Here is a 144,179-nt window from a genome sequence, read left to right as displayed (position 1 = left end):
ATCCTAGATTCATATTCTAATCACCATGGCTCTCCAGCTAATTCTTCTTATGCAAACATGTGCAATTTAAAAAAAAATCCCATTAATTCTTCCTATGAAAATATACCCCCTTTTAACACTTTTTCAATACAATACAACAAAAGGATTATTAATAATTCATATATATCATTTCAACAACCTCCTTCTCCGCTGCCCATTTTTAAAGAATAATATAAATAGTATGCTTTCCGTGTGTCTTGAAATTCTTTGATTGGTCTGTTATTCATATAGTTCATTAATTTTGCCATTACTGTGTATTCAATATGCCCACTTTCCCAGTTTTCTCAGCATGGACATCATATATCTAAACAATTCTTCCAATTTTTTCAAATATTTTTGGCAGAATGCCCAATAGCATGTTCTTGATTCCATAGCAAATGTAATTTTTAAATTTTCTTGGATTTTGGCATGGATTTCCTTCTTCTTTTTTTGTCTTTTTGTACGTCCACCACATATGATAAAGGGTGCTGTCCAACTTTCTACATTTACAGCATTTCCCATTATAGTTCTTATCTATCTTGTCGATATCCTTTGGGTAATATACCAGCATTAAAACATTTTATACCAATTTTCTCTTAATGTTTGACTAGCTGGAAAGTTTATATCTTTCATCAATAAGGTTTCCAATTATTGGAGAGATATGTCTTCCTCAAAATTTTGCATCCATCTAACCTTTCCTTTCCTTTTCCTTTTATCCCTTAGAAGCTCCTTGATCAATTGATCTTGAGCAGCATATATCTAGTGTTGGAGGGATATAAGGACTGAAACAAATCTTGCCACTGACAATGTAGCCTTGGGGTCCCTATCGCTTAGTAAAAAAGGCATTATGTCAGTCACAGAGGCATTGGATTTGTATGTTAAAAGGGGGGAAATATAGTGCAATTGAAGTTCCTCGTAAAAGCGGCATTCCAAAAGGGCATGGGCTAATGAGTCAATAGAGCCAGAAGAGCAAGGGCAGATCCTGTCTGAGTATGGTATATTCAGAATTCTGCCCTGCATTACCATAGAAGGGTTAGCATTCAATCTAGCCAAGCAAAAAGCTCTACAGAGACGAGGAGTTGTTAGATAATATGTATAGGCAGGCAGACCACGTGGAGGGGGTATTCCGAAGAATGGGGATGAACAGACGCGACGAGCACGAAAAGTAGTGCTGTTATAATCAAGCTCTTTAATGCGCTTTTTAATTTTGGCAAAAGCTTCAGTTTTCCCAAGATCTGATAACACATCCTGCGAGAAGCCCAACAACGCCAGTTTCTCATCTAAGATTTTTTGCCATGAGGATTTAAAAGGGTCAGGCTTCAGAGAAGCTAGGAACCCCTCAGTGCTAAAGCACAGTTTAAGGTGTAGTTTAAAGGCGGCCAACCACGCCCTAGCTTCAAGTGACATTTGGCCAAACTCGGAACGAAGAGTAACGCCAGCAACACATCGAGGGGCATTTAGGAGTTTTCGTAAGAACTGAAGCAGTGGACGATCTATAGATTCATTGATGACTGTAATCCAGATGGCAACACCAAAGAGGATAATTGGGGTAATTTTCAGGTTAAAAACCTGAATAGCCCCTGGAATATATTTCCCACCTTTGGTGTGAAAAAAATTGACAATAGCACCAACCCCAGGTTTAATTTTGTTGGACACTGCTTTTTGACATCCATCTAACCATACATGTTTTAATTTGTCCTGTTTCTGTGTCAAATTGAAGTAATAGCGTATAAATTCATCCTAATAAATGTTCTTATTGCTGCGTTATCGCCTTTTTGAATTTAGTCAGCTCCCTTATTATGCCACCTGCTGTATGAATGTCCTTTTTAAATCTTGAAACTAGTTGAAAATATAGTAGTCATTTTGGCGGCGGGGGGGGGGGGGTTGCCTTCATCCTTCACCTTTTGCCAAGACTTGATTTCTCCTTGAGAGTTTATCATATGTCCATATGTTATAAAATCATTTTTTTTAAAAAAGGTAAAGGTCCCCTGTGCAAGCACTGGGTCATTCCTGACCCATGGGGTGACGTCACATCCCGACGTTTACTAGGCAGACTATGTTTATGGGGTGTTTGCCAGTACCTTCCCCAGTCATCTCCCCTTTACCCCCAGCAAGCTGGGTACTCATTTTACCGACCTCAGAAGGATGGAAGGCTGAGTCAACCTTGAGCCGGCTACCTGAAACCAACTTTCCATTGGGGTCGAACTCAGGTCGTGGGCATAGCTTGGACTGCAGTACTGCAGCTTACCAGTCTGTGCCACTTTTATTTTATATTCTTATCAAAATATGCTTCCATAGTGGGGATATTGGAGGACTAACTATTCAATTGTGAATAGGGGAAGAGCCACATAGGAGTTGGCATGACCCCTACACCAGCGTAAGTGCCCCTCTGGACCATCCAGAGAGGCATGGACACTGGCACAGGGCAACTTATGCCAGTCCTCAGGAATAGAGCAGTGGCAGGAGCCTCGAGTTCTGGTGTAAGAGGCTGCACCAGCATCCAGGGGTGCATTCCTGGGGTATTTCCTGGGACAGAGCTGCCTTTAGCCAACTTCCTAAACCCTTGTGGCCCAAAAATGCACCATTTTGCAGCCATCAAAATAAGACTGCAAAATCATGGCGCAGCTCCATGGTACTCTTTGGGGAGTTGCACTGTGTTTTTTTCCCAGACCCCCACCCCCCTTAAGAATGGCCTGCCCCTCTTCTTTGGGTAGGTTCCCAAATTCTAAGTAGTCCATCTGTAATTACATTGCTTCTATTTTGCACTGTAGCTTTCACTGTTATTGTGTGTGTGTGTGTGTGTGTGTGTGTGTGTGTGTGTGTCCATAGATAATTATGTAAGCCTTTTTCCAAATCTGCTGTTTCTAATTTTATTATTCTTTGACCTGAATTTTTAATCCAATCCACGATCCAAACCAATTCAGCAGCTTGATAATATCATTTAATATTAGGTACTGCTGGTCCTCCTCTCTTTTTCTCATCTTGTAAAACTTTAAATCTCATTCTTGCTATCTTTTTGCTATTCCATACAAACTAATTTATCTGTTTCTGCCTTCAAAGTTTTTTTCTTGTATATAGATTGGTAACATCTGAAATGGAAAATTTAGTTTAGGCAATACATTCATTTCTACTGTAGAAATTCTTCCTAGCCATGGAATTTTTAGTTTAGACCATCTCAGCAGGTCCTCTTGTACCTTCACCCACATTTTTTGTAGTTATCTTTAAATGGTGTGTCATTTTGCTCAGGCAGGTTTATTCCCAAATATTTAACTGGATTTGACATTACTACACATTCTGTAATCCTTCTGATATCTTCCTCTTTCTGATTCATTAAAAAAATTAATATTATTTTCATTTTTTTCCTATTGATTTTATAACCCAAAAAGGGTCCAATTTTTTCCAACTTGTTCTATTATGTATTGCATCGACAGGTGGGGATTTAAGATTGTCAGCACCATATCATCAGCATAACTTTTCATTTTAAACTCTTCTCCATCTGCTTTTAATCTTTTAATTCTAGGGCCTTGTCTGATCTTTGTAAGTCAGCACTTCTAGCTCAAGAATAAATAAAAGTGACGATAATGGACAGTCTTGACGTGTTTCTTTTTCGATTTGAAATCCATCAGTTAACACTCCCATCATTAAAATCTTTGCATACTCTTGTATAAATACTCTGTACCCAGTTCATAAATCTTGAGCCGCAATGGGCAGCCCAATACTAATGAGGCCGAACAAGCTTAGGAGTTGGTGTGACCCCAGTGCCAGCATTAGTGCCACTTGTGCCAGCTAAACTGGCACTCTGGGGAGCAGCAGGGCAGCCCGAACTGCAGGAGTGGAACAGCCTCACCGGCAGCATTTTCCCCACACAAGGGCTCGCACCGGCATCAAAGGGGGTGTTTCCGAGGGATTTAGTCAGCTCCCAAAGCCCTTTTGGCCTGGGAACTCTCCCTTTGGATGGAGTTCAGTTATTCCTGCAAAAAGGCAGGCATAGCACCGTGAAACTTTATGGAGGAATTTCACAGGGTTTTGTTAAAATGTGTTCATGTTTTTTTTTCTTTATATGAGTTTCTTGAATGCATAATATGTCTGAGTTTTATTTTTTTAGTTGATTAAATATTTTTGTTCACTTGGAAGAAGACTTTAGACCGTTAATATTTATCAATGCAATCTTCCTTTTGTCCATTTGAGCTTAGGACAGTGCAAAATGTGTGCCTGTTCCTTTGCACAAGCACATATTTTGCACTGGATATAACCCAATGAAACAAGTCATCCCATGTGATCTCGCAGTACAGCAGAGCACCAGCTGAAATAACCACCTTGTATGATTCTAACTGTCCTTGAAAAAGATTGCAAGGGGAAACCTAGTACAGTACTGTGTGTGAGGAGAAGAAAGCCTAGAAATTGCTGTGCAATGCAACACAAAAACATGTAGTCAAACAAGGGTTGCCAACCCTCAGGTGGGGCCCTGGAGGTCTCCCAGAATTAGAACTGATCTCCAGACTACAGAGATCAGTTCACCTGGAGAAAATGGCCACTTTGGAGAGTGGACTCGATGGCATTATACCCCACTGAGGTCCTGCCTCTCCCCAAACACTTCCATCCCCAGGAACCACCCTCACAACCTCAAGGTATTTCCTAACCCAGAGCTGGCTAACTTAAGTCAAAGAGAAGGAAAGCTGTCACATACATCTTGCAATGCAGACTCTAGTACGTTGATTCTTCTCTCTTTTGAGAAAAACATGGGGGAAGAATATCACACCAATTGGTCATACAGGCAGTGGTTTTCACGATGCAGTGCCTTATGGATATACAGGGAAAGCAAGGACCAATGGCCAACCGAGTGTATAAACTGGTCCTCAGATTTGCCCAGCAATGCTGATTATAATAGGCTCAGGACAGACAGGGAAGTATTTCTTTGCACTTTGCATAAATGGAATTCACTTCTGCAAGACATGATTACAGCCAATAGATTAAATTAATTTAAAAAGGAATTTGACAGATTCTTGCAGGACTGGTAAATAAATGGGGTTTAGCCATGAACTAAAGGGAACCTTCATAATCGGTAGGGTTGCCAGGTCCCTCTTTGCCACCGGTGGGGTTTTTTTGGGTGGTGCCTGAGGAGGGTGGGGTTTGAGGAGAGGAAGGACTTCAATGCCAAAGAGTCCAATTGCCAAAGTGGCCATTTTCTCCAGGTGAACTGATCTCTATTGGCTGGAGATCAGTTGTAATAGAAGAAGAAGGAGGAGGAGGAGGGGGAGTTTTTTATATGCCGACTTTCTCTATCACTTAAGGGAGAATCAAACCGGCTTACAATCACCTTGCCTTCCCCACCCCACAACAGACACCCTGTGAGGTAGGTGAGGCTGAGAGAGCATGACTTGCCCAAGGTCACCCAGCTGGCTTCGTGTGTAGCAGTGGGGAAACGAATCCAGTTTACCAGATTAGCCTCCGCCACTCATGTGGAGGAGAGGGGAATCAAACCCAGTTCTCCAGATCAGACTCCACCGCTCCAAACCACCGCTCTTAGCCACTTCACCACACTGGTTCTCATTAGCAGGAGATCTCCAGCTAGTACCTAATCAGAGGCAGTATGCTTTTGAATACCAGATTTAGGAGACAAATTACAGGAGAAGCTATTACTTTCTTGCTCTGATTATGAGTTTTCAACAGCATTATGGTTGTCAGGTCCCCCCTGGAAACTGGTGGGGGATGGGAGGGTAGGGTTGCCAGATCCAGGCTGGGAAACGTCTGGAGATTTGGGGGTGGAACTTGGGGAGGACAGGGACCTCAGTGGGGTACAATTCCATAGAGGCCACTCTCCAAAGTATGCATTTTCTCCTGAGGTTGTAATTCAGGGGAATTCCCCCCCCTGCAGACTGGCATCCCTAAGAAGCATCCAGGTAGAAACAGAATGCTTAGGCTAGCAGACCTTTGGTCTGCCCTGTATTGTTTATGGTTAGGGTTGCCAACCTCCAGGTATTGGCTGGCGATCTCCTGCTATTACAACTGATCTCCAGCTGATAGAGATCAGTTCACCTGGAGAAAATGGCCGCATTAGCAATTGGACTCTATGGCATTGAAGACCCTCTCCTCCCCAAACTGCGCCCTCCTCAGGCTCTTCCCAAAAATCCTTTCGCCAGTGGCGAAGAGGGACCTGGCAACCCTATTCATGGTGTCCTTATAAGCAGCGGAATGGGACCCTGGAGGGGCCGGCGGCGTTACCTGCCTCACTCATAAACCAACAAATGTTTTCTTGAAGTAAACTAACCAGCAAGCCTGCTGTCAGTTACCCAGGGAAACATCTCACTTCTCCCGGAGGTATCACTGAAAACACAGTCACCACATGGCCTTCCCTTCCACTGTTTTTGTGCAATTAGCGTTTAAATTATGGGTTTGTGAAGTCTAAAAAACTTCAATGCAAAACATATTCTATTTTATTAAGGGACGCAATTAGGGAGAGGTTGCTGTAAAAATGGAACATAAAATGAGAGCCATTAATTTTCTGCTCCCCTCACCTCAAGTTGATTAGCACAAATTACATTTCATGCTAGTCAGCCGGGGCACTTAACAGGCAATAAAAGGAATCCTGAATTTCAAACGAGACTGGGGTAAAAACACACATATGCGCAAAGCACTCTTTGTAACAGCATACAAGCCATGCGCGTGTTTCAGCAACTCTCACCGGCATGTCAAAGACTCCCACTGGGTGTCTTTCGGTGAAGGCCGCACAATGGGACAGACTTCTGTTTCCTCCCGAACATCAATGCACCTATCACTTAATGTACATCAAGGTAGTATTACCTAATGGGCACAAGTCATGTTTCATTCATTGGCATTTTCTGTGCTTCTGTCAGTCAGGTAAAAAAAAAGGGTGCTCAGTTGAAACAAAAGTTATGAATTAATGGAGGGGATGAGCAAATTTTGGGGAAGCCTTTACTTGAGGTCCATGCCAAAGGCAAATGCCATGCTTCCTATACCCTTCTGTGTAACAAGGGAAACATTTAAAGGGAATCCAAAACCCAAACACTCACTACTGATAGGAAAGCATTGCTGATAATGCATCTTTCAGATGGTCCCAGGTTCTACTCCCAAGCATCATCAGTTTGGGGGGGGGGGGAATCAGGTAGGAGTTGATATGGAAAAGGGTTTCCTGAGACTCTGGACAGCTACTGCAAGTCAGATTAAACAGTACTGACCTTTTCCAATTTCATTTGCTTAATTTACACCCCCCCCTGCCTCCCCAAAGGATACCCAAAGTTGCTTACATTGTCTCCTCTATTTCATTTTATCCTCACAGCAACCTAGTAAGTTAGGCGAAGAGTGTGTGACTGGCCCAAGGTCACCCAGAAAGCTTTCATGGCACAGCAGGGATTCAACCGTGGGCCATCCTGGATCCTAATCCAACTTTCTAGTCACTACATCACACTAGCGTCTAGATCAGGGGTGTCAAACATAAAAGGGCTGGATCCGACCCCTTGAGAGCTCCTATCCATCCCATGAGCCAGCCAAGGCAGCCACCTCCTATCATTCTCAATCTGGGCCGAGCCCGAACAAGTGACATTTATGTCATATCCGGCCCTCGAAACCATTGAGTTTGACACCCCTGTCCTAGATAGTATAAGGCAGTTTCTTGTGTTCACGTGTGTTCATCTGTACTATGACTGCTTGGATTGTAGGGATTATATATCGAGTCTCTATGAGTTTTGACCTCCAATCCACGGTGGTGCCCTCTGTTTCCACACAGCAGAGGATGGCAACTGGGGATCCAGCATAGCCTTCCTTCCTATCCTTAGAAAAAAATATTGTAACATCGGAATGCTTTTCATATTACATGATTTATACAACCCTATATAAAACTATGCTTTTTAAAAAATGTGAAAATGGGTGTGCTAATTTGTGTCAGAAGTATGATGGATCCACCATTGTCCATCAGCTCAAGATTTTGAAAGGCATCCCCAACAGATCTCAATGAACTGGGCAAAACAAAGTAGGTAACTTGTAGGGTTGCCAACCTCCAGGTACTAGCTAGAGATCTCCTGCTATTACAACTAATCTCCAGCCGATAGAGATCAGTTCACCTGGAGAAAATGGCTGCTTTGGAAATTGGACTCTCTGGCATTGTAGTCCGTCCCCTCCCCAAGCCCCGCCCTCCTCAGGCTCCACCCCAAAAACCTCCCACAGGTGGCGAAGAGGGACCTGGCAACCCTAGTAACTTGTAATTACGTCAAAATATATTCTGAGCAAAACTGAGAGGAAATGCTTATGACTTAAAACTAAAGAACCCAGCTGCATTTGAAATGTTCCATCATTTTCAACTGTAAGAATATTGAAGACAGCTATAGAGTATATACAAGCAATAAAATATGATGACTTCTTTGTATCTCATCCAAACCCATCTGCTATCAACAACCATTTAGCCATTGATTTTAGCGTCGGGTTCCAGCATGGCACAACTTTCACATTGTGATCTGAAATGCTACATTGATATTGCCACCAAACTTGACAAGGCCCATTTGCAAATGGGGGCGGGGAGGGGTTGGTACAATTAAAACACTTAAAAGTTAGTACTTTCACTATCGCTAGAAGCCATCCTCTGATCTGTAAGCTACATGCTTTTCAGCGTCTGGTATGTAATAACTGTCTTCCCGTTCTTACATTTTGTTAAGTTAAGCTAGAATTATTGTATGTATATAAATCCTATCTACTTTGTATTTTGCTTTTAGAGATAGATATTCACCTCTCGCTACCTTTCACTTCCCCGATGGACAAAGCCACGGCGAAATGGGTCTTACCAGTCTCCCATCTCGGGATGAAGTAATTTAATTTCCAACTACGGCTCAATTCGATGAACTTTGATCTTTATTACGCTGGCACACTTCGGTGTTTAGCGCTGCAATGAAAATCCAGTCTGGGTTTTCCGCTTGATCTTTGGAGCTCGCCTTCTCTCCGAGTCTTTTGGAGGCGCTTCGCCTTTCGGTGTGATTTGTAACTGTGTTTACATCTACAGATTTCGGGACTTTCTGCATAATTGTTATATGCTTAGATAGGATTGTACTTATATAAATATAAGTTGTGTGCCATCAGTGCTTGCTGTTATTTTTAAACCACCTGGAGGATGGCAACTCTATGAGAGTCCCCTGTCCCCACAGTCAGTGGGCTTTGGTGGGGAGCGGGGCTGTAATATTCTGTTCCATGAAAAGAAGTGCCTGGTGTGGCCTGAAAAGTTAGTCTGAAGCCAACCCAGAGTTTAGATTTTTCTCAGCCCATGTGGAGAATGCAGGAAAGTCCTTACTTGTGTGAATGCTACATAGTGATGGTGGAGAGTAATATTCCATAGCTTCTTAATACATGCATAGTCATTCCTAGTCCTGCCTCTTTTGTTGATTTTGGGGTCATGGCATGCTAAAGGGCATGTGGGAGTTAGACTGGCCATCAGTAGACATGTACCTAGACTCCTTCAATGAACTCTAAATGGAGCTGCCTTTGAAAGAAATTTGGAAACCTAAATGAGTGCAGCAGAATGTGCTGGCAAGATTGCCGGCTAGCACAAATTATAGCGTATTATCTCACCAGAGCTAAAGGATCTATGCTGGACTTCAGTGGAGTATAATGCCATAGAGTTCACCTTCCAAAGTGACCATTTTCTCCAGGTGAACTGATCTCTATCAGCTGGAGATCAGTTGTAATGGCAGGAGACCTCCAGCTAGTACCCAGAGGCTGGCAATCCTAAGAAGAAGGTTCCCTGTTTAATTTGAAAACCTTTCTTTATTTCACAATGAAACATTGCAGAGAGTAACAAACACCCAGCACGTTTGATTTGGACATGGGCTTAGGAAGCTGCATCTTTTATTTGCAAAGAATCAGACCAGCTTAGCTGAGTCAAGAGCCCACTGTGGGCTCCTGCAGGGTTGTGATCACATCATCAAGACCACAATCCTTTCCCCACCCCCGCTAGACTGCAATATCCTCATCGCTCCAGTGTGGTGCGAGTAATAAGTGCTGCGACATCAGCAAGGATAACAGCCGCAAGGAGGGTGTGAGGCTTCTCACTACAATATAATTCCAGGCACCAGGGAAGCTGAAAAATACAGGTTTCCCAGGGTGCTTGTGAAATCAGTATGCCATGCACCAGGGAAGGAGGGAGGGAGGGAGAGACTGACATATTCCTCAGTTCCGTGTTGCTACAGTAGCAGCCTCAGCTAGGTAATGAGCAGAAGGAAGAGAGGGAGGATTTTTATGTAGGGACAGGTGATAGGCTTTTATCTAGGGACAGGTCAGAGAGGATGTGGTCCAGCATGGTGTAGTGGTTAAGAGTGGGGTTTGCAGCAGTGGACTCTGATCTGGAGAACTGGGTTTGATTCCCCACTCCTCCACATGAGCGGCGGAGGTTAATCTAGTGAACTGGGTTAGTTTCCCCACTCCTACACATGAGGCCAGCTGGGTGACCTTGGGCTAGTCACACTCTCTCAGCCCCAATATTAGTGAATGATAGAGTTTCTTTTTGTCCCTACTCCCACTTTGCACAGTGGATGGGGCCTTGAGTTTTTTGCTCCAAAGTCTTTCCCTCAGAGCACAACTGGCGTCGCCTGTCAGTTCTTCTTCTTCCCCTTCTTCCTCTTCTTCTTCCTCCTCTTTTTCCTCCCCTTCTTCCTTTTCTTCTTCTTCCTCTTCCTCCTCCTCCTCCTTTTTCTTTTTTCTTTCATTTAGGAAATCTTTAAAGCTCTCAATAGCCTAGGCCCTGTGTACCTAAAGGAACATCTCCTTCTGGAGCTTTAAAAATGCAAGAACACAAGGTCAAATTCAAGGCCTCGTAAAACAATAGCAGGAGATTGTAAAGGGCATCATAGCCCAAGCCTATAAAAACAAGATTAGAAGGGAAATGCAGCCTTACGAGTGCTCAAAGGCAGATGAGAGAAAACGTATCATTAAGTTAATATGAAGCTATGGATTAAAGGATTTGTTATGAAAAAAACATTCAGTGAGTCAGATATATTGATCAGAGGGGCGTTAAGAGCCACATTTTAAAATACCCAAGTCCTACAAAGCCCTGCAGTTTATGATCTACAAGATTCCATTAGTAAACAATGATTTGTCACAAATGTGTGTGTTTGCAATACGGAACATCTAATCCACCGTCTTCAGAATACTAACTCTGCAGAGGAACATCAAGACTTCAGAAACAAATGACTACAGAGTAAAACAGGAAAGCTTCTGAATATTAATACTTCAGTGAGATTGTGGCCGAGGCAACCAAGAAATGTATGAAAACAAAGTCCTAGTGAGTTCCGATCAAAAAAAGGAGCGCCCCAAGACATACACAACACTCAGCATGAAGAGAGTTCACAAGAAATTGAGACTGTTCAGGGCCCCTTGTGCGTGTTTGTGGAAAGTGTCGTCAAGTTGTAGCGGACTTATGGTGACCCCATAGGGTTTTCAAGGCAAGAGATGTTCAGAGGTGGTGAACTGGGTTAGTTTCCCCACTCTTCCACATGAAGCCAGCTAGGTGACCTTGGGCTAGTCACAGTTCTCTCTGAAATCTCCCAGCCCCACCTACCTCACAAGGTGTCTGTTGTGGGGAGAGGAAGGGAAGGCGATTGTAAGGCAGTTTGATTCTTCCTTAAGTAGTAGAGAAAGTTGGCATATAAAAATCAATTCTTCTTCTTCTTCGTAGGAGGCCTCTGCCAGTATGGGTTCCTTATAATTAGGGTTGCCAGCCTCCAAGTGGTGGCTGGAGATCTCCTGCTATTACAACTGATCTCCAGGCATCAGAGATCAGTTCTTCTGGAAAAAATGGCCGCTTTGGCAACTGGACTCTATTATATTGAAGTTCCTCCCCTCTCCAATCCCCACCCTCCTCAGGCTCCACCCACAAAATACCCAGGTATTTCCCAACCTGGAGCTGGCAACCCTACTTATAACCCCAATGAGTACGTGACTGCCATTAGCAAGACACAGACTCTAAAAGGATACAGATACAAATAAAGGGGTTTATTGGAAGGCATTGTTGTATAATACATTTCAAAAGCAATCTGCATGGCAAATGGTAACAGGAATAGATATAGAAACACCAGGAAGATGTATATAAGATGGGACACAAATTGGGAGTGCATAAGTAAATAAAGATATCAATCTACAGTACAGTTTTCACAGCCCTTTGTAGAGGACACACTAAGAATTGGCAATGAACCAGAACCCGCTATGCATTGCAAATACAACAAAACGTGAGAGCAAGCTTAATGCACGTTAGACATTTCAAACATTCAAATACAAATTGCCTCCCTCCCACCCTTTTCGTTGCAGCTCAGTTCCCTCAAAAGCAAGTTAATATTGTTCCATAGCTACTTATAGGGTTGCCAACCTCCAGGTGATTGCTGGAGATCTCCCACTAGGCGACAGAGATCAGTTCACCTGGAGAAAATGGCAACTCTAGAAGGTGAACGCTATGGCATTAGACCTCACTGAGGTCCCTCCCATCCTTAAACCCCGTACTCCTCAGCCTCCACTCCCAAAATCTCCAGGTATTTCTCAACCTGCAGCTGGAAACCCTAGCTAGCTATCCAAGAATCCAGGAAGATTGAACAGACAGGAGGCTCACAGGCTTATAAGCTTCTCAACCCTCAGACTCCTGAGCACCAGAGAAGGGGAGGGCAAGGCAGGGGGTAGACCTCTGGAGAAGGGTTGCCAGGTCCCTCCTTGCAGCCATAGGGAGGTTTAGGGAGGCAGGGTTGGGGCAGAGATCAGTGTCGTCTGCATGGTGACGTCACTCCAGTTTGTCAGGGCGGCCCCAACTGGATGTGCCTTATTTTCCCCTCTCCGGCTACCCTCCCTGCTCCTCCCAGAGCCTCGCCACTAATCAGCTGTTTTTCAAAATCAGCTGTTTGGCACTAGGCAGGAGGACGGGGCGCTGCTTGCAGCCTGTTTTACCTTCATTGCTTTGCTCATTCTGGTGGTCGCCTAGGGCTGCTTTTCTTCTCTGGGACCTTAATAGGACTTATGACATCATCCCTCCGGATGGCTTATGATGTCATCCCTTCCCCCACCTGCTTCTGCCTGCCAATACCTGAGCATTGGCGGGCAACCAGAACAATAGACAGTAGATTGCCCACCACAAGTGGGCAATTGGGAACCCTACTCTGGAGGCCTCAAGACACTCTCCAGACTCAGGCTGCCCTCCTGCCAAGAGTTTTCTGTATCTCCCTTGGTCGCAGTGGTACCAAGTGGTACTCCACTCCTCACAGGCAGGGACAGAAGCATGGACTTTAAGTTTTCCTCATTTATTGATTACTGTGGCTCCTAGGGAATGGAAACACCCCATATCTATAACATCGTTCAGTATCCCAAAATGATAGACCAGTTGGAGCTCTTGCTGTCAGTCATGAGATTTTTCTTCTGTTTCTTAGAGTTGCAGGATTGCACTCGTGTACTGGGGACTTTTCGCTCTTTCAGTAACTGAAAATGCTTTCTAGGAACTTTAAATAAGGATTCTCAGTCAGGGGTCAAAGAAGGGTAGTTCTGTATAGCATGGCTGTGCATGCAAGCAGTTTTTAGGTCCACCTTATGTATGGGACTCAGTTCTATACAATCTGGTTGCCTGTACCTTTCCTTTTAGGTGACAGGGTCAATCTCTCTAGGAATCTGGGACTCTCCCCATGTGATGGGGTGGATGTATATACCAAGGAAGAGATTTAATAGTGAACTGTTCCAGTTCTTCCCCAAACTCTTCTGTTAATTACAATGGAAAGAGGGGGAAAGGTGGAATGTTACGGCTTTATGCTAGTTTCCCAGGAAGGAGATTGACCTATACTGCTTGTACCCCACTGGAGGTTCAACATGAAACTTATATAGTGGTACAGTCTTTTTTAGTTCACAAACACCCCGTCTTTCTCCCCAATGTCAATCAGCTGCACCTCTCCACCCTGAACTCTAGGTTTTAGAAATTGTCTGTTCCAGCAGATCTCTGTGCTGCCGGGTTGTTTGTCACATGTCAGGTGGATCAACTTGCTTGTGCAAAGTCACATGGATACTATGCATAGGCATCCCTTTTTGCTCTGCTGCACCAACTAGGGTGCAGAAGGAAGGGCCAGGCCAAGATGCTATAGAGTCCAATTATCAAAGTGGCCCTTTTCTCCAGAGGGAACTGATCTCTGTTGCCTAGAGATGTTTTAATAGTGGGAGGTCTCCAGCCACCACCTGGTGGAAACCCTACATGCAGTTCTTGATAGATTTGGCATTAACATGTTGGCTTGAACTCTTCCCACTCTAGGGAGTTGTCATCTGGACTTCTGAGCCAACCATATCAATTGTGTATTCCACAAAGAAGATCCACATAAGTGTGTTTGTGTGCGCGCGCATGGGTGGGTGTGCACAGCTGTGCGCGTCCAGAGACTCAGCTGCTTGCCGACACCTATGGCTCTGTTCAAGCCACTGTCACTCAGATGTAGGGTTGCTAGCTCCGTGTTGGGAAATTGCCAGGTACCTCTTTGCCATCGGCAGGAGATTTTTGGGGTGGAGCCTGAGGAAGGTGGTGTTTGGGGAGGGGAGGGACTCTGTGGCAATGAAGTCCCTCCCCTCCCCAAACCCCGCCCTCCTCAGGCTCCACCCCAAAAACCTCCTGCCGGTGGCAAAGAGGTACCTGGCAACCCTACTGAGACATATTTCAAACCCAATCAGTGATATGGAACTTCCAGGAAAATATGAATTGGAAAATAGAAATAAACAATTTAAATAACGTTAGCAAAATGTAAATAGTGTCAGGAAATGGAAGCAAATACACCATGTGCAAGTTATGGGGTTACGTCATGCTTCATATCCAACCATTTATCCCATTTAACAAGATTGGTTTGCTGCACAAAACAACTATAGATAAGCAGACTATATTTATATGTGTGGGTGTAGGGGGGGGGCAATTTTCCACTGAAAAATATAGCATCGGAAACATTTCCATGGAAGTTTCCGCAGATAATTTTCTATCTCGCATCTCTGAACCAAATAAATTCCTATTATGTGGCTTCCAAAGAGCCCCATTTTATTTCCCTCCACAAATGTATACCCTTAGTGTTCCAAGCGTGAGTTTCTCTAGTGTACGCAAGGGGGAATGAGGTACAGAAAGATTACCGTATTTTTCGCTCCATAAGACACACTTTTTTCCTCCTCAGAAGTGAGGGGAAATGTCTGTGCGTCTTATGGAGTGAATGTGTGTGTGTTACCGTAATTGGAGCTGAATCGCCGAGAGGAAAGTGCTGGGGTTCCTGTGTCTGTCCGGCAGAGCGCTGCTTCCCCTTGCTGCAGAGAGGAGGCTGCTGACGTTCCCTTTCATAAGGTTGCCTCCCCTCCAAACCCCGCCCCCGAGCCCATAAGGGTCGGGCCCTTTCGCCTGCTTCCGTGTTGGGCGGTGGTCTCTGGATGCGCTGCTGGCCCCACCCTCCCCCTGGCCGCGCCCGGCCGACGCTCAGCTGGCCGGCGGGGTGCCGCACCTTGCCCACTCCTGCGCCTGCTCACTGCCTCCGATGCGGCTCCCGGTTCCCGCCCGGTGGACGACCTGAGGGTCTCTGCCTGTTTCCTCTCCTGGCTGGTGTCCTGTGGAGGAGAGAGAGGGAGCGGGTAAGCCTGCGTCCTGCCACCCTGGCCTCCCCCAGGCCCCGGCGTCAGCCTTCCCCCATCTTCCCTCACTTCCCCGTTTGTGCCGGGTGAGACTGGGCGGCCCTCCGCAGAGGGGAGAGAGACATCCGCGCTACGTCCCGCGATCCCTGCTGGAGGGTCCATCGCGGGACACAGAATATATTTTTTTCTTGTTTTTCTTGTTTTCCTCCTCTAAAAACTAGGTGCGTCTTATCGTCAGGTGTGTCTTATGGAGCGAAAAATACGGTAAATCATTTGCAAAAATCATTTTTAGAAAACCACATAATTTTTTAATAGTGAAAAGGTGCTGCAAACTTTGACCTTGTGATGAAAACAGCTTTGTTTCTTCTAGAAAACCTATGTGGGGGGTCTAGAAGCTGGGTACCCGAGGTTGGGTAAAAGGAATATATATATATATATATATATATATATATATATATATATATATATATATATATATATATATATATATATATATATATATATATATAGGGCCTTCATCAGGCCTGCACACGTTAGCCTGCACACATTTACATAGATAAATAAATACATACATACATACATATACAAACAATTCAAACCCAACCAGGCATGTGTATAGGTTGTAAAATCTATTACCAATTACTCAAACATCTGGTCAGATTGGTTCTAGTTGTGATACTGGTTAGTATATGTCTCTCATATACTATGTATACTATGTGTGCAGGTATCAACCTAGTAGATCAGTGCTATTTTAATGTTTTTTAAATATTTTTAACCTTTACATAGCGCTTCCAATAAATTATATTTACAGTATATATATATATATATATATATATATATATATATATATATATATATATATATATATATATATATATATATATATATATATATATATATATATATTCCTTTTACCCAACAGGTTGGGTCTTATTCCCCTCTTTTTTCTTCCACGGGGTGGGGGTGGGGGTCTAGTAAAACACATATATGAGGGGGAAATCCCAAAAAGTATTTAAGTTGCAAGTAACCTAAAATTCAAAGTCTAGCATAATACTGTAGCTCCCTCTTTTGGATTGTACATATCTTGATTTTAGCAGTCCTACTAAAAATGTGACATACTCTTAGCATCACAAAGTGAGCTTCTGTTTGTTTAAAGTAGTAAACAGAGTGAATAAAACATGTGTTTCTGTAATGGTTTCTTGTAAAGTATAATCATTCTGTACACAGAGAATCTGTATTTTGTATAAAAATAGACATTACTTTGCCACTTAGTGCAGTGACAACATTTTCACAGCCGTCCCTGTCTTGTAGCCTGAGTACATGTCGCTACAAGAGCACACGGGAGTTACAGGGAGGAGAGAAACAAGAGACACAGAGCAGTGGACAGTGGCTTCTCCTCAAACAGATCAGCACTTGTTTTAAAACACGACCAAACAAAACCATATATTTATTTGATTGACTGATTGATTTTTAGACCACCCTTTCCAGGCCAAGCCAGGCTCAGAGCGGCTCACAACCTATAAAACAATGTAAAACTGGTACACAGTTACATAAAATACAACAATAAAAACTAGGTGCCCTATCTGTCACAGCAACAATACAACTATAGTAATAACAACATAGCAAAACAAGCAGTAATAACAATTTTTAGTATTTGTGGGAAATAGTAGAGGCGGAGAAGGTGTAAGCTCTAGTCCTGTGGCCCCATTAAACAGACTTCAGCAGACAACCAATCCACGAAAGCAGTTTTATTGGGTAGAATCGACAGGTTTCAGAAGCCATATTCAAAAGGACACTAGTAAGGGTCAAAGGCAAGGTACACAGGATATATGGAAAAGCAAAAGGAGATAACTGGTTACACAGGCAACCCTCCCTCCAGGAGGCAGGAAGGAGTACTTGGCGATTCCCACAGTATGGGAATCTATGAAGACTAAATACGGGGCATAGACTGGCCTTGGACAGAATAGCACAACAGCACCTGGAAGCAGCCCAAGCGCACTACCGCATACCATCCTCATGGCCTGCTCCTGACATTCTGCCCCCCTAAAGACCCCCCTTCACCCTCCCACCGTGGGTTTGTGAGGGTAGGCGGCATGGAATTCTTGTACTAAGCGGGGGGCGGAGACATCACAGGCGCACACCCATTCATCCTGGGCAGGACTAAAATGTTTCCAGTGGACCAGGTACTGAAGTGAACCGTAGCAAATGCGAGAATCCAGTATTTCAGCTACTTCAAAATGCTCCTCCCCCCCCCCCACCATTTCAGGCACTTCGGGTTGTGGCTCAGGATGCCATTTTTGGGAAGGAACATACGGTTTTAAAAGACTGACATGGAACACAGGATGAATTATTCGTAGAGACTTGGGCAAGGAGAGTTCCACAGCCACTGGATTAATAATCCAGGAAATGGGGAACGGACCCACATACTTGGCACTGAGTTTATCGCACGGGCGGGTGGATCATAGCTTCTTGGTGGACAGTTAGACAAGGTCCCCCACTTTGCATTCCTTACCGGGGGAACGATGTTTGTCAGCCTGAGCCTTGTAACGCCGTTTGGCTTGCTCCAGATTTTTAACCAGCCATGGCCAGGTTGTTTGAATTGAACGTACCCATCCGGCCACGTCAGCTCCCCCCTTCTCCTCAGAAACATCAACATGACCAGCGGGGCCAAACTCTTTACCATGGACAACCTGGAAAGGGCTGAATCCTGTGAACTGGTGAACCGCATTATTATAAGCATATTCAGCAAAAGGCAACAGGTCTACCCAATCATCTTGATGGTAATTAACGTAACAGCGTAAATAGCATTCCAACACCGCATTCACCCATTCGGTTTAACCATCCGTTTGGGGATGGAAGGCACTAGACAGTCCTTGTTCTACTCTGACCAATCTGAGAAAAGCCTTCCACAATTTGGCCACGAAATTTGAACCCCTGTCCGTGACTATTGTGCACGGAAAGGAATGGAGACGAAGACATGTGACACAAAGAGGCGGGCCAATTTCGGGGCGGAAGAGATACCTGCGCAGGGTACAAGATGCACCTGTTTCGAAAACAGATCAGTAATCACCCAAGGAACTGTCTTTCCCCCACTAGGGGGTAGGTCCGTCATGAAGTCAATTGCAATTACTTCCCATGGTTTCGAGGGAGTCTCTTAACGGTTGTAAAAGTCCAGGTGGCTTGCCCTGAGACAGTTTGGCTGCTGAACATGTGGAGCAGCTGCGGATGAAGGAGTCCACATCTGACCGCATGCCCGCCCACCAAAACTGTCTCCGCAGCAAATGCAATGTCTTGAGAAATCAGAAATGTCCGGGGGTCTTGGCGCCATGAACCAAAATCAAAACCTCCCCCCGCAACACTTCCGGAACATACAATTTAGAATCTTTGTACCAAAACTCCCTTGACCGGGGACGGAGTCGACACAGGTGCAGGGAGCGACTGAACGGGGCGCTTGGGTCCCTGCACCTCGGAAACCGTGGCTGTCAGTCACTCAGGGGGAGGAGGAAGCAAGGCGGTGGGGATCGGGTCCAAGAACGGGTTTGCACGGCCAAAGTGGGCAATAGACCTCATTGGGCAGGGGTGAAGAACGACTCTGTGGGCCGATCAACCTTGGTGGGATATTGGGGAAGTCTGGATAAAGCGTCAGCCAGAAGGTTTTGCTTCCCTGGTACATATTTTAGAACGAATCGAAATTGGGCAAAGAAGTCCGCCCAGCGCACGTGCTTCGCGGACACTTGCAAGCCCCCATTAGGGTCTCTAGGTTTTTGTGATCGGACCACACTTCAAAAGGAACCTTGGAACCTTCTAAAAACTGCCTCCACACTGCCAGGGCATGCTTTACCGCGGCGGCTTCCTTTTCCCAAATGGCCCAATTAAGTTCAGCTTGAGTGAACTTTTTAGAAAAATAAGCGCATGTCAGCCCTTGGCCCACAGAACCAGAAATCACCACAAAGTCATATAGAGTCCAAACAGATGGCTTTTACTGGTCAAATAGGCATACAGTGCAAACGAATAAAATGACAGCTATGAGAGGCTCACTAGCTGGGAGATATTATAAGGCAGGAAAGGCGGGAGATTACACGCACAGGCTGAATACAGTTTCCCAGGAGCTGAGTTCCCAGGCCTAGGTATGCGACCTTGGGGGGCAGACAATACAGCGCAGAGACAGAGGCAATAACGAAACCGAGATAGCAGCCTGACATTCTGCTCCCCTCAAGGCCCCCTCCCAGTTCGCAAGGGGGCTGGCCTATCTGGGTAAGCAATGTGAAAGGCGTCGACGAGGTCGGGGGCGGAGACATCCCGTGCGCGTACCCATTCGTCATAGGCAGGGGGGAAATGTTTCCAACGGACCAAATATTGCAGGTTGCCATGGTGAACACGGGAGTCAAGGATCTTGGAGACTTCGAAGTGTTCCTCCCCCCCCACCATGATGGGTTGCGCAGGAGGTGGGTCCGGATGCCACTGTGGAGAAGCAACATGGGGTTTGAGGAGGCTAATGTGGAAAACAGGATGCACACGCCTCAAGGATTTGGGGAGAGCCAGTTCCACCGTGACAGGGTTTATGACCCGGGTGATGGGGAAAGGGCCAATGTATTTAGCACTGAGCTTATGGCACGGTTGGGTGGAACGGAGATTTTTGGTGGAAAGGTAAACCAAAGTACCCACTTGCAGATCACCCCCGGGGGAGCGATGTTTGTCAGCTTGCGCTTTGTATTTACGCTTGGCCCGGTCGAGGTTGCTAACGAGCCAGGGCCAAGTGGTACGGAGGGCGTGTGCCCAGGAGGCAATGTCGGGGTTCCCCTCCCCCTCTATATCGTCTGCAGGAGCGATGGGACTGAAATCTTGTCCATACACAGCAAAAAATGGGCTAAAACCTGTGGATTGATGCATGGCATTATTGTAGGCATATTCTGCTAAAGGTAACAGTTCCACCCAGTTATCCTGGTGGTAGTTAACATAACAGCGTAAATAACATTCAAGTACAGCATTGACACGTTCAGTTTGACCATCAGTTTGAGGATGGTATGCACTAGACAACCCTTGTTCCACTCCCACCAACTTGAGGAAAGCTTTCCAAAACTTAGAAACGAAACCACTTCCGCGGTCACAAATTATCTTACGCGGAAACGAATGTAAACGAAAGATATGCGTCACGAAGAGGCGGGCCAGTTTCTGAGCAGAGGGGATCCCTGCGCATGGAATCAAATGTATTTGCTTAGAAAACAAATCAGTAACAACCCACAACACAGTTTTACCCCCACTGAGAGGGAGATCAGTCATGAAGTCCATAGCAATCACTTCCCAAGGTTTGCTGGGCGTTTCAAGAGGTTGTAGCAGTCCCGGGGGTTTGCCCTGCGATCGTTTCGCAGCGGCACAAACGGGACAGCTGCGGATGAAGGAGTCAATGTCGGAACGCATTCCCCCCCACCAGAACTGTCTGCGCAATAAGTGAAGGGTTTTCAGAAACCCAAAGTGCCCAGCTGTTTTGGCTCCATGGGCTAAATGTAAAACGTCCTTCCGGAGAGCCTTGGGGACATACAATTTCGAGTCCTTGTACCAGGATCCTCCTTGTTCCAAAACACCAGGAGGTAGGGTATGAGCGGAACGTTCTAAAAGGCACTGGTCCCGAAGGACAGTTAAAAAGGACTCGGAGATGGGGATTTTGGAGGGGGCCCCCCCGTCGGCCATGGAGATCTTAGAAACAGTTATGGGGCTAGTGCTTACGTGCGGCGGCGCGCAGACTGCAGGCGGCTGGGCGGTCGGAGGGGTAGGAAGGGCGGGAACTCCGGTTTGTTGCGGTGGCGGCTGGGCAGCCGGTTGGGCTGGCGGAGCTTGTACGTTGGGTAAGGTGTGCTGATGCTGGGATCGAGTTTGCACAGCCAGCATAGGTAGAGCCCCACGTTGCATAGGGGTGAACAGAGAGTTGGTGGGTCTTTCAAGTTTTACCGGATATTGTGGTAAACGGGAGAGGGCATCCGCAAGAACGTTCTGCTTCCCAGGGACGTGCTTCAGGGTGAAACGGAACTGCGCAAAGAACTCCGCCCACCGTTGTTGTTTCGCCGATAGCTTATGGGACCCCGTGAGGGCAGCTAGATTTTTGTGATCGGTCCAAACCTCAAAGGGGACTTTAGACCCTTCCAAGAATTGTCGCCATAGAGTCAGTGCATGATGAACTGCTGAGGCCTCTTTCTCCCAGATGTGCCAGTTTAATTGAGCGTGCGCAAATTTTTTTGAAAAGTAAGCGCAAGGGTGAAGAAGACCATCCGGTCCTTGCTGGAGGAGAGCCCCTCCCATGGCTACATCGGAAGCATCGACTTGCACAATGAACATTTGATTTGGGTCTGGGTGCTGTAGCACCGGCTCCGAAGTGAAGAGGCGTTTGAGGGCCAGAAAGGCGGCTTGGCATTGCTCAGTCCATAGGATTTTCGCGGAGGGCAAGGCAGCCGAGCTTATTTTTCCCTTAGTTTTCAGTAGGTCCGTAATGGGTAGAGCCACCTGGGCGAAGTTAGGGATGAATCCTCGATAGAAGTTTGCAAATCCCAGAAATTGCTGTACTTGCTTCCGGTTGGTGGGGGGAGTCCAATCGAGGACGGCTTGGACTTTGGCGGGGTCCATGCGAAGACCTTGGTGGGAGATGATGTATCCCAAAAACGTGAGTTTGCTTTGGTGAAATTCGCACTTAGCTAGTTTTGCGAAAAGTTGATGGTTACGCAGGCGTTGCAGAACTTCCCTGACCAGAGCCACATGCTCGTCCATAGTTTTCGAATAAATGAGAATGTCATCTAAGTAGACCACCACCCCACGATATAGAAGGTCATGTAGGATTTCATTGATGAGTTGCATGAAGACCCCCGGGGCCCCTTTTAATCCGAACGGCATCACAAGGAATTCATACATTCCGAAACAGCTAGAGAAGGCAGTGAGGTGCTCATCCCCTTCGCGGATACGGACTCGGTAGTAAGCTTCCACCAAGTCTAATTTAGAGAACACACGGCCTTCCTGTAATTGTCCCAAAATATCGGATATTAATGGGATAGGATAGGCGTTGGTCTGGGTAACCGCATTGAGCTTTCTGAAGTCAATGCACAGGCGAAGGTCGCCCTCTTTTTTCCGGACGAAAAACGCGGGGGCCGAGTTTGGGGCATTCGAAGGGCGAATGAACCCTCTGGCGAGGTTTTTGTCCAAAAAGTCCCGGAGGACAGTGCGCTCGGAAGCGCTCATAGGGTAAATCTTACTCTTGGTTAATGTGCAGTCCTTTACCACTTCAATCGCACAGTCTGAGGCCCGGTGGGGGGGTAAGGCATCACATTCCCTAAGGTCGAAGACATCTTCAAAGTCCCGGTATACAGCGGGTAGAGCCGGTGGTGCTGGGGCAGTAGAGGTTAATGCTGGAACGGGCGGATATAGCAGAGCAAAGTTTTGCCGATGCTGGTCGCAGGTGGGACTAGCGAAGGAGATAGTGTTTGATTCCCAATCAATACTGGGACTATGTCCTGTCATAATGTCCTGTCATAATGTCCTGTCATAATGTCAGCCCTTGGCCCACAGAACCAGAAATCACCACAAAGTCATATAGAGTCCAAACAGATGGCTTTTACTGGTCAAATAGGCATACAGTGCAAACGAATAAAATGACAGCTATGAGAGGCTCACTAGCTGGGAGATATTATAAGGCAGGAAAGGCGGGAGATTACACGCACAGGCTGAATACAGTTTCCCAGGAGCTGAGTTCCCAGGCCTAGGTATGCGACCTTGGGGGGCAGACAATACAGCGCAGAGACAGAGGCAATAACGAAACCGAGATAGCAGCCTGACAGCGCACAGAAATACAGCTCATCTCCAGACTACAATCAGTTACCCTGGAGAAAATGGATGCTTTGGACTCTATGGCATTGTACACCATTGAGGTCTGTGTCCTCACCAGGCTCCATCTTCAAATCTCCCAACCTGGATCTGGCAATCTTACCCCCCATCCTCCACTGGGTGGCCAAAGGGGCCCCCAGCAACCCTACCAACAGGGCCCAGACCAAAAGACCGTCAATGTCTCAGCAACAGCAAAACAAATACTGGTATGCTGTTACATCCTAGAGAAATCAAGAGCCCATTGCAAAGTTAATTTTTAGCAAGAAGCAGATGAATTAGCTGAAGTTCCAGTTTCTCCCATATGATTGAGGAAGAGGCCTTGGTGCAATTGCACTTTGCAATTAGAAAAAAATGTGAGAAGGTGTCGAACAATGAATATACTTCCAGATTATGCTACAGTGCCTGAACAGGTATGCTCTCCCCCCAACAGATATGTATATGAACCATGAACTTCCCAGTGAAAGGGAAATTTGGGTATTTGCTTTTTTAACAAGATCGTCTTTCTGGAACCAGCTCCCTGGGGAAGTTCATGTCTTTCAGGATCTTCCAGCATTCAGTAGGGTATGTAAGGCTGCTTTGTTTTCTGTGGCCTTTGCTTAGTGTAATGAATAGGATTGCTAGCTCCAGGCTGGGAAATCCCTGGAGGTTTTGGGGTGGAGCCTGAGGAGGGCAGGATTTAGGGAGGGGAGGGACTTCCATGCCATAGAGTCCAACTGCCAAAGCAGCCATTTTCTCCAGGTGACCTGATCTCTATTGGCTGGAGATTAGTTTTAATAGCAGGAGATCTCCAGCTACTACCTGGAGGTTGGCAACCCTAGCTATGAACTATGGAACAGGTCAGTTTTTTGTGTGGCCTTTGGTTAGTTTTATGAACCAGAGAGGTAGGCAGTTGTTTTAATTCTTTGAGTGATTTGTTGATGTTTTAATTGGTTTTATTGTACTATATTGATCACATTTATTTGTATTTTAACTTGTATCTGTATTTATTGCATTTTTAAATTGCCCCCTTAAACCCCAGTATTGTCGCCTCTTCCTCCCCAGCCCTCTTGTAGTGCAGAGGGAATATGTTTCTCCACTGCCCGGGTGGAAAAGGGTTAACACAGTTTCTTGGGCAGCTCCATAGCTAAGGACTCTTCTGCAAGGGGGAAAGAAGGTTCCTTTTCTAGGCAAAACAAACTCACATCCACCTTGAATAGAGGCTATTCCTGGCTGCAGGAGGGGGCGGATCACCAGTCTTAGATCCTTCTGAGCTAGAGATCTGCCAGGACCCACAAAGGGCCGGACCAAATGATTTCATGGGCCTTAAACGGCCCCCGGGCCTGACGTTCCCCATCCCTGCCCTAGTGTCTGAGGTGGAAATCAAACTCCCTTTTACAGAATATTCAGGTGGCCATGGAAGGAGCAACATATAAAGAGATAATAAATACAGTACCTTTGGCTATTGCCTGGCAAGGAAGCAAGTCCTTCAGAACATTATCTGGAAGGATTTTGATCAGAGGAACAATCCACACAAGGAGATGGCAATTGGTACAGGAACTGACATTTTAGCTGATACGGTTTAGTCTCCTTGGCAGAGAACAAAGGGGCAGATTTTGAATGTAGCCAAAATTACTTCAGTTTGGCTCATAAGAAATGCAACATATTCAGTGGTTTATATTTCATGTAAGGATTGGCGATCTTGTACCCTCATCCTTTAAAACTATGGTTCTCAACTCCTCCTCCATTCCACCACCACCACCACCCAGTTTAAAAAGTAAATAATCTAATATAATGTATTATATTTAGACCAGTGTAAAGTTTTGCTGGAGTATGGGAGCACGACATAAAAATGCTATGTCTGAAATAAATGTTTTCCCCTTTTGTGCTTGCAGCTGGTATCAATTCCCCCCCCCCCCTCAAATCAATGATACCTAGGGTTGCCAGGTCCCTCTTCGCCACCGGCAGGTGGTTTTTGGGGCAGAGCCTGAGGAGGGGAGGGTTTGAGGAGGGGAGGGACTTCAATGCCATAGAGTCCAATTGCCAAAGCAGCCATTTTCTCCAGGGGAACTGATCTCTATCAGCTGGAGATCAGTTGTAATAGCAGGAGATCTCCAGCTAGTACCTGGAGATTAGCAACCCTAATGATACCAGCTGCAAGACCAAAAACAGGAAACATTTCTTTCAGGCACATCATGTTAATAGTGTTGTTCCCATACCCCATATCCCAGCCAAACTTTGCACTGCTACACTGGAGCAGATCAAACCTACTTTCTCCCCGCTACAAAATATATTTTCTCTGTATTACAAGATAGGCACTGTGGTTGATACACGGTTTTAACAATTAACAGAAGTTAGAATCATAGTAATCTTACAGATGCAAAGGTGCTCTATGAAGTACAATTTTTTCTGGTGAAGATAGGAACATTGTTTTGAGGCAGACACAATACTCAAATTTTAATTTTAATCAGAGGAAATGTATTGGCAATTTAATGCGCTAATTATTATTCTTCACCTTCAGGTCTATAAGGTTACAATGAGGCTAGAACAAATTATTATGACTTCTGTCATATGGACCTTGAAGAGGTTACTGTTTCGTTCCACTGTATGATTGTGTGGGCGTGGGCCTTATTGTTAACTCAATCTGATGATAGCAGAAGTATACTGAGCTGAGTTTGTACATGGGATCTGGTCATATTATCCTGTATATTTCATTATACATGTTCACTATTCACTGTTGATGTTACTCTCTTGGTCAATTTACACTTGGTTTTGGTACGTAATTCTTTATATCTCTTCACCTGGAATTTATTTAATCCAGATTTTTTTTTAATAATTCCTGCCTTTAGGATATTCTGGATGCCCCTGGCTTTGCCCTAGTCTTTTGGTACCCTACCCCCAGGCAGCATGACCTAAACAGAATTAAAAATCCATCGTTTGATGTCTCTGTTCTTAATAAGTTGTTGCCGATGCCTTACCTCCTCAATGTAAGCAATTCAAAATGTAGGAGAGCTTTCACCTTAATGTGACACAATACTCTCCCTTCAGCTGTGATTGGAGACAAATATAAAAAGATCCCTTTTCAGGAATGTACATGCGTCTGCCAGGATGGTAGTGTAGAGACAACAGAACATGTGGTATTTGCAGGATTTAGAATCACATTTGGCAAGAATTGATACTACCCATTTTGGCTGGCCTTCCAACTAGACAAAAATCTATCCAAATAATGAAAAGACTTTCAGATAGGAATAATGAGATAACTTATAAAGTCACCAAATATGCAAGGTTTTGTATTAAGCATAGATGTACTTGGTGTAATTCTGATAAGGGAAGTGAAATATATCACTGAATGGGTAATAATAAGAAAAATATTAATTTTATTGTAAACATTTTTTTCTAATTAGTGTTTTATGGAAAGATATATTGCTATATTTCATTGTTTTAATCAATGTTAATCCTTTTGTATATCTGCTTTGCTGGTCAATGACCGTAATAAATTGAATTGATTGACTATGGTTAGCGGATACCAATCTTGCATCCACAAAAGGGGATACATCCATCCATAGGAAGATATTAAGGAGTAGAAAGGTTCATACAGGAGAAGATGCTTCTGGCGGGTACTCGGGCACAAGACAGTTTTAAGGGTTTGAAGGTGAAAGCCAGCACCTTGTGGGGGGGGGGGGACTAATGCCTGGAAGACACAATAGCAATCACTGGAGCTGTTCTAACAAAGGTGTGATGTGCTCCCATCTGCTCGCTCTCATTAAAAGATGAACAGCAACATTTTGAATTTATTGAAATTTCCAGGTAATCAGGGAGCACATTGCAACAGCATTAATCTGGAAGTCATTACGGTATGAATCACAGACTCTATAACTCATCAGTAGGCACAGATGACGTAGCAGCTGATCCAAAATACCCCAAAGCCCCTATTGCTTTCTGTGGTTGTCAGGAACCAATTGTGTCCAAGAGAGGCTCCAACCTACAAAACTTGTCCTTCAGGGAAAATGTAATCCTGTTCCAAACAGGAGTCTCCCCAACCAGTCCAATGATCCCCCATCTCCACCTCTGTCTTTTGGGCGGTAAACTACGATTTGGATGGATCATATGAGTTCACTTAGATGCAGGGCAGGATTAAGACCCTAAGCACTGAAAAGATTCTGGTGCCCCCCATAGGTAATTCAAAATAAAAACTGTGTGTGTGTGTGCGCGCGTGTGTGCGTGCGTGCGTATGTAAAGGGCTGTCAAGTCGCAGCCAACTTATGGCAACCCAGTAGGGTTTTCAAGGCAAGTAACATTCAGAGGTGGTTTGCCTGTCTCTGCATATCAACCCTGCTGTTTCTTGGTGGTCTCCCATCCAAGTACTAACCAGGGCTGACCCTGCTTAGCTTCTGAGATCTGACGGAATACAGGGCCGCCTAGGTCAGGGCAAAAAATAAACCAAAAACAAACAAACAATACTACCATGACACGATTGGTTGCCCAGTTTTGCACCCAGGTCTGTAATCACAGAAAAATTGACAGGGCCTTTTTCCCTGAAGAGTGGCAGAGATTTTAGTTCCTGAAATGACTGAATCTCTAATATTTGCCCAGGAGAATGTCAAAGTGTTAAATTGCTGACAGACGTGTAGTTTTAGCTGGTATCTATTAGGACTATCCTGTGTTTATCAAAATCATTTGTATGTAAATTTTATTATTTCTGTAATTTATGTTTCCTTTATACACCTACTGGTGTATAAAAGAACGCAATACTAAACCATAAAAAAATTAATTTCAAAAGTACCTTAAACTTACATTTTTGCTGAAATTTAAATAGCTTCTTTCTAGATTTTTTTATATACCAAATTCTTTCAAACTTTGTGTGTGTGTGTGTGTGTGTGTCTGCTTTGCTGGTGCACTAAGTCTTCCTATCGGGGCATACAGTGCTGCTCAGATGGAGCTCTGAGAGTTCTGTTTTAAGTGTCTGGGGGGCCTTTGGTATCTTCCTCTCCTCTCGTTTAATTTCCTCTGTCTTCATCCAATTATATTTCGGCTTCATTACATTTCAGGGGCTCAGGTAGATGTAGGGTTGCCCACTCTGTGTTTGGAAATACCTGGAGATTTGAGGGCGGAGCCTGGGGAAATGGACTTTAGGGAGGGGAGGGTACAGACCATACAGTAAGGTATAATGCCGTACAATCCACCTCCCAAAGCAGCCATTTGCTCTAGGAGAAGTGGAATAAATATTTGAAATAAACAAATAACAAATAAATAAGCTACCTATGCAGTCTGGAGATCAATGGGAATTCCAGGAGATTGCCCTGCCCCCACCTGGAAGTTGGCAACCCTAGGTAGATGGTTGTTGTTTTGTTTTCAATATAAATAAGATCAGCCTGCTATTCTTCAAGGATTTCTAGGGTTGCCAGCTCTGGGCTGAGAAATACCTGGAGATTTTTGGGGCAGAGCCTGAGGAGGGAGGGGTTTGGAGAGGGGAGGGACTTCAGTGCCATAGAGTCCAATTGCCAAGGTGACCATTTTCTCCAGGTGAACTGATCTCTATCAGCTGGAAATATTGAGTACCTGGAGGTTGGCAACCCTATCTATTTCTCATGCAGGATTCTTGAACCCCCAAACAATTCTTCCCCCCAACTTTATGAAGAAATTTGTTGTTGGCTGTCTGTGGACTGATTCAGCTGGGAAAGCCAGCATTTTAGCATACATAAAGAATAGAGGAATAAAGAAATGTAGCATTGCCACCACTAGGCCTGATAAATTACATGTCAGTATGTTGCCGGAGGTGACCCTCATCGTTTCATGGCGGGATGCTTACAAGATCAGACAGTTGGGGAGAATAATGCCGCACTGCTCTCCGCGCCTTTCTGTTTAGCATTTGGCAGACAGAAGGTTACAGTGTTTATGAAACACCAAAAAAAATGCCACAAATAATGCTGAGTATCAATATCCAAGTGCAGGGAAACAGCTTATGAACAAGAGGGCTTGTCATGTTGAATAAAACAGCATTTCTGCACAGGAAATAAGTAGTCCAGGGAAAAGAAAGGGATATTCGTGCCTTTTACGAGCAATTTTCTTTTTCACCCCCATTTTAGCTCTGAATAATATTCTCTTAACACAATGAGAATGTTGGCACCATAAATAGTGAGTGATATACAGAGATAAGAAGTTGTCTAATTTTATGAAATGGTACGAGTGAAATGCATTACTGTAGGAGTGGAACTAATGCCAAAACATCAGTGGAGTAAACCCAGAAAGCTTTGCTGTAAGGTACGGCTGTTTGTTTGTTTGTTTGTTTGATTTATTTTACAAGGGCTGTGTTTCTCATTCACACTTCCCTGAATAAAAGAAGGCACTCAGGAAAATAGTCCCTGGTTTTAAGGATAACTCACAGACACTAGGGTTGCCAACTTCCAGATGGTGGCTGGAGATCTCCCAGGATTACAACTGATCTCCAGGTGGGGTATAATGCCATAGAGGTCAAAAGCCAAGGAACCCACAGTGGTCGGTTTAAATTCTTTATAGGCTGAAGAAGCCTCGGGGTGAAACGTAGATTTAAATACCTGGGATACACGTACTGCTTTATTGTTGTAACATCCCTAAACATAAAGCCAGAGGGATATAAATGAGAACACCTCAAAAGGATCAGTGGATACGCTACAACCGAGACCCAAGTTACGCTAATGACGTTTGCCACGCTACGCTCCGAGCGGCAGAAGATGCACTTTTGAAACAGCTCCATTGAAAAGTCACGCCGTTTACCCAGTTCAAGTTACTGTTTTGTGGTTTGGAACGATATTACAACCTGACTGTGGTAGCTTTGTCATAGTTAACAGACCGCTCCACAGGAGCACCATTTCTAATATTGGAAGTCAACGGTTGGACTGTTTTTGTATATATTCTCTTTGACAAGTAGTTGTGTGTGTTCTCATAGACTTATTGTTGTACAGCACTGTGTTTGTTTGTTCTTTGTGTTCACTATTAGTTCATCATAAGTAAATAGTTCTGGCATTGTGGGTTAAGCATTTTGTGAGCCTTGTGCTGTATTTTTTGTATTAAACCACCTGGAGGTTGGCAACCCTACTGACACAGGCTAGAATAAACTCTGTCTAATCCTTGTAAATGTGTCTGCATAATTAATCAAACACATAAGTAGGATGACAGCTATAGTGAAATCTGAATCAACACATTTGCTAACAAAGCCTTACTACTGATCTCAGCTAATCCATAATACATACATTTAAATAATCTATATAGACCCTTTTATATTTTAGGCCTTTCTAAGATCTATGAAGGCAAAAATATGCATTGCAATCATATAAACGTTTACAGGTCTCTTGTAAGTCCTTTTAAAAAAATAACTTCAGTGCCAGCATGGTGTATTGGTTAACAATGGTCGACTCTAATCTGGAGAACAGAGTTTGATTCCCCACTCCTCCACATGAGCAGCGGACTCTAACCTGGTGAACTGGGTTGGTTTCCCCACTCCTCCACCTGAAGCCAGCTGGGCTACCTTGGGCTAGTCATAGTTCTCTCAGAACTCTCTCACCCCCACCTACCTCACAAGGGGGGGAGGCAAGGCAATTATAAGCCACTTTGAGACTCCTTACGATAGAGAAAAGGGGTTATAAAAACCAACTCTTCTTATTATTATTTGCTCAGTTATTTAATGCATTTTTATACTACCAGTCAGGAGAGGAAGAAATGAGTGAAGAAATGCTTAAATATATCCATTCTAAAGAATTTCATCTTTGTGCTATTGGTGGGGGGGAGGTTTTGCTCAAAATAAATTTTGACTTGAGGCCAGAATTTCGGCTGGTTTGCACAATCAGCAGAATCAAGCCATAAAGATCTTCTTGGATTACACCACTCCAGGCTGCAAGCAGTGCAAGTTTGCAAGTTTGAAGGGTCACCATCAGGAAACAAGCAAACAGACAGAAAATTGGCATGACAAGAAGGATAGTTCCGCTCAGGTTCTTCCTTGAGAAACCTTTTGTCCCTTATGGACAGGCAGTTTTTTGGGGGGAGGAAATCAAAGAATCTGTTTCAAACACAGTCCACACCAGGTAACTGCAACATGTTTGTTATGTTAGATAAAGAAAGAACATGGTGAGGTATGCCAGCGTGGTGTAGTGGTTAAGAGTCGTGGCTTGGAATAGTGGACTCTGATCTGGAGAACCAGGTTTGATTCCCCACTCAAAAACGGACAACTCGAATGGGTTTCCACCTTCCGCTACTTGGGCATTGTCTTCAGTTACAACCTATCTTGGTCTGCCCATCTGGACCATGTGAAGAAGACAGCAAGATCCAACACTGTAATGGTAGAGAGGTTTTTTCGAACCAAGGGGGCCAAGCACATCCCGTCTGCCATTGACGTCTTTAACGTGAAGGTGGTTTCCCAGATTCTGTATGGAGCAGACATTTGGATTTCCGGTGTGGATGAGAAGCTAGGCTGCCTTTTGAACAATTTTCTCAGGAGAATTACTCTCCGAGGTGTGTTGCTGGGCCTGCCCTCTGTGTGGAATTGGCCCAACCCTCGCTTGAGGCACGTGCGTGGAGGAGAGCAATTAAGCTTAGGTTTAAGTTGCCGGACGACAATCTCCCGTCCCAGCTGGGGTTTCTCCATCTTACTCTTAGGGACCCGGTCCCCAACCCCTGGCTGAATCTGTTAGCGGAAAAACTAAAAGTACTGGGACTCCCAATCTCTACTCCCTCTGACAACCTGGTTCCATCTCATTTAGCAGCAGTCTCGAAGAGATTGAAGGAGTTAGATTGGGCCAGTACGGTTGGGAGGACCAGATGTACTTGCTCCGCTCTGGTCTTGGGACTCCCCCCACCGGAGAAGCTTCCAGAGTTCCACCCTACGGTTTCAATCTCTTCACATCGTCGGGCTCTCCTTTTAGCTTGTTTAAATGCCTTTCCATCCATGGTCATGTTGGGTAGATATACTGGGATACCTTTTCCGGACCATCTCTGCCCATGTAACACGGGTGAAATTGAAACGTTGGACCATTTGATGCTCCGCTGTCCTCGCTGGTCTCAAGATAGAGATGCTCTTATTGCTCCAATCCTCACCAGCTTGAACCTCCCTCTACATGCCTGGGTGTTGCCTTTTTTGCTTGGCGACTCAACTAATGGTGCAGCCACATCGAATGTTGCCCGCTTTTTGGCCAGAGTGGCTGCTCTTAAGAAGAAAGAACTCTCAACGCCTACCTCTGGCAACTTTTAGTCAGTTCACTCCGCCCCCAGTTTATTTTAGTTAGGAATTTTATTTATTGGGCTGACGCCTAATTTTTAGCATTGTTAACTTAAGATTGTATTGTATTATACTATGTATTATGCTTCCCATCCTCCCTCGTCTTCCCCTCCCTTCCTTTCTTCCTCCCTTGGTCCAAGACTGTGGTCATAGACCTAATAAATTATTATAGATTCCCCGCTCCTCCACATGAGGCTAATCTGGTGAACTAGATTTGTTTCCCAGCTCCTACACACGAAGCCAGCTGGGTGACCTTGGGCACGTTACATCTCTGTTAGAGCTCTCTCAGCCCCACCTACCTCACAGGGTGTCTGTTGTGGAGAGGGGAAAGGAAGGTGATTGTAAGCTGGTTTGAGTTTCCCTTAAGTGGTGGAGAAAGTGGGCATATAAAAAACAACTCTTCTTCTCCTCCTCCTCCTTCTGTGTTGTAAAAGCAAATATTGACTGTTGTAACGAATGCATTCCCTCAAGTTAAGTCTTGGTACCTCTCCTTGTTCAGTATTTCCACTTGAGATTTTGGAGAAGGAAGCGGAAGTGTGTTGGTGAAATTTGGGGCCGTTACTTAGCTGGAAGACAGAGCATTGGATCTTCTCAATCACTTCTGCTAAGTTGTTCCTTTCCTTTCCTTTCCAGAAAAAAATCTTGTTCCGACAGAGGAACCTTTCTCCGTCACAACAAGACTGCTAACTTAGTGGAAGGAATCACTGGATCTAATTCCCCATTAATACAGGAGTAACAGGTAGCTTGCTACAATGTTTTAACAGGTCCCCTCTCTGCGGGTGAAAATGCATGGTCGCTTTAGCCTCCTTTATTCCCTGTTTCAGCCAGGATTCAGCCAGGATCAAACTCACATTCAGTGAAACGCATGCATTCGTTCCTGGCTGAATCCTCGCTGAAACAGGGAATAAAGGAGGTTAAAGCGACCGTGCGTTTTCGCCCCGCTTTTCTTTACAAGAATCTTTCTCCTTTAAAAAACAAACAAAAAAAAAAAAACCACACCAACTTATTATTTCAGGGTAGTTATCCTTCAGTAACCAAGGAGTCAAAATAATTGGGCACCTGGGGTAGAAAACACACATGGCAAAGATTTCCATTTCTCTTCCCTTCCCCATAGCAAGGCAAAATTATGTATCAGATCATGGCTTCTAATGGGACCCCAAATCGGCTACCCAGAGCAGCCTGAAGGTAGCACAGGCCCCGACTGCAAGGTCCAAAATCCTCTTGCTCAGTTGACATTAGCAATTTATAACTCACCTAAATCCAGGGTTTAATGAGCCGGGGCTCACCAGCGAATGAAAGGTTGAACTTAAACCCTCTTTTTTTTATTTTTTAAAAATGTGCACATTAACATTTCTAAGCAACATGTCTGAAATGAATGGAATACATTATTGATAAATACCTAAGGAAGGGCTGGGGGAAGAGGAGACTGGCAGATGGATGGGAGAGAAAAGAAAGCCAGCTAGATACGTTGATGTGTCACTGGGGGGAGGAGGAATGATTCTGGAGAAAAAGGGGGAGGGAATCTTCAGTTATAAAAACTTGTTCCTAACTGAGCTTCATCTAGATTCTGAGGTATTAACATTTCAGAAAAAAGTCACTAGTATAATGCCAGTAATCTATAGGGTTGCCAGGTCCCTCTTTGCCACAGGCGGGAGGTTTTTGGTGTGGAGTCTGAGGAGGGCAGGGTTTGGGGAGGGGAGGGACTTCAATGCCATAGAATCCAATTGCCAAAGCGGCCATTTTCTCCAGGTGAACTGATCTCTATCGGCTGGAGATCAGTTGTAATAGCAGGAGATCTCCGGCTAGTACCTGCAGGTTGGAAACCCTAATAATCTATATGAAATTGAGCGAGGAGAAAGACAAAAGAGTATATTTTTGTTTAGCTCCACATGCAGTGGCTATAGGGTTTCCATTCTTCAGATGCTGCCTGGAGATCTCCTGCTATTATAGCTGATCCACAGATGACAGAGATCAGTTCCCCTGGAGAAAATGGCTTCTTGGGAGGATGGACTCTATGGCATTATATACCAATGAGGTCCCTCCCCAAACTCCTCTTTCCCCAGGCTCTGCCTCCAAAATCTCCAGGTATTTCCCAACCCAGATTGGGCAACCCAGATTGGCTACTACAATTCAATTGCAATCTATCACAGAAGCTTGGTTCCTTCCTTCAGGTTTCCTCACATCTATGTACACACCACCTCTTTTGCATTCATCTGAATGCAGACACTCTTCTCAATTCCAGAAGGAAGGCACAAAGGGGATAGAAGTCACTTTAGCTAAATAAACTGAGATTTGGTAGCGGAAACGAAGAAGAAGAAGAAGAAGAGGAGGAGGAGGAGTTGGTTTTTATATGCTGACTTTCTCTACCCTTTAACAGTATAAGCTATAATAGTATAATGTTGTTAGAAATAGGTGAAGCTTGTATGTCCCTTCTCAGGAAACTTGGACTACAGGGGTTCTCTCCTTCTACCCCTCAACCTCCTTCGCTGAACTCCCAGGCTGAATTCCCCTCTTAGAAACCCCGTTTGAAGTACTGGCCACAAACTCCAGAAACAAGCCCCACAGAGATCCCAGGACACTGCAGGATGAGGGAGAAGAAGAAGAGTTGGTTTTATATACCGACTTTCTTTACCACGTAAGGAAGAACTAAACTGGCTTACCATCACCTTCCCTTCCCCTCCCCACAACAGACACCTTGTGAGGTAGGTGGGGCTGAGAGAGCTCTAAGGTTGCTGTGACTAGCCCAAGGTCACCCAGCTGGCTTCATGTAGAGGAGTGGAGGAGGAGGAGGGAGGAAGGGAAATCATGCTTCTGAGCACAAAGGTTTGAGACAGGACTCAACACTTGAAAAAAAATTCTTAACATTCACGAAAATCTTTTATCTCCTATTCACAGATCGTTTATAAGTGGAATACAGCATTATTTGCACAGGATTCTTCTAGCTGAAGCAAAAGACCCATTGAGCCTGACGGACATTTTGCTGAAGCTGCCAATGATGAGAACTTGCTTCTGCTTGTCATTTCTTATCTGGACTTCTATGCTTCACGAGGTTCACACATCACCATCGCCAAAAAGGACTAACATGTACTTGCAAGCGGGATGGATAATGGGGATGCCTAAGGACCACGGAAGGGCACTGCATCGAACCAAGCGGGGCTGGATGTGGAATCAGTTTTTTTTACTGGAGGAGTACACTGGTCCAGATACTCAATATGTGGGCAAGGTAAGCACTGTGTTCATATGACCGTTCGACAAGATGACAGGATCCTTATATACATATAATAGGTTTTGGTTTCTTGACTGCACTGAAGCCAGGCAGACTGATGGTAGCTTTCCCTTGGGAAGAAATGAGCTATTTATATATCTCACAATTTATGGGCTACTGCTGCTTTGGGAAAACCAATGGTCTTCTGATACCACGCTATACATTTGTTGAGTCATTGTTGAGTCAATGTTATGTACTGATTCATAATTAATAGGGGACTTTTTCCCATAATGGATTGAAAGTGTTACCAGAAAAGCCAAGGAATAACTGGCAGCTATATCAAGGGGATACCTGTGTTATGAATACATGAAGCTGCCTTATACTGAATCAGACCCTTGATCCATCAAAGTCAGTATTGTCTACTCCACCGGCAGCAGCTCTCCAGAGTCTCAGGTAGAGGGTCTTTCACATGCCCTATTTGCCTAGTCCCTTTAACTGGAGATGCCCCGGATTGAACCTGGGACCTTCTGCATGCCAAGCAGATGGTCTATCACTGAGCCACGGCCCCTCCCAATTCTCTCTATTAGCGTTGTTATGGGGAAGGAGATTTCTTTTTCTGAAATTCACATTTTAAGTAATAGCCATTGATTCCTCCTATCTGCTTTTCAAATATGGATCTCTCATTTCTTTTTTATTTATCTTTGAAGAGAAATCAATGGTCCCTTTTGTAACTTCAGCTCTTGCAGTTGGTTTATGTTACACCCCACAGGGTGGTTCTCTAGCTGGAGGGTAGGAAGGTTTTGGAAGACATTGCCTGCTTCTGAACATCTACAGAGTAAAATACTACAGAACAACTCTTCCAGCCCTTCCACTCTTCAAAGTTATATTTTTCCAATATGGAATTGCTTAGAAACTGACTCCAAATTCCTAAAAAAGAGGGGAAGAAATGGCTTGTTTGAATTTAGGGTGAAATTGGGCAAAAAGGAACTAAGAGAATTTCTCTTAACAATGTGTGTGTTAAGTGCTGTCAGGTTGCTTCCGACTCATGGCAACCCTATGAATCAGTGTCTTCCCAAACGTCCTATTGTTAACAGCCTTGCTCAGGTCTTGCAAACTGAGGGCCATGTCTTCCTTTATAGAGTCAATCTATCTCATGTTGGGTCTTCCTCTTTTCCTGCTGCCTTCAACTTTTCCTAGCTAGGGCTGTTGAAAAACATTCGGTAAAGTACGGCTTCGGCAAAATTCAGCCCATTTAAATTCGGGACGTGCCGAAGTCCGAACTCCCCCGCTTCGGATTCGTGAAATTCAGCGCGAGATCCGGAGTTCGGGGGAAAATTCAGCCCCCCTTGGGCCTTCACGGGGCTTCCATGAAGGTGTGTGGGGGGGCTCTTTAAACAGATCTGCGCCTTCCAGCTGGAAGGCCTGTGAAGGTGCACGGGGGGGGGGGGGGCTGAAAAACGGCGGGAACGCCAAACCTGCCGAATTTATTCGGCGATGCCCCGAATTTGCTGAATTCGGGGTGTCGTTCCATCCGAACTGAAAACAGCCGAATCAGGAGAAATTTGGCTGTTTTTCGGTTCAGGACGAACCAAATCGACAGCCCTATTCTGAGCATTATTGTTTTTTCCAGTGTCTCTTGTCTTCTCATAATATGACCAAAGTATGATAGCCTCAGTTTAGTCATTTTAGCTTCAAGGGACACTTCAGGCTTGATTTGATATACAACCCATGTATTTGGTTTTTTGTCAGTACACAGTATCCGTAACAATCTCTTCCAACACCACATTTCAAAGGAATCTACTTTCTTTTTGTCAGCTTTCTTCACTGTCCACACCCATACATGGTAATAGGGAATACTATGGCATGAATTAACTTGAACTTGGTTGCCAGTGACACATCCAAACCACAGCTCTTTACTACTACACCACGCTGGCTCTCAGCACACTTCTCCACCAGCAGCAGCTGGGGATGCAACTCAGAAACAGGGTGATGTCAGTCCAAGTTCACTAGCAGCCTTGAGTTTAAGTAACATTTAATTTGGTCCCCAGTTTCTCACTGCTACTATCTTGGGGAAAATACTAAACAGGAAAGTATGACATCTATTCTGCAGCTGCCAATCTCACACATAAGGGCAAATGGAAAACCGGTAAGAGTAAATCAATACCCATAACTACCTTAGTGGCACAATCTGTCTGCTTCAAATGGTGACATTTTGTGATGACTTGTCTGTCTCAGGAGGACTTTATGTGTAGTCACCTTGAAAGGGGAAAGACACACTCTCAACAAACACCACTGTAACCAGCTCCAAGCTTCCCCCCTTTTCCTTGCATTAACCCAACACTTCTGATCTTGTTCCTCTTAGTTGAATGATTTGTTTATTCAACTCTGTTGCACATGACAACTACTTCACACGCTGAAGGATGTGCAATGTGGCACATATGTATACATATGATAGTTTATCTATATAAACTACACAGTTATTCTATCAAATGTTTCATGGAACTCCCAGAGATCTTGCAACAGGTGAAGCCTGACCTCTTACTGGGTCTTACCAGCATATTTGTTATGGGCAGAGTGTTGACTTAAAAGTAGTGCTAAAATGAGTGTCCAATCCTGATCTCAGTTCTCATTTTTTCATTTTTTCAAAAAAATCTAGACCTAATTTAGAGAGCCAGTGTGGTGTAGTGTTTAAGAGCGGTGGTTTGTAGTGGTGGACTCTGATCTGGAGTACTGGGTTTCATTCCCCACTCCTCCACATGAGTGGCAGAGGCTAATCTGGTGAACTGGATTTGTTTCCTCACTCCTACACACGAAGCCAGCTGGGTGACCTTGGCTAGTCACACTTTCTCAGCCCCACCTACCTCACAGGGTGTCTGTTATAGAGAGGGGAAGGGAAGGTGATTGATTGTCCCATAAGAGGCAGAGAAAGTCGGCATGTAAAAACCAACTCTTCTTCTTCGTCTAATGTGGGTCCATCCCATTCATTTGTTCAGTACAGGGCGGAGTGCATATTCAAAGGGTCAAAAGAACATGCTGCCTGGGGCTGCCCCCATTCCATTCTGTGGAGTGGGAACACCCCCCTCCCCATTCCACAGTCTGGTTCTCAGGGCACATGAACACATGAAGCTGCCTTCTACTGAATCAGACCCTTGGTCCATCAAAGTCAGTATTTTCTACTCAGACCAGCAGCGGCTCTCCAGGGTCTCAGGCAGAGGTCTTTCACATCACCTACTTGCCTAGTCCCTTTAACTGGAGATGCCTGGGATTGAACCTGGGACCTTCTGCATGCCAAGCAGATGCTCTACCACTGAGCCACAGCACTTTCCTTCCAGTACAGGTATGCCTCCTAAATTCTCTTCATCCAGTTTATCTCTGGATTTTGGAAATTTTGAATGCCTAGTCTCACTTCTGAACTGGAACCAACATTTCAAGAAACTTCCATTGTTCTGAAGATTTTTTTTAAAATCCCAGATTTTGTACCAAACACTGTGGTATATGCGGTTTGCCACAGTCTTCAGATCCTTCCATTCATCTGCATCTGTATTACTGATGTAAACATCTGCATTGCATTGATAACATAAATGGCAGGGGAAGGACACAAATAAATGTCAAGAAAAGAAAACTGGCAAATCATGCAGGCATAACATTCATAACTGCAGAAATTCCACAAGCTAAATCAGAATTATGGAGGAGTGAAATGCAGCATGAAAGGAAATGTGGGTACAAGGAAAGAAGTGGATGGGGGGAAAGTGTTCCTCTATAACCAACTCCCCCCCCCCCCCAGCTGTGCAAATAAACAGGAGAAAACTCCCGTTAAAATTGCAGGTCTGTTGCCATGATGTAGCATGTATACATGATACATCATGCAGCGGACCTGCACACTAATGGCAGCAGACCTGCACATTAATGCTTCTTCTCATTCATGATTTCAGAAGAAGAATTGTTTTTTATATGCCAACTTTTTCAACCACTTAAGGAAAAATCAAACCGTCTTACCTTCCCTTCCCCACAACAGACACCCTGTGAGGTAGGTGGGGCTGAGAGTGTGTGACTAGCTCAAGGTCATCCAGCTGGCTTCATGTGTAGGAGTGGGGAAACAAATCCAGTTCACCAGATTAGCCCCTGCTGCTCATGTTGGCTACATCATTTAATGGGAAAAAAAATGCTTCCTGAAGATGTGTGGGCTTTAAAATGTGCCTGTATGTTTGATCTTACCACTTTGAGGTTTAGGCTCCTATTCACACTCAAACAGCAAAGGGGCTACTTTTTTGGAACAAGTGGAAGCACTGACAGATAGTATGGGGGCTGGCATAACAGTGTGGCCCCTCTGCACCTGATCAGTGTCCTCAGCTGGAAAACACCACACAGATCTGCCTCTCCTCACACATAATCCCTGCACTGAACTATGCAAAGCACTGAAATGCCACAAGGAAAGGAAGAATGAACCAGCATCCAGCAGAGGGAGTGAGGGGGGGGGGAGAAATTAGAACCAGGGAAACAAGGACCAGGAACCCACACAAGGGACAATGTGCCAGATGTGGTTCACAGACCTGAAAATCACTGCCCTACTTTTCTTTAGGACATTAAACAGAATTTGTTTGGAGGAGCACCTGAGGGAGAAGGAATTAAAAATGAATCCAGACAATTGATTTTCCTCGTTTATACCCTTACTTTCTTCCCTGTGGGGACTCAACATGGCTTGCAACATTCTCCCCATCTCTGTTTCATCCTCACAACAACCCTGTGAGGTAGGCTAGGCTGAAAGTGTGAGGCTGGCCCAAGGACACCCAGCAAGCTGCCATGGCAGAGGGGGTCTCCCAGATTCTAGTTCAACACTCTAATTACTACACTGTGCTAGCTGCAATTTGCTAATCTCCTGGGATTACAATTGATCTCCAGCCAACAGAGATCAGTTTTCCTGGAGGAAATGGCCACTTGGGAAGGTGGACTCTATGGCATTGTACCCCTTTGAAGTCCCTGGAGACTTTCTGACTCCCTGTTCACATTTTTAATCATGATGTACACCAGCCTTGATAAAGGCATGTGAAATATGGACAGTTTTAAACAGCTGTTGCAGAGTGAGTCAAATTAAGCTGTCTCAGAATCCTTAAGGGTTTCAGATCCTGATTACTATTCCAATGAAAACGGAGTATAGGGACCAACCATTTCAAATATTTTAAAGGACAAAGTGACATTTTTGTTAATGCGGCATTAATCCACATTTGTATTCAGCAACCTCAGCAAGCAATCTTCTTTGACACAGCTTCCAACACGGTTCAGTCTTTAAATCTTTTATCAGTCAAAAGAATCCTCTATCCCATCTTCATCAGCGCATCTTGATTAGTATTGGAGCCGGCCCGCGCAGCTACTAATGATGTTTTTTCTACACAGAAGTAAGCCACAAAAACGACGCCTTGCTGGTATTTGAGTCCTTTGATAGTTTACAAAGGGATGCCGGATATTTTTCGTTGCTGTGGTTTAAAATTAGCATTTGTGATGGATCAACGTGATAAAAGCACCAAAGCAGGAAAAAAATGCCCTTAAAAGCTCCAATTTTTCCCCGGGAAGAAACCTAAGATTGCGGGGCCGAATTAGCAAGTGAAAGAGAAATGAAACGTACATGAATTAATCAAAGGATTTTTTTTATCACATCTTTGGGAAAATTAAGAAGTTGGCACAGCTTAACAGAAGCTGTTCGAGGCAGGCTAAGGGGAGACAATGTTGCCCTTCACACATTCCTCCCAGCCACGTGGGAGCCACTCATCAGCAAACAGCTCCCACACAGCCGAGATAACATTTAAACGATCCAAGCACCCGGACGGGAGCTGCTTACATCAGTCTTCCCAATTAACAAGCAATCATGTATCCCGCAGGCGTGGCACGTAGCGCTCGTTTTTTCACCAAAGTAATATTTCCCTGATAACTGCTGTTATTTCTGCCACACTTCTAAGTAGGGTTGCCAGGTCGCTCTTTGCCACCGGCGGGAGGTTTTTAGGGTGGAGCCTGAGGAGGGTGGGGTTTGGGGAGGGACTTCAATGCCATAGAGTCCAATTGCCCAAGCAGCCATTTTCTCCAGAGGAACTGATCTCTATCGGCTGGAGATCAGTTGTAATACAGGAGATCTCCAGCTAGTACCTGGAGGTTGGCAACCCTACTTCTAAGTGTACAAAGGGCTTTTGTTGTTGTTGTTAACCTCATCTATCCACACAGAACTTTGCAAGGATTTGATCCATCCAAACTAAGTTTGCCAGGCCTCTCACATGAAGCAGCTGCAGGTAGGGATGTCAGCCTCCCGGGGGGACCTGGGGATCCCTGAGAACAGGGGTGTCAAACTCAATTGTTACGAGGGCCAGATATTACATTAATGTCACTTAATTGGGCTGGGCCATGCCTTGCCATTCCCGATTTAGAGTGGGGGGGGGGTGCTGCCTCGGCTGGCTTGCAGGCCAGATAAGAGCCATCAAGGGGCTGGATTCAGCCTGCAGGGTTTGACACAGGGTTGCCAACCTCCAGGTACTTATAAAAAATACTCACAATACTGGTAATAGTAAGCTAAGGAGAAAGAAACTAGCACAACTCAATATGTTAAACAATTCATTAACTACTATAACAGTGAAAAACAACAACAACCACAAGGTGTGCAAATATATACAATTATTTACAATAAGTTATCACAAGCCTAATAGCAAGTCCAAAAGTCTATCAGAGGCAATTTTTCTTCAAATCCAAATGTGGTCGACACTGTCAGAAATTCTTTTTTGAGGTTTGTGGGTTTTTTAAGAATAATGCAGAGCGATCTTTCTCGTTAGCTTTATCTCGGGCTTGAGACACAATTTGGGGTGGATAACCTCGTCTGATCAAAGAAACAGACATATTGTCAGAGGCTCTTACGAATTCATTGGCACAGGTAGCATTCCTTTTAAGCCGAAGAAAGTTACTAAAGGGAAGATTATTTTTTAGATGAATTGGGTGGTTGGAAAGATAGTGCAATCCGGAATCTTTTGACATACTTTTTTAATATGGTTTCACGGCTAATTTCCTATCAGGTCTTACATAGATTTCTAGATCTAAGAATGGTATGCTCATAGAATCACACCTCCCTGTAAATATAAGATGTTCATTAATGGTATTCAACCATATAGAAAATTTATCAAATGTCTCAAATGAACATCTTATTTTTACAGGGAGGTGTGATTCTACGAGCATTCTCACATTCTCACGCAATCCAACAAGCCATTAGGAGACATTGGCATATCCTTCGTGATATTTCAGGTTGTGATCTTCTGCCTGTTTTTGGCATGCGCAGAACACAGTCCTTTCGAGACTACTTAGTGTATTCTGATCTCTCTAAACCCACACAACACACTTCGGCCGTCAGCCATTTTAAGTGTGGGAAGTGTTCTGTCTGCCCGTTAAGCCTCCCCGTGAAGGAATTTCGTTCTGCCACATCTGACTTCAAATTTCAATTAAGACACTTTTCTAATTGCGCCACGAGCCGTGTTATTGACGCGGTCACGTGTAAATGCGCAAAACTTTATATCGGGAGTACAATGCGCCAAGTCAGGCTGCGCATAGGGGAGCACAGATCTAGGCTGCGTGCCCTTAACTTCGAGGCCCCCTTAACAAGCCATTTTGTAGAACAAAAACATACGGAGAATGACACGAGGTTTTTTGTGTTGTGGGTGTATCACGACCATCCACATGATCATAGAAATGTACAGAAAGTGTTACTTCAAAACGAGATGCGCTTCATTCATTTGTTTAACACTCCAGCCCCAATGGGCTTAATAATGACTTCGACATGTCCTGTTTTTTGTAAAATTCCTATAGATTTACTTTTGAGAATTGTTATATGAGTACTGTGCCTTTAAATCCTTAACATTTCAGTCTGCCTGATTGTGTCATGTGACCCTTGCTTTCTATATGTGCTTGATTCTGGGAGTTACAGCTTAACCTTGATGCAGAAGGATTAGCAGCCCTTCTTTTTGGGAGCTATAAAAATTTTAAGTTAAAAATACTAAAAAATTGCAAAAGTTAAAATACTATTGAAGTGATTACTACTTAAAGTTTATTCTAAAAAGATTGTAAACCTCCCTAATTGTATGCTTCTAACACAGAGTGAGGTAAGCTTATATCGTCCAATACTTTCATATAATGGTTTAGCGAATATGTAACTGAGGCTAAAGGATTGTTGTAATTTTTAATAGGCTGATGAAGCTATGCTTTGGTGAAAGCGCTACAAGAATATCCGGAATAGCGTTTCCTCCTTCTTTGGATTGGATTTTGTCCCAACTGATTTCTGACAGTGTCGACCACATTTGGATTTGAAGAAAAATTGCCTCTGATAGACTTTTGGACTTGCTATTAGGCTTGTGATAACTTATTGTAAATAATTGTATATATTTGCATACCTTGTGGTTGTTGTTTTTTTCACTGTTATAGTAGTTAATGAATTGTTTAATATATTGAGTTGTGCTGGTTTCTTTCTCCTTAACCTCCAGGTACTAGCTGGAGGTCTCCTGCTATTACAACTCATGTCCAGGCAACAGAGATCAGTTCACCTGGAGAAAAGGCTGCTTTGACATTGAAGTCCCTCCCCTCCCCAAACCCCGCCCTCCTCAAGCTCCACCCCAAAAACATTGTGCTGGTGGTGAAGAGGGACCTGACAACCCTAGTTTGAGACTCCTGTCTTAGAATAATGCTCATCTGCAGACTACAGAGATCAGGTCCTCTGGACAAAACAGATGCTTTGGAGGATGGACTCTACGGCACTTTACCCCACCCCCCGAGATCCCTGTTCTCCCCCAGCTCCACCCCCAAATCTCCAAGTACCTTATGTCATGTCTGAGTTTTACCCCAAAGTGACATTGGCAACTTTGCTGGTTATTTCTCCTGCAGCTATGGTTGCCAACCTCCAGGTGGTGGAGCACCAACCTCCAGGAGTTCCCTGACATGGAAATCGCAACCCTCCCCCCTCCCCCACTGTTGGCTGGTGGCGAGTGGGGGGGAACCTGGCAATCCTAGCTGCAGGTAGGGCTGCCAGCTTCAGGCTTGGAAATACCTGGAAATTTGGGTTGTAGACTCCAATAAGAAGATCCACCCCTTTCCCTGCAATCCCACATGAGGGACTTCAATGCCATAGTGTCCAATTGCCAAAGCAGCCATTTTGTCCAGGGGAACTGATCTCTATCGTCTGGAGATCAGCTGTAATAGCAGGAGATCTCCAGCCCTATGAAAACCTCATTCCCATGGGTGCCATGTCACTCACACTTCATAAGAGTCACCCCATGAAACGGAAGACAGGCAAGCGTAGGCCCGAAAGTCACTTCTTCCTGAGCATCCCCATTAACTGAAAAGGAGACTGAGGACTAAGGTGGACGCATGAAGCTTTCCGGTCTTTTTATGCGACCTTGAAAGGGAGTTCTCTGACCATTTCAGATTTAATGTTCTGAAAGGAGAGGCAAAGGCCTTTTAGCTTTAAATCAATGTCAAATGATATGATAGAAACAGACAAAGAAGCAGCTGCCCTCCACCTTTGCCCTCACACTCTCAATTTGCTGCCAGAAGCTATAAGTTTACAAGATGGTCCAGCGGTAGCAACACACAGCTTCCAGGTCCGGCTCTGACAGTTTTAAGTGTTCGGAACGGGTCACCTTTAGTGCTTCATCATACTTGACTCAAGCACCCTTGTCCTCCGAGTTGATGAAAACAGTCACAAATTATTTTATATTTGTCCATTTTACTTCTCCAACAAACACGGCTCAAACTACGGGCTTGCAGCAGAGGTACAAGGGGCTACTGATTAATCTACCTGCAAAAAAATAAAATAAAATAAATTGCTCATAATATTATGTACTCAGTCACTGAGGAAACAATGAAAAAAGGGGAACACTAGAAATTCCCACCAGTCTCATTTCAAAGCCTCCTATGTAGACACAGGGTGCCCTGACCTGGATGGCCCAGGCTAGCCTGATCTCATCAGATCTCAGAAGATAAGCAGGGTCAGCCCTGGTTAGTATTTGGATGGGAGACCACCAAGGAAGACCAGGGTCTCTGTGCACAGGAAGGCACTGGCAAACCACCTCTGTTAGTCTCTTGCCATGAAAACCCCAAAAAGGGGTCGCCATAAGTCGGCTGCAACTTGAAGGCACTTTACGCACACACAGAGAGACATAGGAGTATGTCTACACTGGAGGTTTTTTTAAAAAAAAAAACTATTCCTGTTTTTTATTTTAATTTTTAAAATATCAGGTTGAAATGTTTTCCTCCTTCACCCCCCTCTTAACCCTAGGTGTAATTAGGGTTGCCAGGTCCCTCTTTGCCACTAGTGGGAAGTTTCTGGGTTGGAGCCTGAGGAGGGCAGGGTTTGGGGAGGGGCAGGATTTAAATGCCAGAGTGTCCAATGGCCAAAGGAGCCATTTTCTCCAGGGGAACTGATCTCTATCGGCTGGAGATCAGTTGTAATAGTAGATTGCAACCCTAAGTGTAATATACAGGAGATATTAGAAGTGCAGTTTTTTGGGTATACCAGGGGAGGCAATAAAGTACTCACTCTCTGTAAAAGCTATGCTTTAAAATCGCTGAATAAAGTGGTGGTTGTACTCTTACTGAGGCCTTGTGGTGCGCACTCCTTTCTGAGAGATCAGATGCTTAACACCAGGCTCAGAGAAAAAGCAATTGAGGCTCAGAGTGAGGAGTTGAACCCAAGGTAGGGTTGCCAGGTCTTGCCAGCAGGAAAGCTGTGGCAGCTGGTGGAAGGGTTGCGTGTGGGCACAAGGGTTGCCAGGTCCGCCCTCAGCTCCAGCGGGAGGTTTTTGGGGCACTTCCCCACTTCCAAGCCAGGCACTGGATTGGTGGGCAATTGCCTGCCAAACTAAATGACCTGGCAATCCTAGTGGGGACACTGTCCTGGGAGAAAAAGTAAAAAGTAAAATAAGGCCTAAAATAAGGTGTCTGCAAAAATAGTGGCATGGTCCCATGAGTAGGGTTGCCAGGTCCCCCGTCTCCTCCAGCGGGAGGCTTTTGGGGCAGAGCTGAGTAGATTGCGCGCACATGCACAGATGTGCTGGCACGTGCACGCCACTTCCAGTTTACTATCGGAAGTGCCACCTTGCGAGAGGCCTTATACCACTCAAGTGGTAAAGGGCCGCTTGTGATGCGGCACTTCCGGGTGTAAACGCATTGTAAACTGGAAGTGACGTGTAAATACATTGTAAAGCAAAAGTGACGTGCCGCGGCGTGTATGAGTATGTTCATGTTTGCCCGCCGCCCCTCAGCTGGTTGGCGGGCAGAGAGGTGAATTGCCGGGGGTTTGCCCACCACCACTGGGCACCTGGCAACCCTGCCCATGAGACTGCATAGAGCAGTTTCATGGGGTTTGGGGAACATTTCATTTTCGGCTTGTTGCACCAGGCCAGCAAGCTGCTCAGGAGGCAGTGCAGCGGCGCCATCCCCGGCCCTGCCGCAAGTACCTTCCTTAGGACTGTGCTGGAATTGTTGCTTAATGCGCCTGTTCTCCATAAAAAAGAGCACACGCCTTTACTGTGAGGTATTCAACATTCTCAAGGTTTAATTTTTCTTTTAAAAGAGCATTAATGGTTTACTAACAACTGCAACAAAAGCAGAGCATCAGTGAAATAAGGAAATCAACAAGCAAATATGAGCTGCTGCAGCTTCAGAAGCCATGGTATCCTATGTGACACTAATGGGTACCAATACATGGGTCCCTGTTGCATCTGCAGAATGCTGGAACATTTGCCATATAGAAAGGGAGGATTTGTTAGTAGGCTTGCCAACTGCCTGAGTGAGTGGGCAAAAGCCTGCCAATCCACCAGGGCTGCCCGCCACCCTTGGGCGGAAGAGGGCCAACTGCAGCAGGACCCAGTGCGGATGCTCTCCTAATCACCCCCAAAACCCTATGGAAACCATTGAGTTTTGGAGGCAGTTGCTAGAGGATCCACATCACGTTCAGGTAAACCCAGAAGTGACATTGGTCGGCCGCACGCACTAATCACGGCTGCCAGCCATGCCCCCACAAAGCTCCCGTTGGTGGCAAGGAGCAGCCTGGCAACCCTAGATGTTAGTGAGGAGACTAATTTCTTTGATTATAATTTTCTATAAAAAAAAAAAACCCTTCCACTTAAGTAAAGGTAAGATTTTTCTGGCAGTTAGCTGCCCCCATCTGCCGTAGCCCATTTCACTATTTAAATTCATGATACACATTCATCAGTGCACTTTGTGTGGGACTAAGTATAAATAGTTTCTTGCTCTCACCCTCCTTTCCTCCAGCCCCTCATGATTACTCTCAATTACACATGAAGCTGCCTTAAGCTGAGTCAGCCCACTGGTTTAACAAGGTCAGGGCCATCTTGTGTCACAGTTTCACATGCATAGGTGAAAAATATAGCAGCTCTCTGGGGTATCAGGCAGAGGCCTTTGACATTACCTACGACCTGATCCTTTTAAACTGGAGATATGTGTGTGTGGTTAGGGTTGCCAGTTCTGGTTGAGAAATATCTGGAGATTTGGGGGGGGGGGAGTCAGGGAAGGGTGGGGTTTGGGGAGGGGAGGGGAGGGTAGGAAACTCATCAGGCCATAGAGTCCACTCTCCAAAGCAGCCATTGTCTCCAGGGGAATTGATTTTGAAGGTCTGGAGATCAACTGTAATAGCAGGGGATCTCCAGGTGCCACCTGGAGGTTGGCAACCCTAGGCCCAGGCCAATGAGAGCTTTCCTTCAATGCTAAGTACTTCCAGGTCACATGGTGGGATGAAAATGGCCAAGAGGGCATCCCACTTGTTGTTTATAGAGGGCCCAGAAGCACGTTAGGGATGTTGTAACTGATCCTGCTCTGAGTGTTGGCTAGCAGAGGTCACTGGAGATGAGGTGTTGCAACCCCCTCCCTAGGGTTGCCAGGTCCCTCTTCGCCACCGGCGGGAAGTTTTTTGGGGCAGAGCCTGAGGAGGGTTTGGGAAGGGGAAGGACTTCAATGCCATAGAGTCTAATGGCCAAAGCGGCCATTTTCTCCAGGTGAACTGACTCTATCAGCTAGAGATCAGTTGTAGTAGCAGGAGATCTCCAGCTACTACCTGGAGGTTGGCAACCCTACCCCTCCCTTCTTCTCACTGAGACCTCTTGGGCTGTCTAACAGTAAGAGCAGTCATAACAGAGGGGCCAGCAGCAGACCAAGGGCAGGAAGAGCCCCACAGTTATCAAAACCTCTCGTAGAGTAAGAACCAGCACCAGAGTGAGCATGAGAGGTAGGGTTGCCAGCTCTGGGTTGGGAATACCTGGAGATTTTGGGGGTGGAGCCTGAGGAGGGTGGGGTTTAAAGAGGGGCGGGACTTCAATGCCATAGTTTCCAATTGCCCAAGTGGCCATTTTCTCCAGGTGAACTGATCTCTGTCACCTGGAGATCAGTTGTAATAGTAGGAAATCTCCAGCCACCACCAGGAGGTTGGCAACCCTAATGAGAGATACGGTTGCCAGTTCTGCCACCAGCAGGAGGTTTTTGGGACGGAGCCTGAGGAGAGTGGGGTGTGGGAAGGGGAGGGAATTCAATGCCATAGAGTCCAATGGGCAAACCAAGCACTACAATCCCCATATTTAGAAACAAATGGCAGAAGAAAATGAAGAATAGGCATTAGTTATATGACTCAGGGTTTCCTACACCACATACTTGGCATTGCAATGTTTGATTGTGTTGACTGGGGAAGGTTATCAGCTGCATGTTTAATATACATAGATCAATCACTATGCAATTATATTGTAGCTATGAAGATATTCAAAGATGTCATTTCAGTCTTCATATGCCACTACAGACACATTGAAATTCTAAGTGTTCTGGCATTGCTCAATTAATTTTAAAACTCATTCGTATAATTATTTGGTTGGTTTTAGCCAAAGGCTGTCACAAAAACAAACAAAAACATATTTTACATCAAAATCATAACATCTGATCAAGTGCATATAAAAAGTAAAATTTTAATCTCACAGCTCTCACAACTTCCCTTGAAGACTCACTAAAAACAACACCTCTGCAATAGGGTTGCCAACCTCCAGGTACTAGCTAGAGATCTCCTGCTATTACAGCTGATCTCCTGCCGATAGCTATCACTTTGCCTGGAGGAAATGGCCGCTTTGGCAATTGGACTCTACGGCATTGAAGTCCCTCCCCACCCTAAACCCCGCCCTCCTCAGGCTCCACCCCAAAACCTCCCTCTGGTGGCAAAGAGGGACTTGGCGGCCCTACTCTACAAGCAGCTTCAGATATCTGTGTTCCATTTTTATCTGATGACCAGGAACAGAATGAAGTGAGAAATAGAATTAGGACAGTCATGCAGACCCAAGGCTGTGATTAAATACATGCACAAACCATCTATGGAGAAACCCCCAGCAGAGTAAATCATCCTGGAAAACTTGGTTTATAATGGCTATGATTTCTAAAATTTGGCTAACTGGATGTTACATTTATCTTAACATAAGCTTTCTTATGTCAACAGGAAGAGCTCATGAAAAACATTCCCTCGTGTCTTTAGAACATTTGACTGCTTTACATCAAAAAGAGTATGGATACTATTAACTTAAGCTTGAAAGTTTAAAAATGAAAAGATCCAGTGAGTCCCCCTTTCTGTTCTGCTCCTCTCAATGCTTGCTTGAGGAAATTGAGGAAATATCAGCCAAGTCCTCTGCTACCTCTGTATCACCTAGTTTTCTCCATTCATTTTCTCCATTTAATTCCATGATCCCCAGTATAACTTTTTCTGGTGGTCTACAGGGAACCCTTCTTCCTTTTACACCAGCAGAAAAGCAAGATGGATTGAACCTATGGCTTCACTGGAGTTGGTCCAAGAAGGGAATAATCCAGAAATCTTAATATCAGAGCCATTTTGGATTTAACACAATATCCTGAGAACAAGGATTTTTGAACCATGCAATTCTTGAGTCTCGCTTGGTTCACCATTCAAACCTAATAGTAAAAACATTTGCTGAAATAAATTATGTTTGCTACTGTAACACTATTTTTGCCTTCTCCTCTATAATAAATTGCTTACTAGGAGTTTTGTCATACCCCTCACTTTGCGCTCTGCTCCCCAGGGCCGTTCAGCCAGCCAGCAGGGAAACTTACTAGCAGTAAACTTAGGCTGAGGCCTTTGGTGTCCACAACATAGTGATATAATTTCCAGCATCCACTGGAAGTGATGTCATTGTATCACCAATAACTGGAGGAATAGTCTTTGTATTTGGGCAAAACTCTATGGTAAAAACAGTTTCTACCATAGAGTTTTGCCCAAATACCAGAGTGCCCCCAAGGTCGTCAGCAATGTGATGACATCACTCTAGTGCTGCATTGTGGATGCTAAAAGGTTTGGCTTTAGTTTACTGCTGGTAAGTCCCCCCACCTCCACTCTCTGGCAGTTGTCAGGAGGCACCTGGCAACCCCAATCCCACCCCTATCACTGCAGGCTGTGTGGCTCTCCTTTTCCTCTAGTTTATGTGATCATATTGGCCCCACCCCACCCCTTTTCCCTTCATCTCTTCCAGGAGGCATGCTGGAATGACCTGCTGATCAGTCTTCTAGAAATTAATCTTATAGAACATGTACAAGACATTTCTTTTTTTCTTTTTCCAAACACCAAGCTATAGAAAGGAGCATTCAAAGAAAGAGAATGGTGAGTTTTCCTCTTTATAGTTCTGCAAAACTGCAAAATCCCCAGAGGTAACTGATCATAGCTTCTCAACACACTCAGTAAATAGAGAATGTTGATTAGAAATACCAGAAGGTGAATGCCCTCCTCAGTTTAAAGAAATTTTACTCAGAAAGCTGTTGTTCAAAATCATGTGCGCAACAGAACAATGGAGCAAAAATTAGAATTTACCTCCATAGCTACATCCACAATGAAAAAGAAGCATACAGGATGACTGGGTTTTTTTATTGAATAGATCTTTAAGAAGCATGCATTAGTGACCTTGACTGCTCGAGCTAGCACACTAAAATCTCCAGGGAGACCTTTGAAATCACATCAGTATCTTATTTCATTTGGAAACCAAGGGAAATACTACTAATAAAGACTGTCTTACAGTACTTATTTCACAGTGCAATCCTATACAAAGTTGCTCCATTGTATCTCCATTACAATCAGTAGGCATACAGTGGAGTAATTCTGCATGGGATTGCATGGTTTATGGCAGTGGCCAGCAAACTGCGGCTCGTGAGCCGCATGCGGCTCTTTGGCTTTTTGTGTGCGGCTCTACCACTTGGTTCGGAGCCCCTGCTCTCGCACCCGCTCACACCGGCAGCCGGAGAGCGAGAGCGAGAGAGAGCGCCGGAGAAAGAGAGAGAGAGAGAGAGGAGGCAAGTTTCCTGTCCGGAGCCGGCACCGGAGAGAGAGAGAGAGAGCGCGAGCGAGCAGGTGAGCGGGTGTGCTGTCTCCCCTGCCCCCCGTGGAAAATGGCCGGGTCCCCCTGGCCGGGCAAGCGGGGCGGCTTCAAAGTGCTGGTGGCCACCATTGCCGTGGCGCTGGCTTACGCCTACAACGTCGACCTGGAGCAGCCCGTGGTTTGCCAGGGGCCCAACAACTCCTTCTTTGGATATTCCGTGCTGGAGCATTACTATGACAATACTCGGTGGTGAGTGTTGTTGTTGGGGGGGCGTTTGCCTCTTCACCTCTTCGCCGAGGCACTTTTTCGGGGTGGCGGAGCCGCCTCCCGAAAGCGGGCGCCTCTCGGACTCTGCCTTGGGAGGAGCGCTGCAAACGCGTAGGGCTGCTGAGCTTGGAAAGGAGGGGAGACATGATGGAGGTCTATGCAATTATTCATGGGGTGGAGAGAGTGGACAGGGAGAAGCTTCTCTCCCTCTCCCGTAATGCTACAACTCGGGTCGTCTGCTGAAGCTGGAGGGTGGGAGATTCAAAACTGATAAAAGGAAGTATTTCTTCACACAACGCGTGGTTAAATGGTGGGACTCCCTGCCCCAGGAGGTGGTGATGGCTGCCAACTTGGAGGGCTTTAAGAGGGGAGTGGACCTGTTCATGGAGGAGAGGGCTATCCATGGCTACTAATCAAAATGGATACTAGTCATGATGCATGCCTATTCTCTCCAGGGTCAGAGGAGCAGGCCTATTATATCAGGTGCTATGGAACACAGGCAGGACAATGATGCTGCACTGGTCTTGCTGGTGGCCTTCCTGGAGGCACTTGGTTGGCCACTGTGGGAACAGACTGCTGGACCTGAAGAGCCTTAGTCTGATCCAGCAGTCATGTGTTTACCGTGTCTGTGAATCTAGAGAAAAGTTTGCTCACATTAAGTGTTCACATTAAGTGTTTTTCAGTCGTTGTCATGATTTAATTTTATGGATACCTTACTTACAATTTAATTTTTATCAATAAAGAAGATCATTATTAAGTATGATATCAAGTTTTATTCAGTGTACCTATAGTTTAATTAAGACTTAAAACTTTAATTAAAGTTTATTAAGTTAATAAACAGTGTACCTACCTATATAGTTTAAGCTTAAGAAATTTGGCTCTCAAAAGAAATCTCAATCATTGTACTGTTGATATTTGGCTCTGTTGACTAATAAGTTTGCCGACCACTGGTTTATGGGAAGAGCGCAGCCAGCTTTTATCTCAATCTCTGCCGAGTCCCCTCCTCTCTACAGCCTGCATCTCAGGTAAGTTTTGACCATGAAAGCTCCATGATTCTCAGCAGAACCTTTTTTGTGGCCAAAGGGATCCGTGCTCCTTGTTCGCCCATGGAAAAGTTAGTTGGAGCCAACCCAATGAATTTCATGTAAATATCACTATTCGCATTACACCAAGAAGCACAAGTGAGAACAGGGAATATGCAGCAGCAAAGGATGCGCGGTGCAGACTGGAGATGGCTAGGTATGCCAGCTCTGGGTTGGGAAATACCTGAAGATTTTTGGGGCGGAGCTTAAGGAGGGTGAGATTTGGGGAGGGGAGGGACTTCAGTGCCATAGAGTCCAATTGCCAAAATGGACATTTTCTCCCGGTGAACTGATCTCTTTCAGCTGGAGATCAGTTGAAATAGCAGGAGATCTCCAGCTAGTACCTGGAGGTTGGCAACCCTAGAGATTGGTCTGCTCTTAATAGCTTCCCTTGAGTTCTGTGGAAGAAAGCAGCAACCAGGAACTCAGATGAAAGGGACTGAATCATAGAATCATAGAGTTGGAAGGGACCACCAGGGCCATCAAGTCCAACCCCCTGCACAATGCAGGAAATTCACAACTACCTCCCCCCTCCACACCCCTAGTGACCAGAAGATGGCCAAGATGCCCTCCCTCTCCTCATCTGCCTAAGGTCAGAGAATCAGCATTGCTGACAGATGGCCATCTAACCTCTTCTTAAAAACCTCCAGGGAAGGAGAGCTCACCACCTTCCGAGGAAGCCTGTTCCACTGAGGAACCGCTCTAACTGTTAGAAAATTCTTCCTAATGTCTAGACGGAAACTCTCGATTGAATGTCTAGATTGAAACCACAATACTTTCCAAATAATGGTCACTCTGCCAATTATGAAGGCTATTATATAGAAATAATTTTCATTCTGGGTTCATCAAGACATTTACTCTGATCAAATAATGCCGATCCACATGCTAAAGCAAACTTTCCAATACTCACCCAAAATTAGGGTTGCCAACCTCCAGGTACTAGCTAGAGATCTTCTGCTGTTACAACTGATCTCCAGCCGATAGAGATCAGTTCCCCGGGAGAAAATGGCCGCTTTGGCAGTTTGACTCGATGGCATTGAAGTCCCTCCCCTCCCTAAACTCTGCCCTCCTCAGGCTCCACCACAAAAACCTCCTGCCGGTAGCAAAAAGGGACCTGGCAAACCTATCCAAAGTATATGGAACTTGATGCATGCCAATGTAGATGTGGACCCGTCTAGGGCCATGGATGCTGAATGACAGACTTAGAAGCAGTAGTATATATTTATATTGATTTCATATCCAGACATGAAAACAGTATTTGTAAAAATGCAGTCAGATGTAAGCGAATTCTAACACCTTGGTTGTATTGTAATTGCATAAGAATCTTTCTATGTGGGACCATTTTGCCATTTATGAAAATAAAAACTGTCAGTTCAGCAAGTAGCTGTCAACAAAAAAAAAAATCTACCCTGTTTATTGATGAGGTCAGCTGAAGGAAAACCAACAGAATTACCTTAGCTCTATAACTACTTCAATAAAAACAAGGGACACCCGGTGCTTTTTAGCTCTTCCTTGTTTCCATAACAGCACTGAGCTCCGGAGCACCACCACAATTTCACCTCAAGCAAGTTTCCTCGGTTGAAACATCAGAGTTTTTTTGAGGAAAGCCAAGAGTGTTGAAGAGGTTTCTCATGTTTCTTAGGAGGGTTCACCACACACCTAAAAAGGGAGCCTTTTGTCCTATCCTCGCCCTTTTTGTCACAGAGTTATGTCAAAGAAGATGTAACTGGAAATGGAAATTCCTTCTCATTAGGCTCCACAAGTGAAATACAGTTACCCTAGATCGGCCATGAAATAAATGGGGGGGGGGGGACACATTCCTCAGATCTCATTCAAGTTTAATACAGCTCAGCATTTTTATTTTATCCTGAAGTACATATAAAATGAAATAGGTACAGCCATACAATCTGTCTGAAATTCAAACTATTTATTCAGATTTTGGTCACAAATATGAATGATCCTTATTTTTCAATATGGCTGTTTGGTATTAACATTATTTGTATGGAAAATGGCTTCTTGTAATTTATGGATAGTATAATGTACCCCCCAAAACACACACACAAACACTATGGATGTGTGTGTGTGTGTCTGTGTATTATCGCCAAAGTACTAGGAGAGAAGGAAGAACTCCACAGTTGCACCTTACTAAGCCCTAAATTATGAAGCCACTTCCCAACACATTGCTCCCTTGGAGCCAACTAAACACTGGAGGTGGTTAATTTGCAGTCAGTTATGCTTCAGCAGATGCTGACAACTACAGAATTGCAGAGGTATGATTCAGGATCCTCGTTTGCCCTGTCAAATTTAAGTTATTGCTAGATGCCCAACAGAAGAATGCATAGGCTCAAACTTCAGACTCAGCCTGGGAATTCACGGTGCCAGAGAGCCACAGTATCGCAAGGAAGCTTCAGTCGGTTGGAGTAGCACATGCTAGATGGTTTCTGCATTATTTACTCATAGTCCACAAGAAGATTTATAGAAGCAGAAGTTTCTGTATAAAAGTAGATGCCTTCTTTTGTAAAAAAAAAATGCAAAGGAAGAAACTGACATGTCAGTTTGTAGAAAGTTAGATTGGTTCACAGAAAGATTCCCAAAAGTCAAACAAGACCAGTTAGTTAGGATTAATTATATTTTGGAATAAAATGGAGGCGAGGAGAATGATGTAAGCTGCTCTGAGTCCCCACTCGGGTTCAAATGATTTAAATAAATAAACAATTGACTAGCACAGGTTGAATGTTCCATTGACAGAAACTGATAGTTCCCTGGCTTTCTCTTTTGTCAGCAATTCCTTACCACCCAGGAAAAAGCACTGCCAGGAGAACATTGCAAACAAAAAACCATCCAAGTCAGAGAGTTTGTTGTGGAGAAATGGGGAGCTTTGGGATTGGGAGGGGATACAACTGAGTCATATCTTCATGCCTGACCCATGAAAACCATGCCTGACCCATGAAAATGGTTATAAGTTATTTTGTTATTGCTCTAGTACTGCGCTGGAAGCGTGCCTTCTCAGTATTTCAGTCTAGAGGTTCTCAGGAGGTCCTCAGTGGTGGCGGCGTATTACCAGGGTTCTTTCCAGGGAACCCTTGGTCTAAGGGCGTTTCCCAGCAAAGAAAGGCACCATTTCCCCCTTCCTACCATAACAATTCAGGGAATACTATAGAGCATATGCAGACCTCTCTGTTTCAGATTCAGATTCCCTTAAAATGTAGACAGGCAGTCAGCTCTTCCAGTCCTGTGTAGCAATGCCATCAAAGTTTATTGCTCTGTGGCACCAATGCCACAAGCTGGTCACTTGTGTCTTCAAGATTTCAGCATGGTGTAGTGGTTAAGAGTGGTGGTTTGGAGTGGTGGACTCTAATCTGGAGAACCAGGTTTGATTCCCCACTCCTCCACATGAGCAGCAGATGCTAATGTGGTGAACCAGGTTGGTTTCCCCATCTGGATTCACATTCTAGCTGTATCTGAAGAAGTGAGCTGTGGCTCACGAAAGCTCATACCCTACCAGAAAATATTGTCGAAGGCTTTCACTGTCAGAGTTCATTGGTTCTTGTAGGTTATCCGCGCTGTGTGACCATGGTCTTGGTATTTTCTTTCCTGACGTTTCGCCAGCAGCTGTGGCAGGCATCTTCAGAGGAGTAACACTGAAGGACAGTGTTACTCCTCTGAAGATGCCTGCCACAGCTGCTGGCGAAACGTCAGGAAAGAAAATACCAAGACCACGGTCCCACAGCCCGGATAACCTACAAGAACCTACCAGAAAATATTTTTGTTAGTCTTTAAGGTGCTGGGAACCCCAGAAAGCAGCTTTCAAGGCAAGTGAGAAGCAGCAGTGGTTTGCCATTGCCTTCCCTCTGCAGAGTCTTCCTTGGCGGTATCCCATCCAAGTACAGACCCTGCTTAGCTTCCAAGATCTGACAAGATTGCCCCATATTATACCATTCCATATCCAAGGAACTCTTAGGTGTTTAAAATGTTTCCTGATTGGCTCAGATTGCCTATGAAACCAAGACAAAGAACACTGACTCTGCTCTAATGGGTTGAATCCAGGCAACTTTTTCACCCAATCTAATCTGATTCCCCTTTTTACTACTGCCCCTGTCCCACCTAGCTTTTGTCCATGCAGGTCCTGTGACTAAATGCTGCAAGACAATGTGACACTGTCCATTGTGACACTGTCCAATGTGACACTGTCCATTGCAGCAAGTGCATGAAGGCTCCACAGCCTGTTCAGAAGAAATGCTGGACATTGCAAGACAGAAATTGGCTTCTGAATATGTGCGAATTAATATTGTATTACCATTACATCACATTGCTCTTTTTGTTGCTTTTCCACTTTGGGATACAAAATATGAAGTCTTCCTTACATCATTCCTTCCTTACATTATGAGGGAGTTAATTTTTTGATTGGAGGGTGATTTCTTTGAATGCTCCTCCATGCAAAAAACCCCCCAAAAACTAATTAACATACAGTTCTTCCACCTGTATTTTGAATGAGTGCTTCTCACATAAACTAGAGGAATTATGAACACATGAAGCTGCCTTATCAGACCCTTGGTCCATCAAAGTCAGTATTGTCTACTCTGGCCGGCAGTGGCTCTCCAGGGTCTCAGACAGAGGTCTTTCACATCACCTACTTGCCTAGTCCCTTTAACTGGAGATGCCAGGGATTGAACCTGGGACCTTCTGCATGCCAAGCAGATGCTCTCCACTTAGCCATGGCCCCTCCCCCTCTGACAAAGAGAGCTTTGACTCTTGTTGGTCTCTGAGGTGCTACTGGAGTCAATCAATTGATTGATTGATTGATTGAGTCAAATCTATCTGGAATTATCTGCATTGCTAAAGTGAGAACTGGGAGGGAAAAGCTAACATTTGATAGAAAATGAAAGATATCACCATATCAGTATGGTAGATTTTATGACCAATGATTTTTATGACCACCCAAATGGAGGAATAGCAAACATAACTACAGTAACATGTTGATTCAGTGAACACATGTATAAGTATATTGACAACTGAAAACTGCTCCAATTCAGGAATTGATTTTTTTAAAAATTCCTGACTAATCTGGAATTAAGGAGTAGACCTAGGGTTGCCATCCTCCAGGTACTAGCTGGAGATCTCCTGCTATTACAACTCATCTCCAGCCAATAGAGTTCAGTTCAGCTGAAGAAAATGGCTGCTTTGGCCATTGGACTCTATGGTATTGAAGTCCCTCCCTTCCCCAAACCCTGTCCTCCTCAGTCTCAACACAAAAAACCTCCCGCTGGTGGCAAAGAGGGACCTGGCAACCCTAAGCAGACCACATCACAGAATGAAATTCAGAGCAATAAAAGTAATGATCTGGGGGAATCCACGCATCCCTAGCTACTGTCTTTTTCATAAAGATTGGCAAGACCAGCAATAACTGAACTGAGAACATGCTGAACTTATTGCATCCCTAACCTAGTCCCATGTGTTAACTACACAACCATACATTATCATTTCCCTTGGCTACCCCACACTGAAAACAAGTTGATGGACCAGCTATTTTCAGGACAAAAACCAAAACTCTCTGGGTTTGTGGAAGAACGCTGAAAAACTGATGTCACATTTGACACTGTATTCTTCATTTTAAATGCTACTTCCTTATCTTCTGCATCATTGCATCCTTTATCAATTTGTTTAAAGTTACTTTGCATGTGTGACCAAAGTCTCAGATTGGTAATTTTTATTCCAATAGCGAGAAAAAAGATAACCAACAGTGACCCCAATTACAGACAAGATTTGTAAAGACTTACTCGTACTTACTGTGGAAAGATTGGGTTGTTAATAACAATGCATATATTTATCGAGTTCTTTTTTTCCCCTGAAGCTACACACGGACCAAGATAAAGGAGATGGAAATTTAAAATACATATTAACGGGAGATGGAGCTGGCAGTCTATTCGTTATAAATGAAAATACAGGAGATATTCATGCGGCAAAAAAGCTGGACAGAGAAGAAAAGTCCCTGTATGTACTACGTGCCAAGGCTATAGACCGAAAGACTGGAAGACAAGTAGAGCCAGAATCAGAATTTATTATTAAAATCCATGATATCAATGACAATGAACCTAAATTTACCAAGGACATTTACATCGCCAGTGTCCCTGAAAAGTCGAGGGTTGGTAAGTATAATTTATTATTACATAAAATTTAGAAGGGTTGTCATAACCTTCATACCATCTTTTTTTAAAAGCAATTTCTCAACAGAGGTTACTCTCCATATTTAAGTAACAATGAAAGCTTCCATAAATATCAGTTCACCAGCTCCCGTTTTGCGAACAATATCTTTTACTAGCAAATGTGTTTCATAGTCATTTGCCTGTTTCCACCCCATTGGTTTCCATATGGCTTGCACAAAACCAGTTGCAGTCAAACGGAAAGACACCATATACTGTACGGTCTTAACGGTTATTGTCATTCAGCGCCGAAATTCTGAAAACAATGTTTAACAGGCTGATGCTGGAGTACATAATGAAACGGTCAGTGATGGCAATTTGGTTGACATTTCTGTGTCTTTTACATCCATCCAAAGTGTTTTAACTGTAAATGTTGGTTTTCCCCCCTCTAGTGAAAAGGCTTCAAAATGTCCTCATGCCAAAACATTAGACATTTGCTTTATACAACTCTAGATATAGGTAGTGATGTCTCCTTTATCTTGACTGATAAAGATTTACTGGCTACTCCTAGATGTGTCTTGGGCATAGCGCTGAGAGCTGAATTGGGTGAATCATCAGTGGAGGCTAAGGCACGGATAAAAGCATTCCTTTGGAAAGTTAAGATCTTAAAATCTGTGGGGCCTACTTTACTTGGACAGGAAGATGCTCACATTAGCCAATGGTATTATTTACTGGAAAAGAAAATTAAATGTCTGGGAATTACAAATGACATAGTAAAGACTTCAGAGACTGTAGAAATAACTAGGCTAATCAAAATGCGAGTAAAGGATTTGGACTCTAACAGTAGATTTGTTAGGGCTTATAGGGTATGCTCAGCTTCCTTTTTGGGTATTGCCCTTCTGACGCAACTGGTATTTTCTATCGCCTGAAAATACCAAAGCCCAGAAGAGCTTTTACTTTGACAAGAATGAATGCCCTTCCTTTGGCGGTTCTGGAGGGCAGATATAAAAAAGTGCCATAGTCAAACAGAATATGTAGATGCTCACACAACAAAGTTTAAACTATCGAACATATGATAATGGAGTGTCCTATATTTAATGAGCTGAGGGCTAGTTTAATTACTCCTTTATTTGAAAATATGGAAATGTCCGACGAGGCATCTGGCAGTACGAGGGCACAGGTGACATGGCTACTATCAGATACAAATGATTCTGTTACTCTATCTGTGGCAAAATTTATAGGGGCAATACTTAAGTACCAAAAGAATAGAGCTAAGTAAAGCATTCTTTATTCCTTATTATTCAGCATTATTCGGGGGGGGGGAGTATTTTTGGGGGGAGGGTTAGTTCGGCATATTGTTATGCACAGCCCTAGCTTGAATGATACATAGGATTGCCAACTCCAGGTTGGGAAATTCCTGGAGACTTCAGAAGTGACCTCAGTAGGTTATAAGGCCATGGAGTCCAACCTCCAAATCAGTTGTAATTGTAGGAGATCTGCATGTCCCAGCCAAATGATGAATATTTTTATTCATATTTTATATTTTTTAGTGCTCATGTGAAAATACAGTATATTGAATGTTTAAAGCAGCCCTGCATGTCTTGGGAACAATGGCCCTGAAACATAAGAGCCTAGTTGAATGGAATCTAGGGTCCATGTAGTCTGCCATTCAGTTTCCCAACAATGCTAAGATAGATGATTCCAGGAGCAGGATGTTATTAACCAAGTGATTTTGTTTACCTCCATATTATGAAAAGCTTCAACTGCCCATTCCTGACGGAGGTTGGTCTCAGGGCAGCTCACATCAACAATATCATTCATAGTGTTCCATTTAAAATACAATACATCATAAAATCATGATAATTTACAAATTAAAACCTATAATATCTTAGAGCTTTAACAATTAATACCAAAGGGTCCAGATGGCACTCTTCATGTTGGTCATGAGGTAGTCAGGGGAGAAGGTGAGGCAGACCTAGTAAAGATGGAACAGGAGGCCAACTATGGTTGGAACCATCACTGCCCTCATCCATAGGCCGGGAGGGACATCTCCATCTTAAAGCTCTGTGTAACTAGGGTTGCCAACCTCCAGATGGTGGCTGGATAGGGTTTCCAGGTCACTCTTTGCCACCGGCAGGAGGTTTTTGGGGCGGAGCCTGAGGAGGGCAGGGTTTGGGGAGGGGAGGTACTTCAGTGACATTGTGTCCAATTGCCAAAGCAGCCATTTTCTCCAGGTGAACTGATCTCTATCGGCTGGAGATCAGTTGTAATAGCAGGAGATCTCCAGATAGTACCTGGAGGTTGGCAACCCTATGGCTGGAGATCTCCTGGGATTACAACTAATCTCCAGGTGATAGAGATCTGGAGAAAAAGGCGACTTTGGAAAGTGGGCTCTATGGCACTGAAGTCACTCCCCTCCCCAAACCGCACCCACCTCAGGCAACCCTCAAAATCTCCAGGTATTTCCCAACCCAGAGCTGGCAACCCTATGTGGAACTGAATTAAATCCTGCAGGGTGTGGGTCTCATTTGACATTAAGTGTCTATTGAAGGAGCAGGACATATCTTCTCTAGGCCACTGACAACTCTTAAGGCCCACAAGGAGGTAATGAAGGCAACACTCCATCCCAGCTGGTTGCTCACCAGCAGCTGCTATTCAGAGGCATAATGCTACAAAGAACAATGGTTCCAGTTAGTCATTCCTGCTCTCTCTTGGATTACTATTATATCCCTGATTCAAGCTGTCTTTATTATGCATATCATGGTAGACAAATTCAAAAAGGCAGAGAGAACACATGCTTTTACCAAGCCCTGAGCATGTATAGACCCATCAGTTTCAAAGATATTGACTGTTCCCTTGATTTCAGCCAACACGCTTTTCTATGGCATGAGGGAAACGAATTTTATTCTAAGAAAAGATGGCACAGAAGGTACCATCATAGCAAGCCGAACAGAACGGCACCCTAAACTGTGTGAAGGGTAATCCCCATCCTTGCATGTCTCCTTCCCGTCAATTAATGGACTATCATTTGCCTGGCTCTTTTTCATTTTTATTTCCCATCACTGTTAACTTCCAAAAAGGAGAGCTGTCACAGCTGACTAGTTCAAATTGCGGGTGACCTTTAAATCAACAGTAAAAAGTATTTTTATCATGCTTGTACTTGGGGAATTATTTGACAGATCCATTTTCCTTTCCAGTTTTATTAGTGCACTTTCTCCCCTCCCTCAATGACGGCGTTCTAATCTCTGAACAAATATATATATATATATATATATATATATATATATATATATATATATATATATATATATATATATATATATAAATTAAAGAGCTTCAAGTCCTCACCTCAGCACTTTCCGCTCATACCTAATGCTGACACTGCAATGCAGAATGATGGGACATTTTCTGCACAGTTGGCGACGCTGTCCTTCAGATAAGACATTGTCAAGGTCCCTTCCATTCAGGTCTGATGTGGGCATACAGGACAACAAAATTAAAAATCCCAGAGATGTTCTATAAAAAAATGTTTAAAATTGGATGAAATATCACAGACAACGTTCCTTTTCTTAAAGCACACTCTAGTGCTGATTCTTCATGCGCCTCATAAGTACTATACGTTGTAGTTCCCTGATTAATAAATGTTATCTTCAGGGAACACTTCCACATGAACTTTGCTGCAAGGAGCCTCTGTGGGTTTATTAGGATTCTGAGTCATGTTCTGAAGATGCACAGTCAGTCAGTGACCCTGACTGAGAATAGAAACAGCATTGTTTTACTGCTGCACATTACAGGGTAGAAAAGACAGGGCAAATGGCTCGGTGGTAGAGCACCTGCTTTGCATACAGAAGGGCCCAGATTGAATCCCTAGTGTTTCAAGTTAAAAGGAGCAGGTAGTTAGCAGGTAAAAACAAAAACGGACTGTGAAGAGCTCCAAAAGGATCTTTTCAAACTGGCACAGTGGGCATTAAAATGGCAAATGAAATTCAATGTGAAGTGATGCATATTGGGGCAAAAAATCCCAACTGCACATACACACTAATGGGATCTGAGCTGGCAATGGCAGACCAAGAAAGGGATCTTGGGGTGGTAGCGGATAGCTCAATGAAGATTTCAACCCAGTGTGCGGCTGCTGTAAAAAAGGCAAATCCCATGCTGGCCATAATTAGACAAGGAATAGAGAATAAAACTACTGCCATCATTACTGCCCTTGTATAAATCTATGGTGAGACCACACTTGGAATACTGTACAGTTCTGGTTACCACACCTAAAAAGGGATTTTGCAGAGCTTGAGAAGGTATAGAAAAGAGCAACGAAAATGATCAAGGGGCTAGAGCAACTGCCCTATGAAGAGCGGTTAAAGTGCTTAGGGCAGTTTAACTTAGGGAAAAGGCAGTTAAGGGGAGATACGATAAAGGTCTGTAAAATTATGCATGGTATGGAGAAAGTGGACAGGCAGAAGCTTTTCTTCCTCTTTCATAATACCTTAATGTGGGGTCATCTGCTGAAGCTGGAGGGTGACAGATTCAAAACAGATAAAAGGAAGTATTTCTTCACACAACAAATAACAAATAGGAATCCAGTTCAGAGGAAGAGAAAATTAAATTCCTCTTATGGGAGGGAGACTCTCAGTGTTATTTGCAGGTAGCCAAGTATTGCTCTGCAGCAATTAAAATCCTCTCAGAAAAAGGTATTAGTGTTAATAAGGTGAATTTTAATTGATATAACTTTATCTGTATTTTGTACAAAGAGGTAATTTATCATGTAATCGGTTTTATTGATAAGGTTTGTATCTTTTCTGGCTAATACCGTAATAATAAATACCTACCACACAATGCATAGTTAAATTGTGGCGCTCTCTGCCCTAGGATGTGGTGATGGCTGCCAACTGGAAAGCTTTAAGAGGGGAGTAGACATGTTCATGGAGGATAGCACTATCTATGGCTACTAGTCAAAATGGATACTAGTCATGCTGCATGCCTATTCTCTCTAGTGTCAGAAGAGCATGCCTATTATATTAGGTGCTGTGAAACACAGTCAGGATGCTGCTGCAGTCATCTTTTTTGTGGGCTTCCTAGAGGCACCTGGTTGGCCACTGTTTGAACAGACTGCTGAACTTGATGGGCCTTGGTCTGATCCAGCATGGCCTTTCTTATGTCCTTATGTCATATGAAAAATCTCAATCCCCGGAGAGCTTCTGTAGCAGGAAATACTGACTTTGCAAGACCAAAGGCAGCTTCATGTGTGATTGTGGTTTTAGACAAGTTGACTTTCCTTGAAGCTTGTCTGGCATTCCTGATCTCACACATGGAACAGCTTTCAATGAACCTTAGTATTCCTAAGAACACACTGGGAAGTTTCCTGTGTTAGCAAGCTTGTTGCTACAGACTGAGGAAGAAATTTCTTTAGGGTATTATATTATTTATTTTCATATAGGATGTGCCAACATGTAAAGCTTTGATTCTTGCCTTCTAATTTCATTTTTGTAAAATCCTGAATTCTATATGTTTCACATCTGCTGTGATGTCTATATAAATGTCAATGACAATTTGGCTTGTTAATGACAAATGATGTGTGATTTGCCCCTCTGTCTGCTATTGTTCTTATCCAGTTACCTCCGCTATACAAACCTTTAAGTCATCTCAACCGCTAGATCAGTTCCTACTTGAGATAAGTTTTGTCCCTAAGAATCTAAGGATATGACTTTTGGTTCCTTTTGTGGGAGTGAGCACAAGTGCATAGGGTTGCCAGATCCAGGCTGGGAAACTCCTGGAGATTTGGGGATGGAACCTGGGGAAGACAGAGGCCTCAGTGGGTTGCAATGCCATAGAGTCCACCCTCCAAAACATCCATTTTCTCCAGTGGAACTGACCTCTGTAGTCTGGAGAGGACCAGTAATTCCAGGGGATCCCCAGGTTCCACCTGGAGGCTGGCAGTGCCTCATCAGATTGGGAGTGTGTGTGTTAATACATACTACTTTTTATTTTTTCAAATAGCTTCTACCTGATTATTTGTCTGTCTATTCAAAACTGAACCTGTCCTTCCCCTCACCTGGAAATGGTGACTTTTCTCCAGCTCTTAAGCTGAACAATGAGGATTATCTCTTCAGACCCATGAACCTGCACGTGGCCTAAGATGTGTGTGTGGCTCAGTCAGACCAGGCACCGCTGTCTGCTTCACCTAATTCAGGGCTGGGCCGAGTGAGGTGTCACTGTCTCCCTTGCCTTGTGTGGGACTTGGCCGGGCACCACCATCTGCCTCATCTCATGCAGGGCTCAGCCAGGCGCTCAGATGCTCTCAATGGTCAATCTTGGCCCTGCCTTTGAGGTAAGCTATGCTGAAAATGTGTAACTGACCCAAGGTCACCCACAGAGTTTCCAAGGCAGAATGAGGATTGGCTGTCCTAGTCTGAAACTCTTCACCACACTGGCTTTTGTGGCATGGGTGCTGCTGACTATTAGATAGCAGCCAGACCTAAGTGAGTCATGCCAGTCACGTGGTATCAAGTTGCCCCAATGACAATGAGTCCTCCCTCAAAAGCCAAAACAGTCCTGAAAAGAGCCCTGTCCCCTACACCTGCCTTTTATTGACAGTATCCAAACCATCTTTTCTCTTGCTCTTAGCTACAGGCATTCGTTTTATCATTTGGGGATTTTATAACCCCCTATATTTAAGTATCCACAGATTTGGTTGACCTTTTTGACCGCAAGAAACTTGCGGGAACAGCCATCCCATTCCCCCCACCTTTGACTCTTCCCCTCTCCCCCCACTTCTCTCAGTTTCTCTAATTTTCTCACCTCACCCCATCTCTTACTTTTCTGTCTCTCTCTCCCTATGTCTACTGCTACTCTTTCTCTCTTTCTTCCCTCCTCCCCAACACTTTCTGTCCCCCACCCCATCACTCTACCTTTCTCTCTCTTTCTTCCCGCCTCCCACACTCTTTCTGCCTCCCCAGTCTCTTTTTGCTTCCCCATCCCAGCAGTCTCCCTTTCTGCATCATCAGTGGTAGCTTCACCACCTTGGGGGTTCTCTTGGCTTATTTTCTAGCTTGTCTGGCCACTTGCCTGGCTGCTTCACTTACCTCCCCGAGAGTCTCACCACCCCAGCAGCAGCAGTGGTGGCTCACTCAACCCCCCAGCAGCTTTCCTGCCTTGCCCAGAGCAGTGCCTCACCAAGCCCCCCCCCCCCGGCCTCTTTGCCATCTCGGCAGCTCACCTGGCTGCTCACTCGGCCTCTTTGCCATCACAGTGGTTGTAGCCACTTCTCTCCCTCCTGCCCGCCCCCGCAGCTTTGCCACCTCAGCAAAATGGTGGGCAAAGGAGTATAGGAACTGTGCATACATAGACAACACTATTGGCTTGGGGGGAGATTAATCCCCCACTGTATTTTTTTATGTTTTCAGATTTTTCTGCAAACCTGGGGAGTCCCCTAGGTTTGCAGAACTATCTGTTTTCTTTCTGTCTGGCCAAATCTACGGGGGGCAAGGGGGAGAAGCTGCCCTGGGCGGCAGGCAGAGAGGCGGCGGCTCATACAGCAGCCAGGTAGGTAGCTGTAGCCTCTGACCTGGCTGAGTTAGATTCATGCTAGAATCTGCTCAGCTGCTGCTGCACTCCAAGAGAAGCAGGGAGAGAGCAGCCCCCTCGAGGGGGCTGAGCTGAAAAGCAGCCTCGAGGCTTGACTGCCCGGCGCTGGCCTTTTGCCATCCAGAGCTCTGACCTGGCTGAGTTTGACTGGTGCTGGCGTCTCCTCAGCTGCTGCTGGCCTCCAAGGGAAGCAGGGGGAGAGCGCCCCCCTCGAGGCAACAGGATAGGGTGGCATAGCATGTCCGGAGGGCACAGAATGCAGTGCTCGGAGAGCCAAAGCAGCCTGTCCACTTCTTTCGAGGTGCTATGTAATTTCCATGTAATTTCCGTGCATGAGTTCTAGAGTATCCGGTGCCCGGTAGTGGCGGGCAAACCCCCGGCAATTTGCCCCTTTGCCCGCCGACCAGCTGACAGTCGGCGGGCAAACGTGCACACGCGTACGCGCTGCTGCAGGTCATTTCTGGTTTGCAACCGGAAGTCCTGCCTCGCAAGGGGCCTTATGCCACTCAAACTAAGAGTCTAAGTGGCACCTCTTGCGAGGGGGGACTTCCGGTTGTAAACAGGAAGTGACGCTCACGCGCATCGGCACGTCCACGCATTGCCGCGCAATCCCGAGATGTGCCTTAAAAGTCTCCCCCCGGAGGAGAGGTAGGACCTGGCAGCCCTAATGAGCTCCCTGGAAGAAGAGGAGGGGGGAGGGAGTGAAGAAAGCCCATGGAGGGGAGTTGCTGACTTGGTGGGAAAGTGGAATCCACAGAAAGGGCAGGCAATGATGGGGCTATTCTGGCTGCAGCCGTTGGGCAGGAGAGGTAAAGGTCGGAGTTGGGGGTCTGCTTTGGGTTCAAAACTATTCACCATGAAACTCACTGGGTGTTCTTCCAGTCATTCCCTTACTGCCTAACCAACCTTTCAGGGCTGTTGTGAGGATAAAATGGAGGAAAATGTTCTAAGCTGCCCTTGGCTTCTTGTAGGAAGGACTGGATACAAATGAATTAAATAAATGCTAAAAGCCCCAAATTATTCTGAAGAATTAGATGAGCTTCATATGTTACCAGAACCCAGGGAATGCATTTCTTTGTAAGAATTAGCAGGTGCCTTGCATATAATCACACAAATGTCCATTAGTGTTTAACAAGCAGAACAGTTTAGTAACATGAAGTAGCTTTTATAAGGGCTTATCCCAAATATGCAGTTAGCCTCTGGACACAAAATACTCATTTTACAGAATGTGTGCAATTCACCCAGTGCTGAGATATAAATGCACATCCCCAACCCGAGTCCATGAGCAGATAAATATCACAGAAAGATGTACAGAATAATCACTTAGTAAAATGTAAAGGTTAAACACGCAAACCCATGGACGCTTAAATACCACACTAAGATCTAACCAAAACATAGAGCTATACCCTGCTCTGCTCAAAATAAAACTGATCCACAGCTTTAGCGAGACATGCATATTACAATCAATTCCCAAAGAAAATCACACCAAAAAAGTCAATAGAACCACAATTCAAAGCCCATGTTGTTGTTATTTGCACAGCACCATCAATGTATATGATGATGCTGTGAGAAGTCTTGCACAAAAAAAGTGATAAAAGTTTAATTGTAGTGAATTCTCTGCCACGTTTCCATCCTATTGGAATACTGATGGCTTGAGTTTGCAAGAACTCTTGTTTTAGGAGAGCCCACCCTTCACTGGCTTCTCTCCCTTTCAGCATTCTTGTCACGGAATGACTCTCATCATGCCTCTGGGTTCATTAAAGTCTGTCTTCCTAAAATCTAACATACGTGTCTGGCTATGAACTCCCTTGGCCCCCAACAGTAAAAGGGATTCTCAGAGGACATGGACAGTGGCCCAGTCATATGGTGGCCCAGTCGTATGGTGCCGGCCACTGGGCCAAGCCCGCTTACATGGTAAGGAACCCTCAAGGATTATGGGGGCTACTTTACTTTCCTCTGCATTCTCCTCCCCATACTATTTCCTCTTTCCCGCCTCCTGTCAGCCTCCCATATCCTCTCCCCTTTCTCTTCCTCATTCTCTCCTTTTAAGCCATCCACCAACCTGTCTTTTATCTGCCTCTCTTCTTCAGCTATATTAATTATGTATTTACTTCCTTTATACCCCACCTTTCTCCACAGTGGGGATCAAAGCTGCTTGCATCATTCTCCTTGCTTCCTTTCATCCTCACAGTAACCCTGTGGGGTAGGTCAGGAAGAAAGTATGTGACGGGCACAACATCACCTAGTGAGTTTCCATGGCACACTTGTGATTTAAACCTCGGTTGCCCAGACCCTATGCTAAAGGGTTTCTGCTGTCTAATAGTAGCAAGCAGCCAGGCCTATGGGAGTCATGCAGTTGGGCGGCTACTGCCAGGCCTGGCCCTCAAAGGCCAAAACAGCCCTGGAAATGTCCTTGCCCCCGCTCCCTACCTTTAACTGACAAAAACCAAGCCTAGAATGCTGTGGTTGCTTAGCAACTGCCTCTGAGGGCTTCCGTTTTTTAAAGCTACAGGTGTTCCTTTTATCATTTTGTGTTTTTTTTAAAAAAAACCTTCCGCTGGGCTCTCAGGCTCTGCCACAGCTGCTGCTAGGCCCACCACATCTCTCGGGATCCACTGCTGCTACCACCAGGCCTGCTGCAGCTCCCAATGGCCACCACAGAATCACGCACATGCACAGACAACACTTTTTTTTTTAATTTGGGGGGGGGATTTAAACCCCCAATGTATTTTTAAACATTTTAGATTTTTATGCAAACCTGCAGGGTCCCCCTTGTTTGCAGAAAACTCTGTTTAGTACCAGTGTAGCCCTGATCCGCTGATTTAGATATCTGCAGATGGGGGCCAGACATTGCTATTTAACATGATGATGATGATGATGATATATTTGTTGATAAGCTTGTAAAAGAGCAAATATTATAGACTAGCAACTGAACTCCTGTGAACACTTAATTGCTAATAATTTTGCTTGCAACCATCCATTTAAAAAGTGTATGTGCAGCCTTCATACATTTATTTGGAATTATGACATAACAAGGGGGCTTACTTCCACGTAAGTGCGCCCAACACTGAAGCCTTCCTATGGATACATTAAAAAGATATCTTGATACAAATATTTCCACATTCTTTTGCTATTTTGCCACCAGAGATTTTGGTGAAATGAGGAACATATTGCATGCTTCATGTTCAGACAAAATACAGGGTAAATTGAAGCAAAAGCAAGCTTGTGAGACTTCGGAGAACCAAAAAAAAAAAAACCCTGGCTGTTTATATCTCCCATTTTATGTATTCCATTAGCTGACTTTAGTCAGCCTGCACAGAAAAGCATCAGTCACATTACTTAATGCATGTGGAAAATACAGGCGAAACAAAAATGAGACATTTTGAAAGAACGATGGAAAGACAATCTACTTTATGTGGACTTCTTTGACAAGCACAGAGTACTTCCAAAGTAAGCAAAAAGGGCTTTAACATAGAATCAAATTTTAAAATATGCATTGAATATTTACTTTTTCTTAAAGTGCTGAATGTTCCATTTTCTCATGCATTTTAATTACTGTTATATTATTTTGTCTAAAAGCCTCTGTCAGAGGTGTCGAACTCAGCTGTTACAAGGGCCAGATATGACATAAATTTCACTTGGTCGGGCTGGGCCATGCCTCGTCAGTCCACATCGAGAGTGGGGGGTGACTGCCTCAGCTGGCTCACGGGCCGGATAAGACTCTCAAGGGGCTGGATGGGGCCCCGGGCCATATGTTTGACACCCCTGGCCTATGTGCTGTTTAGACTTCCTTGAATAAATGAAATGACATAGAATCAATTAAACAGTTTAGGGCTCAGTTCCAAAACACTAATGCCCATTGAGAATAGCACCTGTACTTCTTCAACACTCTCCCTGTTCTGTTGATTACAACAAACAAGCAAACACATAGCTTTTTCATGTGAAATACAATGTAAGACTCTTTCCACGACCCTCTTCCTCAATTGGGGTTGGAAAGTGTTGTCAAACCACAGATGACTGATGGCAAACCTATAGGGTTTTCAAGGCTTTTCTTATGTTCTTAAGGCAAGAGAAGTTCATAGGTGGTTTTCCATTGCCTGCCTCATTGCAGTAACCATGAACATCTATTTGTGGTCTCCCATTCAAGAACTAACCAGGGCCAACCCTGCTTAGCTTCTGGGATCTGATGACAATGGACTAGCCTGGGCCATCCAGGTCAAGGCCTTCCCTCATTGTGTGTGGCGACCCCAGCAAGGAGCTTTCAAGGCAAGTGAGAAGCAGAGGTGGCTTGCCATTGCCTACCTCTGCAGAGTCATCCTTGGTGGTCTTTCAGACTAGCTTGGTCCTCTTCATAGGGAATCAGGCATAGCTTAGTTGACCACTGTTTTACAAGTGTGCCCCTCAGCCACTGGCTCTAAGTTAACTCCTGGCAAGACTATGTGCCTCTGGTGGGGCTATTGAAAAAAAAATTCGGTAAAGTTTGGCTTCGGCAAAATTCGGCCCTTTTAAATTTGGGACGTGCCGAAGTCCGAACTCCCTCGCTTCGGATCCGCGAAATTCGGCGCAAGATCCGGAGTTGAGGGGGAAATTCGGGGGGCGGGAAGAGCTGCCCGCGCGCCTTCAGGGAAGCCCCGTGAAGGCACGCGGGGGGCTCTTTAAACAGATCTGCGCCTAACAGCTGTTAGGCGCAGATCTGTTCCCCCCCCCGTGTGCCTTCACGGGGCTTCCCTGAAGGCGCGCGGGGCCCCCTTTAAACAGATCTGCGCCTAACAGCTGTTAGGAAAACCCCGTGAAGGTGTGCGGGGGGGGGGGAGCCTGACGGTTATGCTGCTGCGCCGAACCCCGAATTTGCCGAATTTATTTGCTGAACACCCCGAATTCGGCTCCCCCGTTTCCCACCTTTTTTTATAATTCGGTTCATCCCAAACCAGAAACCGCCAAATTGGGGGAAATTCGGCAGTTTTTCGGTTCAGGACGAACCGAATTGACAGCCCTAGCCTCTGGTTACCCAAATGGCTGTTCATTTGGGCCATTTGGGTAACAGTCTCCCTTCCAAGTACCGACCCTGCTTAGCTTCTGAGATCTGATGATATTGGGCTAGCCTGGGCTATCTAGGTCAAGCCCTTCCCCATTAAAGGTAAAGGTCCCCTGCACAAGCAACGGGTCATTCCTGACCCATGGGGTGGCGTCACATCCCGACGTTTCCTAGGAAGACTTTGTTTACGGGGTTGTTTGCCAGTCATTTTCCCTTTACCCCCAGCAAGCTGGGTACTCATTTCACCAACCTCGGAAGGATGGCAGGCTGAGTCAACCTTGAGCCGGCTACCTGAAACCGACTTCCGTCGGGATCAAACTCAGATCATGAGCAGAGCTTGGACTGCAGTTCTGCAGCTTACCACTCTGCACCATGGGGCCATTACACATTGCTAAACCATCTCATTCAACTATTAAGTGAGATCCAGCACAAAATGTCCACTTGCACTAGAGTGGAAATGCAGCAAGAAAATGACTACAACAGCAGCTTGCTCTCAGTCAGACTTATTGTAGCCTGAATTGCATTCCTCATGTGCAAGGTTGTGCACAACCAGTTTCTGGGCCAAACAATATACAGGGAGGGAAGTGCTTGGCGGTGCATAAAATCTTGTGCAAGTGGAACTGTGCTAAGTCTGTTGACATTTCCACTTCTGCATTGTGGGATCTAGCCATCATATGATATCTTCATTTACTCTTCAGTAGCCCATCCTAACTCTGAAGCAGGGTGTGATTATACAGCAACCATGGCAGCTTCTTTTGAAGGGAAAAACCCCCACTCTTAAATAGAACATTTCACTTAGCAACGGATGTTATTCTACTCATTGTATTTCTTTTTATTTATACCTTTCTCCTCCGCTCTTCTCCCCTGCAGGGACTCACAGTGGCTTACAAACAAAATACAATTTCTAGAAACAAATTGGGGGGGGGGGGCTACAATACAACTCTGGGCTGTCTCTTGCTAATAGATGCAATCAGAGTATATCAGAAAAAATAAAATGGCCAGCTGTGAGCTAATACTTATCATCCTTCAATTGGTTTCCTGACATCCATCCCTGCCATCCTACATACACCAACCTTGTTCTTTTAAAGTATTTTAACAGAAGCATAATTGCCTGCCGCAGCTTAGTGGATGTCCTCTGCAAACTTCAAATCATGGATTTTTGCCCAAATACCAACTCCTGAAATCCACTGATGTTTTCAAAAGGCACATCTCATTTCTTCAGTGACTATATATTACTCATACCTACCAACAACTTTTGACAGAGAAAAAGAGACCTTTTGTATTAAACGAACAAATAATTTAGTTTAGAACAAGCCAGTGGAGAGGTAACAACAGGTATAATTTTTAAAATGTGCAGTGATAATGATTTGAAAGGGTTCATGAGGTGTTCAGTCTAAATCAGTGGTTCCCAAAGTGGGCAGTACCACCTCCTGGGGGGCGGTGGGATTGCCTGGGGGGCATTAAGAGGCAAAGGGCAGCAGGGGGGCTAGAGGTGGGCCCCTTCAACTGTGTTGTTCACTAATTTACAATAGATCAAGCTATGGCACCAGGCTGGCAAATTTGTTGGAAACTATCAGAATCCCCCCTACCCCCCCACCCCCTGAATTTGAAGAGCTGAAACCACTGGATCAAGTTCATCAGTTTTGTTGAATAAATTTCAACTAAAAAGTTTTAATTTGATTTTGAATAGCTGTGCAATTAATTGTTACTGTTTTGAAATTTTGTTATCATCTTCTTTAGTGAGTCATGCAAACCCCTATTTTGAATAATGTTTTTTATAGGGTAGGGTAGTGGTCGCTGGGTTTGAGTTTGTGGAACCAAGGGTGGGGTGGCCTGAAAAGTTTGGGAACCACTGAGTCATTTAGAGTCATTTAGACTCTAAACGAACCTTTCCTTTCTATGACTGACCTCGGAGGGAGAAAATTTCTAGCAGTATGTTGCAGAAGCCCTAATTGGCTAGCCGCTATGTTGTCACAGCCCTGACCTGGATGGCCCAGGCTAGCCTGATCTCATCAGATCTCAGAAGCTAAGCAGGGTCAGGCCTGGTTAGTATTTGGATGGGAGACCACCAAGGAAGACCAGGATTTGTATGCAGAGGAAGGCACTGGCAAACCACCTCTGTTAGTCTCTTGCCATGAAAACCCCAAAAGGGGTCGCCATAAGTCGGCTGCGACTTGACGGCACTTTAAACACACACACATGTTGTCACAAATCCTTAACCCCCCCAACAGTTCTCTTTCTGCGATATTTCAGTCATCATCGCCCAGTTGATGGAAAGGAGTTTTTGCCTACTAACTTCAAAACAGCAACCAACCAACACCCCACCCCAATTTTTGGCAATATTTTATTATGTATTTACCAGTTTATGAAAAAGGTGTCCAGACCTTGCCAAATGCAGTGATGATATTGTGTGTTAATACTGGTAAGCGTCCTACACGCAAATTCAGTGCATACCAGAATGTGGAATGAAATATTTTTTAAAAAACTGTACTGTTCAAGAGATTGGATTATTGGATGTGGATATAGTGAGAGCTGTGTTAAATCCAAGGCCAGCCATGAAATCATTTAGTTGAACTGTAGCAGATGTTATGTTGTTCCTTGAGTTTACCTTTGGGCCCAGCAACAAAATGGCTGCTACAAAATGGCTGACAAAGGAGGCAGAGCCAGCCACAAAATGATTGCCACTGCTTAACTTTAGTAACACAGTGTAGATCCTTGAACAGTTGCTGCCAGAGCAACATTTTAAAAACTCTGCATAGCCAATCAAATCTCCAATAGTCAATCAGAAGCCTTGCTGGGCAAAGGCCCTACCTGGCCCCGCCTACATCCTAAAAACACTTGATGGGAGCCAGAAAAAGTGTTGGCGGGTGCCATGGCACCCACGGACACCACGTTGGGGACTCCTGCTCTAAATTGGTGTATTAATTCCATAGCTACACCTAAATGATGATAGGACACATCCCCCCAATTCAGATTAACTGCCACACCACATAAATAACCAGTAGGGTTCCCAACTGCCCGCTTATGGTGGGCAATCTACTGCCCATTGCTCCTGTTGCCTGCTCACTCTCGGCTGTGGGTGGGTGGAAGCAGGCGGGGGAAGGGAGGGGGAGCCATCGGCCTGACGTCACAAGCCCAACTGGGGTGTGAGAAAAAAAGCAGCCCCAGAGGACCACCCAAATGAGGGAAGCAAGGAAGGTAAAACAGGCTGGCAAGTGGTGCCCCGTCCTCCTGCCTTGCACCAAAGAGCTGATTGGGAAAAACAACTGATCAACGGCAATGCTCTGGGAGGCACGGGGAGGGGTAGCTGGAGGGAGGGGTAGCTGGAGAGGAGGATTGTTTCCTTTGTTCAGGTGGTCATCTGGGGCTCCTTTTTTTCTCGCACCCCAGTTGGAGCCTCCCTGCCAAACTAGAGGTGACGTCATCACATAGATGACAGTGATCTTTGCCCCTAACCCTTTCTCCCTAAACCTCCCGCTGGTTGCAAGGAGGGACCTGGCAACCCTAATAACCAGGGTAGCTGTAACCACTGTGCTGAAAAATCATATTTTCAAACTTAACTGTAGCAAGGGAAAAATATATAAATTCTCAACATCTACAATAAGGATAAGCCTAAAATTTGCTTTGCTTCAGACTCTGTATTTCTCTTTGAACCTATACTTCTTTGTTTTGCTTTCTATGAACCAAAGGCCATAAAATATCTAAATAAGACAGCAAGCAGATGTTTCCATGACTTGCATGTTAAATTAATGGGGGGGGGGAATCCCCATTTAGGAATAGTATCTTAATTTACTGCCTTCAGGAACATTTGCAACAGTCACAGTATTGCTTTATCAACCGACATGCAGGAGTCCCCCTGGTTGACTAAACACACCACTGAATCAAATGCATTCCACAGCAAGGGCATCCCAGAGTAATAATAGCAGTGTTTCTACCCACATCACCATGTCACATCCAATTTAAGAAATTAGTTTCTGGTAAGGGAGTAGACAAAGCACTAGAAGACTGCAAATATTATTTGTATTGTGCTGCCTGCTTTGCCAATACGGAACGGGAAACAACCATGATTGGTTCTTCATGGGCCAAACTGGCAAAGGTCAGAGGGGACTCGGAGGCAAAATTACTTCCTCCGAACCAAACAAAAGGTTAGCAAGAGTGAACAAGAAGGAAGATGGAGCTTGAATAACTCACAGACAGGCGTTTTCTCCTTGGGGTGCAGCTTAGGTACAGCTTAGGTTCCCCCATCTCAGACTGGATATCAAAAAGCTGGAAAAGGCAAACAGACCAAAAAAAAAACCACGCCAATTTAAATATTGAAAAGGGTAGAGCACTTTTTCCCCTGAGCATAAAGGCTAAAGCATTTGGAGCCTTCTCAGGGGGAGCGGGGGGTGACTAGAAGGGGCACCATGGAAGTTAATAATGTGATGAATTATGGAAGAAAGGGGTTTGGGGGTCTCTTTCTCATATTACTCTGGAAAGCCAGCATGTTGCAGTGGTTCAGAGCCACAGAACTCATCTGGAGAGCAGGGTTCAATTCCCTACTCCTCCACATGAAGCCTACTGGGCGACCTTGGGTCAATTACAGTTCTCTCAGGACTACCTCAACCTACATGGAGGCAGGCAGAGCCATAACTAGGGGGGAGAAGGGGGCAGCCACCACCCCTGTGGCATGCAAAGGGGTTGGCAGAACTGCTTCTCCTACAGGAGCCTTTGTGCCGGGTAGGAGAGGCAGTTTTGCTACCTTCTCTGCATGCCAGAGTTTTGCTACCTTCTCTACCCCCCCCCCGCCCCGGCTACTGCCCTGGTCGCAGGCAATGGCAAACCACTTCCGAACATCTCTTGCTTTAAAACCCTACAAGGTCACCATAAGTCAGCTGTGACTTGATGACACACATGCACACACATTACTCTGGTAGGATTGCCAGCTCTTGTCTGAGAACTACCTGGAGATTTCGGCGGAGCCTGAGGAGAACAGAGTTTGGGGAGGGGAGGGACTTCAATGCCATACAGTCCAATTGCCAAAGAGGCCATTTTCTCCAGGTGAACTGATCTCTATCAGCTGGAGATCAGTTGTAATAGCAGGAGAGCTCCAGCTATTACCTGGAAGTTGGCAACCCTATACTCTGGAGATGTAGTGTCAGGGTCAAATGTATTAGGGAAACATCTGAGAAACCCACTTCAATGAGAACTTAAGCCCTGGAGACTTCTGCTTGTTCTCCTTTTGATGTCATTGCCTGCACTCTTTGAGGAAGCCATGACAGGAGTGAGGAAAAGCAGTCGCTGACTATGGCTTCTCCCTCTGGATTGCAGCATCAACTGGACCAAGATGAAACATTAACAGACAGTGGCAACAGAAGGAAGGATCAGGCCCACTGAAGGATTCCTGGCCAACAAAGCCAGGGGGAGACAGTGCTGATACCCTGCAGAAGACGCCACTGCTCTGCACTCTTAGAGCTAAGGCACAAACCAATATGACACTGGGGGGTCCATGAACTGAGCTCCCAGAATTGTGTCTTCTCTATAATTTAAGTGCAGCATGAACACATGAAGCTGCCTTATACTGAATCAGACTCTTGGTCCATCAAAGTCAGTATTGTCTACTCAAAGCAGCAGCTCTCCAGGGTCTCAAGTAGAGGTGTTTCACATCACCTACTTGTCTAGTCCCTTTAACTGGAGATGCCAGGGATTGAGCCTGGATCTTCTGCAGGCCAAGCAGCTGCTCTAACACTGGGCGGGGGGGATTAAGCAGACACACCCAGTGCATTTTCCCCAAATCTGAAACAGCCTCAGGGAATTGCTATTTCCTATGTTTGGATACACATTAGGGTTGCCTTCCTGGTGCTGGTGCTGGAGATCTCGGATTTCAACTGATCTCCAGGTGACAGAGAAAAAATGGAGAAAATTGCTGCTGTGAAAGGTGGACTCTATATGCCACTGAAGCCCCTGCCCTCCCCAAACCCTGCCATCTTCAGGCTCCACCCCCACAATCTCCAAGTATGTCCCAACTGGGAGCTGGCAACCTTAATATACATAGATAGGGTTGCGAACCTCCAGGTACTACCTGGAGATCTCCTGATATTGCAACTGACCTTCAGCCAATAGAGATCAGTTCACCTGGAGAAAATGGCCACTTTGGCAATTGGGCTCTATGGCGTTGAAGTCCTTCCCCTCCCCAAATCCCGCCCTCCTCCAAAAACCTCCTGCCGGTGGCGAAGAGGGACCTGGCAACCCTATACATAATAGATTTTACCTCAATCAGTAGCTGTGTGTTTCCCCACTGGGACAGTTAGGGGAAGGGAGGAAGGCTTATATCCCCCATCTCCTGATACCACAGTCCTAATCTGAACTGGCCCCCAATAGGTTGTCAACTCCAGTTTGGGAAATTCCAGGAGATTCAGGGGTAAACCCTGGGGGGGGGAGCCTTGGCTGGGCATAATGCCATGGAGTCCACCCTCCAACTGATGCCTGTAGTCTGGAGATCAGTTGTAATTCCAGGAGATCCCCAGGCCCCATCTGGAGGTTGGCAACCCGAAGCCCTACATACGTGATTTTCAGAGAAAAAGAAACTTGGAGCTCAGAGAATGGGTGCTTCCAGAGTTTGAGCTCTTCATTAACGAGAGCTTAGATGCCATAATGGAGTGAAGCCACAACTAGAATTAATTTTCATTTTTATCAAGCCTCCTTCTGCTGGGTCAATGACCAGCCTCAATCCAACCAGTCCTATATGTAAAGCCCTCCAAAATATATGGAGAGCAGCAACAGCACACAAAATTATCCTGAGAACAAGCACGTTCCATATTTTTTACAAAAAAATCAGGAAAAGCTGGCTAAAATATTGCTTTTTATCATGCAACCCAAACAGTTGTTTCTATGCAGTTATATCTGTTCATTGGGGGGAGGTTAAAGCGATAGTAGCCGCCTTTCCCTTTAGTTTGTGCACCAAGGGAAGAGTTTGTAAGCTGCTGACTGGTATTTGCTGCCTCATTAGGCAACCTCCATTGCTTATTTACTGGCGGTTGGGATCTCTCTAAGGGTGTGCATCCTTAAGACAGCCAAATGCTTACCTGGGAGATACTGAGATACTGTATTGAAAAACCTTCCCTGGCAGAGAGTGTGGAAAACAATTACATGTTAGAGAGCGTGTGTGGTTTGGTCTGCTTCTTTGTGGCTTAACCTGTTGCATGCCAAATACCCTTTGTTGCTAGAAAACGTACCTCATGACTAATGACTATTCTTACAGTCCAGAACGATAACCACCTTCTACCTGTGTTTCCTATCAGCAGCCCAACCATATAGTTACCTGCAGCGTGTTACAAAAGGAGAAGCTGATTGCAGACTTGTAAATAGCCACTTGTCTGTAGAAAATAACCAAGAAGTCATACAAAAGTTGGGTCTTTCAGTTCTGTTTTCTTTTAGGCCCCAAGGGATAAGATATAGGTATGTGTAAACTAGTAATTTTTGGCTGTGGTGTGTCTAATATAGCAACTTGATAGCCCGGCTGCATAGAATTGGTTCCTTGTGTGCTATTTAATTTTCAATTGTCTTATCTTTGAGTCTCCTTCCATGTTTCAGCGTGGTGTAGTGGTTAAGAGCGGTGGTTTGGAGAGGTGGACTCTGATCTGGTGAACTGGATTTGTTTCCCCGCTCCTACACATGAAGCCAGCTGGGTGACCTTGGGCTAGTCACACTCTCTCCACCTCACCTACCTCACAGGGTGTCTGTTGTGAGGAGGAACAGGAAGGTGATTGTAAGCTGGTTTGATTCTTCCTGAAGTGGTAGAGAAAGTCGGCATATAAAAAACAACTCTTCTTCTTCTTCTTCTTCAAGGCATAGTGGAGATTTGAACTTGGGTCTCCCCAGGCTTCATCCAGTGCTTCAGCCACTACACAATACTGCTTCTCTCAATAGCTTTTGCTGGGGAGGGTGGGATATAAGAGTGAAATAAATAAAAATAAATAAATAAAATAGTTTAGGATCAACAACGGAGATTGGCCACCAAAAGTGTTGCAGCTGAACGGGAGTTTGAACCTATGGCGCTGCCTTTTACAGAATCAGACCATTCACATATTGTCTACTGAGACCGGCAGCAGTTCTCTAGTGTCTGAGGTAGAGATCTTTCCCATCAGTTGCCTCATGATCCTTTTGACTAGAGAAGCCATGGATTGAACCGAGGACCTTCTGCATGCTAAGCAGATGCTGCCTACCAACTGAGCCACCACCTCTCACCAAGCTTCATCTGACATCCTGATTGCTACACTACGCTTTTAGATTGTAGCAATGAAGTGCCAGGTCTGCTGTTGCAGTTGGATGTGAGCAGAAGTTGTTTTGTTGTGTGCCAGTTAACTCCAGTGCATTTGTCTTTCAGATTATTATTGTAGTGACGCGTGCAGCGCCTTAATATATGTGCATGAATGAACAAGCCAGCCAGTAAATATTTATGTACCAGGGCAACTTGCCTCTAAGATTTCGTCTCATTTCATATTCTGGATTTCTTGTCAATGTTGCTGTCTTGCTCCGATTCAGGCACTTCTGTCATCCAAGTGACAGCTACCGACGCTGACGATTCTAACTACGGCAACAGTGCCAAAGTCGTTTATAGTATCCTCCAAGGCCAGCCGTACTTTTCAGTGGATCCAGACACAGGTCAGAATGTCTGTCGACTTTGCTTTCTTCTAATTATGTTGGCTTTGCTTTCTTCTAATTATGTTCAGGGATTGAAGCCATTTTAATTTCACCTTTCTTCAAATATTTACACCCTGCCTTTCACCCCCTAAAAAAGAGGTTTTCATTAACCTATCCAAATAACTGCTTATCCTTATTTATTCAGTTGGCACACTCATGGCTAGCACCAATGTTTTGTGGGCAGAGCTCTCCTGAATTGCCTCTCTTAACCTGGAAGGGGCAGAGGGAGTAAACCTAGAAGGAATGCAGGGATTTTTGACCTTCTTGGGTGTGCCATGCAACTGAAGAATGCCAGTTTGGGAGGGAAGGGATGGGATTAGCTAGTTGGTGATTCTATCAAATGCTGAACTGTGCACATGGGTTTACAGTCACACTGTAGTGTTTATTCATGCACAGATGACCATGTTTTAAAAGGACAAAGTTGTAGAGCCATTATTCTATGCATTATGTGGAAAGTTGTAAGCAAGGTGGAATTTATCCCCAAAGATAAACATCAATTGAATTCTGGGGTTGCCTCCTGTACCAGGTTATTTTCTCTTCACAGTAAGAAAACTGTTAAGTGGCTGTTGTTTGGGGGATTGTTCACTGATCGGCAAGTGACAATATCCTACAAGGACAAAGTTACACAGCGATTTTTATGCCCCTCAAAATTGTGACTGTGGTGCATCCCCCCCAATCATTTCCAAATGTTAAAGCTACTTCCTGAGTAGACATCCTCTCTGAGAACAGCCATACAGAAAACCTACATAAACTAGAGATGAGCAGCTGGTTCAAAGACCCAGTCATTTGTCATCTTTTGAGTATCATCTACATGAGCGCGACAAATGCCAAGCTGCAGCTGGTGGGTAGATTATGTTGCGTTGGTTCTGTGATATGCTGGTATGACTAATCCAAAATGAGAAGGCAAAAAATAATAATTCTTAGCCAACAGAATAAAAATTATTAAATGGTCTTCAACACTGTGGAATTTGAAAAGCACAAACCCTCTCTCTTGCCTTGTGGTTTCTGAACTGCATGATTCTAAATATAGCAGCATGATAAAAATAAATTAAATTGGTAATGAGTAGAAGGGGTTTGAGCTAAACTGAAAGGCACAGATCAGTAAGGGAAGCTGCTGGCTTCTTCCTGAGCAACCTAAGCTCCCCAATCAAATCCATCCTCATGAATGGGCCAGGAAGAGCCATCAGATTAGATCCAGCCAGCTTCTTCACTCCATCTCACCTTATTCCCCTCTGTACTATAGCCCCTGTCCTACATGGCTTTTATCCATGGAAGTCCCATGATCCCCGGTGTAGCTTCTTTTTTTGCTGGTCTCCTCCCTTTCTCACCAGCAGAAGACGTGGTTGGATTCAACTCATCAAGAACAAGCAGCATTCTCTCTAGGCGGATCTATGTGCGCAGCTAAAAGAAACCCAAGTCCTTTGACCGATGCCATTTAAATTGACACATGCAGAGGGGGAGCAGAAATTAACATGTTGGCCCCATCCCCACCACTACACAGTTGCCAGTTTCAAAGCATGGAGTCTATGCCTTTAGGAATTGTAGGCACACCCTCCGAATAGTCAGGAACTTTAGAAAAGCAGCATTCCCAGTCATAGGGATGGAACCAATATGTGTATATTTTTGGAGTGCATAGATTCTTGAACACATGAACCCATGAAGCTGCCTTATACTGAGTCAGACCCTTGGTCCATCAAAATCAGTATTGCCTACTCAGACTGGCAGCGGCTCTCCAGGTAGAGGTCTTTCACATCACCAACTTGCCTAGTCCCTTTAACTGGAGATCCTGGAGATTGAACCTGGGGCCTTCTGCATGCCAAGCAGATGCTCTACCACTGAGCCACAGCCTCTCCCTAAGAGCCAGCAATTAAGGGTTGCCAACTCCAGGTTAGAAAATTCCTGCAGGTTTGGGGGTAGAGCTTGTTGGAAGTAAAGGACTTTGTGCTGTCTCTTTACCTCAGACTGCAGAGGGGGACTATAGAGAGTCAGAGAGATAGATGGGTCGGGACCCTGAATGTCTTTCGTTTCTACTTCTTTGCTGCTGTCCCTTTGAGAGCAGACTAGATTAAAGATGTTCCGTGTGTAACTGTCTTAGCAGCACACACTAACCAGATATACTTTTCTTTATGATATGCTTGGAGCACTCTGCTGACCTAATATTCCAAAAGAGGATGGGGAGAGCAGGGTTTGGCGAGGGGTGGGATTTCAGTGGGGTATGATGCCATAGAGTTCACCCTCCAAAGCAACCATTTAATGCAGTAGAACTGATCTCTGTTGTTTGGAGATCAGTTGTAATCCTGGGAGAATTTAGGGTTTTCAGGTCCCTCTTTGCCACTGGCAGGAGGTTTTTGGGGTAGAGCCTGAGGAGGGTGGGGTTTGTGGAGGGGAGGGACTTCAATGTCCAGTTGCCAAAGCAGCCATTTTCTCCAGGTGAACTGATCTCTATCGACTGGAGATGAGTTGTAATAACAGGAGACCTCCAGCTAGTACCTGGAAGTTTGCAACCCTAGGAGAACTCCAGACCCCACTTGCAGGCTGTAGGGTTGCTAAACCCCTTTGGTCACCAGTGGGTGGGGGCACTTCAACCCTACATCCATAGGGTTGCACATAGGAGGTAGGGTTTGTGCACTCATGCCCTCTCCATGTGTTGATTTCCATGCACATAAAGTCATGTGTACATGGCTACTGCACACTCCTCAATAAACTGTATCACTTTAGATTGTAGGCTGCCCCCTGGCAACCAGCAGAAGCTTTGCAAGGTTGGGGCTGGGGGTGGCAGTCTGCGTGCCTGGCACAATGAGGTCACTTTTGGGTTTACTCAGAAGTGCCAGAATTGCACCGGGATGCTCTCCTCAAAGAAATTATCGTTCTGATAAGAGTTTTTTGGGGAGAGTGCTAGAGCATCCCTGGTGTGATGCTGATGCTTCTGGGTAAATCTGGAAGTGACGTCATCATACCAAGTACACAGATCCATCCCCCCTTCAGCTGGCCTGCTTCTGCTTGTCAACCAGCTGAGGGTCGGCGGGCAGTCCAGTCAATTGCCCGCCAATACTGGGACAATGGGAACCTTAGTTGGGGATACTGATTTTAAATACTCCCCTGTGTAAAAAAGCCCCCCACCCCGCCCCACAAACCCCAAAATTCCATACATACAGTAAGCGACCAGAAAAAAGGGTTTAGTGTAGCCTTTTATATGGGAGTATTTTTTTTAAAAGCCATATTATATCTATTCTCTGAAGTAGTACAGTGCATCTTGCCGGCTCTGAACTTTACCACCTCATTCCACCCCAGATCCAGCCCCTATTTTGCTTCTGGAGATGGTTGTAAACACCCTTTGATCCTCGCTTTTCAAAAGCTAGTATCAAAAGTTTTTCAAAAGCTTTCACTGCAACAGTTGCAACCATGTTTGATGTCTGTTCCCCCCACAGAAGGATAATTACATTGATTTAGTGCTAGCCTAAAAACATTGAGTAATAGAAGCTTCCTAATTCTATCTTTCCATGTTCCGACATTTAAGTGGCCACAGACTGAAAGCTTCATTTCAATACATACACGTTCAATTTGATTCATTTGCCGTGGACTAACCAGTAAAATATATCCACCATAATTCTCTCTTTCATTCTACCCCACCCTCCCTGTCTTGTCTCTTATGTGTTTCTGAGACTTTTTTCCTTCTTTTTTATAAGGCATCATCAAAACTGCTTTACCGGATATGAGCAGAGAAAACCGAGAACAATACCAAGTGGTCATCCAAGCCAAGGACATGGGAGGCCAGATGGGTGGATTATCAGGAACCACCACGGTGAACATCACGCTGACCGATGTCAATGACAATCCACCCCGATTCCTACAGAGTACGGAGAATTTAATACTTTGGTTGTATTAAAAAACAGCTTCTTTAAACTCAGTACTTCCCCATTTGCCAACTGGGCTATGAATACAGATGCGCTTTAGGTTTGTTTATCTTGAAGCTATTTAAGGTTGCAAAGCGGTCTATGCATTCCACCTCTGCCAGCCCAGACAATACTTGCTGTAGATTTGCAGTGTAACATAATGTTGTGTCTACCAGCCTTGGAGAATATGCAGTCAAGTTGTAACTTTAGGGGCATGTTTGACTGCTTGGAACATGCAAAGCCAAATAACCACCAGATACATGTAATGGATTGACAGGAGCTTGATATGTTTCCTCCCACAGCAAATTTGTGGGTTTCCTGGCAGATGGCAAAACAAGGAAGTTTATTCAGCCCTTGACAGATCATCATATATGGCTGTTGGACCATCATTCTGTCCTGGGTTGTAAACTGTGTAAATTTGCTCTAAAGCCTAATCCACAGATCAGCTATCACAACTAGCCTAATCTACCTCAAGAAAATATCAAGCATACCAAACAGGGTTGCCAGCTCGAGGGTGGGAAACCTGGATGTTTTGGGGGTGGAGCCTAAGGAGGGCAGGATTTGGGGAAGGGAAGGATCTCAACAGGCTGTAATGCCATAGAGCCCACCAAAGCAGCCATTTTATCCAAGGGAACTGATCTTAGTCATCTGGAAATCAATGATAATAGTGGGAGATCGCCAAACATACTCACTAGATGAACATAGTGTGTTTGTCTACATGAACACAAGAATGTTGCAATCCATTCATTCTGTTCACCATGAACACATGAAGCTGCCTTATGCTGAATCAGACCTTATGGTCCATCAAAGTCAGTATTGTCTACTCAGTATTGTCTACTCAGACCGGCAGTGGCTCTCCAGGGTCTCAGGAAGAGGTCTTTCCCATCATCTACTTGCCTAGTCCCTTTAACTGGAGATGTTGGGGATTGATCCTGAGACCTTCTGCATGCCAAGCAGATGCTCTACAAACTGAGCCACAGCACCATGCGACTCTGACCTGAGTAGCTTAGGTAACTTAGATTTATTTCACTGCTTCTGAGTTTGTGTAATTTATTATTGCTATATGTAGGTGGTATCTGTCGATCTCTAGACTCATTATTAAGAGTGAGGCCAGTTAAAGTGTTCTTGATTTTGTTATCAGTGTGGCAAGGCTGTTTTTGTTAGAAGAGTGTTGAAAGCCAAGCCATTTATTTTTAGTGATGTGGTGGGGGACATAATTGATAATTCCCTTGTTGGTGTACATGCACGAACTGCTCTGGATCTGGACAATTCAGCAGCCATGGACATTCAAGTCAGATGGCCACCCAACCAGTAAGTGTAAAAGCCCCCCCCCCATTTTTTTATTTTATTTCAACAATTGGCAATGTAGTCAATGGTTGCCTTTCCGTGATTGTTGCAGGTACTGCAATTTCCAGTAGGACATGTTCGAGCTGTTTGCACATCACCTGAACAGTCCACCAAACATTCCGTTCCCAAAAGCTTGAGAAGGTGCAGAAAAGAGCAACCAAAATGATCAGAGGACTAAAGCAACTGCCCTATGAGGAGCGGTTAAAACTCTTAGGGCTGTTTAACTTAGGAAAAAGGCAGTTAAGGGGAGACATGATAGAGGTCTATAAAATTATGCATGGTACGGAGAGAGGGGACAGGAAGAAGCTTTTCTCCCTCTCTCATAATATTGGAATGCGAGGTCATCTACTGAAGCTAGAGGGTGAGAGATTCAAACCTGATAAAAGGAAGTATTTCTTCACACAACACATAGTTAAATTGTGGAACTCCCTGTCCCAGGATGTGGTGATGGCTGCCAATTTGGAAGGCTTTAAGAGAGGAGTGGACATGTTCATGGAGAAGAGGGGTATTCAAGGCTACTAGTAAAAATGGCTACTGGTCATGATGTATACCTATTCTCTACAGGATCAGAGGAGCATGCCTACTATATTAGGTGCTGTGGAACACATGCAGGATAATGCTGTTGCAGTCATCTTGTTTGTGGGCTTCCTGGTTGGCCACTGTGTGAGCAGACTGCTGGACTTGATGGGCCTAGGTCTGAGCCAGCATGGCTTATCTTATGTTTTTAAGATCAGAACACACAATCACGACCCAAGCCAAACTGCCAGCGTTCGAGCATGTCTAGTCCTGCTTTGAGAGTTGTGGTGTATTAAAAGAACTACTCAAAGTAAAATTAGGTTGTTAGCTTCTAAAGTTCCACAAGACTTTGCCTGGGTTCTTACACTACAGCAGCAAAGGAGCTAATCACATATAAACACATCTTATGGCAAAGGAGCCAATCACATATGAACGTATCTTATGAATAGCTTAGTATTACCCACTGTGGATTGACAGTCACTTTCTCAGCCCTGCTCACTGGATTCCAAGGACTGAACCTTGCGTCTCCTATATGCAAAATGCATGCTTTTACCACTGAGCTATGGTATTCTTCTCCTCATACCATGACAGCATCTTTCTTCCTGTATCAATGGCTAATGTGAGAATTCCAAGGATCAAAGAGCAGGATCACATGCTGGTGCTCATCCCCAATCCAGCATTGGCCCAGTTTCCCATTCTAATGTGGGAAGGAGCTTGCCCTACAGTCTGTGGTTTATCTCGCCTAGTGTTATGAGGAGAGGTATCACTGCTGCAGTAAAGTAAGTACCAAGGTGTTATTTTTGCTGATATGCCAAATGGGTAATGACCCCTTTGAAATCCATCAATCCAAATTTGTTCTCGCTAATAAAAATTAGCTCTCACCAATTAATCCACCACTAATTGCAGCCCTAATGATTTACACACCTGGGCATACCTTAAAGATGCCGTGACATCTGAAACCAACACTCGGCAGACTATTTCTCTCCCACTTTGAATCCTCCTTGATCACTGACCCTCAGCGGTTTTCTAGGCTGCCTGTCTCAATTTGGATTTTAAACTGTTCTGAGAGAACCTCATCTTATTCCAGTTTAATGAGAGACACTATTTCCATTCATGGTTACATTTCTTCAGGATGGGTAAGCCAGCTGAACTTCCTCCCAATCTATAGCTGGGGAAGACCGAAGTGTTAATTGAAAGGTTTCCAATTTCAAGTTGACTAACTGAGGTAGAGGAGCCCCGTGGCGCAGAGTGTTAAGCTGCAGTACTGCAGTCAAAAGCTCTGCTCACGACCTGAGTTCGATCCCGAGGGAAGTCGGTTTCAGGTAGCCGGCTCAAGGTGGACTCACCCTTCCATCCTTCCGAGGTCGGTGAAATGAGTACCCAGCTTGCTGGGAGTAAAGGGAAGATGACTGGGGAAGCCACTGGCAAACCACCCCGCAAACAAAGTCTGCCTTGGAAACGTCGGGATGTGACGTCATCCCATGGGTCAGGAATGACCCGGTGCTTGCACAGGGGACCTTTACCTTTAACTGAGGTAGGGCTAACCTGATCTCGTGAGATCTCAGAAGCTAAGCAGGGTCAGCCCCGGTTAGTATTTGGATGGGAGACCACCAAGGAATACCAGGGCTGCTGTGCAGAGGAAGGCACTGGCAAACCACCTGTTAGTCTCTTGCCATGAAAACCCCCAAAAGGGGACGCCGTAAGTCGGCTGCGATTTGAAGGCACTTTACACACACACACACCTGAGGTAGGAATGCACTAGGGATCAAATGGAGAAAAAAATTAAGCTCCTAGGGTCTTGTGTTGTTCTTCCCCGCAAATTTCGGAAGGGGTATATTTACCTTTCATTGGACCGATGATGGATGATGCAGGTCTTTGGTACTTCAGTGCTTATATATGAGTCCAACATAAGAGAGATGCATTCCACTTCTGCCTCCCACAAATGAACGTTTCACACCTTGTGAAACTCCCTGCCCAAGACATTGTAGAACTCCCTGCCCAAGGATGGCTGCAAACTCGGAAGGCTTTAAGAGGGGAGTGGACATGTTCATGGAGGAAAGGGGTATTCATGGCTACTAGTTAAAATGGCTACTAGTCATGATGCATACCTATTCTCTCCAGGATCAGAGGAGCATGCCTATTATCTTAAGTGCTGTGGAACACAGGCAGGATGGTGCTGCTGCAGTCGTCTTGCTTGTGGCCTTTTTAGAAGCACCTGTTTGGCCACTGTGTGAACAGACTGCTGGACTTGATGGACCTTGGTCTGATCCAGCCTGGCCTTTCTTATGTTCTTATGTTCTTAACTTGTATGTTAAAGATGGGAGTAAGGAGATAAAGAGCCCCATGGCGCAGAGTGGTAAGCTGCAGTACTGCAGTCCCAGTTCTGCTCATGATCTGAGTTTGACCCGACGGAAGTCAGTTTCAGGTAGCCGGCTCAAGGTTGACTCAGCCTTCCATCCTTCTGAGGTCGGTCAAATGAGGACCCAGCTTGCTGGGGGTAAAGGGAAGATGACTGGGGAAGGCACTGGCAAACCACCCCGTAAACAAAGTCTGCCTCGCAAACGTTGGGATGTGACGTCACCCCATGGGTCAGGAATGACCTGGTGCTTGCACAGGGGACCTTTACCTTTTAAGGAGATATAAATAATATTGGGACATATTTTTTACTGGTTATTATATTTATTTTCTCCGTCAAATTTCCCTTCAAGAGCATAAATATTTCCATTCCTGAAAGAAAATGATCAGAATAAGTTTTATATGTGAAAAACAGTAATGAGGCACCAAAAAAAGTGACCCATGGAATCTCTGACAGAGCTTAACCACTAAGCAGACCTTCTTCCTTTCTACTAGAAATATTTTTTCACTCTGAGGGGAACACCAACATGTTCTGTTCTGTTTGGGAACCCATAATTCATTGTGACTGGAGAGGGGTCTTCACACATGGCGCATTTTAGAGCACCAAAAGAAGTACAGGAACAGGAAGTACAGCTGTTCTGAAACAAGCAAAAACAGGATTCTTCTTGTCGTTTCCTAAGATATCTATATATATCTCTATCTATCTATCTATCTATCTATCTATCTATCTATCTATCTATCTATCTATCTATCTATCTATCTATCTATCTATCTATCTATCTCAAGGTGACAATATGCTGTTTCATCTTTGTAGACATCAACCTTCCTTTCCAACTATGATCAGTTATACACAAGTTGTTTCCTCAGCTTGGACGATATTGGGAAGTGGGGTTTTTCCCCGCTTCACCACAGCATTATGGTGCTTTTGTGTGCTTCGCAGGTTTCCCTGCTTTCCTGTGGTGGTTCCCAAACATGCGTTGCGTCAATATTTTGGAAGGGAGAACAGCAAAGCCAGGGTGGCAGCCACGTTGACGGGAAAGCCCAGTTCTTCCCAGACCCACCCGCTTTGATGCCATTTTCCCTGCCCTACCATTTGCCCTTTGGCAGCCATTCCCCATTACCACTGGAGAGTTCCCCCCCCCCCAAAGCAGCAGTAGGCATATTGTTATAACATTATAACAATCTGTCTATCAGGTTCTCTGAAATTCTGGCTTTCATTTGTGTGTGTGTGTTTTTAAAAGAAGTTACTGGCCTCCTTTGTTTTGGATATATGACTTTTCCTTTATATCTCTGAAAATAAACGGGTCAGATACTTTTTAAAAATGAGAGGTGAGAACCTGATAGGTTGTTATCATATATCTAATTCTGAAATGAGCTACGAAGTATATCATCAATAGATCCGCAAAATGAAGACTAAAAACAGATGGGGGATTTCTCTACAAACTGGGGGTGGGGGGATCCAGATTTACAAAGGAATCTTATTTAAAAAGAAAACTGTCAGGGGAATAAAAAAGCCCAAAATATTATCAACAAATCCCTTTATGAAAAGTCACCATTTTGGAGGTTGCTAGGCAGTCACAACAATATTTTTCTCCAGATGAATTAATCTTTATCGGCTGGAGATCAGTTGTAATACAGGAGATCTCCAGCTAGTACCTGGAGGTTGGCAACCCTACAGGGAAGGCAGAAAGGAGGTGAAGGGGATGAGATGCCCCTCGCAGCTCCTTGCGACGCTTGTAGCATTACAGAACTTCAACAATATGTCAATTGCTGACTTTCTTTTCTAATAATTAAAAAAAGGCCTTCTGGTGATTGGTGCAGGGAATGTGCTGGAAAACCTTCCCCTGTGTCATACTGGAAACTTTGGAGCATGTTCCTATTTGCTGTCCATTTTATAAGGAGATTCGTGATAAATTTGTTCTGCCCTGGCTTCATCAGCTTCGAGGCGGCTCGGGTGCACAGTGGCCTAAAAGGCTGCTCACAGACGAAAATCCTATAGTCTCTGTTGACACTGCTAGGTTTTGTGCCACCGCTATTAAAATCCAGCAAAATTTGTTTGGTAACGTTGCTACAAATAAGTTTACGATAGATTAAGAACAGATTTTTCATAGCAAGTGTTTTAAGGATCAATTTGTATAGCATCGTTGTAGGATCACTCTTGTTTTATTGTATTTTTATTTGTTTGGGCTGTTGGAAATCGTTTTTGGTATATGCTTCTCTAATGTTTGGCTGCTAGCCGTATTTTTAATAAATAAAGACTATCTCCATATTTATAGCAGCAACAGGAAAACCATATAAGCTCATTTCTGTGTGGAAATCACCTGTGTTTAGTATGCTAAAAGCAGGTGGTCTATGCACCTTGTACACAGACTTGTCTGGAGGTACAGCGCCACATCTCCCCCTAAAGGGCCCTTTTTTCAAATTCTGTACCTTGGTCCAATATTTGTTTAGAACTGGATCAGTACAAGTTATATCAAATAGCTTATTTTAACTTGTAAAAAAACGCATGCTTTTAAAAAATTCAAGCTGCGTCCTCCCCCCCCCTTTTTTTTTACATTGACATTTTATCAGATTTCTTTTGTGTTGGCATGTATTTGCCAACATTGATTTAAAGCTATTTCAGCTTTGTCTCCTGCCGATTGAAATTCAGGCTCTAATGCCGAGTTGTGATTACACAGTATTTCTTTTGTTTATTGACTGCGTGAGCACAACTTTAATTAGGTTCTTGGTCCAAATGCAAGTAGGGGGGAAAAATGTTTAAAATTCCTTTTCTTTGGTGCTCAGGAAATTCCTTTGCTGCTTCTGATAGGATGCTGTAGCCTGGTTTACATACTGCAGGGAACGTGGTGATAGAATGCTGATTTGGTAAAATGGACTGTGCCACTTCAGAAATTTGGAATACTGTTAGTGCTAAAACTCCCTCCTAATAGAAAGCCAGCAAAGAAAAAGTGCCTTTCTTCCTGATGCCTAGTTTCTATTTGCAAGGTTTTTTGTTTGTTTGTTTTTAAATGAAGGAATATACCAATCTGGAATCCACTGTCTGTCCTCTGAAAGACTGAAGTTCATTCTGTCACCTCTTCATTCCACCATCTCATCCTACAGAACAAACAGCCTTTCTGTTAGGGTTGCCAACTAGGGGTTGCATTCAGCTGAAGCCAAACTGGAATGCTGGACTGCAAGTGGTGCAGAACTGAACGCTGGGCTCCGTGGAGCCCAGCATTCAGCTCTTTGCCGCATATTTTAAGAGTTCGGGTTTACTACACCCGAAAATTTTCAGTTATTTGAAAAAGCTGAATACCTTATATTTGGCTTTTTCAGATGTTTCTGGATTTATTAAACCCGAATTTGAAAAATACTGTAAAAAGGTGCAGAGCCCTATTACCAACCTCCAGGTGCGGGCTGGAGATCTCCCGCTATTACAACTGATCTCTTGGCGACAGAGATCACCTGAAGAAAATGGCTGCTTTGGAAAGTGGACTCCATGGCATTATGTCCCACTGAAGTCCCTCCTCTGCCCAAACCCCACCGTACTCAGGCTCCACCCCCAAAACCTCCAGGTATTTCCGACCGGGCGCTGGAAACCCTATTTTATGTACATGAAAGAGACTGAGATGGTACAACCAAGGGTCAGCATTCTAGTCCCATCTTAGACTGCTCAGGGGATTGTGGGACTAACCCTCCAAAAAAAAAAAAAACCCCTTTAGGTAAGTTGCTTTTATGTGTCTCTTAAAAGTTGTAAAATGTATGTCTTCCTCCTCAAAATCTGGACAGAGGTAGCTTTGGTGTGCTATCTCAAACAGCAAATTCTACAGGGAAGGGGTGACTGCAGAAAAGGACCATTTTCTTCTAACAGGGTTGCCAACCTCCAGGTAGGACCTGGAGATCTCTCGAAATTACAACTGATCTCCAGATTACAGCAATCTGTTCCCTGGAGAAAAAGGCTACTTTGAAGTGTGGACTGTATTGCATTGTGCCACACTGAGGTCCCTTCCCTTCCCAACCCCTTCCCTACCTAGCCTTTGTAAGCAGTCAGACCCTTCCTCTCTCTACGGGGTGCCATGAAGGCATGGGGACCAAAGACTGGAATCATTGCAAGACACTGCTCCCCACAAAATGGATGTCTCACAGAGAGTTTTGGGATCCATCTTGTGAGTTAAGCCTGAGCAGGAAGGAGGTTGGCAGCTGAACTTTCCACCTTGTCCTAGGGTGTGTCTGGCTGGACAATGGGGCTAGCTAATCTCCACTGTGTCACTCTAAGGTGATTGGATCAGTGCTCTGAGCAGACCGTTACCCTATTTGCACCCGTCCCAGCATTCAATCAGTTTTCAAGAGAATAGCCCAGGCATTCTCTTGGGTCCTGATGACTCATCAAGCCTCTCTAATCTTATTGTTGGAACCCCAGAAAAGCAATCAATTCTTTGTCTCTGGCTTTCCTGCCAGTTTACCTCATACCACCCCAGGACCTGTTTGGGGGTATAAATATTGGTCCTTTGGCCACTCATCGTTCGTGTGTGTGTTCTGGATCCGTGCATGCACCTCCACTTGCATGTGGGCTCTTCCTTTTGTTCTTGGTAGTTTTTCTGTTTCGTGCTGGTCATTTTTCTCTTTAGTGCTACTTTCCATGAATGTCCCTTCAAGACTGGTAACTATCACCCATTCCTGAAACCCTGTCCAACTTTGTCACTTTTCTCTTAGGCAGCTCTTGTATGCTTTGTGTGCATATGTTTATCGCTTAAAATATATTTCTTGTTTTACCATTTTCATTATTTAATAAAACCAATTTTTATTGTACAACTGCCTGCTCATTTGAGAGTTTTCACCCAGGATTATCCTGGTATACATAGGTTATCGGTCCCAGTTATCCCTTCTCGCTCGGTCTTTCCAGCTAATTCCCCCAACTACAGTGGAGACTGCCTGCTTAGGGTAACAGCTTCACTCTCAAATCTCCAAGAATTTCCCAACCTGGAGTTGGCAGCCTTATTTTGTAACTATCTTATGGACCTTACCAACATGGCGTATTCAGAGCAGTCTCACTCATTAGGATGGAGCCTAACCTTGTACGGTGTGTTTGTGTGTGTCAACAAGGTACTCATTTTCCTACTATCATATGTAGGAAAAGACCACGGCCAACCTGTACACACCCTCCTATGTATGTTTATTTGGGATATGTCATCCAAAGACTAATTTGTCTGTAGTAAATAGAAAAGCATCCACAGAAGAGATTTGCATTTGCAGATTAACTTGGTCAAGGCAATTGTTTTTCAGGTTTTCTCAACAGGCAAAAAGGCTATTTAAGAATTGGATTGTTATACTCCAGAATCTAATCGGAGCTCACAGATTGAATAGAAGTGTCCCGCTGCTCACATGTAGGGCACCCTCTGGTGTTAAGATGTAACATTCACACACTCAGTGCCAAAAACTGCCTTATCTGTGCTCTCCGGGCAGAGATGGGATGCCTCGTGGAGAAAATCTGCAGATTTGACTGAAGTACTTTTAACTTCCTTTTAAAATTCCCACAGAAGTTTTGCCCAAACAGAGCTGTCCAAAGTGACCTCAGATATTGCTTGAGGCAAAATTCCATGGCTATTCCACCTTTCCGATCCATCCAGTTTTCAAAGTGACATAAGCTAAAGTTGATTTAAAAAAAAAAAAAAAATCGAACTTTCAAGCTAGATAGTTAAGGCATAAATCACTGCAGGATTGCTGTATTGTTTATCTGAAGTGCTACAAAGCTGATAAGAAATGCAGTTCTAAGAGATGTTTGAAGTATCTTTTTTAAAAAAATCTTTGTCAAAAATCTCCTACCTCTGTATTCAAGTGTATTGGTGACTATGGGTGTTTTTCTTTAAGTGACTGAGATCCCAAGGCAATTGGGAAAACACTCTGTTGGGCTTTTTCTCCCCTATGACTTCTTATTATTTATAGAGATTAAGCACCTGCATACAAATAGGTGCACATGCAAATGCACCCACCCACACACATACCCACAATTCTTGTGTTTTGTTTGTTTCCCAGGCTCATATCAGCTCAGCTCTCTGGAGTCTGCACCTCTTGGGACTTTGCTCGGCAGAATTAAAGCCAATGACCCTGATGTGGGCAAAAACGCTGAGACCGAGTACAGCATTGCTGCTGGAGATGGATCAGACATGTTTGATATCATCACTGACACGGTTACACAGGAAGGGATTATAACTGTCAAAAAGGTTTATTTCTCCTCTTTCTCTTTTTTATTGAACTTAGCACTCCAGGTCTTAGGTTTCTTTCTGAGGTAGGAGAGAAGAGAACATTTCTTGAGGGGTCAGTTGCAGAGAAATGGACACATTAGGCCTGTTCTTCTCTGTCTTCTTCAGGTAACTGTTAAACTTCAAACCATGAGGGGTTTGGGGAGGGGAAGCTTGTTTTCAGCATGTCAGTACACCTAAGGGGGTATTCTCGATGGCTCTGGCCTGTCAGATCTGCTTAAATATTTCTGCATGATAGCTTCTGAAAGATGATTACAAAAACCCTGTTGAGAGAGTGGCCCATCAGCTGAGATCTGTGCAGTTTGGTTTGTAAAGAAGTATTCTATGTTGTCCTAAAGGTTGGAATTTGAGGGACTCTAGCCTCTAATAATCCGTTTATGTGGACAACCCTTGAATTACTCATGAGGCGGTCCTTCTAAATAAGACTCTGACAAGAGCTGTGGCAAACCCCTAAGGACAGATAATTTTAGTCATATTTCGCATTGGACACAAGTGCCATTTTAGTGAGCTACATACAGGTCCATGACGGGAGAGCTGGCGGATGGTGCCAACGTCCAGGAATGACCACCAGAACCACTAGAGCTTATAGAAATGCCGTTGTTTATTTACAGTGCTAAATACACACTCTCTCCACCATAACTCCCAACACAGACTCATGGAGTCTAACACTTATATACATAATGCCACCACCAGGCATCAATTAGTAGTACACGCTGAGTCACCATCCAGGTGCAGCACAATAGCTTAGCCTCTGGCCTCAACTGGATCTGGCCAGTATAATCAGGCCTCCTAGGGGCTTTTCAGGCCATTACATCAGACCATGATCCATTCCATCTAACTCTGCCTGTCACAGCTAATATGACAGCCTTGCATATTCCAACAGTCCATTACAGACATAAACACAAAAAACCATGGTTTAATTAAACTTCTTATGGCCAGTATGATTGAACGCAGGTCCCACAATCCACTAATGATGCAATCCTAGGGAGAGTTACACCTTTCTAAACCTTTTGGCTTCAAGTGTTCAACTCTGCTTAGAACTGCGCTATAAATTAAATAGAGCAAAAGGAAATCAATAGTTATGAACTGAGTCTTTTTTCCTAATTGTTAATGAAGCCATTATTTCTTCATTCCAAGAGCCTTTATAAAGCAGCCTGAATAGCCCTAATTAACCTGAGTTCATCAGAGCTAGGAAGCTAAGCAGGGGTGGTCATGGTGAGTACTTGGATGGGAGATTACCCAGAAAGGCCAGGATTGCTCTGTGGATGAAGGCAATGGTAAACCACCTCTGCTCATCTCTTGCCTTGGAAATCCCAAAGTCCTTGAGTAACCACGAATTGGTTGCAACTTGACAGCACACAATCATTATTTTTAAAGTTCATTTATAAATAATCTGACTTTTATTTGAAATCTGAAGTTGACATTTTCAAGTCTTTGTATTTCAAATCATACAAGGTTTTTCTTAAATGAGAATAACTTCTGGCTGACCTGTATTTAGCACTAACTGTTGCAAAAGTAGTCATTTTGAATCGGTGTGCTTCTGAATTGCTCAGATGAACAACAATTCCACCATTGATTTTGGTGGGATGTGGCTTGCACCTAATTGTGCATGCAAACTATAGCAGGTTTCAGCTGAAAGAATGATTAGTATTGATTAATGGACAACAACAGCAGCACTCCCCCCCCCCCATAATAACAAAGCCATATACAATATTAAATGAATAGGGAGTCGGCTTCAGAGTGATTATTATCTCAGAGCTCCTTCTTTCAGCAGTTAAAGCTGTGGTCCTTAGCCCAATTGTTTGGAAGTAAGCCTCATTGATTTCAATGGAACTTCCTAGCACATAAATATATTTTGGAATTTGAGGTATGTGAAGTGTTGGTGTTAGAGTTGCCAGACTTACACTGACAACTTCCAGGAGTTTTTTGGGTGGTGGAACATGGTGATATTGTGGCACACAAGGCCATAATGCCACTTCTAGTTATGTATCAGGAAGTAGGGCTACCAATCTCCAGATAGGGCCTCGAGATCTGGAATTACAACTGACCAGAGTCCAGTTCTCTTTTAGAAAATGGCTCCTTTAAAGGGTGGACTCTAGGGCATTATATCCTGTTGAGGCCCCTCCTTAACTTCTGTTCTCCCCAGATTCCACCCCCAAATTTCCCATCCCCTTCCTGGAAGTGACATTGTAGTATCGCAGAGATGCTGTGACATCACTTCCAGATATGTTAACAGGAAGTGAAGGTGGCATGTGGCAGTGACACTGTTTTTTCTCTCATTTTGCTCCCACTGCTCCACCAAAAGCCGCGGAGAGGGGCGGGGACTGCAGGTACAAAATTCCCTTGACTTGGGATACTCTGGGGATACCCCCATTTTATGCTCACAGAGTCACACAGCAGCAGTTAACAGCCTCTCTAGGAATCTAGAGGATCATTTGGTATGATGTCCAGTTATGCAAATGTTGAATTGAGTAACTCCTAGAGAGAATTCTTGTTCCATTAATGAATTCTTGTTCTTTTTTCTTTAAGGGGGAGTCTTTTTTTTGGGGGGGGGGTGGCGGTGGTAGTGATGGCTGTCTACAGCCCTAGACATACTGGACATGGGGTTGAAACATATTCAAAGATATTGAATTCTCATAAATTCACACTGATGTTTATATCAGAGGCGTGATTGTATTTTTCCAACAGCGAGAGCCTTGAAATGTGTTACACACACAGTCTAACACTTCTTAATGAGAAAAAGGGAAAATGGGAAATATTTTAATTAGCTCCTCAGGCTCTGCCCTCGAAATCTCCCACCGGTTGAGAAGAGGGACCTGGCAACCCGATACACAGGGTGGTAGGTTCAGAAATCTATGACAGACTGGAGGAGCAAAGCAGTGGCAGCCAGGAATGTATGGAAGTTCTCTTGGAGAAAATGGCGGCTTTGGGAGGCTTTAAATGGCTGTAAGGAAGGCTTTAAGAGGGGAGTGGACATGTTCATAGGGCTATTCATGGCTGTTTGTAAAAATGGATTCTAGTCATGATGCATACCTATTCTCTCCAGGATCAGAGGAGCAGGCCTATTATATGAGGTGCTGTGGAACACAGGCAGGATAATGCTGCCACAATCGTCTTGCTAGGGGGCTTCCTAGAGGCACCTGGTTGGCCCCTGTGTGAACAGACTGCTGGCCTTGATGGGCCTTGGTCTGATCCAGCATGGCCTTTCTTATGTTCTTATGGTATGAACCAAGTCAGATTTCACTCTTTGGCAAAGGCTTTTGGGTGGGGGGAGCTTTGCAGAGGAAGCTAAGGAGTGTACTGATGCTTGCAGAATCCCCACTGCATTTAAAGCACAATGGAAAAGCAAATTCCCGATAATTTCCATAAACAGTAATATTTTTTAAACTCAAGTAGCACTTTAATGCAAACAAACGCACTGTGAATAAAAATGCAGAAAATATGAAAGAAAAAAAAAACGTTCTCCCATGAAGTACATACAGAAATAGAAAAATCCTGCACTGACTCTAGCAAACATTAGAATTTCATTGATAGGGTTCCCGGGTTCCCCACTGGCCACTGGCAGGGGAAGGGATATGGGGTTGCCAGATCTGGGTTGAGAAGCTCCTGGTGATTTGGGGGTGGAGCCTGGGGAGGACAATGACCTCAGTGGGGTGCAATGCTATAGATTCCTCCCTGCAAAGCTTCCATTTTCTCCAGGTGAACTGATTTCTGTAGCCTGGAGATGAGCTGTAATTCCAGGGTCTCCCCAGGTCCCACCTGGAGGCTGGCGCTCCTATTGAAAGAAGGGAGTTCTAATGCCAGTGATCAATTACAGAGCACTCCTCTCTGTATTCTTTCACTGTTCATATGCTTGTAGGGTTGCTAACCTCCAGGTACTAGCTGGAGACCTCCTGCTATTACAATGGGTCTCCAGCCGATTGAGATCAGTTCACTTGGAGAAAATGGCTGCTTTGGCAATTGGACTCTATTGCATTAAAGTCCCTCCCCAAACCCTGCCCTCCACAAGCTCCACCCCTAAATTTCCCAACAGTGGCAAAGACAGATCTGACAACCCTATATTCATGGGAGAAACAATCATTAACAATTAGCAAAAAAGATTCAGTCCATAACTACTGATTTCCTAAAATACTGTTGGCCCTATTCCTCTGAGATTGGTTTCATTGTTGTTGTTTTCCTCTCTTTTAATCTGGCCTGCTTTTCTTTCTTCTCCCACATTTGCATGCCAGCAATTAGATTATGAAAAGAAGAATCTCTACACTTTAAAAGTGGAGGCAACTAACACACATCTGGATGCACGTTTTTTCCACCTGGGACCATTTAAGGATTCGGCTTTCGTCAAAGTTTTTGTGGAAGATGTAGATGAACCACCCGTGTTCACCATGCCCTCTAATATAATAGAAGTGGACGAAGATGCCAGGGAAGGCAGTATTATTGGACAAGTGATCGCTCAGGACCCAGACGCAGCAAAGAATGCAATTAAGTAAGTATCCTTCTGTGCAGAGCACACACACACAAATGCATCAGATGTTTACGTACCTTTTACACTCCCGCACATCGCGAAGAAAAGAAGGGTGGAGTTAAAGTTGAATGCTGACTTTAATGTTGAAATCGTAGCATTTGTAAAGGGGAGTGGTAAGACAGATTTGTATTCTTATTGTGATGACTGATATTATTAGCACATTAATGTTTGATAACTGTGATATTCCATACTTTCTTTGATGAGGTCAGAGGGGCTTACATATAATTCCTAAGTTTGGGGTAGGGGGAATTCCAAGGTTTGCTTTGGGATCCCAGAGACCCAGACAAGGTGCTGTGGGGGGAACATTAGCAGCACATCTGACTATGTGGGGTGGCCCAGATTTCTCTGAGCCGCCCTACAGTGGGTTTTTGCAGCCCTGCATCTGGACTATTTATTATACTTACATCCTGCTCTCCCCCTGCATAGCACAGCTCAGGGTGGTTCACAAAAGTATAATATAAGTGGTTTAAAACTATTAAAACTATAAATATACTTAACTACATCAACAACATGATGGTGCTTAATAAAGCAACACAGCAGCCCCCCCCCACACTCCCACCCCGGGTTGTCAGCTCTGGGTTGGGAAATGCCTGAATATTTTGTGGGTGGAGTTTGAGGATGGCAGAGTTTGGGGAGGGAAGGGACTTTATGGCATTGAAGAAAAAGCAGCAGTTGTCTCTGGGGAACTGATTTATATCCGCAGGAGATCAGTTGTAATAGCAGGAGATCTCTAGCCACCACCTGGAGGTTGGCAACCCTAGCTCCCTGAAGAATAAATCTCAAAGTAAAATAAATAATCATACAAACCTGGGGGGGATAACAACTGTCAATGACCCAAACAGTTATCTTGGGGCAGGGGCAACGGGGTGGAGAGACTGGGTGGCGAGCAAAAAGATGACAATAGCGGGGGGGGGGGCACAGTCCAGGTCAGCATAGAATGTTAACCATGTAGGCCATATAAACTGTAGACCTGGCAGAACATCTCCATCTTGCAGGCCTGGTGAAACTAGGCCAGGTCTTTTATGGCCCAGGTGTCAGTCAACAGAGAGTTCCACCAGGCCACAGCCAAAAAGGCCTTTGGACCAGGGAGCACCAGTAAGTCACCCAAAGATGAGCAAAGGGCTCTTTGAGAGAAGGCAGACCCAAAACTACAAAAGTCCCAGACCATTTATAAAGTCCAACCTGCTGTGCATCAACAGTAGAGGATGGCTTGTGACTTCATATTACTCTTTGGTCCACAAACCACTCACTCTGGATTAATCACAATGGGGTTGGATTCAAGAATGCTCATGGAATTTAGCATGAATGGGAAACATCTTCTATGAGAGAAAGACCATGTTTAGATCCAACATGTTAAGCTTCAAAGGAAACATATGGGATATCTCTTCCTATAGGCAATGTTACGAGAATTAGTTATCTCATAGATGTCACCAGCAATTAACTTTTGAGGTCTCCAAACACCCATTTTGGACCACAAGATTCATCACAGCTGAGGAACAGAGATGAAATATACTAATGACATTCGCTCAAATGAGGTCTTCTACTCATGCAGATGTATAAAACAGTTTTAACAGTACCTATCTAACCCATGAATTGACTGGCATCAGTCAAGCAGACATATGTGATCCAATATCCACTGAAGTCAATAGGCCTGGAAGGGGGTAACTCCACTTAGGACCACACAACCAGTTGATTTTGAAAGGCTATGGCAACACACTGTACATGCATGCACATGTGCACATACCGATCAAACAGTTATAGACTGGATAAAATAATTTGAGTGCTAGATTATGACAAACAAACCTATTTCATTGTACTTTCCCCTCTTGTGACTCCCAACAACAGATGTTATATATGGGGGAGACATTATACTGTGCACAAATACAAGAATGTTGTATTTAATTACTGGGGTAGCACTGCATTTTAGTACAGTATGGGGACAGTGGCACAAGAAACAAGGTTAACAAATGATGCCCTGGATGCCATTTAGTTTAGTTATTTACAGCACAATCCTATACAGAGTTATTCCAGTCTAAACTCATTGAAATGAATGGATATAGACTGGAGTAATTCTCCTTAGGACATAGACTGGAGTAACTCTCCTTAGGATTGCACTATTAGTTGCCTAAATGTTAACTCTGCAATAAGTATGGGGTAATGCGCCAGAAGCCCTAATATGCATAGCATAACTTCCAGGGTTATGGTAGCTCACCAGAATCCAGTAACTTCACTTCCAGAAATGAGTTTCTGAATCCTGAAATGAATTCTGAGATTATTGCTGTCAATTCAGCACCTATATGGGAGGCAAAACCCAGCTCTGTTTAACTTTTTCTCCTGCCCAACTTTACTATGGACTTCTTCTTTGCAACCAAAATGATCAGGGGACTAGAGCAACTGCCCTATGAGGAATGGTTAAAATGCTTGGGGCTATTTAGATTGGAAAGGAGGCAGTTAAGGGGAGACATGATAGAGGTCTATAAAATTATGCATGATATGGAGAGAGGGGACAGGGAGAAGCTTTTCTTCTGCTCTCCTAATACTAGAATGAGGGGTCATCTGTTGAAGCTGGAGGGTGAGAGATTCAAAGCAGATAAAAAGGAAGTATTTCTTCACACAACTCCCTGCCCCAGGACATGGTAGTGGCTGCCAACTTGGAAGGCTTTAAGAGGGGAGTGAACATGTTCATGGAGGAGAGGCCTATTCATGGCTATTAGTCAAAATGGATACTAGTCATGATGCATACCTATTCTCTCCAGGATCAGAGGAGCAGGCCTATTATATTAGGTACTTTGGAACACAGGCAGGATAATGCTGCTGCAGTTTTCTTGTTTTTGGGCTTCCTAGAGGCAGCTGCTTGGCCACCATGTGAACAGACTGCTGGACTTGATGGACCTTGGTCTGATCCAGCATGGCCTTTCTTATGTTCTTCTTAACACATCTATAGGACTGCCCTGTGTACAAATTACTTTGCAATTCTTATTTCTTGCCCTCACAGTAAACCTGGAGGCAGGGTCAGTCTTAGCCAATGGGCAACAGGGGCAGAGGCCTGGGCCTAGGGTTGCCAGGTCCCACTTTACCACCGGTGGGAGGTTTTTGGGGCAGACTCTACAGAGGGCAGGGTTTAGGAAGGGGAGGGACTTCAATGTCATAGATTCCAATTGCCACAGTGGCTATTTTCTCCAAGGTAACTGATCTCTATTGGCTAGAGATCAGTTGTAATAGCAGGAGATCTCCAGCTAGTACCTGGAGGTTGGCAAACCTACCTGGGCTCCGTGATTGGTGGGGGGGACTCCCCTCTTCCTCAAAGAAAGGGGGGAAAGAAGAGGAGCATGCTGCTGCCACCACTCATACTTGCCCCTTCTAGGGCTTGAGCACCTGACTTCTGGCAACAGGAGCAACTCCCACACACCTTACTTAGCCCCAGAATGGGGTGGTGGCAGTGATTCTGGAGCCCCATCCTGGACTTTTGCAGAGGCCTCCAGAATTACTAAGACCACCCCTTCCTGGAGGTGGATTAGGTTAAGAGAAAGCAATTGTGTTACTCCATATTCACTCCTGCTACCCAAAATATTTGAATTCTTTCACACATACTTTTAACATTTTCTGTGACAATTGAATGGTAACGCTAACAGAGTTGTCATCAATGCCAATGTAAATCTTCAATGATGACAAAAGGCGTCAACACCACTGTAAAATGTATGCAGGGAGAAAACATCAATAACTTTATAGGAAAAGAAAGGGTCCTTTGTTCCTGACTTGTTTCAAAATGTATTGTTTTGGAAAGTGAGGTTGTCTTAAATGTTCTAACACTGTCAGACAAAATCAACATATTCAACATCCTTTTTCTGCCTGAATATCAACACACAACTATGTCCTTATCAAGAAAGATCATTTATGGTGGTACCTTAAACATTAGACTCATCAAAAGAACAAACAACCCCCGAACATCCACATTTACTAATATCTGAGAATTTTCCAAAAATGGATATGCATTTATTTAAAATATTTATACACCTGCTTTTCTCTTAGACAACTGAGACCCCGATAAATCACATGGTGAAGTAGCTTGAGTGTCAGACTAGGATCTGGTAGACCCAGGTGTGAATCTTCACTCTACCAACAAGTCTTGCCACGTGAGCTGGAGCCAGTCACACTGTCTCAGCTTAGGCTACCTCACAGGGTTGTTGTGAGGATAAACTGTGAAGTAAAGAGGAGGGGAAAACCATGTTGTAAGCTGCTTTGGGTCCCCATTGGGAAGAAAAGTGGGGTATGCATAACTAAATCAATACTATTTTTTTAAAAAAAAGAGATAGCAAAAATATTTTCTCTTTAACAGAAAAAATGGCCAAAGGGTCCAGACAACCTATAAGCCCCTAGCCTAGTGCTTTCCCACCATCAGGGGACCTTGCAAAGGCCCTCTTTGAGCTCAGTTTTTCATCCCTTGCAAAATTTCCATCAAAGAGTCCCTTCCAGGAGACAAGGGCAAGCCACAGAAAGAGGCTTCTAAATTAGGGTTGCCAGGTCCCTCTTCACCACCAGTGGGAGGTTTTGGGGGTAAAGCCTGAAGAGGGTGGGGTTTGGGGAGGGGAGGGACTTCAATGCCCAATTGCCCAAGCAGCCATTTTCTCCAAGTGAACTTATCTCTATTGGCTGAAGATCAGTTGTAATAGCAGGAGATCTCCAGCTAGTACCTGGAGGTTGGCAACCCTATTCTAAATGGGTAACTGCAGAACAGGAGGAGGAACATCTGGAAGAGTTTGCCCCAAAAACCTCCCACTGGTGGTGAAGAGGGACCTGGCAACCCTAAGCCCAGGCCACTGCCCCTGTTGCCCATTGGCTAAGACCAACCCTGCCTCCAGGTTTACTGTGAGGGCAAGAAATAAGAATTGTAAAGTAATTTGTAGAGAGGGGAGTCCTATAGACTTGTTAAGAAGAACATAAGAAAAGCCTTGCTAGATCAGACCAAGGCCTATCAAGTTCAGCAGTCTGTTCACACAGTGGCCAACCAGGTGCCTCTAGGAAGCCCACAAACAAGACGACTGCACCAGCATCCTGCCTTTGTTGCAAAGCACCTAATATAATAGGCATGCACCTCTGATACTGGAGAGAATACATATGCTCCATGACTAGTAGCCATTTTGACTAGTAGCCATGGATAGCCCTATCCCCCATGAACATGTCCACTCCCCTCTTAAAGCCTTCCAAGTTGGCAGCCATTACCCCATCCTGAGAGAGGGAGTTCCACAATTTAACTATGCCATCATTGCACATGTGAAGTTGGGATTCTTTGCTCCAATATGCATCACTTTACACTTGCTCACATTGAATCTCTTTTGCCATTTTAATGGCCACTCCTCTAGTTTGGAGAGATCCTTTTGGAGCTCTTCACAATCAGTTTTTGTTTTAACCACCCTAAATAATTTGGTGTCATCTCCAAACATGGCCACCTCACTGTTCAACCCCAGCTCCACTCAAAGTGTATCTTTTGATAATTCTAATGTTTTATGACATTGCATAACTGTTTTGATTAAATACACATCTCTGTACCCTACTAGCATCCAGAGCCTACAAGAGAATAGCTTGTTTTTCTGATTATATTTCACACACATAATTGCTCATGAATAAACCACAGGAAAAGAACAACGCCCCCCCCCACACACACACACACACACTGAAGAGACAGTTAGAAGAACTGGATTGAAAGGACACCAACAGCCTCCAAAACCCTCCCAGTCCCTTTCACACCTGAAAGGATCATTTGTGAGGAGAAAACTGGACACACACCACAGACTGCGCATTCTCCAAGCTCAAGTCCCCATTCATCAGTAGGGGTTCAAGTCAGAGTCTGGTTCCCTTCGGCCTGTCTCAGTCCTAGCTTAGGGCCTTCACTTGCCCAATTTTCATCCTTGCCTACATTTTGGGGTTTGATGGAGGAGGCAAGGCATCATCCTGACCACCTGTCAGGCATATCAGTGTTGTTCACCCTTTTCACATCCTGCCATCCAGACTCAAGGAATGTTGTCCTTACTGAACCGCAGCCAAGGTTGCAAGGACTGTTATGCCTACCACTCTCTGTATGAAGTCCTGGGAACCTACTTTGTTTTCAATATGTAATCTCTTACCCTTCCTGTGCATTTATATTACCGAGTTTCAGCAAGACAGCCCCATAGCTGTCACCTTTCCCTTCATGCTCTGTAATACCTATTTGACCAGTAAAGACCAGCTTCTTTGGACCTGATTGTCTATGTCGTGGTTTCTGGTTCATTTGGACCAAGGGCTTACACCACCAAGGATTTTTTGGGAAAGTTAGAAGATCCTGTCCTTTTCTCATTGGGACCTCAAGCCTTATCAACAAAAAATCATCACCAAAACATTGCTATTTCTTTTTCCTTTTTTTAAATGATTTTTTTTAAAAGTTTTATTAATAAAAATAGACAGTCAACAGTAAATATATGCATAAATTAAAAACAAATAGTCACATAATCACATAAAGTCACATAAAATACTTTACAACCCTGCATCCGTAGCCCCTTCTCGCTTAACTGAAACTATATCTTATTATAAAATGGAAATTTTCATTCTTTGAATGGTTCCTGTCCATAACAGGTCTACATTATTATTATCATTATTTTTTTGGTAAGTGGATAGCTTCACAAAAATATGCACCTCTTTTATTTTTTTACAACCAATCATGTATCTCAGGGGAGGTTTTTTGGTTCCACTGCCTAGCAAAGACCATTCTAGCTGTCATTAACATATGTAACACTACTATCCGTTGGTCTCTCAGAATTTCAGGAAGATAGTTCAATAATAAGGTTTCTGGCTTAAATTGAATTTGTTTCCTCAACCCAATTGACATAATTTTTACAACCTGTTTCCAAAAAAGTGATGGCCTTATGCAACCCCACCACATATGAAAAAAAATCTGCATTGTTTTTATTACAGAACCAACATCTGCTGGTACCTGTCTTATAGATCTTTGCCATCCTTGAAGGTGGTAGATGCCATCTATAAACCATTTTCATCAAAATTTTCTTTGAATAAGAGGCTAACTTTAAAGTTTGTACCATGATTGAAGATGAATTCCCATTCATCAAAACATGGCTATTTCAATATACCATGTTCCATGTGCTTGGTTGTAACTAGGCTTGCCATTTGCCTAGGGTGTTGTGTTTTTTGTTTCATTTTTGCAACACTAGGACAAGAATAGAATTTTCCTGGGAAAACTGAAATCTTGCTTTCAATGTTGGTTAGGGATACCAGGTCCGTCTTTGCTACCGGCAGGAGGTTTTTGGAGGTGGAACCTGAGGGGGGGCAGGGTTTGGGGAGGAGAGAGACTTCTATGCCATATAGTCCAATTGCCAAAGCGGCCATTTTCTCCAGGCGAACTGATCAGTTGCAATGGCAGGAGATCTCCAGCTAGTACCTGGAGGTTGGGAACCCTAATGTTTGTAGATCCAGAGTAGCCAGATATTCATGACCACCTCCTCCCATTCCTGTTCCAAGTTTTGCTGCACCATTTTTCAGAGAGAATGAGGAATTAATGCTTGAAGGGGTGTTTGGTATACCCACAGTTCTCCTATGTAGGAAAACACACATATCCCGGCCCATCCCATGATTTAGGTAAGCCTTGTCCAACCCATCTTTTCACTGAACACTGCCCACACTTTCTCAAGGCCTTCCCACTGCCACAAGTATTGGGAACTTGCATGAAAACTGGGAACGCTGAGCTTATGAATACATATATGGCGTGATATACTAGCTTCTGTACCTCCTAAATGAAAGTATGAGTGAATAAGTGCAGTGCATAAAGCCTTGCATATTGTATACTGTCACTCTTTCTCAGCCAATGCATCACACATTCCATAAACCATTAGGGTGATCCACTTGCGGGAGATGGAGACATAGTTTATTTATTTAATTTATTTATTTCTCAAATTTCTAGCCCACCCTCCCCGCCCAAGACCAGGATCAGGGCGGGTAACAACAGCAAAACCAACATAATATACATATAGATCTATAAAACACTTAAAATCATAACATTACTGTATCACATTATTCTACAACTGCTAAAACCACAGCGTGCAAAGGGACTATGTTACCCATAGTTCGGCGATAAGAACATTTGCCATTTCTTTTAATCATAGAGGAGGAATGGCAGCAATCTTGTTTGTCTCTTCTTTGTTTCATGGCTCACGCATGACCTCACTTTGTTGATTTTAGGAGGTCTAAGTAGGCACTAAAATGTACCCTCTCACTTGTCCTGAGGGGACCTGGTTGTGATAGACAGGTTAGTTTCCACCTCTACCTAAGAGCAACCAAGGAGAGCTGGAGGAATGTTAGTGAGAGATAGTTGAAAAAGAGCTGTTCAGAGATCGGAAGAATCTGAAGAAGAGAGCTGTGGCTCACGAAAGCTCACACCCTGCCAGAAAATATTCTTGTTAGTCTTTAAGGTGCTACTGGACTCTTGCCCTTTTCTCCTACTGCAGACAGACTAACACGGCGACCCGCTGTGTGTTAAGAGATCGGTTGAGCAGTTAGGGGATTGGGGAGTTGAGAGTGTGTTTGGCTGAGTGAAGCTGTGGTGAAGAGCAGCTTAAAGCTGACTAAGGAGTCAACGCGTAATAAAAGATCCCAAATGCTGGGAGAGCGAAACAGTTCAAAAGTTCAATGAAAAAGAAACGCTGCAACCTCTTCTTGTCTTTCTTCAGTGTTGAGTTCAAACCATAAATAAAAGTTACCTTCTTGTTTGTTTAACCCTGCGGGCTGGTTGTCTCATGGAAAGAAACACACACAAACAAGCTAAGATCTCTCTCTCATACATATTCGTATGAATGTACAAATGAATGAATGGCAGCATGTGAATGGAATTGTGTTTGAGTCACAACCTCAATAACTCTGTGTAGTGTTTGGTAGATATGTGCACCATTGATTTTGGTATTTTTTCTGGTTTGGGTTTAATAAATCTGGAAATTTTCAAAAAAGCTGAAAAAAGCCAAATCATGTCAGCTTTTTTCATGTAATCAATTATTTTTCAGGTTAATTAAACCTGACCTCACCCAAATTTTGGGGTCTATTAAACAAACTCCACAAGCCCAAGGCCAGCCTTCAGCTCTGCACTGCCGCCTCCGGAACCTATGTGGAAATGGCCATGGCTCTCTCCATATATTCAAAGAAGGGCTGCAATGTGTGACAACCAGACCTACTTGTAACCCTAAACCTGTGGGAGAGACGTTGTGGAGGGTGGTAGGCACTCTGTGTGAATGAGACATGGGTATCACAGTAGGGTTCTTTAAAAGTTACTGTTAAAAAGTACAACGAAATTGAAATATTCATTGGGGTTTGTTTGTTGATTATTTTACACCTTTCCCTTCATTTTGTTTTAGTTAATGGAGGAATTATAATTTCAATTACTGGTTATACAATATACAAGGTGCAAGTTCCCAATCTGAAAAAAAATGCTAACACTTTTGCCAAATATATAGAAATTTAAACTTCAATTAAAAATATAACAATAAAAGATTGTGATGGAAGTGTTGTAATTTCACAGATACTCTCTGAATCGGCACATGGATTTGGACAGAATATTCAGCATCCACTCCGGAAATGGATCCATATTCATCTCAAAGACACTTGACCGAGAAGCTACCCCATGGCACAACCTTACAGTCATAGCCACTGAAATCAGTAAGTCACAGGTGGTGCAGTTTTAAGTGTTTCCAAGGTTGTTGTTTTTTTGTATTACACAAACATGCTCTTGTGAAGAAATAAAATCACTCAAAATCACACGCACTTCAAAACAGAGGAGTTGTAATCCAACTGATTAATTTTTTTTAAAAAACTGACCTTCTTAGAACATATAGGTGTGAGTTGGTAGATAAAGACTTAGAAATTATAACTATAATGCAATGTTGCATTTGTTTTGTGCCAATTTAATGTAGGTGCCAGAGAGGCATTGTCCTGGTACTGAGGTCTGCTTGAGTGTGTAACCCCATCCCACATACATTAACATACAACACATTCTCATTGAACATCAAGAGTGAATTATTGGTGGACATAGTATTTCACTGCCAGGATTTAGCTTAGTGTTATTGCACCTCTGGCTTTGGGACATTTCTTGTGCCCTCATCTATTCTCCTTAAATAAAGTAAAATAATACTTATAATCAGATTTCTCTGACCCCCAAAAACACTGGCCATGCTAACACTTAGCTTAGGGAAAAGAAGGAGGGTGAAAAGAAATTTACTCTGTAGTTTCCCTATCTAATCAGGTATTGGGTATGTTATTGGTATAACACTGTGGTTATGAGAGTCAGTGTGGTGTAGTGATTAAGAGTGGTGGTTAGGAGTAGTGGGTTCTAATCTGGAGAACCAGGTTTGATTCCCCACTTCTCCACATGAGCAGCGGACTCTAATCTGGTGAACCGGGTTGGTTTCCCCACTCCTTGGGCTACTCACACTTCTCTTAGAGCTCTCTCAGCCCCACCTACCTCACATGGTGTCTGTTGTGGGGAGGGGAAGGAAAGGTGATTGTAAGATGGTTTGATTCTTCCTTAAGTGCTGGAGAAAGTTGGCATATAAAACTTATTATTATTATTATGCTGTATGTATTGTCTCTCTTTAATTCCAGGCAACCCCAAACAAAGTACCCAGGCACCCATCTTCATTAGGATTTTGGACATAAATGATCACGCACCAGAATTTGCCAAGTACTATGAAACGTTTGTTTGTGAAAATGCAAAAGCAGGACAGGTAAACATACAGTTGGTGTATTAAGACACTTATATCTGGTTTCTATTGCTTCCTCTCTCCCATTAATTTGTAAATCTGTTTAGCAGACTATTGTGGCATCCTGATCCTTTCTTGCTTAGTAGAGGTGTAAAAAATATCCAGAAAATCCTAATATTCTCTACTGTACCATGTGCTGAAGGTTCTGAATGGGACAGAAGAAAATATATTTGTTTCCTTACTTAAATCTTTCCTACCCCTCCCTGCAAATGCTCAAGGTGGCTTACAAAGGAAGGAATATTGCAAAAGAAGAAAAAGGTAAAGGTCCCCTGTGCAAGCACTGGGTCATTCATGACCCATGGGGTGACGTCACATCCTGACATTTACTGGGCAGACTTTGTTTACGGGGTGGTTTGCAGTGCCTTCCCCAGTCATCTTCCCTTTACCTCCAGCAAGTCATTTTACTGACTTCAGAAGGATGGAAAGCTGAGTCAACCTTGAGCCGGCTACCTGAAACCAACTTCTGTTGGGATCGAACTCAGGTTGTGAGCAGAGCTTGTACTGCAGTACTGCAGCTTACCACTCTGCGCCACGGGGCTCTTATGCAAAAGAAGAAACATATATTGAATTCCTTACTAGAGGAGCAGCACACAGTGGAGGCACAGAGAAGGTGCATCCGTAAGAATAGTGCCATGGGCACATACCAGAAGTGTTATTTCTTGGGCAGTCCCATTAAACATAACTTTGGGTTACTTCACTTCTTAAATACATTTGCCTTTATTCCTCAACAGAGAGGAGACAAAACGAGTTGAAATTAAATCAAAAGAGTTTTGGTCTAAACATTAGGAAGAACTTTCTAGCAGAGCAGTTCCTCAGTGAAGCAGGTTTCCTCAGGAGGTGGTGAGCTCTCCTTCCCTGGAGATTTTTAAGCAGAGGATTGATGGTCATCTGTCAGCAATGCTGATGCTATGACCTTAGGCAGATCATGAGAGGGAGGGCATCTTGGCCATCTTATGGCCATGGAGTAGGGGTCACTGGGGGTGGGGGGGAGGTAGTTATGAATTTCCTGCATTGTGCAGGGGGTTGGACTAGATGACCCAAGTGGTCCCTTCCAACTCTATGATTCTGTGACTCTATATACATGTTGGACCCAACAATTTCCACTTGCTAAATGAAGATTCTCGCTCCGAAGGGTGGAGTCACTTGCTCTGGAGAGGGGGAAATTTTTTCTTTCTCCAGTTCAAGACTCCTTCCTCCATCATGACATTTCATACCAGAAAAAAACATCTTGAATGACAGGGAGAATCCTGCAGCTTTTACCCTGTCATATTGGCAATTAATAAGAATGAAATAGCACAGAATCACCAAAGGCCTCAAGTCAAGGGTGACTGTGAAAGTGTTACTAGTCCACTTAAATGACATCTTAGTAAAAATGCAGGAATCAGACATCCTAAGCCTGCTCTAGAGGCTTCATGTGTATCAGTGTATTTCCCCTCCCCTCACTAGGATATTTTCTCCTTGCATTTCTCAGGGCAGTAATTGCAGAACTCTAATTATACACCTTTTTAATTAGCTTTCTTATCTTTGCCGCTTTTGCCTTTCATTATTTTGAAGAACTCAGCAAAGGGGAGGTTTCTATCTAGTTGAAGGACTTCTTCTATATAATGCAAGCAGCATTGCTGGGTTTGATCATGACTCAAAGGGTGAAACTGACCCCTCTCTAATCTCTCCTACCTAAATTGGTATTGCAGGAAAAACAAAAAGGTGAACGAGACCATGAGAAACAAAATCTGCAGTTGAAGCTGAGGCACAACTTAGACAATCAGGTTGTTTTCTAAAGCACCGGGGTGTGTGGCTTTTTGAAATATATATATATATATAACCACACCCATGAAGAAGTCTAAGATTACCTACAGGAATAGGATTGCACTGCAAACAGGAAAGAACAAGTTACACCAACACGATCAGCTTTTCATGGGAATTGATCATTTCTCCCAGAAATGTATTTTTAACACCTCTGTGGGGACAGGAAGCTAAAGTCAGAGGTAGGAAGTGGGAGGCAGGGATTGCAAAGATAACAAAATGTGTACAACCTGGATTGACGGCTAGACACTGTGTAAATACTGGGAAGACCATCCTCCGTTGGCAAGAGATGTTGCTGCAACAGTCAACTTCTCATGCTCCAGAGATGAGTCCTGTCAAACACAAACCTGAGGGCAAAAACTAGTTGGTTCATAGCTTAGAATTAATTTCTGTCCATCAGTGTTGCATGGAATCTGATCTAAACTGCATTGCAATTCTGAAGCAAGGTCATCCAAATCCAGCACCAAGACAAGACCTCTGCTGCAAACTTGTATACGCAAACATATCTGCTCTTATGTTGCATCATTCATTTCTCTTATGTTGCATCAATTCATTTATTGGGCCATTTTGACTGCCTTGAATTATATGTTCTGGTTTTTCTGGTGATGGGGAAATGGGACGTAGGTACAGGAGGGCCAGAGTGGTTCCCTCTCAAAGATGAATTGTTACAAAATCTACCCACCTCACCCAGCCAGCTCTGCTAATCTAAAAGTCATCTTTGTTCAGGTTGTGATTTTTCAGGACTACAAATGGCCTTATTATATTTTTGTTATCTTTTTTTTAAAAAAACCCTCTTTTAGAGTGTATGAATGAGAGTATGGAAGAGGGCTTAAAAGGGGTACGGGATAACTTCTGGAACTTATTTAAGGAAACTGCTTATTGCAAATAGATATGTGCTTTTGATCTTTAAAATAGTTGTTTATATTCAACTATCTCCAAGTTTTTAATGTTAACCCTTTGTATTTGAATTTCTCACAATAACACATTGTGTATGCTAAAATTAAAACCCAAGATGCTCAGGTTTATCAAAAAAGTTGTTGAAAGTTTGTGTTGGTGAAGGTGAAATCACTGAGAGCCAGTGTGGTGTAGTGGTTAAGAGTGGTGGACTCTAATCTGGAGAACCGGGTTTGATTCCCCCCTCCTCCACATGAGGGATAGACTCTTATATGGTGAACTGGGTTGGATTCCCCAACCCTACCCATGAAGCTAGCTGGGTGACCTTGGGCTAGACACAGTTCTCTCTGAACTCTCTCAGCCCCACCTACCTCACAAGGTGTCTGTTGTGGGGTGAGAGGAAGGGAAGGAGATTTTAAACTGGTTTGATTCTCCATAAAAGGTAGAGAAAATCGGCATATAAAAACCAACTCTTCTTCTTCTTCTTCTTCTGATTTTCCATTCATTTCTTTGAAATCCCATCTCTGAATGAAGCAGCCCCACCTACCATGGATGGTGGCCTGTGGACTTGCTGACACCCTTATTAGGAGGATTATTCAGCAACTGAGGATTGCAGTCAGGACTGCTCACACACAAAAAATAATCTTTACAATCATAAGGGCTAGAAATGTATTTTAAAGCAAATGCTGATTTCTTTTTTTGTAATCAAGTTAAATTCTGTACCCAATAATATTCTGGAGCGGGCTTTTGTTCCCACCAAGTTATAACATACACACAGTTAAATAGGGCGCCTCCCCAGTGACTTGCATTCCTTAAGAATGAATGCATCATCATTAAATACTATGTATGAAGCTACAGAATACATTCATAGAATCATAGAGTTGGAAGGGACCACCAGGGTCATCTAGTCCAACCCCCAGCAGAATGCAGGAAATTCACAACTACCTGCCCCCCACACCCCAGTGACCCCTGCTCCATGCCCAGAAGATGTTGATATTTCACGTACTTAAATATACTGTTTTATCTGCTGGGGGGGGGGGGGGCGGGGAGCAGCAGTAATGCCCCGATATGATTTGTCTAGAGCAGTGTTTCTCAACCAGGGTTCCACGAGAAATCACTAGGGGTTCTGTGAGAAATAGGGATGAATAGGCTAATCATATCTAAATCATATATAATCATATGTAATCATATGTAGGTAGGGTTTCCAGGTCCCTCTTCTCCATCGGTGGGAGGTTTTGGGGGTGGACCCTGAGAAGGGCTGGGTTTGAGGAGGGGAGTGACTCCAATGCCATGGAGTCCAATTGGCAAAGCAGCCATTTTCTCCAGGTGAACTGACCTTTAGGGGAATGCAGTAGACATAGGGGAATCTCTAGGGGAATGCAGTAGACATCTTGAGTTCAGTAAGGCTTTTGATAAGGTTCCCCATAATATTCTTGTTGACAAATTGGGAAAATGTGATTTAGATCCTATTATTGTTAGGTGGATCTGTAACTGATTGACAGATTGCACCCAAAGAGTGCTAGTTAATGGTTCCTCATCCACTTGGAGACAAGTGACTAGTGGAATGCCTCAGGGATCTGTCCTGGGCCCTGTGTTGTTCAACATCTTTATAAATAATTTGGATGAAGGAATAGAGAGGATGCTTGTTAAATTTTCAGATGATACTTAATTGGGAGGGGTAGCAAAAATGGTAGAAGACAGAGCCAGGATACAGGATGACCTTGACAGGCTGGAGAATTGGGCTAAAACTAATAAAATGAATTTCAACAAAGATAAATGTAAAGTTCTGCAGTTAGGTAGGAAAAATCAAATGCATAATTATAGGATGGGGGAGACTTGTCTGAGCAGTAGTGTGTGTGAAAAGGATCTTGGGGTCTTAGTAGTTCAAACACTGAACATGAATCAGCAGTGTGATGCGGTAGCTAAAAGGACAAATGCGATCTTGGGCTGTATCAACAGAAGTATAGTGTCCAGATCACGCAAAGCGATGGTATCACTTTACTCTGCTCTGGTTAGACCTCACCTAGAGTACTGTGTTCAGTTTTGGGCACCACAATTTAAGAAGGATGTAGACAAGCTGGAACGTGTCCGGAGAAGGGCAACAAATATGGTGAGGTGTCTGGAGACCAAGTACTATGAGGAAGGGTTAAAGGAGCTGGGTATGTTTAGCCTGAAGAGGAGAAGACTGAGAGGGGATATGATAACCATCTTCAAGTACTTGAAGGGCTGTCATATAGAGGATGGTGCTGAGTTGTTTTCTGTTGCCCCAGAAGGTCGGACCAGAACCAATGGGTTGAAATTAAATCAAAAGAGTTTCCGTCAAGACATTAGGAAGAACTTTCTAACAGTTAGAGCGGTTCCTCAGTGGAACAGGCTTCCTCAGGAGGTGGTAAGGTCTCCTTCCCTGGAGGCTTTTAAGCAGAATCTAGATAGCCATCTGTCAGCAATGCTGATTCTACGACCTTAGGCAGATCATGAGAGGGAGGACATCTTGGCCAACTTCTAGGCCTGGAGTAGGGGTCACTGGGGGTGTGGGGAAGTAGTTGTGAATTTCCTGCATTGTGCAGGGGGTTGGACTAGATGACCCTGGTGGTCCTTTCCAACATTATGATTCTATGATTCTGTCAGCTGGAGATCAGTTGTAATAGCAAGAGATCTCCAGCTAAGACCTGGAGGTTAAACAATAAAAACGTATGCTGAATAACCACAGTTAAATCAATCAGCTGGTGCTGTTGAAGACCTGGAGGTTGGCAACCCTATATGTAGGGGTTCCCTGAGACATGAATATTAATTCAAGGGTAAAAAGGTTGAGAAACGCTGGTCCAGAGACACCTCTCTACAGCTCTGCCTGTTCCAGCCACTAAGAATCAAGCCAGCTGTTATCTGCATGGCCCCACATGGCTTCTCTCTCATGCACTCTCGCATACACACACGTACAGACTACACCTAGAGACTGAAGAGCAGGCTTGGCTTGCAGCATTTCCCTGCCACTTACCCAGATCCCATCAGCTCTTTGTCTTTTCAGATACAGATGAAGTGGAGTAACTTGACTTTTTAAAGTGAGCCTCTATCACGCCCCCCCTCACAACTGCATCTGAGCAGTCTGCTTCATCCCCGGGACTTGAGCAGAGGGAGTTAAACCCCACTTGACAAGGGATGTGGAGTAGCTGTAATTGTAATTTGAGGCATTAGAAGTGGCTGGAGACTTCAGAAGGTTGCTCTTCAGCGCCGAGAATTATTTAAAGTGCCGAGCTTGCCTGCTGTTAGTTGGAGCAAGCTTTTGTTTATGGGCTTCTGAGTGAACACAAAGTTATGAAACCAGGAGCCATGTGCGGGTGGCACACAGAAACAAACCTGTTTCTCACCCCTCTGTTGCGGTGGAGAATTGAAAGCAGGGATTTCCAAGCGAAAAAAAGTAGGAGTTGTGAAGCTAAAATGTCTGAGGGTAAACCCAGGGGGGGAAGGGGGCTTTCCAGAACAGGGACCGGGGGTACCAGTTACCATCTGTACCTGAAAAAAGACAACTGTGAATGTAAGATGACCCTGCTAAAAAAAGGTTACACCCAAAAAAGTTCATTACCTTATACACGTGTAACTTGTATGCAAATTTAGGAAGATCCTCTTGTTTCTAGACAACCATCTAGTAATCTTCCTTTCAGGTAAAAAGATATTGGGAGGGGGGCTTTCTGCTCTGTGTTTCAGACTGCATGTGATTTATTCCACAGGAACACCTTTATCTCTGCTTCTTAGGAGTTATTTAAAAAGTAACCACAACAAATGCTCTTAAAATACAAACCTTTTTGCAATGTAATCATGAACTTATAGAAGATTAGGCCTTTGCTGGTAATATGCTCCCTCTAGGGTTGCCAACCTCCAGGTACTAGCTAGAGATCTCCTGTTATTACATCTGATCTCCAGACAATAGAGATCAGTTCACCTGGAGAAAATGGCTTCTTTGGCAATTGGACTCTATGGCATTGAAGTCCCTCCCCTCCCCAAACACCCCTCCTCTTTCTGATGTCTTCAGTTGGGAATTGCCTGTTTTCCAGCAGCGGAGCCCCTCCAGGTGCTTCTTGCCCCCTTGCTGGAGCTCAGAGGGACAATGGGGTGGATGGGAGGGGAATGGCATAGCATGGCACCGCAATGTCATTTCCAAGAAACTGGAGTGGAATCCTCCTGAACTCTACTGTAAAAGCCATAGAGGTCAGTGGGATTACTAGAGTGTCACATGACACAGTGACCCTTTTGATATCATCCAGCAGTCCATTACCAGAAGTTAAATTTGGGGTTGAGCAGCAGGGTTTTACAGCCAGAGCTCCAAAGTTACAGAATGAACTTCCACATCAAAGTTCGATGATCTACTTCTGTCCTGGCCTTCAGGAAAAGGTGTGAAGCCAAGCAGTTTAGGAATTTTTTTAAATTGAGCTGGTGAAGAGTGGGGCTTGTGCTGATTTTCTTGGTATATTATTTGCTTTTCAATTGGCTTCTAGGCAGAGGTGCTCTGTTGATATAGGTGTTGTGTTTTTAAAGTTTAGTGTCTTAATTTTTCTAAGCCACTTTGAGTGTATGAAGAAGTGGATAAAATGTTTAAATAATGAAACAAATATGTGCCCTAGGCATTTAAATAAATAATCAGTTGTGTCTCAAATGTTAATCAATACAGGAAGTCAATATGGTAAGAAATAATGTTGAGAAGAATGGTAAATTATAAGTAATAATAGCATATATCCAACCACCCAGCTCCATAGTCTTAATAGCACTTAAGTCTTTTGAAGATGGGACAGCGATTTCTTCCACCAATTTCTCCTCTCGCTGCAGACTATGTAGGGTTGCCAGGTATGGCCAGGCAATTGGTGAGAGTCCAGGGAGTGGGGACACGGGGGCACCATAGGGCATTGGTGTGACATCACTTCCAGAGAATACCCAGAAGTGATAGCACAAGCACACCTCTCTAAGAATTGCCGGTAAAACCACAGAGTTTCTGATGATCCCCAGAGTGGACTGATGTTACTAATGTCTACACTTTCCCCAGAAATGATGTCATGCCATCACCTGACAGCAATTCTTTCGTAGATTATTTTTCTCCTGCCACTTGGAGGAGCAGCAGTGGTAAATGAGAGCCAGACAAAGGTAACCCCCTGACCATGGTAGGAAAATGGCTGTCCTAAGACCACCATATTACCTCTGATGCTGCTTCTGAGGGTTCAGCATTCTACAGCCAGGTGGGAAAGTAGAGAAGTCCCACTCTGCAAGTCCAGGAATGGTTGGATACACCCCAATAAGAGTCAACAGCAGAAATGCTGTTCTTCCTCTAGGAAAGTGGTTTTCATACTTTAGTTATTTGTCTTGCTGAAGAACCCTCAAATGCTGCAAATGATTCTGGGCAGCGTTAAACAACAGACACAGTTTATTAGCCATGATAATCAGGCCAAAAGGCTTCACTCCTGCATTACTTGACTTAGATTTTCTGGAACATGCTGGGAGTTTTAGTTATGATTTATACATTGTCTTTCAGGGAAGTTTATCCAAAGAGCCCCTAACAGGCTAGCAAAGACCCCCAGGATTTTTCAGCCAGTATGGTGTACTGCTTACAGTGTTGGACTAGAATCTGGGAAACCCATGTTCAAATCCCCACTCTTCCATGGAAGCTTGCTGGGTGACCTTGGGTAGGGTTGACAACCTCCAGGTACTAGCTAGAGATCTCCTGCTGTTACATCTGATCTCCAGTCAATAGAGATCAGTTCAACTGGAGAAAATGGCTGCTTTGACAACTGGACTCTATGACATTGAAATCCCTCCCCTCTCCAAACCCCATAGACTCCACCCCTAAAAATCTCCAGGTATTTTCCAACCTGGAGCTGGCAACCCTACCTTGGGCTAGTCACACATTCTCAGTCTAACCTACCTTACAGTGTTGTCGTTGTGTCTATAAAATGCTTGAGGGGAGACTGATGTTGTAAGCCACTTTGAGTCCCCATTGCGGAGAAAGGAAAAGTATAAATACTTATAAGACCAATATATTATGCTGTCAGGTTGCCACCAATAAATAACATAACTTGGGATTTATGCTGCAACAAGCAGAATACCCACAACAACGTGCAAAGTGCAACTCATTCCACCCCCACCCTATTTCCTCTTTCTCTTCTCTGAAAGCCTTTATGGCCTCTCCCCTTTTCCTGCTTCCTTTTCTCCTTCCCACCTAGGGTTGGCAGGTCTCTCCACCATCAGTGGGAGGTTTCTGGGGTGGTGCTTGAGGAGGGTGGGGTTTGGGGAGGGACTTCAATCCCATCGAGTCAAATTGCCAAAGCGGCCGTTTTCTCCAGGTGAACTGATCTCTATCGCCTGGAGATCAGTTGTAATAGCAGATCTCCAGCTAGTACCTGGAGGTTGGCAACCCTATTCCCACTCACATACCAACCAACCTACCTTTGTCTTCTCCCCTCCTTCCCTCCCAGACAGCTTCTCCCTGGGAAACTCCGTGCAGGCTAAGCCAGGTCCACTTAAGTGGTGATAGCTGCTGAGCTGGGTCCGGCCCAGTTGAGTGGGAGAGAACTTCAAGGACTTGTGGAAGGCCCCTCACTTTCTCTGTATCCCCCTCACTGTGCTATATTGGTGCTGTTGCTTTAAGGACAACTCTCAGAGACTCTCTAGAAAGGAGAGTTAGCTTAGCTCTTGTGACCAGAACTGGAAGAGGAGTCAGTGTTAGTGAGGCTTAGGCCTTTTCTGCACAAATGGTTTACAGTGTTTCATGTCATCAAAAGCTATGTTTTTTTTTTCATTTCCGCATGTTTTTTCCTCCATTTGGTGTCAGAAAGATTTGCTCATCATTTTTCCTCCGTTGTTTTCCCAAGCACTTTTACCACGATTTTTTTCTCCACTTCCAAGCCAGCTGTCCCCCAGCGTGGGAACTTCTTGAAATTGTCTTTATTTCCCTGCCCCACCAAACACCTTTCCTCTGTTCATGCCAACTGTTTTGCTTGTCTCCCCTGCCTTCTCCTCCCTCCACCCATTTTCCTCCCAGTTTTTTTTTTTTTGGGGGGGAGAAACAAAACAAAAATGAAAGGATGGCTTGAATGGATGCATGAAGTGAGAATATCCCCCCCCCCATTTCTGCATTTTCCTAGGCTGTTATAAGTCAGCTACCTTGAACTTCTCATTACACGCTGGGAATGCCAGAAAGTTCAGAAAGTTGCTTGATAAAACCCTTTGAGCAAAAGAGAAAATGAATTTCCCCTCTAAATGGATCGAATGGACACATAAAGCGAGAATAACTCTCCCTACCATTTCTGCATCCCCTCTGGGCTATTATAAGTTTGCTACTCTGAGCTTCTTGTTACATGCTGGGACAGCCAGAAAGTTCAAAAAGTGGGTTGGTAAAACTCTCCAAGCGAAAGAGAAAATGAATTTCCTTCCTTAATTTTTAAAAAAAGATTTGACTAGATGATTAGCGATCTAACACTGGATTGAATGGATGCATGAAGCAAAAATAATTCCCCCCTGGTTTCTGCCTTCCCCTGGGCTATTATAAATCTGCTACACTTAGCTACTTGTTACATGCTGGGAAAACCAGAAAGTTCAAAACGTGGCTTGGTAAAACTCTCTGAGTGAAACAGAAAATGAATTAATTGGAGACTGCGTTTTTAAGTGTACAATAGTTTGACAGTTTGAGGGTGCTTGATTGCAAAGCAAAGTGGACAAACACACTGGACTGGGCCACTGATCGTTGGGGGGGGTGCAGATGTGCTTAATGGTGAATTGTGCTTCGGTTTGGGCCATCAATTTTGAGTGTAAACTTTTCCAAATGTATATAATGACAGATGAGACATGTATGTTTTCTTGTCTAATGATGGTGTGCATCAGCACTAGAGAGCATGTGCAAAAACACACAAAAAAATCCAGTGCGATCATCTATGACATCATAAATCACATGATGCCCCCCTCCAGAAAACATCATTTTTGGGGGGATATCAGTGCAGACGGGTTAAAACTGATTTAGAAGTGAACAAGAAAAGAGAAAACAATGTTGCAAAAGGAGGCGGGAGGACAAAAATCTTGGAATGCTATTCCAAGCCTCATAGATCAACTATGTAGAAAATCTGGGGTAAATGATACATGTGGAAAAGTCCCTAGTTGTGTTAGTTGATTGTTCTGTTCCAGTAAACAGAGTTCTTGTGATCATTACTGCCTCCACTACTGATCCTTTCCCTCCCAAAAGATATAACATGGTGTCAGTAGCTGGAACATGTTTGCAGGCATCATAGACACTACGCACTGACTATTCAACAAAATAAACTCAAAACTGAAAGTATAGCAGCTTTGCAAGAAAACTGCATCCTCTTTCCCATGGAAAGCTGTGCACCACCTCTGCCCCTAACCCTGATTGGGAACCATGCTGAAAATTGGGGAAGGTTCACAAGTTCACAAGGTTGGAATAGACCACAAGGGCCATCCAGTCCAATCCCCTGCCATGCAGGTTCCCACAATCAAAGCCCTCCTGACAGATGGCCATCCAGCCTCTGCTTAAAGACTTCCAAAGATGGGGACTCCACCACACTCCGAGGCAGTGCATTCCACCATCGAACAGCCCTCACCATTAGAAAGTTCTTCTTAATGTTTAGGTGGAATCGCTTTTCTCTTAGTTTAAATCCATTACTCCATGTCCTAGTCTCTGGAGCAGCGTTTCCACCTGTATCTGATACCAAGCCAGCATGCTTTCAAGTTTCCCTTTTATTACATGCAGTCAGAGAAGAGGCCTTAGAAGCGGACAATACCTTGGTGTGTGACCCTGTGGCTGACTCCACCCTAGACCAGGCTTTAACCCTGCTCAAGAATTATTGCAGCCCCATAAGAAATATCATATTTGAGTGCTATCAGTTCTGGAATCCCCTACCATTAGGGGATGAACAGATCAACTCCTATGTGACCGAACTGAAGAAGGCAAAGGCCTGTGAATTCTCAGATCATGAAGACATGATTACAAGCAACATTTTCTTCAGGGCCAGTGATAAAGGACTCAAGGAATTATTATTGAGGAGACCTGATATAAACCTGCAAAAGACAATAGATGTCTACAGAACCTCACAAGCTGCCAACATGAAATGGAAATAATGTCCATCCCAGGCCCTAGAAACCCATTCAGGCTCTGCTAAAGAAAATAATTCAGAGAAACTCAGAGGAGATACATGCTGAATTTGACTCCCATCCACTCATACAATTCTTCAGTTCACAGTTCCCCACAGTGTAGGGGCCTGTCTTCAGCCGTTAGAAGAGAGACAGAAAGAATACTATGACCGGCCAGCTGAATCACTACTTGTTTTCCATCCACAGAACCCAATATGCATGGAAATACCAGAGGGCTGGAAGCCTGCAAAGATAATAGCATTATTCCCAGAACCCCAATGCCATTATGTTGAAACATCAACAGGAGAAAGGTGTCAGTGCAACATAAGGAAGCTGAGTGTATAACTCAATACCCCCAACAGACTCCATTCCACATGCAACTTGACTGAGCAGAGGCCACAATGGAGTTTCGCACATCTCAGGCTGCCCTGAAACAATTAGGAGGCAGGTTCACCAGACGTGGACGTCCAGCATGATGTTGAAACTGAGCCCAGGGATTAAGTTAGCAATACAGATGAAGAGGAGCTAACCATGGAAAGTATTAATCAACCTGAAAAGACAGAAATGGGAAGAGAGAGATGTGATATTTTGGTATTATTGCTTTAAGGACAACTCCCCGAGACTCTCTAGAAAGAAGAGGTTCAGTTCTTGTGGCCATAACTGGAGGATAGGAATGCCAGCCTCCAGGTGGGACCAGGGGGTTCCCTGAAATTATAGCTAATCTCCAGACTACAGAGATCAGTTCCCCTGGAGAAAAGGGATGCTTTGGAGGATGGACTCAATGGCATTGTACCCTACTGAGGTCCCTTACCTCCCCAGGCCCCACCCCCAAATCACCAGGAGTTTCACAATCTGGATCTGGCAACCCTACCGCTGCATCCCCTGCCGGGGGCCAGGGGGGACCTGGCATCCCTACTGGAGGAGGAATTAGAATTACTGAAGCCTAGTTGTAGCCTGTTTTATTAGTGGGCTGTTGTGTTCCAATAAATACAGTTCTTGTAATAATTACTCGCTCCACAACTGATCCTTTCCCTCCCTAAAGATGTAATACTCCCCACACGGTTTCCTCTTTTCTTCCTCCTGGCAGCCCCATATCCTCACCATTCCTTGCTTCTTTCTTCTTTCTCCTTTCCACCCACCAATTTACCAACCTTTTATCTGTCCACCATCTTCAGCTATATTGTTTATTCATTTCATTTATACCCACCCTTTCTCTGCAATGTGGACCCAAAGCAGCTTACATCAGTCTCCTCGCCTCCATTTTATCTTCACAATAACCCTGTGAGATATGTTAGGCTGAATATGTGTGATTGGCTCAAGGTCACCCAGCAAGCTACCATGGCAGGGGATGGTGATCTAAATGCTGGGCTTCCGAACCCGGTGTTCAGCTCTGCGCCGCATATTTTCCCGGGTTTATTAAACCTGAAAATTTTCAATTATTCAGAAAAGGTGACTCCTTTATATGCAACTTTTTTTGTATTTTCAAAAACGTTCAGGTTTAATAAACCCAAACCTGAAAAAGAACAAAATATTTGGTGCACAACAACCTAATTACGTACCCTATTTGCACCCATCCCAGCAATCAATCAGTATTCAAGAGAATAGCACAGGCATTATCCTGGATCCTGATGACTCATCAAGCCTCTTCTATCTTTTTGTTGGAACTCTGAGAAAGCAGTCGATTCTTTGTCTCTGGCTTTCCTGCCAGCTTACCTTATACCACCTCAGTATGGGAGACCAACAAGGAAGTCCAGGTTTGCTATGCAGAGGCAGGCAAAGGCAAATCACATCTGAACATCTCTTGCCTTGAAAACCTGACAGGGTTGCTATGGAACTTGATGGCTCTTTCCATCACCACCAAGCCCCCACCTCTCATCCTGGCCCCCAACTCTGATGAAGGCACCACATTTTGGGGGCAAATTGGGGCTCTTCCACAGATGAGGCCATGTTGAGAACTAGACATATTGATTATTTTATATGAATCAATTACCTCTGATAATGCTACAAACAGAAGCAAGGGTATACTGGCCTTGTTCGTCATAAGCCCTTTTAGCTATGCCTCAGAACAGACTTTATCAGAGGATAAAAAGGGAAGTTTATTTTAATCTTTTCTAACAACATTTTCTCCCTATATCTTGGCAGCTGATACAAACGGTTAGCGCAGTGGACAAAGATGAGCCACCCCATGGACACAAATTCTTTTTTGAACTGGTGCCTGAATACACAATCCATCCCAACTTCTCTATTGTAGACAACAAAGGTAGGCTTTGTGTCCTCATTCTAGAGTGCTCTTTCTTAATCTCTTCAGTTAAAGCTACCTTATGTAATTTTTCATTTCTCTTATTCTTCTGGCCCAGATAACACGGCAGGAGTGATAACCAGAAGGAATGGATACAGCCGCAATAAAATGAATACCTATCTCCTGCCAGTGGTAATATTTGATAATGACTACCCCATCCAGAGTAGCACTGGCACATTGACTATCAAGGTGTGTGCCTGTGACAGCCGGGGAAACATGCAGTCCTGCAATGCTGAAGCGCTGCTCCTCCCCGCTGGCCTGAGCACAGGAGCTCTCGTTGCTATATTGCTCTGCATCATTATTCTCCTGGGTAAGTGACTCCTTTCCCTTTTTCTCCTCTGATTTTGTGCTTTTTAAAAAAGGTTATCAGTTACCAGCACTTGAACATTTAGTACACATGCTTTGGCTTGAGACACTATTTTGGGTGGAAACAACATTGTCTACACATGCGCACAAACAGTAACCAGGGCTGCTTTCACATGAGGGTTTTCTGCTTGAATGGAGAACAGCATGGACCTTCAGTGCAATGCCATGGTCTTTCTGAGCACAACTCATAGATCATCCAGGGACTGCCCCTTTGAGATGGTTCCATGGTGGAATTGTGTGGTCATTGTAGATGGATCTTCTACATGGATGCTCTGCCCAGAGCCAATATGGGGAGGGATAGAGCTAAATTCCACCTTCAGAATCATAGAGCCAAGCTCTATATTGCCTCTTCCCCTTTGGCCCAATGTTAAAATCAGTGTGATACAGTTCAAATCCCAAATCTGCCATGAAAGCTTGCTGGGTTAACTAGAGCAGTCACTCTCTCTCAGCCTAATATAACCCACAGGCTTGTTGTGAGGATAAAATAGATGGGAATGATATAAGTGGCTTTGGGTTTGGCTTTGGGAAGTGAGGTATAAATGAAATAAATAATAAATATTCAAAGGAAGCCCTTTCAGGGTTTAATTTTCACTTTCCCAGCTGAGATGCATTGTAGAATCATAGAGTTGGAAGGAACCATCAGAGTCATCTAATCCAACCCTCTTCACAATGCAGGAAATTCACAACTACCTCCCCCCCACAGCCCCAGTGACCCCTACTCCATGCACAGAAGATGGCCAAAAAAAAATCCTTCAGGATCCCTGGCCAATCTGGAGTAGTATTGTCTACTCAGACTGTCAGCAGCTCTGCAGGGTCTCAGGCTGAGGTCTTTCACATCACCTACTTGCCTAGTCCCTCTAACTGGAGATGCCGGGGATCGAACCTGGGACCTTCTGCCTGCCAAGCAGAGGCTCTACCACTGAGCCACAGCCCCACCCTGCAAAATATCCCCCCCATTCCCAAGCCTCGCGGCTTCCCTTTTCCCCAGTGACAGCTCCGGGCTTGCTGTTTACATAAATAGAGCTGCTGAAAGGCCAAAGCCCCGGATTCCCATCTCCCTCCACGGGCCTTGTGCTATTTAGCCCCTCCTCGCTCTCCGGCAGCTGGGAAGGCTCAGTGACAGGAAGCGGAAAGCCTAGCCACTGAGAGCTACTATGCGAGGTCGGTCTCCCCCTTGCTGGGGGGAGGGCGGCTGGCAGCGCAGCTGGCCTCAGCAGCAGCTTCCTCCCTGCCTCACCCACTCACCAGATCTGGAACTTGAACAGCGGCCCCATGGCGCAGGCCATGCACAGGTTTTTGGCTGGTGGCATCCCTCCTGGCTGGGCTGAGGCCCAGTCCAGCCCCACCGACAGCAGCAGCAGCAAGGCCAGTGCCAGCTTCATCGTGCCTGCCCACCCACCCCTCCTGGCCGACGGAGCCAGGAAAGATCCTCGGGAGCCGGCAGCAAAAATGGGTCCCCCTCCTGACGGCACAGCAGGCGAGATCTAGTCAGTGCCATGCATATCCTGGATGCCTCTCTATAAATGGGAAATGATCCATCTTTACAGGACAAAGAGCAGCTGTGGCATGCGTAGCATACAAATCACACCGACCCTACCACCACCTGGGTCCAGACCCCAAGGTTTCCAGGAACATCTACCCTAGCCTTAGGGGGCTTGATTTGTGCAGATTTATTAGTACACACAATAGGGTGTCCCATGGGAATTAGACAGGGTCACCAGCCTCCAGGTGGGGTCTGGAGATCTCCTGGTATTACAATTGATCTCCAGCCAACAAACATCAGTTCCCCTGGAGAAAATGGCTGCTTTGGAGGTAAGAACTTAAGAAAGGCCATGCTGGAGCAGACCAAGGTCCATCATGTCCAGCAGTCTGTTCACACAGTGGCCAATCAGGTGCCTCTAGGAAGCCCATAGACAAGGTGACTGCAGCAACACTGTCCTGCCTGTGTTCCACAGCACCTCATATAATAGGCATACTCCTCTGATCCTGTAGAGAATAGGTATGAATCATGACTAGTATCCATTTTTACTAATAACCACTTTATGGCATTGTACCTCACTGATGGCCCTAGCCTGATCTCGTCAGATCTCAGAAGCTAAGCAGGGTCAGCCCTGGTTAGTATTTGGATGGGAGACCACCAAGGAAGTCCAGGGTTGCTGTGCAGAGGAAGGCACTGGCAAACCACCTCTGTTAGTCTCTTGCCATGAAAACCCCAAAAGGGGTTGCCATAAGTTGGCTGCAACTTGACGGCACTTTACACACCCACACACGCACCACTGAGGCCCCTCCCCAAACGCTGCCTTCCTTAGGCTCCATTGCCCAAATCTCCAGGTATTTCCCAACCAAGAGCTGGCAATCTTAGAATTAGATATGAGACAAAGTAGATCAAAAGATCCAACAGTTTACACAGCTACAGCAATAATGTTAGCATACCCAGGGACAAAAACAGTAACAAGAACAAAAAACAAAACAAAAACCCACACCTAATACTGCAGTTAACTTTATGGAAGGATTTTACTCATTCATGAAATGCCCCTACACGGAGGTTTCCAAGGGGAAATAACATTTAGCATCCCTTCAAATGGCAGCAACTTCTCTGAAGTGCAAGCTGTTAAGGCTCAGTCTCTAAATATGAAATGATGCATTGTTGCTTACAGCAAGCGGAAGAGTGCTCAAGGGAGCTCAGTCCACTTAGTTGGAAGAGACAGTGAGAGTATTTTTCATTGGTAAGGAAAAAGAAAACCAGCCATTATTCCTCACAATGTGAGAAATGACTTCTCTTAGATACCAAAGTGGCATGTAAACAATGCAAATAGGAAAAAAATCCTCAGTAGATTGCACACAAGATCCAAGCCAAGTTAAGGATGTTTGTGTCTATACACAGAAGTAAATCTCACTGGACCTTGCTCACAAATAAGTGGAGCTAGAACTGTAGTTCTCGACATTAAAAACAGGAATTATTTGCTTTCTACATGTTCTCAAATTGGGAAGGAGACAAAGATGATTGAGCTATGCTTGGCTGCTGCCTGCTGTACCTGGGCCAATCAGAGGGGCAGCAAAGGAAGGCTATTTTAAGCCCCCCCCCCCAATAACTACCAGTCATTTGACCGGCCCGTTCCTCCCTCAATATTGTAGTATGAGATTAGCTTAGAGAGACCAGGTCTCCTGCTACAATGGGAAGCCTGCCTGCCTGCCTGACCCTAGCCTCCTGCTTCTGAACTGGTCACCAGAGGAAGAAAAATAATGGGGAAACTGATGTTGCTGCATTGCTATGACAGCACTTAAGTGAGATGCTCATAAGTGAGATGCTCACGGATACCACTTATAGACTATGGGACAACCATAAAGTTTGGGTGGATTCCTAGAATATCCAGGTTCACACCAGAAGTGATGCCACAGCATCACCATGACATCAGTTGGAATGTTTTCTCCCTACATCTCCCATTGGTTGCCAGTGCTTGGCTGGCAACCCTAGATTAGCTGATTGGTGGTGGGGTGATCTTTTTGGCTTTACTCAATCAGCTGAGAGGAGGAGGAGGAGGAGGAGAGTTGGGTTTTATATGCTGACTTTCTCTACCTTTTTTTAAGGAGAATCAAACAGGCTTACAATCTCCTTCCCTTCCTCTCCCCACAACAGACACCTTGTGAGGTAGGTGGGGCTGAGAGAGTTCAAGGAGAACTGTGAAAAGCCCAAGGTTACCCAGATGGCTTCATGTGTAGGAGCGGGGAATCAAACCTGGTTCTCCAGATTAGAGTCCACTGCTCTTAACCACTACACCACATTGAAGAGACTTTTTTCAACCTGCTGCACATTTTGTTCATTGGAGGGGGATGCTAATTTATTGATTTCATTTATTGCCCATCTTTGTCATTGAGACTCAAGGTGGAGCTTTCAGTGTCAAAGAGGTGGTGCAGCACCATATTCATGTTAGTGATAAGAGGAACAACGTTGACAAGCAGTATTATTTGGCAAAATGGGTGGGTGGAAGAGGACAAGAGAGGAGCTACTACATTATCACTTTGCAGTTTAACCCAATTGGGACTGCCCAAAATATGAGGAAACTTGATGGGCAGCCTCCCAGGGAACCCACAAAAAAAGGTGAGGTGCAGTTTAGCTACGTTTGTCTAGCAAATCTTAGTTAAATGCTTTTGAGTCTACTTCTTCCTTTCTGAGAGTGTGGGAGCAATTCAGATTTCAATTATTTTACTGTAACGAATGGGACTTAGGCATTCATACCATGGTCAAGGTTATACTTTATCTTTAGAACTTGCTTTTTGGTGGTCATGTGTTTGGCAAACTCCCTCATCAGCCCTTTTGTATGCTTCCAGTTTTAGTTGTGCTATTTGCAGCCATGAAGCGGCAGAGGAAGAAAGAGCCTTTGATTGTTTCAAAAGATGATGTCAGGGACAATATTGTGACCTACAACGATGAAGGAGGTGGGGAAGAAGACACTCAAGCCTTTGATATCGGAACTCTAAGAAATCCAGAATCCAGAGAAGAAAGCAAAATAAGAAGGGATGTAATACCAGAAACCATCTTCCAAATCAGGAGGACTGCACCACTGTGGGAAAACATTGATGTCCAAGATTTTATCCATCGAAGGCTAAAAGAAAACGATTTGGATCCAACCGCACCTCCTTATGATTCCTTAGCAACTTATGCCTACGAAGGGAATGATTCTATAGCAAATTCACTTAGCTCTTTGGAATCACTTACTACAGAGAGTAACCAAGATTATGATTACCTCAGCGACTGGGGACCTCGGTTTAAAAGGTTAGCAGACATGTACGGTGGAGATGAGAGTGACCAAGACTGAAGCGTCTATCTAGTGGTTCCAGTGCACATAAAGACGTCCATGTCAGAGGGGCTGTCATGTTATTTCCAATGAAATGGCTCTGTGTATACAATCTCAATACATATACACAGTGGTCGTTGACACAGTAAAGAAAAAAGGCAGTCCTGCATGGAGGAAGTTCTCCGTATATAAAAGGAAGGCCGTGAAGCACTGGATCTTGTCCTGAGAATAGAACGGCGTTACTTGGTCTGTGTTCCTGAGATTATTGCCTCTGTAATTAGATAAAAGTGGCCTACATCCTCTTACTTGGAAAAATACAAAACTAGGTGTTTGTCTTAGTAAGGGTTTGCTTAATAAGTCAACGTGAATGAAAATGGTTAGTTTTTTTTTTTTTAAAGGGAAACAAAAAAAAACTTTATTTCACCCTTTTGGCCTAAGACCTTGCGAAGAAGATATTCAGCACTTATGAAAAGGTACCTGAAAGGCATTTTGTGCCTTTATTATTAAATGGGAAAGTTTCACTTTTTTTTTAAAGGAACTCCTTGCTCTGCGTTTACTAGCATTTGGGACAATAAGTGCCCATGTTATAATTTGACTATACGTTAAAAATAAGAATATTACTGCCATATTTATTGAGTAAAAGAATGTCTGTGTGTGGATCCATGATATTTTTATATATGTATATTTCTATTTTTGTATTTTTATTAAATAAATTAGTATTTATAAATGAAATGCTGTTGCACTTATTCAGCACTCCACCCTTCAGACAATGAGAGGAATACAGATATAACTGCTGGGGTTTGTGGCTTTAAAAAAAAGATGGAATGTTTAGATCACAGCAGCTGGTGTGCAAAAGGCAATCCCAGCATGAACAGTGGCGGTGTTACAAGTTCAGATGACAGCATAGCACAGATGCATTAAGATGGCCAACTGTTTATGGTTCCACAGCAATGGTGCTTGGCTCAAATCTCGTTATGGCCTAAAGACCTTGTTCTGCTATAGCTCCACAGGTGAAGTCATTGGTCTCAATAAAGATGACATGGTTTGAGCAGTGAGGTGAGGGAGCCACCTTGGGCTAGGGTTGCCAGCCAACAGGTATGATCTAGGGATCCCCTGGAATTACAGCTCATTTCCAGGCTACAGAGATTTAGTTCCTCTGGAGAAAACGGATGCTTTGGAGGGTGGACTCTATGGCATTGTACCTCCAGAGAGGCCTCTGTCCATCTCCAAACCTCCAGGAGTTTCCTAACCTGGATCTGGCAACCCTACCCCCCATCCCCCACCAGTGGTCAGGGGGGACCTGGAAACCCTACCTTGGGCCCCTATGTGGCTGGATATAAAATAAATATAGAATCAGCTTACATGGAAGCTCTTGGTAGACTCTCCTTCTAAGAAATGGGGATTGGTATTCCTGTGACAACTTTATTACCTCCTGGCCAAATTAGCCATGATAAAATGGAGGAAAGCAGAACAATTTTAGATATTTTGAGTCCCCCATTGGGGAGGAAATGAGTATAAATGAAGTAAATAAATGCATCCAGGACCTGACACAGCTGTTGTATGCAGACAATTAAACTCACGTCGTGATGACCCCAATTCACATGGTGAATTTTACAAAATATGCAATGGGGGAGTCCATGTAAGCCATAGAGGGAAAGCCCCTACTCCTGATGGCAATAAATGCCAGGAGAGCAACATCTACAAGTTCCTAACCACATAGTACTTACAGAGGTCGCACTACATCAGTGTTTCTTGAGCCACATTGTGGAGGTGTGTAGATATAGGTTATATATAGAGTTGCCTAGCTCCAGATCTCTTGCTATTACAACTGATGGAGATCTCCTGCTATTACAGCTGTTCTCCAGCCAATAAAGATCAGTTCACTTGGAGAAAATGGCCACTTTGGCAATTGGACTCTATGGCTTTGAATTCCCTCCCCAAACCCCACCCTCCTCAGGCTCCACCCCAAAAATCTCCAGGTATTTCCTAACCCGGAGCTGGCAACCCTAGTTATATGAGTGGAAAAAAATATTTTAAATACTATTCTTGAAATAGTATTCTTTCCAAGTGTGATATTGCCACAAGAAAGGGATTTCCCAGAACTTACATCAGGGTTAATAACATCTAAAAGGCTCTCAATTGCCTGAAATTTTAAATTTTTGTGAGAAACCTTCCTCAACGGAAACTACTGCTGTCAGTCAAACTGAAACGTTTCTTGCTGGATCAGTGCAGGCAAATGATCTATGGAGGGTCTCCATATCCAAAGTCAGCAGAATGCTTTGTGGTGAACAGTGAAGCAGCTAAATTACAGAACTGGTACTGCCTGGGTAATTCTGGCAGAAACTTGATGGAGGGGTCATTGAGAGAACTGCAGCTACCCCACTGAATGAGAATCTCAGCACGGGCCCTGGAATTCACTCAGAATTGCAACAGGTCACCAGACTACAGAGATCAGTTCCCATAGAGGAGATGGCCGCTTTAGAGGGTGGACTCTATGGTATCACATCCAGGCTGATCTCCCTCCTCAAACGCTGCCCTTCCCAGGAACCACCCCCCAAATTGGAGTTGGCAACCCTAATTGTGCCACTAAAAGGGAAAGGGGATGTATTGCTTACCAAAGGATATTAAACACTTGAGTAAAGGCACCCAGTTGCTTTTCCTAGCAGTCTCCCCAGTAGGGATGTGCAAAAATAAAAAATAAAATAAAAGGTAAATTTCAGTTTTGGGTTTATTGGGCCTGATTTTTCCCAGTAAACCCAAAATAAGCTGAATATCCATCCCGGTAAATATGGGTATTCAGCTTTATTTCCGGGTTTCCCAAAACAATTTGTGTCCATTATAGTCTATGAAAATATTTGTTGAAACACCTGTGGGGGGATTTTTGGAGGTAGAGTTATCAAAATTTCAGGGTAGCTTAAAGGGACTCTCCTTGTATGAACCCCAAAGTTTGATGAAGTTTGGATCAAGGGGCCTAATTTTATGGGGTCCTAAAGGGGTCATCCCCCCTCCTCCATAGAAATGCATGGTAAAGTCCGTACCCCCTCCCATGACCCCACCTGCCTCAGACTCCCACTGGTTGCCAGTTGGCAACCAAATTGTGAATATATATGATACAATATTTACAGTGCATAGGTTCTGGGAATAACACACTTTCCTTTCTACTATGCTTTTAGCCAGGTTAGAGGTGCTGCTAATACTCTCACAAATACAGTTCCAGATTAAGACATACTGAGGCCCTAAACTATGTAAAGCTATGCTACTCCCTTCCTAATCTTGCATTATATTCCTCATGAAGAATTACACCTTGGTGGTAGGGGTGGGGGAAAATCATCTTAAAGTGGGGATGGTTCAGTGGTAGAGCATCTGCTTGGCATCCAGAAGGTCCCAGATTCAATCCCTGGCATCTCCAGTTAATAGGGTTACCAGCTCCACGTTGGGAAATACCTGGAGATTTTTGGGGCAGAGCCTTAGGAGGGCAGGGTTTGGAAAGGGGAGGGACTTCAGTGCCGTACAGTCCAATTGCCAAAGCGGCCATTTTCTCCAGGTGAACTGATCTCTATCGGCTAGAGATGTATTGTAATAGCATGAGATCTCCAGCTACCACCTGGAGGTTGGCAACCCTACCAGTTAAAGAGACCAGGCAAGTAGGTGATGTGAAAGACCTCTACCTGAGATCCTCGAGAGCTGCTGCTGCTGGTATGAGTATACAATACTGACTTTGATGGACCAAGGGTCCATATAAGTATAAGGCAGCTTCATGTGTTCAATTACCTTAGTACTTTTTTTTTTCATTTGCTAGATAGATGCCTTTGCATTTAACAACAGCGTGTAGTGTCGACATTTCAAAGGTGGAGATAGTAAAGGAGCAAAAGTGTAATTTTTGTTCAGTCAGCCCTAGGTTCAATGGGAAAAAAATGACTACCCTAATCTTAATTGAAACAAGTATGGCTGATGAAAGTCATTTGTTCATTTAGCTGACTATGTTTGCTTTTTTTCCCTCCCTCCTATTCTGAGGCAATAAGTAAATGTCAGCAATCCAAAAAAAGTCTGCAGAAATCCAGTCTAATATACCGGTACTTTTAAAGACAATTAGGCAATTAAAGATTTGTCCGTAATGTGTTTGAAAATGAAGGGGAAGTTAACAGGAGACAAAAGAAGTTTTAAGACACTAAAAATAGATTACAAAGCATATTCCTTCAAACAAAATGCCTTAATTTACACAGAAAACATTTGTTTTCATGCTTGCAAAGATTAGGGGCTAATGAGGGATGAATTTTTTAAAAAAGATTAAAATATATTATTACACTGTATAAGAATAATAACAGCAGAGATCGGAAGGTTGAGAATATTTCTGCCAGCAGGATACTCAGCCAAGCTGAGTTGTTTTTTCCTTTCCCTTTTGCAGATATTTAAACCTGGGTGAGGCCAAAGGCAAGAGCTGAACTGCTCCTGGCCCTTTGGCTTGTGGCCTATGGCTGCGAGTCAGCTGATCTATCTATTGAAGAGAAAATGCAAATGTACAACTCAGACTCCTGAGTTGTACATTTGCATTTTCTCTTCAATAGATATAGACAGATGAGCTGGATTTTTATACCCTGCTTTTCTCTACTGCAAGGAGTCTCAAAGCAGCTTACAACTGCCTTCCCTCTCCCCCCACCCCCCCACATAGGGATGCCAGCCTACATATAGTGCCACACAGTCCATATATAGTGCCAAGCAGCCATTTTCTCTAGGGAGGGCTACCAACTCCAGGTTGGGAAATACCTGGAGATTTTGGGGGTGGGGTCTGAGGAGAGTGGGTTTTGGAGAGCGGAGGGACTTGCCATAGAGTCCAATTGCCAAAGCAGCCATTTTCTCCAGGTGAACTGATTTATATTGCCTAAAGATCAGCTGTAATAGCACGACATCTCCGGTCACCACCTGGAGGTTGGCAACCCTATCTCCAGGGGGCAAATCTCTGCCATCTAGAGATTAGTTGTGATTCTGGGAGATCTCCAAGTCTCACCTGGAGGCTGGTAACCCTATTAATTACCGATTATTTTAGTTTCCATTCCACAGTACCATGGAAGCTCAAGGTGAATAACACTGTCTTATTTCAAAAGAGAAAGGAGTATTTAACATATATGTCTCTATTGGCAGGTTAACTTGTCTTCCAAGTACGTTATCACTCAGTTCATGAATCCGCCTTAAGGTTGATCTCTAATCTATTTTAGAAAAGACTTCCCAAATGCCAAAATAATATTACCAGTCTTTTTCATTTAGCCTGTTCCTTTTGCACAGTGTGTGTTTTCAGACTGTGTGTGTATGTTAGGGTTGCTATTACAACTAGGGTTGCCAACTGCCAGGTAGTAACAGGAGATCGCCTGCTAATTCAACTGATCTCCAGCCTATAGAGATCAGATCACCTGGAGAAAAATGGCAATTGAACTCTAGGGCATTGACGTCCCTCCCCTCCCCAAACCCCGCCCTCTTCAGGCTCTGCCCCCAAAATCTCCCACCGGTTGAGAAGAGGGACCTGGCAACCCTAATTACAACTAATCCCCAGCTGATAGAGATCAGTTCACCTGGAGAAAATTGCCACTTTGGCAATTGGACTCTATGGCATTGAAGTCCCTCCTCCTCCCCAAACCCTGCCCTCCTCAGGCTCCCCCCAAAAAACCTCCCATCAGTGGCAAAGAGAGACCTGGCAACACTAGTGTAAGTTTTAGCATGACTATCATTTTGGCATTTGTTTATTTATTTTTTTGCTGTCAAGTTGCAGCCAACTTATGGCGACCCTGTAGGGTTTTTTAGGCAAGAGACATTCAGAGGTAGTTTGCCATCGCCTTCCTCTGCATTGCAACCCTAGATTTCCTTGGTGGTCTTCCATCCAATCACTAACTACAGCTGTCCCTGCTTAGCTTCCACTATCTGACAAGATCAGGCTAGCCTGCGCTATCCAGATCTGGGACCACCGGTGTTCTTCACTGACATTGACATATATTCTTTTTTGTTTCCCTTTCTCCAACCAAAAGGCTATCCAGAGAAACTTTTCACCCAGTCAGTTTTTTGTAGGGGGTGGGGGGGGACTAACCACTGGAGAATTTGTGGTTTGATTTAGAAATGTCCAGGCTGAGGAAGTACTAAAAGAACACAGAAGCAATCCACCAAATCAGGCAGGGTTAGATTCACATCAACACCTGGCCAAAAGCAATAGAAGGACATCTGAAGCAAAACCTGACTTTTCTCTAGCAGCCTTAAAGCTGCTGCAAAATATCCTTAAGTCCTAATATTATTAAATAATGATCCATGAACAGTAATATATAATAAAATTATTAATTTTGGTGGATATTCATTTACAGTCTACTTTCTCCTTCTAGCTCTGCTTGTCCTGTCTCACATTTGGCCTCAGGCATAAATGAACGTTGGGATGTGAAATGGTATAGGATAGCCTGATCGAGTCAGATCTTGGAAGCTAAGCTGGGTCAGTACTTGGAAGGGAGACATCCAAGGAAGACTCTGTGGAGTAAGGCAATGGCAAACCACCTCTGCTTACTCACTTGCCCTGAAAACCCCACCAGGGGTCACTGTAAGTCAGCTGTGACTTGACGGTAGGGCTGTCAAAAAAAAATATTCGGTACAGTTCAGATTCGGCCGAATTTGGCCCTTGTGGGTTCGGTACGTGCCGAAGTCCGAACTCCCCCACTTCGGATCCGTTCAATTCGGCGGGAATTCAAAGTTCGGAAACAAATTCGGCCGAATAAAGCCATTAAAAACACAACCACGCCTTTCCGCGGCTCTGGGGGGGGGCATTTTTGGGCTTAGAGGTCCCAAACTTTTGGCAGAGCTTCAAAGGACGTTTATTGAAAGACTCCCCAAGTTTTGTAAAGATTGGGTCAGGGGGGCTGAGATATGGGCCCTGAAAGGGGTCCCCCCCACCCTTAATGTTGTGCATCTCTCAGCAGAGCTTGCCGCTCACGCACAAAGCTCCCAGCCCGACAACAGCGGAGAAATTAGCAAAACAACTGCAAACACAACCTTGTTAAACAACACCTTTGCAACACACAACTGAAACCTCCCCCCTCAAACCAGGGAGCGAGAGACTCGAGGGGGAACACACACCCCAGGCAGAACTGACAAAAGCCCCCTTTGGCTTCCCCCCCACCCACAGAAACTGCTCCCTCCCCACACACACACAGACTCTGCTTTCCCCCCCACACACACACATACACAGGAGAAAAATTATAGATTAAAGCCCCCAAAGGGGTCTTACTGTGGCTGTCTTCTGTTCCATCAGGACGGGCTGTAATCCAAGATGATTCCAATTAGGCACGGAACGTTTTACTCTGGAGAGATGCACACAGGATCGGATCGGCTGCCCCATTCATCCCAATAGGGGAAAGGGGAAAGGGGAAAGCCCATATCTCGGGACCCCCTGACCCAATGTTCACAAAACTTGGGGGGTTCCTTAAGAAGCTTAATCTAAAGTTCCAGTGAACGTTTTGTGTCTGCACCCCCAAAAATGCGCCCCCTGCAGCCATGGAAAGAGAAAAGGGGGGAGGCGATATTTCTGCCCCCACTGAACCCATCTTTACAAAACGTGGGTAGTATCTTAAGAATAATTCACTGAAGCTATGCTAAACGTCTGGGGGCTATATCCCCAAAAAAGCGCCCCCTGCAGCCACATAAATGGAAAGGGGGGAGGGAAAAGGGGGAGAGCCCATATCTCGAGATCCCCTAACCCAATGTTTACAAAACTTGGGGGGTATCTTAAGAACACTGATCTGAAACTCCGCTCAAAGTTTGGGATTTGTACCCCAAAAAATGCGCCCCCTGCAGCCATGGAAAGAAAAAGGGGGGAGCCCATATCTCGGGACCCCCTGACCCAATGTTTACAAAACTTGGGGGGTACCTTAAGAAGCTTCATCTGAAGTTCCAGTGAAAGTTTTGTGTGTGCACCCCAAAAAATGCACCCCCTGCAGCCACAGAAAGGAGCGAATGTGCACAAGCACCCCCCACACACACACGAGGATTTCGCTCTCTCTCTCTCTCTCTCCCTGGCCGGGCCGCACATCAGCTGATTCCTCCAGTACTCAATCCTGACTGATTGGCCAGAAGAAGACCCAGCTTGCCCACCGATTGGCCGGGGGAGGAGAATGCTGCTTACTGACGGTTATGCTGCTTACTGACGGCCGAATTGGCCGAATTTATTCGCGAACTCCCGAACTCACTGAATTCGGCCCCCCGGTTGCCCGCCAGTTTTGAGTTCGGATCCGTCCGAACAGAAAAGCAACGAATCAGGGGAAATTCGGTTGATTTTCAGTTCGGACCGAACCGAATTGACAGCCCTACTTGACAGCACTTCGTGTGTGTGCGTGTAAAGTTCCGTCAAGTTGAGGCTGACTGATGGTGACCCCTTTATGGGGTTTTCAAGGCAAGAGACTAACAGATTTGGTTTGCCAGTACCTTCCTCTGCATAACAACCCTGTATTCCTTGGTGGTCTCCCATCCAAATACTAACCAGGTGTCAGGATCAGGCATCTGTCCCTAGACTCCCATAAGCACACTCATCCAGACAGGTAGATCTGAAGCAGTAAGACTTTATTGGGAGCAAAAGGCAGATTTAAGAGCTGACTGCCCACAGGCAGGTGAGGATGGTAATGGCGAATATAGGCCGGTTACATGTTTAAAAGCACTACAGGCTGTGAAGGTAAGCATGACTAAGCAACCCCGAGATAAGTGATTCCCAGGAAGGAAGACTAAACATTAGCACAGCTGTGTAAAACAGGACGAGCGAAACTGTACATAGACGTTTACAGGCATGAGAACCAAGGATGTGTAGCCAGAACCTGGCCTTACTCATGTCAAGAGCCTTTACTCCTGCTAATGGCAAAGGCCTGACATTCTGCTCCCCCTAAGGCCCCCCCTCCATCCCAGCAATCGGACGAGGTTTCTGGGGGTAAGCATCATGAAACTGCGAACCAGAGGAACTACTGTAACTGTTTGCATGTAGCTGGCGGCTCCCACTCCAACACCGCCCTCACTTTCTCAGGATCCATGGCCAGACCCTTGTGCGAAATCACGTACCCCAAAAAGGTCAGTTTATCTTGATGAAACTCACATTTGGACAACTTTGCAAACAATTGATTGTCCCGGAGGCACCTCAGTACCTCTTTGACTAATTTCACATGCTCCTCGTAAGTTTTTAAATAAATCAAAATGTCATCGAAATACACAATCACCCCTTTAAAAATAAGTCATGTTTCACCTTGTTAATCATTTGCATGAAGACACTAGGAGCTCCACTAAGACCGAAGGGCATAACCAGGTATTCAAACATTCCAAAGCAACTAGAGAAGGCTGTCTTCCATTCATCCCCATTCCGTATTCTAATGCAATAATACTCCTCGATCAGGTCCAATTTGGTAAAGATGTGACCTTCCTTCAGTTGGCTGAGCAGATCTGGAATCAATGGAAAGGGGTAGGCATTAGTCTGGGTGACTGCATTGAGTCTGCGAAAATCAATACATAAGTGAAGATATCCTGTTTTCTTCTGCACAAAAAAGGAGGGAGCGGAGCAAGGCGCCAACGAGGGTCGGATGAACCCACTCTTGCCACTTTTGCTCCTGGGGCTGAAAATCATAGTCCCTTTCTCGCCACTTCCGTGTCTGGCGCAATCCTGTGCCCCACAGAAGTGGTTCCTCAGAACCCCCCATTGCTCCCATCCGAGAGCCGACTGTAAAATCTCAATCCTTTTCCGGCAAGATGGAGCCTGCTCCCTGCCGCCACCGGGTATTAACGTGTGGAGGCACCCACAGCCAAGGAGACTCCAGCCAAAGCCGCGGATAAACGTCCGGAAGTCCGGGCACTGCTCCGTTCGTGCCTTGAGGCCGCGGTTGCTCCAACGGCAACTGGGGGGCCTCCTCTGGCTTCTCCGGTTGTTTGGTTCCTCGTCCGGTACCTTGGGGTCTACCGGCTCTTGGTCAGGTATCGGGCACTTTGGTGTCCGGAGCTTCACCCATGGTGTTGGGAAGAACACGGCACCACAGCCCAAAAACAAATTACCAGCCTAATGTCAGGATCAGGCATCTTTCCCTAGACTCCCATAAGCACACTCATCCAGACAGGTAGATCTGAAGCAGTAAGACTTTACTGGGAGCAAAAGACAGATTTAAGAGCTGACTGCCCAAGGGCAGGTGAGGATGATAATGGCGAATATAGGCCGGTTACATGTTTAAAAGCACTACAGGCTGCGAAGGTAAACATGGCTAAGCAACCCCGAAATAAGCGATTCCCAGGAAGGAAGACTAAACATTAGCACAGCTGTGTAAAACAGGACGAGCGAAACTGTACACAGACGTTTACAGGCATGAGAACCAAGGACTTGACGTGTAGCCAGAACCTGGCCTAACTCATGTCAAGAGCCTTTACTCCTGCTAACGGCAAAGGCCTGACACCAGGGCTGACCCTGCTTAGCTTCTGAGGTCAGGCTATACCATCCTGCCTTTCCTCTCACTGACCACACTTTACAGTAAATGATCTTCTCCTCGACACAGAATTATATTTTAATTATCCAGGCAATGTGAATTGTAGTGTCAACACAAGGAATTCCACCTTGAAAACTCATGGCGCTCCCTGTATCCATGCTTCAGATTAATTCAGAGATCACCAATAGCATTGGGTTGCTCTGCTTTTGAACTATAAGGTTCTAACCCTTGTGCTGAAGATTTCAAAATCTACACCATTGACCTGCCTGGAAGGATGATCACATGGAAAGACAGAAAAAGGGGAACAGGGGTATTTTTTGCAGGTTTTTTTTTTTTTGTGGAGGGGGAGGCTAAAGAATGCCAGACGCCTACTGTAGCATGGGTTTGTATAAGCCTCCTACTCAGGACTTTCTAGCAATAGCCCTGGAAAGATATCATTGTAATGTAGGCTGATTCTGCATTAAGCAGGGGGTTGGACTAGATGGCCTGTATGTAAGGTTGCCAGGTCTCTCTTCACCAATGGTGAGGTTTTGGGGGTGGAGCCTGAGGAGGGCGAGGTTTGGGGAGTTGAGGGACTTCAATGCCATAGAGTCCAATTGCCAAAGTGGCCATTTTCTCTAGTTGATCTGATCTCTATAGGCTGGAGATCAGTAGTAATAGCGGGAGATGTCCAGCTAATACCTGGAGGTTAGCAATCCCACCTGTATGGCCTTTTCCAACTCTATGATTCTATACTATGACATTAGGGATGATTCTTTGACAATGAAATCAAAAACCAAACATGTTTCTTGCTTACAGCATTGCTTTCGATTATTACTAATCTCTTACTAACATTTCATATAGACCCTGCTAAAATCATAAAGTTATGTTGACTACCATGTTACCAAGTGTTCTAGATAGAGTGTGAGAGTCCCCAACCTAGCTGGGCAAACTTCGCCAAATCAATTGCTCAGACTTGGATGCAGAAACAAAAGATTTATTGAAGGCTTCAGATAGAGAAGACAGGCTCATGGATTCAAAGTTGCGAGTGACTAGCTTATCGGGGTTACAGTATTTATCTACTACAGGGCACGAAGGTTCACACGCATGGGAGGCATGGGAGGTTACAAGGCAAACCGGTGCAGCATAAAACATCAAACAGTCCTAGAGAGACAGTGAGGGCTATCTGCATTTCAAGGCCGGACTCGGCCCGAGGGAGTGAAGGCAGAAAGCACAGCAGGGGAGGAGAGGTGGCACCTGGGCAAGAAGGACGAGGCGGGGGACTCAGGAAGATACACAGAGGTGCGAACTGCTTGTACGAGTTCAAAGAGGGAGAGATAGAAACAGATAGGAGCCAAAACCAGATGGCCCTCACATTCTGCCCCCCTTAAGGCCCCCCTCCCGCGAGTTCGGGAGGTCGAGGCTTCTCGGGATAAGCGCAATGGAATTCGTGTACGAGTCGGGGGGCGGCCATATGGGGGGCTGCAACCCATTCATCGTGCGTGGCGCCTAGATGTTTCCACCGTACAAAGTAAAACAGCTTTCCCTTTTTCCACTTGGAATCCAAGACCTTGGATACTTCCATGTGGGTATCCCCTCCCACAACAGTGGGCACTTCTGGCTTAGAAGGGGGGTGGAACTGGGGAGCGGAGACGAACGGTTTGAGCAGACTGATGTGAAAAACGGGGTGTAACCCGCGAAGAGTTTTGGGAAGATCCAGCTCCGCAGTTACCTCGTTAATCACCCGGGTAATGGGGAAGGGGCCCACATAACGGTCACTGAGTTTTTTACAGGGTCGGAGGGAACGCAGATTTTTCGTGGAAAGATAAACCTGTTCTCCCACCCGGAGTTCCCATCCCTGTGACCGGTGTTTGTCAGCCTGTTCCTTGTATTTCCGCTTGGCCCGTTCAAGGTTCTTCTGTAGCCAGGGCCAAGTGGAACTGACCGCCTGTACCCATTCCTGCATCTCGGGCACTGCCTCGAGTTCGGGGGAGACGGGGGCGGCACCGAAAGGGCCGAAATCGGTTCCGTATACCACACGGAAAGGACTAAACCCCGTGGAGGAGTGGGGGGCGTTGTTGTATGCGTATTCGGCGAAGGGTAACAGGTCCACCCAGTCGTCCTGATGGTAATTGACATAACATCGGAGGTAGCACTCGACCACGGCATTCACCCGTTCGGTTTGGCCATCAGTTTGCGGGTGGTAGGCAGACGAGAGACCCTGTTCCCCCACCCCCATAAGCTTCAGGAAGGCCCGCCAGAATTTGGCAACGAACTGGGCCCCTCTGTTGGAGAGGACCTTCCTAGGGATCGAGTGAAGCCTGAGGACATGGGTGACAAACATTTTGGCCAACCCCTGCGCCGACGGGAGTCCAGCGCAGGGGACAAAGTGGACCTGCTTGGAGAAGAGGTCTGTAACAACCCACAGTACGGTTTTGCCCCTGCTGGGGGGTAGATCGGTGACGAAATCCATGGCGATCACCTCCCATGGCCGGGTGGGGATCTCCAGGGGTTTCAGAAGCCCTGGGGTTTTGCCCCCCCTGTTTTTGGCAGTGGCGCATGTGGGACAACTGCGAACGTACAATTCTACATCCCCTCTCATGCCCGGCCACCAGAACTGCCGCCGTACCAAATGCAACGTCTTGACAAACCCAAAGTGACCGGCCAGCTTGGCTCCGTGGACCAGTCCCAAAACCTCCCTGCGAAGAGAGGCTGGGACATAGAGTTTCCCTTCCTGCACCCACCAGGACTCTTGCTGTTCCATACCGGAAGGGAGCGTCTGCTGCTCCGCTTCCTGTAGGGACGCTTCCCGGAGGCGTTGCTTAAAAGCCTCCGGGATTCCCTTGAGTGAGGGACCACAGGGGTGGCGGGTTTGAGACCGGGTGGAGACCGCCAAACCCGGGATCTCTCCCCTTTGCTCAGGAGTGAATAGAGAGTCCACAGGACGGTCAAAATCGTTGCGGTACTGGGGCAGTCGGGATAGAGCATCTGCTAGGGCGTTTTCCTTGCCGGGTACGTGTTTGAGGGTGAACCGAAATTTGGCAAAGAATTGGGCCCAACGTATTTGCTTGGCGTTGAGCTTTCTAGCCCCTTTGAGAGCCTCCAGATTCTTGTGATCAGTACGCACTTCAAACGGGAATTCTGCCCCCTCTAGAAAATGCCTCCACACAGTGAGGGCGTACTTAACTGCCGCGGCTTCTTTCTCCCAGATGGCCCAGTTGATTTCGGACTGGGTAAACTTCTTGGAGAAATAGGCGCATGGCTTTAAAGCGCCACTTTCGTCCCGCTGCAGGAGGGCCCCTCCCATAGCTACACCGGATGCGTCCACCTGGACCACAAACGGTTTGGTGCAGTCCGGGTGGGCCAGGACCGGTTCGGACGAGAAGAGTAGCTTCAAGTCCTCAAAAGCCTGTTGGCAGGGAGGGGACCACTGCAGTCGGGCCGAAGGCAAGGCGGCACTGGCACCCTTTCCCTTAGTGCGCAGAAGGGAAGTGAGAGGAAGAGCCACTTGCGCAAAGTTGGGAATGAAATTGCGGTAGAAGTTGGCGAACCCCAGGAACTGCTGCAGTTGCTTGCGCGTAGTAGGGGGTTCCCAATCTCGCACAGCCTGAACCTTTCCGGGGTCCATTTCCAACCCCTGGTGGGAGATTACATAGCCTAGAAAGGTAATGGAAGGCTGGTGGAATTCACACTTAGACACTTTGGCATATAACTTG

At 44.7% G+C, this 144,179-nt stretch overlaps 1 protein-coding gene across 4 annotated transcripts; it reads left to right on the top strand.

The window, feature by feature from the left end:
• The first annotated feature begins 35,696 nt into the window (after positions 1-35,696).
• LOC130481507 (cadherin-9-like) lies at positions 35,697-130,067 on the top strand. 4 transcript variants are annotated; one of them, XM_056854187.1, is made up of 11 exons: positions 35,697-35,927; positions 59,489-59,783; positions 80,920-81,039; positions 84,765-84,932; positions 95,205-95,392; positions 99,661-99,914; positions 109,504-109,640; positions 110,583-110,704; positions 124,700-124,817; positions 124,915-125,166; positions 129,552-130,067. In XM_056854187.1, exons 1-11 carry the CDS (start codon positions 35,697-35,699, stop codon positions 130,037-130,039), a joined length of 2,373 nt encoding a protein of 790 aa, XP_056710165.1. In that variant the 3' UTR covers positions 130,040-130,067. The 4 variants fall into 4 exon arrangements, with proteins under 4 accessions (XP_056710165.1, XP_056710167.1, XP_056710166.1 ...); XM_056854189.1 differs by lacking the exons at positions 124,700-124,817; positions 129,552-130,067 and having other exon boundaries at positions 124,915-125,062; XM_056854188.1 differs by lacking the exons at positions 110,583-110,704; positions 124,700-124,817 and having other exon boundaries at positions 35,800-35,927.
• The last annotated feature ends 14,112 nt before the right edge of the window (positions 130,068-144,179 follow it).

This window comes from Euleptes europaea, chromosome 8, assembly GCF_029931775.1.
Source record: "Euleptes europaea isolate rEulEur1 chromosome 8, rEulEur1.hap1, whole genome shotgun sequence".
Lineage (NCBI taxonomy): Eukaryota > Metazoa > Chordata > Lepidosauria > Squamata > Sphaerodactylidae > Euleptes > Euleptes europaea.
This window is presented reverse-complemented; position numbering and strand designations above follow the sequence as displayed.

What these genes read in the sequence shown, in the direction of transcription:
- LOC130481507 (XM_056854187.1), top strand. Translation starts at nt 35,697, where the DNA reads ATGATGAGAACTTGCTTCTGCTTGTCATTTCTTATCTGGACTTCTATG. An exon ending in CCCTGAAAAGTCGAGGGTTG is followed by an intron (nt 59,784 to 80,919) that starts GTAAGTATAATT and finishes GCTCCGATTCAG; the next exon opens with GCACTTCTGTCATCCAAGTG. An exon ending in AGTCATAGCCACTGAAATCA is followed by an intron (nt 109,641 to 110,582) that starts GTAAGTCACAGG and finishes CTTTAATTCCAG; the next exon opens with GCAACCCCAAACAAAGTACC.